Raw genomic sequence first — 121,526 nt, forward strand, 5'->3', positions numbered from 1 at the left:
CTACCACAACATCTATCCTATGTGATTTAGGTTCCATTTCTGCGGTACAATTGACAAAACCCTTGAATGAGTAGGTGTTCTAAAACGTTTGACCGGTAGTGTATATGGAAGTTGTGTAATGTCCTGTCTTCCTCTATTTGTTTGTTCCTTGTCATCGCCTGCTAACCTATATTCATTAGTCACCATAAACCACAAACTGACCATAACATGACTGTCTGTATGTGTCATACAGATACAGTGCTGGCCAATATACAAGAATAAGGGAATGAGGCAGAGAAATCAGAGGGGTGAGGGTTGATGATAAGGGAGGTTTGAGAGCAGTGGCTTAATCTCCAGTTAATTGCAGGCACCGCATAAAAATCTGTTTATTTACACTGGGCTCTGTTGTGGTGCAGGAGAAATTCAATATTGCAATTCAGCACCAGTAAAGTATTTCCTTTAGTTGACAAAAGCAGTTTCAAATCAAATCAAACTGTATTTGTCACATGACCCAAATACAACAAGTGTAGACCTTACCGTGAAATGCTTACTTACAAGCCCTTAACCAACAGTGCAGTTCAAGAAAAGAAAATATTTGCCAAATAAACTAAAGTTACAAAAATTAAAGTAACACAATAACGAGGCTTTATACAAGGGGTACCGGTACCAAGTCAGTGTGCGGGGGTACAGGTTAGAGGTCATTTGTACATGTAGGTAGGGGTGAAGTAGCTATGCATAGATCAGGGATGCAAACTGGTGAGGGCCGAAAAAGATTACTCTATTTTTTTGCACTGAAACATGCAAAAAAATTAAACAAAGAATATGATTTACATTATCAGTCTCTGTGTGTAAAATATAAAGTGGTTCATGTGAACCTAACTCACGACTAAAAAATGTAAAGAAAGCAATTCAATGTTATTTATTGCCTAGACTTTACTGCAAACAACAAGTCTTGGGAAAAAAACAATACAATATTGCAGTTAGCCATGACAGCCTTTATAATAGAACACTTGTGACCTCACACACACACACACACAGCTAAATATTGCACTTTAAAAAAAAACATCTTCATGTAGAAATAGAATGAAACAAACAGGCATTCTATTATAGTGGCCACTATAGGAGACATTGATCAAGTGCACAAGGTTACACATTTGCAAAAATAATGTTCACTGAGTAAAAATGTTAATAATCCCCCCTCACTCACACACAAGTGTTACTGTCAAATTCAACACAACAAAAGATACATCTTTGGGCTACACTGCACATTATTACAAATGTACACTTTAAGCCTGTGGACATCTGTTCTACAATGTGCCAGCAGAGCATGATACCCTTTGTTGGCATAATTGATCTCTTTCAGGCAGACAGTACACCTGGCATAGCCCTTTTGATCCACTGTATTGAAAAAGGGAGAAATCGGGAAAGTGTTGTGTTCCTTTCACCTCTATAGTGGCATCCAGTTTAAGCCAGGCCCAGCTACACTTGATCCCTGAATGCACTTGTTTAACAAGCAACACCTCATTTTCACCTAATTCTCTCATTCTGAAAATGAACCACATGCTGTAGAGGGAAAACATTAGTTCACAGATAGTAGTTTGTTCGTTAGCTAGTCAACATTTCACACAGATTGCCAGGGTCCAGTAAGCAACAGACGCGTTATAACTTGAACAGCAAGGAGTCGTATACGGGTTAGTATTATAGCGAATTGGTTAGGTTAACGTTACTAACGTTAGCTCATCTGATGTTGTCTGACTTTAGTAGCCAGCTAATTTTCACACCATAAACACAATTATTTGATCAGTTAAGTTGGCACATGTTGCTCAACATTTCTCTGGCTAGCTAACGGGAGAATTCGATCCAGATAGTAAGATACTTAACAATGCTAATACTTGTTCCATCACACTTTCTCCCTCACCTCAAACTTCCCAAATAACAGCTGTTTTTCTGTTACAGCTCATGAAGTACGCTTCATCACCTTATCACCCCCATCTCCGTCGTCAGGCTTCTCACCTAACTTGACCTCTTTATCGTCCAGGGCACGCGCTGCTGTAACTGACAAACTGTCTTTCTACTCTCCGCGGTCTTTCCGGGGCGTGCGTGCTGATGCTGTCACTAGCAGGTTGGTTGTCTCTTCTCTCTTCAGCCGCGTGCTGCATTCTGTTGTTATGTGAACGATTGGCTGACCCTTGTATGCAGCCAGTATTGCTCCAAACTCGCATCACTCATTCGCTTACAGACAGTAGTCAAGGCTTTTACCCATATGCCAGAATCACCTAGCTAATACAGTATGTTCAAATATTTACAAAATGCAGTATGCAAGAAAACACACAGAGAACTTCTAAGTTTCGGTAACGGACGTGACCAATCTACACACTCTCCAGCTCAGTTCTGTCTCCTCAGTGGAAGCGTAGCCTTCCCTCAGCCTCAAACAGCTTCTCTTCCTCTTCAGAAAGACAGTTTCCTTTCAAACTGTGGGTGAGTGATGACAGAGCACATCATAATCAGCAATACAATAAAAGACCCACAACCATTACAAAGTGGAAATGGTGAAAGATGTTTTGAAATACAAATGGGTCTAAGGAATATATCAAATACTATTATTAACCTGACACACACAAAAAAAGAGTAATGTGCCTTTAAATGAGCGACATTGCGTCACATTGCGTACACTCACCAGATCTCTTTAAGTGATGTGTTGTGGGAGAGAGCCTCTGACAGCTGTCTGATTCCATCCACTGTCAGCTGATTATTGATTAACCTGCGCAGAATGGAACAGAGGGGTCACTAGGTTAACCAGCTAACTTTTATTCACATTCAGAAATAACCTTTGTTCACTTTCTGGTTAATTCTGAGGCTAAACTTCGTTATTGGTTGTTGGGAGTGTGTTGAGACTGGGGCCTGCCTTACCAGAGGTGAGATAGACCCGTGTTGGATCTGATCAGCTCTGCCATGTCTGGTGCTACATCATCTGACAACTCGTTTTGCACCAACCTAGAACACCACAACACACATTTAAACTGTGTTAACTCCAAAGCACAAATACACATTAAATATCAGAGACAAATACTGTCACCGGAATTTGATGTATGAATAAGATTGTCCTACCAGAAGATTCTGAGCGTAGTGTTGCATTTTAGTGCTTTGGCCAAGTGCCTCCCACCTTCTGAAGTGATGCCATTGGCTGAGAGGCTAAGGGAGAGAAGAGCATAGAAATATAATTACTTTTAGTAGTACATAAGTATACTGTATTACTTTAGGTAATGATATTACTATGAGGTGAATGCACCAATTTGTAAGTCGCTCTGGATAAGAGCGTCTGCTAAATGACTTAAATGTAAATGTAAATATGAGGCAGAGTGATATGCTGTAAAATAGATGTATAATAGACTGTAGTTTCAGTGTTTGTGAGTTAGGGAGTTCAGTAACCCATACTGTAGCTGAATGTGCGTTAGGAAAATGATACACCAATGGGTTATACTTCCTTATTTCTGACCTCAACCGCAGTTGTGGGAGAACTGAAATACATGGCACAATCAGTGCCACATACTTATTAAGAGAAGTGATAAAGATGACATATCTTGCCATCCATCTCACCTGAGGTTGGTAAGACTTGGGTGATTCCTCAGGGCCTCTGCGAATGCTCTTGCTCCTTCATCACCAATACTGTTCCCCCACATTCTGAAAAACAGGAACAATCCATCCCATGCACTCTGTTAAATCAAATAAAAAATCTTGTAATAGTGCACTTACCCCACGTCAAAGATAGATGTGCTCTTCTGAATGGCACTGGCCAGATACCTGCCACCCACACTGGTGAACTTGTTGCTGCCAACCCTTTGAACAAATCAAAGTGCCAAAAATAAACATTTTAATTCATACACAAGTAATTATATAATTGATTGGACATACTGATTTACATACTTGACGACTCTTAACTTAGGACATTCCTCAATGATATGAGCAATTAGCTTGGCTCCGATGTCTGTGATGTGATTATTGTAAAGTCTGTCAAATCAAGAAAGCAGAAATACAGTCACATCATATGAATTTGTCATACAGCATAATACAGTACTAAAGTTTGACAGGCAAGTTGACCCTGATAGACACTGACTCACCCCAAAACCTCCACCACTCTGTGTTTGATAAGCTCCTCAGCCAGTACTTCAACGCTGCTGTCTGAGATCTGATTGACACACAACCTGAAATGGAAAAACTAATTTAGATGAAAAGTTAGAGTTTTACTCGTATTTTTTTATAGCAGTAAGAAATTATTTGTCTATGTTATTTGTAAACAAGTGCACCTTTCATGTAAACAGTGGCATAAAGTACAGTGTTTCCATCTGCATATATTCCTAATTCCTCACCTCACCACAGTCATTTTACTGAATGAAGGCCTGAGCTGCTTGACCCCATAGTCACTGATGTTGTTGTTGTCCATGTCCACCCCTAGCCTCTTCCGCCGGTGCTGCAGCACAAAGTTGAGGGCACTGCAGTCGCCAGAGAACACATTACAGTAGCCCAGCTTGATGTAGTCAGCTGTAATGCCCTTCGCAGTCAGCTGGGCCACCTCTTTACTTCCTGTCTCGAAAATGCAGCGCAGCATCCACAGGAAGTTGGGCAGGACATGCACCTTGCTGCCCTCCTGCTCTGTGCTGTGGAGTGGCAGACCGCGGAGGTGGGACCTCACGCTGGTGGACAGGTAGGACTTGAGGACCGCCCGCTTCCTCTTCAGTAGTGCTGGAGGAACCATGTGCTCCAGCAGGCCGGCATTGGCCTTAGACAGCAGTCCACACAGGAAGAGGTTGGCGTACTGGAGATGCTCGTTGGTCTTGAACGGGTCCTTTCCCCTGGGTTTGGAGGAGCCACCGATGCAGGGGAAGACACATGATAAACAAGATGTGTTGTCCCTCCTGCTGCACTCGGTGAAGAACTTGAGGATGTTCCCTTCGCTGGCCTGTTCGTCCAGAACCAGGGAGAATGCAGCCAAGAAGGACTGTAGGGTGAGATGAAAGAACTCAAAGGTAGAAGGGTTTCCACAGGCATCGTAGTGGCTGACCGGTCGGAGGAAACCCACCTGAAGGTCGTCCTCAGTCAGGCCACAGGAGGTCACCTCCTCCTGGTCGAACACAAATCCTCCTCTCTCCATGCCCAGCAGAGCCAGCTTCGAGAAGGCTGTCAGTGGCCTCAACCCTGCCCTGAAGGTATCAGCGGGGCACCTGGTGTTTCTTGTCAGGAGGCCCGGTGGGGGAACGGCCCCCTGGCTGAAGAAGACTTCAGAAAGCAGAAGGAATATGTTAGTGAGGGTCACGCAAGCCTCTGGCAACTCAAAGTCGTCGTAGACTGAGCTCAGGTGTTTAAAGCTCTTGAAGACGATCCAGCAGAAGAGGGGGATGGAGCAGAGGCCACAGAGGTGGGGGCTGGCATCCAGCTGGACTGAGACCAGGTCCCTGTGCTCCTGCTCTTTGAAGTGTAGGTTGGTGTAGGTTTGAAGGTGGGCCGGAGAGAACCCACGCAGTGCCACCCTCTTCCGGATCACCCTGCTCTGGACCTCGGTGCCTGTCCGAGCAGTAAGGACTTTCCGGGAACCATTGAGCAGCTTCCCACAGAGCAGGTTAATGAGCAACAGAAGGGGGTGAGTCCTCTCCTCTGGAGAAACCACCTCAGGCATGTTCTCCAGGTCCAGATCAGCATGGATCTCATCATAGCCGTCAAACGTAAAGAGAACCTTTTCGGGGAAGCGGAGGATGTAGCTAAACACCTCATTGTCTGCATCTTGGTCGGGGTAGCAGTTGTATTTGAAAAGCAGGTCCCTGAGTGAGATCTCGTCTGTCTCCTTGAATGTGCTGAACATCCTACAGCGGAACTTGAAGAAGAACATGGCGTCTGTCTGTTCCAGCTCCCTATTGGACCACAGCCTCTGGAGCTTCTGGAGGAGGATGGACTTGCCCACCCCAGCGTCCCCCGTGATGAGCACCGTCTCTGCCTGTGGGTTAAAGACACCCTGTTCTCCCAGGAGCTGCTCCAGACCCTCCAGGTGGCCCAGGCTCTCATTGCGATCATTCAGGAGCTCCATCAGGGTGTCTGTATAGAGATCCTTCAGCTGGGTTTCCTCTCGCTTGGTGTAGGATGCAATGAAGCGTGTGTCTCGGCCCAGCTCGTGCCTCAGCTTCTCACAGTACCTACTAACTGAGAGGAGGGGGGGTAGGGAGAATACACTGGAGTCTCATTCTCAACCACGGATATTCAGCCAAAATATACAGTAGTTTCCTCCGTGATTCTCTAATAGCTTACATTTTCAATGCACTGTATTTTTTATTGTTAAGTACAATTCCAATAACACATATGAAGTGGAGCACCATACAGTTTACTGACATACTTACTAGGGTCCGTGTTCTTCACTGGTATGTCCCGTATGAAGTCTGGTGGCTGGTAGTTGATCTCTTTAAGCCATGGTTGGAGGTCTATGTATGCATCATAAACTTTGTAGAGAATATATAGGAAGTATTCACATGCCTGCTCCCCTTTGCTTTGGACCAATTCCAGGATTTTACGCACCTGCGCCATGTCAATCATAAGTAAATAATATTTACTTTACAGTGATTCAATAATAATTTGACAGCTAACAGTTCCCCCCTTTTACACACCTGCACAATGGCAATCATATTTACTTACCAGTGATTCATATTTAATTAATATTACTTCCCACATTTTGACTAATGTGGCCAAACAGGATTTTTCACAGATGAGAATCTGGCAACATACCAAATGCCATTGTATTGCAAAATCAAGTCTTGTCTTTATACTTTCTCATCTTAAAATCAATTAGTCCATTTTAGTTTGGGCCTAGTAAGCTATTTGTGAATACAAGAGCATGTCTTTGTGATGGGTACTTTGTCATTTAATGTGTGTTGTCCAAATGGACATGTCTCCTCTCTGAAACCATCCTATGGTAAATTACCTGGTCTGTCTTGGTGGCTGAGCGCTGGATGATTTCTGTATCCTCAATACACAGAAAGCCACTTTGTAGGAGGTTATCCAGAATGCACTGCGTGCTCTTCACTTGGGAAACTAGTAGCTCACGGTGCAAGGTGAGCATTTGGACAGTGGACACATGGCCCGTTAGTCCAGCACGGGCTTCTTCGGCACTGGAGCCCATAATATGCATGGCTTCAGCTGCCTGTATTTACTGGAAAATGTAAGAAGTAATTCTAGTCAGATAATCAGTTAGGAGAAAATGATCCAACAGTACGGATAAAATGCATTATAGTAGTCTATGGCTATCGCGTACGGTATACGTATACGGGCTGCCTATACATACCGTCAGAACCTTTGATAACATTGTTCTTATCCGCGCTGTCCTAGTCCGCGGCGGAAAAACTCGGGAACTACGTCTCTCTTCAAAAACAAACTCCAGTCTTGGTTATTAAACCATTAAATAGCGTGCGACAGGATAATAACAAAACGTTTCTCTATGACCGTTTGAATAGGAAATCTATCTTGTCTCAAACAATATCAGGAGGGAAAAAACACTGAACACAGTACTGGTTCTTTGAGGAAGTGAAACCAAAAACAGCCTCGGATGCGCGTAATTTCGCCTCGAATTGCGTCCGCGCTTTTGGCATGCTGATGTCTGCTTCTTTTTATACAGGGTTTTCGCCACTTGTAATTGCTCCACGGTAAATCAGGATTTCCAAAACATGTCCTAATAATTCGAAATATTGCTTATAAAACCAAGTGTTTTAATCAGCATATGCTTACTTTGATGTCACCTTTCGCCGATTAAAATAAGCAGAGTAAGATGTTTACATGACCGTTGCATAATATTGTCACAATCAGTTTCATATCAAATTATTACTGTGCATGTAAACTTACTCACTCGTAACCAAAGAAAAAATACGGTTTAGCTACCAGTGTGATGTGACACGAACCCATCGTAGCAAATGTATGTCAACTTGCTACTGAGACTAAATGTGTTTTATTTATAATCCGTTTCTTTCCCTCAAGCATCCGATTTATCGTGTTGCATTACTGTTGCCAAATTAACATGAATAGCCCATAGCCTACAGATGACTGTCTTGTCCACTGATTTAATGAAATAGAACCAATACAAATGTTTGTCAGTGTTGGTGTATTCATTTTATAGTTCAATGCACTTGGTAGAAATAAGTACAGCTTCAGAAATTCCCAGTTTAAACTTTACTCTCATTTAGATCTGTCATTGTAAAATAAGAATTTGTTCCTAACTGACTTGCCTAGTTAAATAAAATAAAGGTGAAATAAAATAGAAGATCAGCCTGGGGTCCCTCTTCATGGGCCCCTGAAGGACAGAATCTTCTGATCTGAGGGGTGGAGCCTTTGCTTACTTCACCACAAGGTTGTGCAATTATTCCTTGTTTATTTGCTGAGAATCATTTTAGAATACAGAGAGAAAATCAAGTCAATGACATTGAGGAGGACTGCGGAGATTGTTAGTGTGGGTGAAGAGAGACTTGCACCAAAATTTTTGCAAGTCAAAGACACAATTTCCTTCACCCAAAGTACCCATTCATGTGCATTTTTACATGTCGGCCTATATATATTATAGGAAGTCAGCTATAGTCATCACTGTCATGACACAGGTATAATGGAAGACCCATTAACTATAATATATAAGAATCATAATGTTAAAACACCATAATCCAATTGATAGCATATTACATGTTACAATTACATTACTGATCCTTGACTTTGGCGATGTCATTTACAAAATAGCCTCCAACACTCTACTCAGCAAATTGGATGCAGTCTATAACAGTGCCATCCGTTTCGTCACCAAAGCCCAATATACTACCCACCACTGTGACCTGTATGCTCTCGTTGGCTGGCCCTCGCTTCATATTCGTCGCCAAACCCACTGGCTCCAGGTCATCTACACATTTCTGCTAGGTAAAGTCCTGCCTTATCTCAGCTCACTGGTCACCATAGCAGCACCCACTCGTAGCACATGCTCCAGCAGGTATATTTCACTGGTCACCCCCTAAGCCAATTCGTCCTTTGGCCACCTTTCCTTCCAGTTCTATGCTGCCAATGACTGGAACGAACTGCAAAATCACTGAATCTGGAGACTCATATCACCCTCACTAACTTTAAGCACCAGCTGTCAGAGCAGCTCACAGATCACTGCACCTGTACATAGCCCCTCTGTAAATAGCCTATCCAACTACCTCATCCCCATACTGTTTATTTGATTTATTTTGCTCCTTTGCACACCAGTATCTCTACTTGCACACTCATCTTCTGCACGTCTTTCACTCCAGTGTTTAATTGCTATGTTGCAAATATTTCGGCACTATGGCCTATTTATTGCCTTACCTCCCTTATCCTACCTCATTTGCACACACTGTATATAGACTTTTTCTATTGTATTATTGACTGTATGTTTGTTTATTCCATGGGTAACTCTGTGTTGTTGTTTGTGTCGCACTGCTTTGCTTTATTATGGCCGGGTTGCAGTTGTCAACGAGAACGTGTTCTCAACTAGCCTACCTGGTTAAATAAAGTTGAAATAAAAAAATAATTCAAGTTTACTGTATCATTTATAATGCTATTGTAACAGTATAGCTTCCATCCCTCTACTCGCCCCAACTTGGGCTCAAACCAGGGACCCTCTGCACACATCAACAGTCACCCTCGAAGCATCATTACCCATCGCTCCACAAAAGCCACGGCCCTTGCAGAGCAAGGGGAACCACTACTTCAAGGTCTCAGAGCAAGTGACGTCACCAATTGAAACGCTATTAACGCGCACCACCGCTAACTAGATAGCCATTTCACATCGGTTACACTCACTCCCCTTTTGACCTCCTCCTTTTCCACAGCAACCAGTGATCTGGGTCAACAGCATCAATGTAACAGTATAGCTTCTGTCCCTCTCCTCGCCCCAACCTGGGCTTGAACCAGGTTGGGCTATGCACACATCAACAACTGACACCCACGAAGCATCGTTACCCATCACTCCACAAAAGCCGCGGCCCTTGCAGAGCAAGGGGAAACACTACTTCCATGTCTCAAAGCGAGTGACGTCACCGATTGAAACGCTTTTAGCGCGCACCACCGCTAACTAGCTAGCCATTTCACAGCGGTTACACTGTAACGTGTCTGTCTCCCTCCAGCAGGTGGCGTTTTTTGGTTCTCAATCAGGGACAGCTGTCTATCGTTGTCTCTGATTGGAATCATACTTAGGTAGCCCTTTTTCCCTCCTTTCAATGTGGGTAGTTGATTTTGTTAGTGGCACTATAGCCCTGTAAGCTTCACGGTTGTTTCTTCGTTTGTTGTTTTGTTGGCGACATTTTCTAATAAAAAGGAAAATGGACGCTCATCACGCTGCACTTTGGTCCACTTCTTTCGACGGCCATGACAGTCACCACAGGCATCCTCCATTGCCTGAAGAAGGGCCATACGTTCATGGGGTTTGCAATCATACACCTTCCCCCGCCATGCAGAAAACAACTTCTCAACTGGGTTGAGAAATGGGTAATATGGTGGGACATAGAGAATTGTAAACCTGGGATGGTCATGGAACCAGTCGCGGACCTGAGCAGACCTATGGAAACTCACGTTGTCCCAAATTAGAATATGGCCCTCACCTGGCCCTCTCTGCTCTGGCTGAAAAAGATTGTCATGTAAGGTGTTCAGGAAATTAAGGAGATGGGCAGTGTTGTATGGTCCAAGGGTGGCATGGCAGTGGTGGGCTCCATTGTGGCCCATAGCTATGACAATTCCCCCAATGTGTCCAGGTACCTCAATGAAGCTGCGTTGACCAATGATGTTCCTTCCTCTCCTCCTTGTCTTCGCTAAATTGAATCCAGCCTACTGTGAATATGAGTTCCTGGGGGATGGTACTCCACAAGTCTCTGAAATGACAATAAATACTGTAATTGCTGTATAGTAAAGTGCACTGGCAACATCAATGAGTCTATAATGTTTTAAGAGTGTAATACTTACTTGCACATATTTGTACCGTTTATCCTTCACTCTTTGGGGAATTCCTTTCAAATGGGACTCTGTAGATTTGCTACATCCGTAAATTGATGTTTGATAATTTCACTAGGATGTTATGGAAGATGGCAGGGTTTTCAATAATCTGTTGTTGGATTTCCCGTTGTCTTATGGCATTATTTTCAACCACTATTTGCACAATGGCAGCATTTTTTTTGTCTGCAAATTGACGTGTTCTACCACCACGTGGTGGTTGTCTTTCAGTTCTACAAAAACAAAATAGCATACAGTACAGTAAATACTACAGTAATACAGTTGTCACGACGTTGGCCTGGGGGATAGGTTTATGACAGTCAAAAATACCTCTTCCCCCCTTCTCCCTCTCTACCCTACTGAGGTTACATTTTTAAAAACTTGGTTAACATAGAGATTCTGGGAACATCAGTATGTGGTGGGAAATGAACTATATTCAACCCAGCCCCTTTTCCTTTTGTGTAACAAGCTGTCGTATCTGTTCGGCCCGCTAGGGACGTTTTCCTTTATGACGTAAAGAATTATCCAGGTATAATTAATTATTTGTATATGTAGTTCTGTGTGATTGGTTAGGTATTTAGTAAATAAATAATAATACACAATTTTGTATTGTTGATTCAAATTGTTAGCCAGGGTTCTTGCAGATAACCAAGAATTTACAACTTTCAGATTACTAGACTGAAGTAAGATGACGATTGATATTGACTGCTATTGATGTAAAATATTACTAGATTTTAAGAGTTTATTCAGAAGATAACAGCTCTATAAATATTATTTTGTGGTGCCCGACTCTCTAGTTAATTACATTTACATGATTAGCTCAATCAGGTGATATTAATTACGGATAAATTATTTTATAGAATAGCATGTTTTAGCAATTAATCCGGCATAGCAAAAGACACTACACAGTATAAAGGATAAACATGTTACAAAATAGTGTAGTTCCCAATTTCATATATACAGTAATACATTGACTTTGTATCCCGTTGTAGTATGTATTGGAATCTACAATCTTAACTGTGCTTTATGTTGTACTATTGGCCTTGTAAGTAAGCATTTCAAGGTAAAGTCTATACCTGTTGTATTCGGCGCATGTGATGAATAACATTTTATTTGATTTCTTCCATCTCTACCTCTACCTCCACCTCTCCCTGCTAAGTTTACTTCCATTGGTCTCCAAACACATGAGTACTAACCTGTAGACTTTTTATCCATACCAAATGTCTGCTTTTAAAGTGAACATTTATGCAATTAGTGTTTGCACATGTGAAGAGAGAAAGAGATCCATTGGTAATTGAGCTTAGCTTGTTGAACAGTGTTGCTTTTCATTTGCACACAATAGATTTTAGTTGTGAATGTTGTGCCAAAGGTAGAGAATTGTGTGTTGTGTTAAAACAAATGTTTGTTATAGAGTTGCAATCTGAGTGTAAAGTAAAATATGTGCCAGTAGTATTGCAGATTTGGTGTATGGTTGTCAGGTTGATATGAACAGATTTGGTGTATGGTTGTCAGGTTGATATGAACAGATTTGGTGTATGGTTGTCACGTTGATATGAACAGATTTGGTGTATGGTTGTCACGTTGATATGAACAGATTTGGTGTATGGTTGTCAGGTTGATATGAACAGATTTGGTGTATGGTTGTCACGTTGATATGAACAGATTTGGTGTATGGTTGTCACGTTGATATGAACAGATTTGGTGTATGGTTGTCAGGTTGATATGAACAGATTTGGTGTATGGTTGTCACGTTGATATGAACAGATTTGGTGTATGGTTGTCACGTTGATATGAACAGATTTGGTGTATGGTTGTCACGTTGATATGAACAGATTTGGTGTATGGTTGTCACGTTGATATGAACAGATTTGGTGTATGGTTGTCAGGTTGATATGAACAGATTTGGTGTATGGTTGTCACGTTGATATGAACAGATTTGGTGTATGGTTGTCACGTTGATATGAACAGATTTGGTGTATGGTTGTCAGGTTGATATGAACAGATTTGGTGTATGGTTGTCACGTTGATATGAACAGATTTGGTGTATGGTTGTCACGTTGATATGAACAGATTTGGTGTATGGTTGTCAGGTTGATATGAACAGATTTGGTGTATGGTTGTCACGTTGATATGAACAGATTTGGTGTATGGTTGTCACGTTGATATGAACAGATTTGGTGTATGGTTGTCACGTTGATATGAACAGATTTGGTGTATGGTTGTCACGTTGATATGAACAGATTTGGTGTATGGTTGTCAGGTTGATATGAACAGATTTGGTGTATGGTTGTCACGTTGATATGAACAGATTTGGTGTATGGTTGTCAGGTTGATATGAACAGATTTGGTGTATGGTTGTCACGTTGATATGAACAGATTTGGTGTATGGTTGTCAGGTTGATATGAACAGATTTGGTGTATGGTTGTCACGTTGATATGAACAGATTTGGTGTATGGTTGTCAGGTTGATATGAACAGATTTGGTGTATGGTTGTCACGTTGATATGAACAGATTCGGGAGACAGGCGCAGAAATGCTTAATAGTTTTTTTTATTAAGCCAAAATTAAAAGGCACGGGATGTGTAAAGGCACGGGGACGAAGGCCAAACAAAACACAGGGTAGAAAACCAAAACAAAAGACAGAGGAGTAAATAATAACACACGCGCACAATGATTATTTGCCAAACCCACTGGCTACAGGTTATCTACAAGTCTCCTATCTCAGCTCGCTATTCACCATAGCAGCACCCACTCGTAGCACATGCTCCAGCAGGTATATCTCACTGGTCACTCCCAAAGCCAATTCCTTATTTGGTCGCCTTTCCTTCCAGTTCTCTGCTGCCACTGACTGGAACGAACTGCAAAAATCACTGAAGCTGGAGGTTCCCATCTCCCTCACTAGCTTTAAGAACCAGCTGTCAGAGCAGCTCACAGATCCCTGCACCTGTTCATAGCCCATCTGTATACAGCCCATCTATCTACCTCATCCCCATACTGTATTTATTTATTATGCTCCTTTTGCACCACAGTATCTCTACTTGCACATCCATCTTTTGCACATCTACCATTCCAGTGTTTAATTGCCATATTGTAATGACTTCGCCACCATGGCTTATTTATTGCCTTAACTCCCTTATTTGACCTCATTTCCACTCACTGTATATAGACTTAGTTTATTTTGTTCTACTTTATTATTGACTGTATGTTTTGTTTATTACATGTGTAACTCTGTGTTGTTGTATGTGTCGAACTGCTATGCTTTATCTTGGCCAGGTCTCAGTTGCAAATGAGAACTTGTTCTCAACTAGCTTACCTGGTTAAATAAAGGTAAAATGTTCAAAATTATCACACGGGACAAGACCCATAATCATCTGCGCAATCCACAATGGCATGAAAGCCAAAACACACAGCACAGATACTCACACGCACCAACGGATATAGTAACAATAAATGACAGCTCAATGGAAACGAGAGCGTCTGGTCAGCGGGGTGGTGGCACCGGGATCCTCATCTCTCCCAAGTGGTCATTCTCTCTTTCTCCCCTTACCCATCTGTCTATCGCCTCCTTTGAATTCCATGCTGTCACAGTTACTAGCCCTTTCAAGCTTAACATCCTTATCATTTATCGCCCTCCAGGTTCCCTCGGAGAGTTCATCAATGAGCTTGATGCCTTGATAAGCTCCTTTCCTGAGGACGGCTCACCTCTCACAGTTCTGGGCGACTTTAACCTCCCCACGTCTACCTTTGACTCTTTCCTCTCTGCCTCCTTCTTTCCACTCCTCTCCTCTTTTGACCTCACCCTCTCACCTTCCCCCCCTACTCACAAGGCAGGCAATACGCTCGACCTCATCTTTACTAGATGCTGTTCTTCCACTAACCTCATTGCAACTCCCCTCCAAGTCTCCGACCACTGCCTTGTATCCTTTTCCCTCTCGCTCTCATCCAACACCTCCCACACTGCCCCTACTCGGATGGTATCGCGCCGTCCCAACCTTCGCTCTCTCTCCTCCGCTACTCTCTCCTCTTCCATCCTATCATCTCTTCCCTCCGCTCAAACCTTCTCCCACCTATCTCCTGATTCTGCCTCCTCAACCCTCCTCTCCTCCCTCTCTGCATCCCTTGACTCTCTATGTCCCCTATCCTCCAGGCCGGCTCGGTCCTCCCCTCCCGCTCCGTGGCTCGATGACTCATTGCGAGCTCACAGAACAGGGCTCCGGGCAGCCGAGCGGAAATGGAGGAAAACTCGCCTCCCTGCGGACCTGGCATCCTTTCACTCCCTCCTCTCTACATTTTCCTCCTCTGTCTCTGCTGCTAAAGCCACTTTCTACCACGCTAAATTCCAAGCTTCTGCCTCCAACCCTAGGAAGCTCTTTGCCACCTTCTCCTCCCTCCTGAATCCTCCGCCCCCTCCCCCCTCCTCCCTCTCTGCAGATGACTTCGTCAACCATTTTGAAAAGAAGGTCGACGACATCCGATCCTCGTTTGCTAAGTCAAACGACACCGCTGGTTCTGCTCACACTGCCCTACCCTGTGCTCTGACCTCTTTCTCCCCTCTCTCTCCAGATGAAATCTCGCGTCTTGTGACGGCCGGCCGCCCAACAACCTGCCCGCTCGACCCTATCCCCTCCTCTCTTCTCCAGACCATTTCCGGAGACCTTCTCCCTTACCTCACCTCGCTCATCAACTCATCCCTGACCGTTGGCTACGTCCCTTCCGTCTTCAAGAGAGCGAGAGTTGCACCCCTTCTGAAAAAACCTACACTCGATCCCTCCGATGTCAACAATTACAGACCAGTATCCCTTCTTTCTTTTCTCTCCAAAACTCTTGAACGTGCCGTCCTTGGCCAGCTCTCCCGCTATCTCTCTCTGAATGACCTTCTTGATCCAAATCAGTCAGGTTTCAAGACTAGTCACTCAACTGAGACTGCTCTCCTCTGTATCACGGAGGCGCTCCGCACTGCTAAAGCTAACTCTCTCTCCTCTGCTCTCATCCTTCTAGATCTATCGGCTGCCTTCGATACTGTGAACCATCAGATCCTCCTCTCCACCCTCTCCGAGTTGGGCATCTCCGGCGCGGCCCACGCTTGGATTGCGTCCTACCTGACAGGTCGCTCCTACCAGGTGGCGTGGCGAGAATCTGTCTCCTCACCACGCGCTCTCACCACTGGTGTCCCCCAGGGCTCTGTTCTTGGCCCTCTCCTATTCTCGCTATACACCAAGTCACTTGGCTCTGTCATAACCTCACATGGTCTCTCTTATCATTGCTATGCAGACGACACACAATTAATCTTCTCCTTTCCTCCTTCTGATGACCAGGTGGCGAATCGCATCTCTGCATGTCTGGCAGACATATCAGTGTGGATGACGGATCACCACCTCAAGCTGAACCTCGGCAAGACGGAGCTGCTCTTCCTCCCGGGGAAGGACTGCCCGTTCCATGATCTCGCCATCACGGTTGACAACTCCATTGTGTCCTCCTCCCAGAGCGCCAAGAACCTTGGCGTGATCCTGGACAACACCCTGTCGTTCTCAACTAACATCAAGGCGGTGGCCCGTTCCTGTAGGTTCATGCTCTACAACATCCGCAGAGTACGACCCTGCCTCACACAGGAAGCGGCGCAGGTCCTAATCCAGGCACTTGTCATCTCCCGTCTGGATTACTGCAACTCGCTGTTGGCTGGGCTCCCTGCCTGTGCCATTAAACCCCTTCAACTCATCCAGAACGCCGCAGCCCGTCTGGTGTTCAACCTTCCCAAGTTCTCTCACGTCACCCCGCTCCTCCGTTCTCTCCACTGGCTTCCAGTTGAAGCTCGCATCCGCTACAAGACCATGGTGCTTGCCTACGGAGCTGTGAGGGGAACGGCACCTCAGTACCTCCAGGCTCTGATCAGGCCCTACACCCAAACAAGGGCACTGCGTTCATCCACCTCTGGCCTGCTCGCCTCCCTACCACTGAGGAAGTACAGCTCCCGCTCAGCCCAGTCAAAACTGTTCGCTGCCCTGGCCCCCCCAATGGTGGAACAAACTCCCTCACGACGCCAGGACAGCGGAGTCAATCACCACCTTCCGGAGACACCTGAAACCCCACCTCTTTAAGGAATACCTAGGATAGGTTAAGTAATCCCTCTCACCCCACCCCCCCCTAAGTTTTAGATGCACTATTGTTAAGTGACTGTCCCACTGGATGTCATAAGGTGATTGCACCAATTTGTAAGTCGCTCTGGATAAGAGCGTCTGCTAAATGACTTAAATGTAAATGTAATGTAAATGTAATGGAAACCAAAGGGCGCACTTATTCAAACACTAATCAGTGGGAATAGGGGACAGGTGTGCGTGATGAAAGTTCCGGAGGGATCCGTGACAATGGTTCTGCTAAATAAGTTACAGGTTTGAGTCATTGTGCCTCATTGGCCAGTTTTAGTGTATAAACAACTGGGAAAAACGGTAATGTTATGAGGCTAATAGGATAGCGTTTCTCTCCATTGAATATCGGCAGTTAACATCAACAACCCTCATCAAATATTCAATAAAGGATTGCAATAATGAGATGTATCCACCAATCCAAAGAAAGGATAGGTGGGAGCTAGACAGCCCGCCGTGACGTTTTTTTGGATGTCTCCCATTGTTAGGGCGGAGAAACGTGTATATTGTCAGTATATCCATCATCTTTGGCAGAACTGAACTTTTTCCTACGCTCTGCTAGTAGGGTTCTCGCAGCACCTTTCCACAATCCCCTGCGCCTTTCCCCGCATGCCTCCGCTGAAAATGAATGGAGGCAGAACTTCGTCTGACTAATTCAGAAGTGTTGAAAACCCTTTGCTGCCGCAACTTGAAGAATACACACTAGAACACATTATCAACCGAATCAAGTGCATGTGTGTCAGGCTTCCCAAGCAAAATGGAGAAACTTTGGTGAATCAAAATGCTATACCAGGCAGGGAGACATGGTCTTCCATTTGTCCTTTATTTGGTATCGCATCTAAAATAAATGGCTCACATTTATTACTAATACACTGAACACATGGGAGTGTTTACCAGTGTGCAGATTGTTTTAAACTCTAGTGCATTTTTACTCCAGCTGATTATGTTGCAAAAGGGTACAACAGGATAATTTCATGCGTCTTGGCATGTCCTCCAGCAGTCTTTCACAAAGACAAATCTTCCCGATTCCAGCCTTGATGAAGCAACCTCAGATCATCACCGATCCCTCACCAAATTTCACAGTGGGTGCGAGACACTGTGGCTTGTCGGCCTCTCCAGGTCTCTCACCCAATGTGAAATTTGATGGAGAATCGGTGATGATCTGGGGGTGCTTCAGCAAGGATGGAATCGGGCAGATTTGACTTTGTGTAGGACGCATGAATCAAGCCATGTACAAGGTTGTCCTGGAAGAACTTGCTTCCTTCTGCTCTGACAATGTTCCCCAACTCTGAGGATTGTTTTTTTCCAGCAGGACAATGCTCCATGCCACACAGCCAGGTCAATCAAGGTGTGGATGGAGGACCACCAGATCAAGACTCTGGCATGGCCAGCCCAATCTCCAGACCTGAACCCCATTGAAAACCTATGGAATGTGATCAAGAGGAAGATGGATGGTCACAAGCCATCAAACAAAGCCGAGCTGCTTGAATTTTTGTGCCAGGAGTGGCATAAAGTCACCCAACATCAATGTGAAAGACTGGTGGAGGGCATTTCAAGACACATGAAAGCTGTGATTGAAAATCAGGTTTTCCACCAAATATTGATTTCTGAACTCTTCCTAAGTTACAACATTAGTATTGTGTTGTTTAAAAATGACAACACTGCATATTTTTTATTATTTTGTCCAGTTGCCATTTGGAATTTGGGAGAAATGTTGTCAGTAGTCAGAGAAACAGATAATTTTGCAGTGGTCTCTTAATTTTTTCCAGAGCTGTATACATTCATTATACATGTAAAGTAATCAATCATTTATAGAATGGTAACATTAATAATACATTTCAAGCTAGAATTCAACACCAGTGATTCCATGTCTCTGTACATGGTGCAGCAGCCTCTAATTGGCAGGGTTGAGCAACCGGGTGTTAGCCGGCTAGTGATGCCTATTTACCAGTCTGATGGCCTTAAGATTGAAGCTGTTTTTCAGTCTCTCCGTCCCAGCTTTGATGCACCTGTACTGACCTCAACTTCTGGATGATAGTGGGGTGATCAGGCCGTGGCTCAGGTGGTTGATGTCCTTGATGATCTTTTTGGCCATCCTGTGACATCAGGTGCTCTAGGTGTCCTGGAGGACAGGCAGTGTGCCCCCGGTGATGCGTCGGACAGACTGCACCACCCTCTAGAGAGCCCTGCAGTTGTGTGTAGTGCAGTTGCCGTACCAGGTGGTGATACAGCCCGAAAGGATTCTCTCAATTGTGCATCTGTAAAAGTTTCTGAGGGCCTTAGGGGCCAAGCCAAATTTCTTCAGCCTTCTGAGGTTGAAGAGGCGCTGTTGCACCTTCTTCACCACACTGTCTGTGGGTGAACCATTTCAGATTGTCAATGATGTGTAAGCCGAGGAACTTGAAGCTTTTCACCTTCTCCCTGCGGTACAGTCAATGTTGATGTGGGCATGCTCCCTCTGCTGTCTCCTGAAGTCCACAATCAGCTCCTTCATTTTGTTGACATTGAAGGAGAGTTCATTTTCCTGGCACCACTCCACCAGGGCCCTCACCTCCTCCCTGTAGGCTGTCTCGTTGTTGTTGGTAATCAGGCCTACTACTGTTGAGTCGTCTGCAAACTTGATGATTGAGTTGGAGGCGTCCATTGCCATGCAGTTGTGGGTGAACAGGGAATACAGGAGGGGCTAAGCACTCACTCTTGTGAGGCCCCTGTGTTGAGGATCAGCGTAGTGGAGGTTTTGTTTCCTACCTTCACCATCTTGGGCGGCCCGTCAGGCAGTCCAGGACCCAGTTGAAGAGGGTGGGGTTCTGACCCAGGGCCCCTAGCTTAATGATGTGTTGTTGTGTTGTTTGTGTTGTTGAAGGCTGAGCTATAGGCGTAAACATTCTTAAATCAAATCAAATCAAATGTATTTATATAGCCCTTCGTACATCAGCTAATATCTCAAAGTGCTGTACAGAAACCCAGCCTAAAACCCCAAACAGCAAGCAATGCAGGTGTAGAAGCACGGTGGCTAGGAAAAACTCCCAAGAAAATTCACACTGTTATACAAGCTGTACAATTACTGCTTTACATTGTAGCAAAGTGTCATTTCTTCAGTGTTGTCACATGAAAAGATATACTAAAATATTAACAAAAATGTGAGGGGTGTACTCACTTTTTTGATATACTGTATATATCTGTAAACATTCCAGCCAGCTGGTCTGTACATGCTCTGAGAACGTGGCTAGGGATGCTGTCTGGGCCCGGCAGCCTTGCGAGGGTTAACACACTTAAATGTCTTACTCACTCAATTAAAATCGAATCAAACTTTATTTGTCACATGCGCCGAATACAACAAGTGTAGACCTTACCGTGAAATGCTTACTTACAAGCCCTTAACCAACAGTGCAATTCAAGAAGAGTTAAGAAAATATTTACCAAGTAAACTAAAGTAAGGCTATATACAGGGGGTACCAGTACTTAGTCAGTGTGTGGAGTAGAGGTTAGTTGAGGTAATTTGTACATGTAGGTAGGGGTGACGTGACTATGCATAGATAATAAACAGCGAGTAGCAGCAGTGTACAAAACAAATGGAGGGGAGGGGTCAATGTAAATAGTCCGGGGGCCATTTGATTAATTGTTCAGCAGTCTTATGGCTTGGGGGTAGAAGCTGTTTGGTCCTAGACTTAGTGCTCCCGTACAAGCAAAGGTAGTCAGCTAATGTTTGCTAGCTACAGTGCTTAATTTAAGCAGGATCCTGCAACCCGTTTCGTTCCAGTACCCATTTGCCAGGATCCAATACCCTTCGTGGCATGAACAATTATTTTCACTGTTTGCAATGTAAAAATTATAATAAAAGCAATCAGAGTTAATTCAAGTTGCCGCTGTAGTTCTCCAGCCCCCTAAAAAACGTAATGTGAAAATGTGCCTGATATTCTAAGAATTGATTAGAGTTATGCCGGCCCGGGTTTACGGTTTGCGCAACGTAAAGAGATCTCCGGTGGATCTCTTTATGGCAGTCATTCATACGTCATCAGAGTGTGTAGCTGAATATTGTATGCTGGAAAACACTTGGTTTGCTATTTTTGATTGATTGAAACAAAACCGCTATTCATTCAAATACAAATACCAAACTTGTTCTTGCATGGATTCCATGATGCGGTTAGCTTTTAACCGCTATTTCTTGTCTCGGAATCCCGCTTAGCAGACAGGTTGAAGCCTGCTTGACAGAGACGCTGTGCTGCTAGCCATCGAGCTAACGAAGTTGGTACCAGATGAGTTTTGCAATGGAGCCCTCTTTGTCTGGAGAAATAAATGAAAGGTTCCAACACTGTAGGAGCTGTATATACTGCGCTTTGCTTCAGGACAAACCGGATCACTCGGAGTTCCAATGCAGCAATTTATATAGGCTTGAGGTGGCTTTCTTGATCATGAAGGTCGCCAGCCTGCGTAAGAAACTGGGGAAAACGTAGAATAGAATGTTTACATTGTCATGACTGTCCTGATCAGGTCAGGTTACAGGAGACCACAACCCTACAGATTATCTCTCAACCCCAACAGAGGAGGAGATATCTAGGGGCCTGAAGATGTGGGGGGTTTTATGACACCTCACACCTCTGGTAAATCTCAGGCCACAGACAAATTCCTTTTCCCTGTTACTATAGAGAACCAGCCTCAGAACATTAAACATGAAATAAAGGGACTTTGGAACAATGGTTTCCATCAGCCACAATGGTGGTCAAGACGATAGATGGAATATGAAAATGTATGTCATTTTTGTTTTGTTATTAAAGGTTAATAGATGACGTTATTACGAAAACATTGTAACGTGAAGAGTTTTCCTAGTAGATGTTTGATGTTTATACATTGTACGTTGTATGGAAAATATCCAAATCAAAGAGAATGTTTTGGGGAAGATGAAATGTTAAGTTAGTTGTCTAAAATTGGATTTGAATATTATCTAGACCTTGCCTCATTAACTTGGTACGCCCAGAGCATTGCCCTAAAGGCGGTTACGCCCACTTCTGACCCAAGGGTATAAAACCTGTGAGTATAGAATTTACAGGAGGACTACGTGACCCCAGCTGCAGCAAGGTCTAAAAAGTCAATGAACCCAGAACGCAATGCAAGTTTGAGGACAAAGAAATCCTTTTCTACACAAGCTACGGATGAGTAGCTGTGTCGAAGAGGGTGAATTCAAGTCGAACCACCTAGCCTCCATCTCCCATCGAATCGTGGTATCTAAAGGGTTTCATTCCTATGCTGTGAGCTCTGAGCTACAGAGCTGTCTGTCCTCAGAAGACCCCTTCCAGAGCAAAGGGTGAGGGAACAGACTCCTAAGCCAAAAAATACACTGACATCGGGAGGACGAGCAGGGAGGTGCGCAGGAGAAGTGCGTCATCGAACAGCTGAACGGTCCACGCAGAGAATCCTCGGAGATCATCCCCACGTAATTACATCACTATATTCTGACCCATAAGAGCAGCAGTTTGGGGCAAGGCTAGGGTTAGAATAGCATAGCTGACAAATTCACCCAAATGTATATTTCTCTTGTGTACTTTTTTTTTTATCTCTCTCTCTTGAAATCCCCATTGTGGGTAACACGCGCCATAGTGTGTTGGCCCGTTATACTAAGTTCTAATCAATAGCCTATAATGTGTTTTGTCTATGTGTATCTTTTATCATCAATTTAGCTTTTTAGAAAAATAAATATTTGACTAAGATTGGCGTGGTACGAATTCATTGGTGAGACCCGGGTCCGTGCAGATTCAGGGGCTATACGACGTTCAGAACGAGATTGGTAGAGGCAACTGGTTAATTAGCGGCTGTTGAAAAATCAACATTCTGATATTCTTTGAGTTAATTTGGGAAATATAAACTCAATAAAAACGAATTTTCCCATGGTGCCGCAGGTTAATGAGTTAATAATTGCTTGATTCAGTTAATCATGTAATCATTCGATGAGCAACAGTTGTCACATTAACTAATACAACGTCACAACAACATTTTCTATGTCGGTGGCTGGACGGTGTTCACGCTTGTTAGATGCATCTCCACCTTGTAGTTTGTCGTTATCCGACTGGCTGATGTTTCCCGGAGCTCCCCCATCTGATAGCGGGGTCAAAGGAGAAAGTGGAGAAAGGCAATCAACGATGGTTGCCTGATCTTCCTGCACCCACGTCACTGGGTGTGCCTGTGTCTGTGGCCGCAGTGCCTACTACTATGATTTCGAAGTCGATGTCGGCAACCTTTTGTCCCTGCTCTGGTTCGAGCGGGGCTTCTCCATGTCGGAATGCCTGCACCAGGTGCCGGGAGCAACGGGCTCAAGTTATCCTGCCGCTCACCTGTTCATAAAGAGTTCTCCGAATCCTGTGAAGAGTGGGAGTGGGCAGATTTCCAGGGCATTCTCGCCAGCCGTGACTTTGGGCAGCTTTTACAGCATTATAAGGCTGCGTTGAGACAATGATTTATCAATGACCCAAGCCCAGCTCAGTTAATCCCTACCATTGTGACGCAGAGTTGTCATAATGCTTGAAGAAATTTATATTACACCAGGGGCGTTGGTATATACAATGTAAATAACCTAATGTATGTTCTTCTAACTGTCCTGAATGCCTCTGCTGATCCTACAGCTATTGTATGCAGTAATCATGTGCCTATGAACCAGATGTATGCTCTTAGCACTGAGCCAGTGTGCCCTAGGAGGAAGTTCACTATGTGCAGCTTACCCTGCACTAACATAAATAACACGAGCATATCTACTTCTGCTGAGCTTCCCAGTAAAGCAATAAAGATAAGTAAGCATCCCAGAAGACAATTGCTCAAAATATCCCATGTTAATAGCTTAATAAACAAGGTTCATGAAGTCAATAATTTGCTAGTAACAGATGGCATTCATACTCTGACTATCTCTGAAACTCACTTAGATAATACCTTTGATGAAACAGTGGAAGCAATACAAGGTTATAACATTTACAGAAAATATCTAAATGCCAATGGAGGAGGTGTTGCTGTTTATATTCAGAACTACATTCCTATAAAGATTAGAGAGGTTCTCATGTTAAATACTGTTGAAGTAATATGGCTACAGGTTCATCTGCCTCACCTAAAGCCCATTCTGGTGGGAAGCTGCTAACAGTCAGTATCTGGATAACATTTGTGAAATGCTTGATAATGTATGTGATATCAACAGAGGTATATTTTATGGGTGATTTAAATATTGACTGGCTTTCATCAAGTTGCCCACTCAAGAAAAAGCTTCAAACTGTAACCAGTGCCTGTAACCTGGTTCAGGTTATCAGTCAACCTACCAGGGTAGTTACCAATAGCACAGGAATCAAATCATTAACATGTTTTGATTACATCTTTACCAATGCTGCAAAAATGTGCTTGAAAGCAGTATCCAGATCCATCAGATGTTGTGATCACAATATAGTAGCCATATCTAGGAAAACCAAAGTTCCAAAGGCTGGGCCTAATATAGTGTATAAGAGGTCATTCAATAAGTTTTGTAGTGATTCCTATGTTGTTAACGTAAAGAATATTTGTTGGTCCGTGGTGTGTAATGAGAAGCAATCAGACACTGCACTTGACACATGTATGGAATTGCTAATAAGCATACACCTATTAAGAAAATTATTGTAAAAACTATTAGATCCCTGTGGATTGATGAGGAATTGAAAAATGGTATGGTTGAGAGGGATGAGGCAAAAGGAATGGCAAATAAGTCTGGCTGCACAACCGATTGGCAAACATATTGCAAATTGAGAAATCATGTAACTAAACTGAATAAAAAGAAGAACTACACTGTGAAACACATATAAATTACATAAAGAATGACAGTAAAAAGCTTTGGAGCACCTCAAATGAAAGCTCCATCATTCATTGAATCAGATGGCTCATTCATCACAAAGCCAACTACTTTTGCCAACTACTTTAATGATTTTTTCAATGGCAAGATTAGCATTACATGCCAGCAACAAACACTGACACTACACCTCCAAGTATATCTGACCATATAATGAAGGACAAGCATGGTCATTTTTAATTTTGTAAAGTGTGTGGAAGAGGTGAAAACATTATTGTTGTCTATCAACAATGACAAACCACCGGGGTCTGACAACCTGAATGGAAAATTACTGAGGATAATAGCGGACGATATTTCCGCTCCTATTTGCCATATTTTCAATTTCAGCCTACTAGAAAGTGTGTGCCCCCAGGCTTGAAGGGAAGCAAAAGTCATTCAAAAGTCATTGCGAGGGCTGTTTTGTTAGACTTCAGTGTGACTTTTGACATTATCGATAATAGTCTGCTGCAGGACAAACATATGTGTTATGGCTTTACACCCCCTGCTATATTGTGGATAAAGAGTTACCAGTCTAACAGAACACAGAAGGTGTTCTTTAATGGAAGCCTCCCCAACATAATCCAGGTGGAATCAGGAATTCCCCAGGGCAGCTGTCTAGGCCCATTACTTTTTTCAATTTTTACTAATGACATGCCACTAGCTTTGAGTGTCTATGTATCCAGATTACTCAACACTATACATGTCAGCTACTATAGTGGCTGAAATAACTGCAACACTTAACAAAGAGTTGCAGTTAGTTTCAGTGGGTGTCAAGGAATAAGTTAGTCATACCTATTTCTAAAACTAAATGCATTGTATTTGGGACAAATCATTCACTAAACCCTAAACCTCAACTAAATCTTGTAATAAATAATGTGGAAATTGAGCTAGTTGAGGTGACTAAACTGCTTGAAGTAACTCTAGATTGTAAAGTGCCATGGTCAAAACATATTGATACAACAGTAGCTAAGATGGGGAGTAGTATGTCCATAAAAAAGCTCTGCTCTACCTTCTAATCAAGGCAGGTCCTACAGGCCCTAGTTTTGTCGTACCTGGACTAATGTTCAGTCGTGTGGTCATCCAACGGCTGACCCTTGGATGTACACAGAGAGCTAATATTAATAATATGCAGTTCAATCTCTCCTGGCTCAAAGTAGAGGAGAGATTGAATTCATTACTACGTGTATTTATGAGAGGTATTGACTTGTTGAATGCACCGAGCTGTCTGTTTGAACTACTGGCACACAGCTCAGACACCCATGCATAGCTGTGGATTGTGTGTATCCAATTCATAAGGCATGCCTACAGTTAGGAAAGTGTGGCAAATCTGTCAGTGAACATGCACTGATCATATACGGATTCCCGTACTGCTGCTCATTCCGTTCACCAGCTCCGAAGATCTACGTCACCAGCCTTCTAGACATCACTGAACTGGATTCATTACCACCAACCCCGGACTGTCTTGTCTCATTACACACACCTGGTTCCCATTCTCCCTGATTAGTATGTGTGTATATATGTGCCCTCTGTTCCCCATTGTCCATCGGTTATTTTGACCATGTATGTTGGTCTTGTGAGCACCTGTGCTGTTGTATCGGCTTCCATGCTACCTGTTGTTGTGCACTTGTTTTACGGCTCTCGTCCCGTGTATTATTTAGAGGTTTACACCTCGCTCTTTTGTTTGGGTGGAGAAAATAAACACCCCTATTACATATTCCTGCACTTGTTTCCTATCATTATACAGCGTGACACCTTTCGCAATATTTCAACAGCATTGCTTTACATAAGGGCATCAGCAATCACGGGTGAATCACGGCTTTTTTTACGACTCTAATTTCCTCCTCATATTGTATAATATGGGTGTGTCTCCACACACCTGGGCCTCGGTTAATGATGGATTCAAGACAGAGTTGTTTTTATTGAGCTCAGATTCTCAGCTTGTCAGGGTCAAAGTAGACTGTCATTGCAATCATTTGTGAGGTATAAAAAAAAATCTGCTAAATTATTCAGTCATCTAAAATGATGTAGAATTACATGAAATGCCATTATAAAAGGCCAACATTTTCCCGGAGCATAGGCTATAAACATTTCCCTCCATGTTTGCAACTTTTGCAAGGGCCTCTACTCTACTGCTCTATGCCAGTAGCAAAAGCTATGGTAATGCATGCAATGCTTTTTTATGTAATTGAGTAGGCCTATATATTTATTTAATCAAATTATTTATCTAACAATAAAAATCCAATGTAATGTCATTTTACAAAACAATTCACTAAAGTAGCTGCTCATCTTTACTTTGTAGGTATTTTCACTTGGTAATGAGTACTAAGTAATTTTATAGAAATTTCTCATAGGTAATTATAAAGTTACACTTCACGTTAAATAGCTAAATCCTGTGTAAGAACGAGCGGCAACCTTGTACTTACCCAGATATTACAGATATGTACTCTGTGGTGTATTAATGTGTTTATTTTCTCACTTGGATGGTGCTTTCAGAAGCTGACGATTAGATTGTCAGAATGGGTAACATACTTTGTAGGTACACAATAATTCAAAGTAAGTACACCTCACGATACCCTTCATAACTAAATCCTGTGTAACAACTAGTAATTACATTGTACATATGTAGATATTACATATACTCTGTGGTGTGCAAGTGTTCTTCTTTTCTCACTTGGAGGGTGCTTTCGGAAGCCTTACAATGAGGGTCCGGTTGTCAGGATGGATAATGTACTATATAGGTACACATTAATTACAAGTAAGTACCCCTCATGACACACTTAATTTTAAGTAGCTAGATATTGTGTAACCCCTAGTAGTTACATTTTACTTATTCAGATATTAAATGTACTCTGAGGTGTACTTGTGGGTTTAACCTCTCACTTGGCTGGCAAGGAGGTTCACATGAAGTATTTCATTTGTATTTAACTGACTGAGAACACATTCTCATTTACAGAAACAATCTGGGGAAAAGTTACAGGGGAGAGGAGGGGAATGAATGAGCCAAATGTAAGCTAGGGATGATTAGGTGGCCATAATAGTGATAATAGTGAGGGCCAGATTGGGAATTTAGCCAGGACACCGGGGTTAACACCCTTACTCTTACGATAAGTGCCATGGAATCTTTAGGGACCATAGAGAGTCTGAAAGTCGACACCCTAAACTTACAACAACAACAAAAATATTAGAATCTGGGATGGCACCCGTATGGCACACCTTAGTCAGTGAAGTTGACATATGTCCAAGCTGTTATTGTAAACTCCACCAAGTTAACCCAGATGGTACACTTTTGGGGGGCAAGTGCAAGCAACAACATTGAGTGTAGATTTTGAAAAGTGCATATTCACAATAAGGTAATTCGAGTTTATTGAGCCTCCAATCTTTGTAATCTTGGACACCCAGTGTCCTAAATCTTTCCACAGGATATTACAACCTTGTGACATTTATTACTGAATCAGATGCAGCTAAGAATTTAGTGGAAACTTGCACATATCAAATGCACATGCACTTAGCCTACAGTGCATTCGGAAAGTATTCAGACCCCTTCCTTTTTTCCACATTTGTTACGTTACAAACTTATTCTAAAACATTTAAATATGTTTTACACCTCGTCAAGCTAATGACAAAGTGATTTGCATACGTATTCAGACCCTTTGCTATGAGACTCTAAATTGAGCTCAAGTGCATCCTGTTTCCATTGATCATCCTTGAGATGTTTCTGTAACTTGAATGGAGTCCACCTGGGGTAAATTCAATTGAATGGACATTATTTGGAAAGGCACACACCTGTCTATATTAGGTCCCACAGTTGACAGTGCATATCAGAGCAGAAACCAAGCCATGATGATGAAGGAATTGTCCATAGAGCTCCGAGACAGGATTGTGTCGAGGCAAAGATCTGGGGAAGGGTACCAAAACATTTCTGCAGCATTGAAGGTCCCCAAGAACACAGTGGCCTCCATCATTCTTAAATTGAAGAAGCTTGAAACCACCAAGACTCTTCTTAGAGCTGGCTGCCTGGGCAAACTGAGCAATCGGGGGAGAAGGGCCTTGGTCAGGGAGGTGACCAAGAACCTGATTGTCCCTCTGACATCAGCTCCAGAGTTCCTCTGTGGAGATGGGAGAACCTTCCAGAAGGACAACCATCTCTGCAGCACTCCACCAATCAGGCCTTTATGTTAGAGTCGCCAGACAGAAGCCACTCTCCAGAAAAAAAGCACATGACAGCCCGCTTGGAGTTTGCCAAAAGGCACCTTAAGGACTCTCAGACCATGAGAAACAAGATTCCCTGGTCTGATGAAACCAAAATTGAACTCTTTGGCCTGAATGCCAAGCGTCATGTCTGGAGGAAACCTGGCACCATCCCTACAGTGAAGCATGGTGGTGGCAGTATCATAATGTGGGGATGTTTTTCAGCAGCAGGGACTCTGAGACTATTCAGGATCGAGGGAAAGACAAATGGAGCAAAGTACAGAGAGATCCTTGATGAACACTTGCTCCAGAACATCTCTGGAGAGACCTGAAAATAGCTGTGCAGCGACGCTCCCCATCCAACCAGACAGAGCTTGAAAGAATCTGCAGAGAAGAATGGGAGAATCTCTCCAAATACAGGTGTGCCAATCTTGTAACGTTCTACCCAAGAACACTTGAGGCTGTAATCGCTGCCAAAGGTGCTTCAACAAAGTACTGAGTACATTTTGTAAAAACCTGTTTTTGCTTTATCATTATAGAGTATTGTGTGTAGATTGAGGGGTGGGGGGGACTATTTAATCAGTTTTAGAATAAGGCTGTAAAGTAACAAAATGTGTAAAAAGTCAAGGGGTCTGAATACTTTCCAAATGCACTGTACATATACAGTATGTAAAAATATTGTAGTATAATGTAGTATGTGCAAAACAAACAAAGACCCTCTAAGACCAATGTACATGTGCGCACACACACACACACACACACACACACACGCTCCAGCTCAGTTCTGTCTCCTCAGTGGAAGCGTAGCCTTCCCTCAGCCTCAAACAGCTTCTCTTCCTCTTCAGAAAGACAGTTTCCTTTCAAACTGTGGGTGAGTGATGACAGAGCACATGATAATCATGAACCAGCAATGCATTCAAAGACTCACAGACAAAGTAGAAATGGTGAAAGATGTTTTGGAATAACAATTTATTAATATATAAAATACTATATTAATATATAAAATACTATTAACCTGGTTTAAAATAGAGGAATGTGCCTTTAAGCGAGCATGAGTGTAACATTGCGTACACTCACCAGATCTCTTTAAGTGATGTGTTGTGGGAGAGAGCCTCTGACAGCTGTCTGATTCCATCCACTGTCAGCTGATTATTGATTAACCTGCGCAAAATGGACCAGAGGGATCGCTATGTTAACCAGCTAACTTTTACTCACATTCAGAAATAACCTTTGTTCACTTTCTGGTTAATTCTGAGGCTAAACTTCGTTATTGGTTGTTGGGAGTGTGTTGAGACTGGGGCCTGCCTTACCAGAGGTGAGATAGACCCGTGTTGGATCTGATCAGCTCTGCCATGTCTGGTGCTACATCATCTGACAACTCGTTTTGCACCAACCTAGAACACCACAACACACATTTAAACTGTACTGTACTCCAAGACACAGATACACATTTTCAAGTCTTGTGAACATGAGACAGGCATACATGAAGGTTAATTCAAGTCCTACCAGAAAATTCGGAGCCCTCTATTGTCTTTCAGTGCTTTGGCCAAGCTCCGCCCACCTTCTGAAGTGATGCCATTGGCTGAGAGACTGAGGGAGAGAAGAGCAGAGTGACATAGTGTAAAACAGATACTGTAGTTTCTCTGTGTATCTAAAAGTAAGAGTTCAATAACCCATACTGTATAGCTGATTATACAACAGGTGAGTCTAATCCTGAATGCTGCTGGTTAAAACCCGCATTCCAGCCGGTGTCTATTCCACAAGCTACCACCGGCTAAATCTATCACATTAAAATGCCTAATTACTCTGTTCCATTGACTGCGCAATCCACTGTCTCATCAGCCCAGCTAGACAATATATAAACTTGATCTCCACCATAAAAAGCATCTTGACATTATCTCACATTTCTGTTAACTAAATGTTAGTCTTTCATGTCCCATAGTATTGAATGTGTCGGGATTCGAAATCTTGAAATCATGAATCAGCATAATTGTTATGGATATATACAAATAACTATCCCTAGAAAACAGGTCAAAACTAAACAAAGTGCAGCTAGTTTGCAGTCTTTCCAGCTTCAGTTTGATGTGATTGTGTTAGCTGTGTTGTTGGCTAGCTCCTCTGAACCACAGTGTCCTGAGTAGTGAGCACATTTTCTATGCCAGATGAAATCGTGCCTCATTAGCTCATGTGGAAGGACCACCAGAGGGCAGGCTGGGCTCACGGATAGTTGCCCAACCAGGCATGTGAGTCAATGTGACCAGAGGCAATTAAGCACAGCTGACGGTACTAATGACATATTATCTTTTCCCTACAAGAGGGAGGAGGGAACCAGCAAGGAGGGAAGATAAACTATCTCTGGAGGATGGCCACCAAGAGAGGGGAGCTATCCAAGAAGAACCATTAAGACGGTGACAAACCTGTGGTTTTTGTTATAGTTTAAAGATAATCTTCTTATGTTCCTGTTTCATCTAAAGGAGATGTTTATCCTTGGGAGATTCTCATTGATTGTGTTGGAGTGTTTGTACTGACAGAAATCCCTCAATAGAGAACTGTGTTCAATCAAGAAATCCTTCTCCTAACTCGTTTATTCCACCTTTCCGCTTTAGAGTGAAACCAAATTACTTGGTCCGCTAACACCCATTATTATGGATGTACCCAAATAAATGTCACTAGAAAACAGCTTAAGCTAATGCTGCTACTTTGTTGTTGTTCTGGCTACACTGTTTGTCTACACTTGACTGTAAGTTAGCCATAGTTGGCTAGCTAGCAAGCAAGGGATAAGAACGGAACATTGGAACATAAATGGAACATTTAGGACGAACGACTGGGTCGCGCCCATAGATACGAACGACTGGGTCGTGTGTCTGGCACCTAAACCGATAGAACAAATGTCCAGCCGGCTTGGGTAGCAACCCCAGATTTGTGTCGGGACTATATCTTGTGGAAGGATGAAATAGTATGAATAAACATATGAATAAATTCATCAAAATAACATGTTTAAAGAAAATGTCAACCGTTATTTGAATATGTTGGTAACCAGTTGTATAAAAGTGATAATGCCCTTGAAGAGGATATATTCTCCAAACGTCTCCTGACCCCTCCTGTCCCCTCCTGTCTCAGCCTCCAGTATTTATGCTGCAGTAGTTTGTGTCGGGGGTGCTAGGGTCAGTTTGTTATATCTGGATTACTTCTCCTGTCCTATCCGGTGTCCTGTGTGAATTTAAGTATGCTCTCTCTAATTCTTTCTTTCTCTCTCTGAGGACCTGAGCCCTAGGACCATGCCTCAGGAATACCGGGCATGATGACTCCTTGTTGTCCCCAGTCCACCTGGCCGTGCTGCTGCTCCAGTTTCAACTGTTATGCCTGTGATTATTATTATTTGAACATGCTGGTCATTTATGAACATTTGAACATCTTGGCCATGATCTGTTATCTCCACCCGGCACATCCAGAAGAGGACTGGCCACACCACATAGCCTGGTTCCTCTCTAGGTTTCTTCCTAGGTTTTGGCCTTTCTAGGGAGTTTTTCCTAGCCACTGTGCTTCTACACCTGCATTGCTTGCTGTTTCGTGTTTTAGGCTGGGTTTTTGTACAGCACTTTGAGATATCAGCTGATGTACGAAGGGCTGTATAAGTACATTTGATTTGATATTCGCACGGTTTGCCCCTCGAATTCTTCTCCCGCCTAACAGCCGTGCCAATATATCCTCCAAGCACCGGCTTCTCACGCGTCATCACTTAAGTGTCCGTTAGTAAAATTATGCACCAATGGGTTCTACAACCTCATTACTGACATAAACTGTCATGAACCACAGGTCTGGGATAACTGAGAATGGCATGGCACAATTAGTGCCACTCGCTAGGTTTCCATTCAATTGGCACAAAATGTGCATGTGAATATCCTAAAAAGAAAATATTTTCCCAAAAGTGCTAGGTTTCCACCAAATGGACTTGTTGTGGATAAAAATTAATGCAAGTTGACAGCGCACACAAAATGTTATTTTTTTGCTACGTTTTCATGTACCAAATAAAATTTGAATATACCGATCACAAAAGCTGTTGCATTAAATAGCCCAATCTAGTCTTGGCAAGTGCAGTCTAGCATCAGTTCTCAGATACAGTAAAGGTAGACTAGTCTAGATGATGAGATTATTAGGGATGTTTCTATTTGTCAAACGGCAGTCAAGCATCGATCATCATGTTACCAGAATAAGACAATATTTATTGGAAAGGAGCATCTAGCTCATCACTGTTCACTTTCAGCACCCTGTGAAGTTCAAGATACTTACAGTATTTCATCAGTAGCCTAGTACACTGCATGGTCTCCCAAGTTGTAGTGGGAGGACCACTTACCATATCAAAACACCACTCCAAGTTACTTCGATATGATGGTTATTATATAAATATTTGTGGCGTTTAAACAGCTACTTCATGCATTATTAATTTTACCGACACTAAAAGATCCCACAATGTCCAACAAACCAATGATGTCTCTGCATTTATAAAGTTGACCCAAAACGTCCTGTTTCCATCACAGCTGTCATGATTGTTTTTATACGGTATGACTTTACCCGCATAAAAACTGTGGATGGGAATGTGGTTACTGTGCCAAATACTCAGTTAAATAAAAACAATAATGAGATATCTTGCCATCTATCTCACCAGAGGTTGGTAAGACTTGGGTGATTCCTCAGGGCCTCTGTGAATGCTCTTGCTCCTTCATCACCAATGCTGTTCTCCCACATTCTGAAAAACAGGAACAATCCATCCCATGCACTGTGTTAATTAAATTAAAAAAATATTGTAATAGTGCACTTACCCCACGTCAAAGATAGATGTGCTCTTCTGAATGGCACTGGCCAGATACCTGCCACCCACACTGGTGAACTTGTTGCTGCCAACCCTTTGAACAAATCAAAGTGCCAAAAATAAACATTTTAATTCATACACAAGTAATTATATAATTGATTGGACATACTGATGTACATACTTGACGACTCTTAACTTAGGACATTCCTCAATGATATGAGCAATTAGCTTGGCTCCGATGTCAGTAATGAGATTATTGTAAAGTCTGCAAAATCAAGACAACAGAAATACAGTCACATCATATGAATTTGTCATACAGCATAATACAGTACTAAAGTTCGACAGGCAAGTTGACCCTGATAGACACTGACTCACCCCAGAACCTCCACCACTCTGTATTTGATAAGCTCCTCAGCCAGTACTTCAATGCTGCTGTCTGAGATCTGATTGACACATAACCTGAAATGGAGAAACGAATTTAGCTGAAAAGCTATACTTTATTTGTGAGTGCTGATAGCCTTTTTTTAAATAGTGGCATAAAGTACATAGTGTTTCCATCTGCATATATTCCTAATTCCTCACCTCACCACGGTCATCTTACTGAATGAAGGCCTAAGCTGCTTGACCCCATAGTCACTGATGTTGTTGTTGTCCATGTCCACCCCTAGCCTCTTCCGCCGGTGCTGCAGCACAAAGTTGAGGGCACTGCAGTCGCCAGAGGACACATTACAGTAGCCCAGCTTGATGTAGTCAGCTGTGATTCCCTTCGCAGTCAGCTGGGCCACCTCTTTACTTCCTGTCTCGAAAATGCAGCGCAGCATCCACAGGAAGTTGGGCAGGACATGCACCTTGCTGCCCTCCTGCTCTGTGCTGTGGAGTGGCAGACCGTGGAGGTGGGACCTCACGCTGGTGAACAGGTAGGACTTGAGGACCGCCCGCTTTCTCTTCAGTAGCGATGGAGGAACCATGTGCTCCAGCAGGCCGGCATTGGCCTTAGACAGCAGTCCACACAGGAAGAGGTTGGCGTACTGGAGATGCTCGTTGGTCTTGAACGGGTCCTTTCCCCTGGGTTTGGAGGAGCCACCGATGCAGGGGAAGACATATGATAAACAAGATGTGTTGTCCCTCCTGCTGCACTCAGTGAAGAACTTGAGGATGTTGCCGACGCTGGCCTGTTCATCCAGAACCAGGGAGAATGCAGCCAAGAAGGACTGTAGGGTGAGATGAAAGAACTCAAAGGTAGAAGGGTTTCCACAGGCATCGTAGCGGCTGACCGATCGGAGGAAACCCACCTGAAAGTCCTCCTCATTCAGGCCACAGGAGGTCACCTCCTCCTGGTCGAACACAAAGCCTCCTCTCTCCGTGCCCAGCAGAGCCAGCTTCGAGAAGGCTGTCAGTGGCCTCAACCCTGCCCTGAAGGTATCAGCGGGGCACCTGGTGTTTCTCGTCAGGAGGCCCGGTGGGGGAGCAGCCCCCCGGCTGAAGAAGACTTCAGAAAGAAGAAGGAATATGTTAGTGAGGGTCACGCAAGCCTCTGGCAACTCAAAGTCATCGTAGACTGAGTGCAGGTGTTTAAAGCTCTTGAAGACGATCCAGCAGAAGAGGGGGATGGAGCAGAGGCCACAGAGGTCGGGGCTGGCATCCAGCTGGACTGAGACCAGGTCCCTGTGCTCCTGCTCTTTGAAGTGTAGGTTGGTGTAGGTTTGAAGGTGGGCCGGAGAGAACCCACGCAGTGCCACCCTCTTCCGGATCACCCTGCTCTGGACCTCGGTGCCTGTCCGAGCCGTGAGGACCTTCCGGGAACCACTGAGCAGCTTCCCACAGAGCAGGTTAATGAGCACCAGAAGAGGGTGAATCTTCTCCTCTGGAGAAACCACCTCAGGCATGTTCTCCAGGTCCAGATCAGCCTGGATCTCATCATAGCCGTCAAATGTAAAGAGAACCTTTTCGGGGAAGCGGACGATGTAGCTAAACACCTCATTGTCTGCATCTTGGTCGGGGTAGCAGTTGTATTTGAAAAGCAGGTCCCTGAGTGAGATCTCGTCTGTCTCCTTGAATGTGCTGAACATCCTACAGCGGAACTTGAAGAAGAACATGGCGTCTGTCTGTTCCAGCTCCCTATTGGACCACAGCCTCTGGAGCTTCTGGAGGAGGATGGACTTGCCCACCCCAGCGTCCCCCGTGATGAGCACCGTCTCTGCCTGTGGGTTAAAGACACCCTGTTCTCCCAGGAGCTGCTCCAGACCCTCCAGGTGGCCCAGGCTCTCATTGCGGTCATTCAGGAGCTCCATCAGGGTGTCTGTATAGAGCTCCTCCAGCAGGGTTTCTTCTTGCTGGGCGTAGGATGCAATGAAGAATGTGTCTCGGCCCAGCTCGTGCCTCAGCTTCTCACAGTACCTACTAACTGAGAGGAGGGGGGTAGGGAGAATAAACTGGAGTCTCATTCTCAATTGCTGATATTCAGCCAAAATATACAGTAGTTTCCCCCGTGATTCTCTAATAGCTTACATTTTCAATGCACTGTATTTTTTATTGTTAAGTACAATTCCAATAACACATATGAAGTGCAGCACCATACAGTTTACTGACATACTTACTAGGGTCCGTGTTCTTCACTGGTATGTCCCGTATGAAGTCTGGTGGCTGGTAGTTGATCTCTTTAAGCCATGGTTGGAGGTCTATGTATGCATCATAAACTTTGTAGAGAATATATAGGAAGTATTCACATGCCTGCTCCCCTTTGCTTTGGACCAATTCCAGCATTTTACGCACCTGCGCCATGTCAATCATAAGTAAATAATATTTACTTTACAGTGATTCAATAATAATTTGACAGCTAACAGTTCCCCCCTTTTACACACCTGCACAATGGCAATCATATTTACTTACCAGTGATTCATATTTAATTAATATTACTTCCCACATTTTGACTAATGTGGCCAAACAGGATTTTTCACAGATAATATTCTGGCAACATACCAAATGCCATTGTATTGCAAAATCAAGTCTTGTCTTTATATTTTCTCATCTTAAAATCAATTAGTCCATTTTAGTTTGGGCCTAGTAAGCTATTTGTGAATACAAGAGCATGTCTTTGTGATGGGTACTTTGTCATTTAATGTGTGTTGTCCAAATGGACATGTCTCCTCTCTGAAACCCTCCTATGGTAAATTACCTGGTCTGTCTTGGTGGCTGAGCGCTGGATGATTTCTGTATCCTCAAAACACAGAAAGCCACTTTGTAGGAGGTTATCCAGAATGCACTGCGTGCTCTTCACCTGGGAGACCAGTAGCTCACGGTGCAAGGTGAACAGTTGGACAGTGGACACATGGCCCATTAGTCCAGCACAGACTTTTTCGGCACTGGAGCCCATAATATGCATGCAGCTGGACTTCAGCTTTTACTGGAAGAGAGTAGGGGGAATTCAATAGCGGAATGGTTTCATTTCATGAAGATAAAGCAGAGATTTCACAATTGTCTCCTGTGTGCATATTTATCTCCTGTAGCAAATAACAGAGAATCATCAATTAGGAGAGAATTATGGATCCAACAAAATGGATAAAAGACATGTGAATGTGTAATGTACAGAATCACATACAGTATAATATGGGCTGGAACATTTAGCCTACCTTCAAAAACGTGTTGATTACATTGTTCTTATGGGCACTCTCCTAAAGCGCTGTGGAAAAACTTGGGAACCACAGCTCTCCATTAAAACAAACTCCTATTGCTTATGAAACTGTTGAAAATAGCGTACAACAGGATATTAATTAAACTTTTCTCTAAGACCAGGATATTAACCGAACATGTCTCTCGGACTGTTAGAAGAGTGATCTAGTCTTGTCTCAAACAGTTTTCTGAAGAGAGGAAAAACACTGAACACTGTACTGGCTCGTTATCGGGTCTTTCCATGAGGAAGTGAAACCCAAAACAGCCTGGGATGCTTGTAATTTCACCTCGGATTGTGTAACTGTGCTTTTGGCATGCTGTGTTATCTGCCTCTTGCCACAACAGGAGCAAAGCATAATAGCAAACACATTATACAGGACCCGGCACTAGCCTTTTGGGGGCCCTAAGCAAGATTTGGTTGGGGGAACCCGAGCTGGCGGTAAACATTTTTAGGGGCCCGCTCTTCACTGTGGAGAGACATTTTTAAGGTTCCTACAAGCTCCACTCCACTGATCTACGTGCTTGCGTGCACGTGGGCAGAGTGGAATTTTTAGAGTAGTCAACTCCTTTTGGTAAAATTATATCCTCACCGGTTCCACTCCCTTTCACAAGGGGGCAATAGAAAAGTATTTTATTTTTATCTTTTCATTTTGTGAAAACATGAAGTTGCCTTCCCTTGCTAGTAGTAGCTAGCTGGCTAAAAACATAGAATACTAGCCAGTCTTTTTAGCTTCCCATATCTCCATGTGAAATAATCCGATTTATAATAGCAAAATATACCAGGGAAATGTTCTTATATTTGCCAGTGTAACCTAAAACATTATCCCAGTTTGAAATGCTGCTTGTGTATTCATTCCCATATCAGCTAAAAATAGAACCACGTGTTTTGGTTAGGGAGAAAAAAGCACATACTGTATCTCACAGCTGTTTTTACCAGTAGCCTGGAATCAGTAGTTATTACTTCTAAACAAAATATATTTTGGGGGGAATTCAAATAAGGCTGCAATGTTTGGTTTATTGTTTGAACAATCACTGAGAATATATTTGCCTATCAATGCAAAATAGGCTACTTTGATGCATTGCCTATTAATAGTCTATAGAGAGAGAATAAAGTAGACGGCGCACGTCAAACGTCTGATTTATGACCCTATGTCCGGGTGACGCGAACATGCCCAAATATGGGCATCCTGTCAGGACCTCCTGGAGGGAAGGAGTCACGTGATTATGGCCATATAAGTGCATCCTGTTGTCACATGTTACAGTGTGCTTGTTATTTTATATCTATATTGCATCTATTCCTTTGAAGTTGTCATGATGATTGATGTGTAGGGACCTGGTTGAACTGGGTGGGATGTGTTTGAATATTTCAAAGAGGATGGCCCCACACCCACCATATTTTATTGCCCTTAGGGTTGTTGTCTATGAAACAGGAATGTCCGGTGAACACTAAACAAGATTTTAAAAATAAAACCCAGAACATTTAACAGAAAATGATGTCTCCTAGGCAAATTCTCAGGGTGCTATGCCTCTCTTGTCACGGACCCAATGATAAAAGCATCGAAGACGTTTTATATGAAGCCCCTGAATGTTTTAAAGGAGTTTTGGATACGAGTGATGGACATATGGCTTACATATTACAACTGAGGATTCTACTGTTAAGATTTTCACAGACAGCAGTCCCAAACCCCTTTATCATGCAAAACCTGGGAGTTCTTCTCCTGCGCTGCGTATGAGAGAATGGCTTAAGATAAGGCTAGCGCTCTGTCAAATTGAACAGGCCCTGAGTGGTACAAATATGCCTGGCTTTGCATTGGAAGAGCTTGTGTACGGGCGCAGTGATTTGAAAGCCATAAGGATCTCTTCAATGGCGTATAGCCCTGACTCCAAAGTGACAATTTTAGCATGTGAACAATTTGATAGTACAAATGCGACGAAGTCTGTCAATTCATATGTATTTTCCAAAGCCTGCAAGGATGTAAACTTTTTTATGCCAGTGTTTAGCTTTAAATGGATTGATTACCCTATATTCATAACCTGGATGAATAAACTGGACAGTCTTTTCCAAAATCGTGTACAATTACTGGCCGCTTCTATCCTTAAGACATACCCAGCGTCTACATGCCAGACGTTTGATCTATCCCTGGAGTGAAAACATACGGAGCCTTGACGGAGCGTGTGTGGGATATCCTGCGACGAAGAGAGTCTGTCTTGACGATGGTGAATTGGAAACTGATGGCAGTATAAACATATAGCCGGAATAACCTGCCCCTTTATCTGTAATAAAGGAATAGTAAAAATGTTTAAGTAATTATTGCCTGTTTTAAAAGGTCTGTACTAAAGATTTAGAATGAAATGGTTTTAAAGCGGTATCTCACCTTTAGCGAAGGGGAATCTCTTGTTTTTTCTTTTCGTCCACTCTGTCGCGGAGAAATGCAATGTCTTATTTTATAGGAATACAGTCTTTCCTACAACGGTTTGTTATAAACATTAAAGGTTATTGAAAGTTTAGTACTGTCTGGTAATGATGTATAACTGTTGTACAACCAATGTTTATAATTAAAACATACATGCATGTTTCAATATTGCACAGTAAAATTGTTTTGGATTCATTATAAGATGTTTTAAAGACGTCTGTACTAAACATTATGAATTAAATAAATGGTTTTAAATAGGTACAATGGGGCAAAAAAGTATTTAGTCAGTCACCAATTGTGCAAGTTCTCCCACTTAAAAAGATGAGAGAGGCCTGTAGTTTTCATCATAGGTACACTTCAACTATGACAGACAAAATGAGAAAAATAAATCCAGAAAATCACATTGTAGGATTTTTAATGAATTTATTTGCAAATTATGGTGGAAAATAAGTATTTGGTCCCCTACGAACAAGCAAGATTTCTGGCTCTCACAGACCTATAACTTCTTCTTTAAGAGGCTCCTCTGTCCTCCACTCGTTACCTGTATTAATGGCACCTGTTTGAACTTGTTATCAGTATAAAAGACACCTGTCTTTTGGGGCGTTTGAAACCAAAAAGGTATGTGAGGCTGTTTAGAATTGGATGTGCGTCTCTTAAAATGGGCACTTTCGATTCATTAACTCACATGCCTTTCAAATACGTATTTATCTCACCCCCAAGGACGTGGGGGGCTAAAAAGTCAAACAACCCCGGCAGAATATATCTTGTCTAGACAACCTCCTACGGTTTAAAATAGATGTTATTTCTAATCAGCCCATATACAAACGACCCCCCCACCCAGGTCTCTAAATTTATATCGGTGATAAGAGAATTATGTTCTCCAGGTACATCACCCAATTTAATTATATTACTCTCAGTCTGCATTTAACATTACATTTAAGTCATTTAGCAGACGCTCTTATCCAGAGCGACTTACAAATTGGTGCATTCACCTTATGACATCCAGTGGAACAGCCACTTTACAATAGTGCATCTAAATCTTTTGAGGGGGGGGGTGAGAATGATTACTTTATCCTATCCTAGGTATTCCTTAAAGAGGTGGGGTTTCAGGTGTCTCCGGAAGGAGAGGGGTGGGATGACGTGAGAGAACTTGGGAAGGTTGAACACCAGACGGGCTGCGGCGTTCTGGATGAGTTGTAGGGGTTTAATGGCACAGGCAGGGAGCCCAGCCAACAGCGAGTTGCAGTAATCCAGACGGGAGATGACAAGTGCCTGGATTAGGACCTGCGCCGCTTCCTGTGTGAGGCAGGGTCGTACTCTGCGGATGTTGTAGAGCATGAACCTACAGGAACGGGCCACCGCCTTGATGTTAGTTGAGAACGACAGGGTGTTGTCCAGGATCACGCCAAGGTTCTTAGCGCTCTGGGAGGAGGACACAATGGAGTTGTCAACTGTGATGGCGAGATCATGGAACGGGCAGTCCTTCCCCGGGAGGAAGAGCAGCTCCGTCTTGCCGAGGTTCAGCTTGAGGTGGTGATCCGTCATCCACACTGATATGTCTGCCAGACATGCAGAGATGCGATTCGCCACCTGGTCATCAGAAGGGGGAAAGGAGAAGATTAATTGTGTGTCGTCTGCATAGCAATGATAGGAGAGACCATGTGAGGTTATGACAGAGCCAAGTGACTTGGTGTATAGCGAGAATAGGAGAGGGCCTAAAACAGAGCCCTGGGGGACACCAGTGGTGAGAGCGCGTGGTGAGGAGACAGATTCTCGCCACGCCACCTGGTAGGAGCGACCTGTCAGGTAGGACGCAATCCAAGCGTGGGCCGCGCCGGAGATGCCCAACTCGGAGAGGGTGGAGAGGAGGATCTGAAGGTTCACAGTATCGAAGGCAGATCGATGAGAGCAGAGGAGAGAGAGTTAGCTTTAGCAGTGCGGAGCGCCTCCGTGATACAGAGAAGAGAAGTCTCAGTTGAATGACTAGTCTTGAAACCTGACTGATTTGGATCAAGAAGGTCATTCTGAGAGAGATAGCGGGAGAGCTGGCCAAGGACGGCACGTTCAAGAGTTTTGGAGAGAAAAGAAAGAAGGGATACTGGTCTGTAGTTGTTGACATCGGAGGGATCGAGTAAAGTTTTTTCAGAAGGGGTGCAACTCTCGTTCTCTTGAAGACGGAAGGGACGTAGCCAGCGGTCAGGGATGAGTTGATGAGCGAGGTGAGGTAAGGGAGAAGGTCTCCGGAAATGGTCTGGAGAAGAGAGGAGGGGATAGGGTCAAGCGGGCAGGTTGTTGGGCGGCCGGCCGTCACAAGACGCGAGATTTCATCTGGAGAGAGAGGGGAGAAAGAGGTCAGAGCACAGGGTAGGGCAGTGTGAGCAGAACCAGCGATGTCGTTTGACTTAGCAAACGAGGATCGGATGTCGTCGACCTTCTTTTCAAAATGGTTGACGAAGTCATCTGCAGAGAGGGAGGAGGGGGGAGGGGGAGGAGGATTCAGGAGGGAGGAGAAGGTGGCAAAGAGCTTCCTAGGGTTAGAGGCAGATGCTTGGAATTTAGAGTGGTAGAAAGTGGCCTTAGCAGCAGAGACAGAGGAGGAAAATGTAGAGAGGAGGGAGTGAAAGGATGGCAGGTCCGCAGGGAGGCGAGTTTTCCTCCATTTCCGCTCGGCTGCCCGGAGCCCTGTTCTGTGAGCTCGCAATGAGTCGTCGAGCCACGGAGCGGGAGGGGAGGACCGAGCCGGCCTGGAGGATAGGGGACATAGAGAGTCAAAGGATGCAGAAAGGGAGGAGAGGAGGGTTGAGGAGGCAGAATCAGGAGATAGGTTGGAGAAGGTTTGAGCAGAGGGAAGAGATGATAGGATGGAAGAGGAGAGAGTAGCGGGGGAGAGAGAGCGAAGGTTGGGACGGCGCGATACCATCCGAGTAGGGGCAGTGTGGGAAGTGTTGGATGAGAGTGAGAGGGAAAAGGATACAAGGTAGTGGTCGGAGACTTGGAGGGGAGTTGCAATGAGGTTAGTGGAAGAACAGCATCTAGTAAAGATGAGGTCGAGCGTATTGCCTGCCTTGTGAGTAGGGGGGGAAGGTGAGAGGGTGAGGTCAAAAGAGGAGATGAGTGGAGTGGAAAGAAGGAGGCAGAGAGGAATGAGTCAAAGGTAGACGTGGGGAGGTTAAAGTCGCCCAGAACTGTGAGAGGTGAGCCGTCCTCAGGAAAGGAGCTTATCAAGGCATTAAGCTCATTGATGAACTCTCCGAGGGAACCTGGAGGGCGATAAATGATAAGGATGTTAAGCTTGAAAGGGCTGGTAACTGTGACAGCATGGAATTCAAAGGAGGCGATAGACAGATGGGTAAGGGGAGAAAGAGAGAATGACCACTTGGGAGAGATGAGGATCCCGGTGCCACCACCCCGCTGACCAGAAGCTCTCGGGGTGTGCGAGAACACGTGGGCGGACGAAGAGAGAGCAGTAGGAGTAGCAGTGTTATCTGTGGTGATCCATGTTTCCGTCAGTGCCAAGAAGTCGAGGGACTGGAGGGAGGCATAGGCTGAGATGAACTCTGCATTGTTGGCCGCAGATTGGCAGTTCCAGAGGCTACCGGAGACCTGGAACTCCACGTGGGTCGTGCGCGCTGGGACCACCAGATTAGGGTGGCCGTGGCCACGCGGTGTGGAGCGTTTGTATGGTCTGTGCAGAGAGGAGAGAACAGGGATAGACAGACACATAGTTGACAGGCTACAGAAGAGGCTACGCTAATGCAAAGGAGATTGGAATGACAAGTGGACTACACGTCTCGAATGTTCAGAAAGTTAAGCTTACGTAGCAAGAATCTTATTGACTAAAATGATTAAAATGATACAGTACTGCTGAAGTAGGCTAGCTGGCAGTGGCTGCGTTGTTGACTTTGTAGGCTAGCTGGCAGTGGCTGCGTTGTTGACACTACACTAATCAAGTCGTTCCGTTGAGTGTAATAGTTTCTACAGTGCTGCTATTCGGGGGCTAGCTGGCTAGCTAGCAGTGTTGATTACGTTACGTTGCGTTAAAAGAACGACAATAGCTGGCTAGCTAACCTAGAAAATCGCTCTAGACTACACAATTATCTTTGATACAAAGACGGCTATGTAGCTAGCTACGATCAAACAAATCAAACCGTTGTACTGTAATGAAATGAAATGAAAATGTGATACTACCTGTGGAGCGAAGCGGAATGCGACCGGGTTGTTTAGTGCGGGAGTTCTATTCAGTAGACGTTGGCTAGCTGTTGGCTAGCTAGCAGTGTCTCCTACGTTAAGGATGACAAATAGCTGGCTAGCTAACCTCCGTAAATTAAGATAATCACTCTAAGACTACACACTCTAAACTACACAATTATCTTGGATACGAAGACAGCAAAGACAACTATGTAGCTAGCTAACACTACACTAATCAAGTCGTTCAGTTGAGTGTAATAGTTTCTACAGTGCTGCTATTCGGTAGACGGTGGACGTTTGCTAGCTGGCTAGCTGCTGGGCAGATAGCAGTGTAGACTACGTTAGGACGACGAAATACGATAATTACGCAATTATCTTTGATACAAAGACGGCTATGTAGCTAGCTAAGAAGAAATTGCTAAGATTAGACAAATCAAACCATTGTACTATAATGAAATGTAATGAAATGTAATGAAAAGTTATACTACCTGCGGACCGAAGTGCTGATGCGACCGCTCGCTCCAACCCGGAAGTAGAATAACTACTTCCGGGTAGTAGAATTCTGCAAACCAGAATGTGTAAGATCCTGGTCGGATGAAACAGATGGAGGCCCAGCTAAATAGTCAAAAAGGTTTATTCACGGGATGTTCTGAAGGCAAGAATACAAATCAATTCATTTTATACTGACTTCTCTCACACACACACACACACACACACACACACACACACACACACACACACACACACACACACACACACACACACACACACACACACACACACACACACACACACACACACACACACATGCACACAAACAGACGCACACACATGTCCTGCTACGCACACACTATCTGTCTCACTACCCAGCCGACAGAGATAGTGACCTTGTCCTTGGCGTACTCCCCGTTCTCTCCCAAATCTCTAGTCAGGTCGGCACCAAGCTCAGACAGTCTGTGTTTAAAATACCATAAAGACATGTTTGTTTTACCGTAATTCTGACTAGGAGTACACATTTATTGATTATGATTGTATACATTCTAATCAATTCCATACAATTATATGATGTAGGAAATCAAAAGGAAATACAGGCAGACAGAATAGAACCTGTGGTTGTTATGCAGGTGAATGAGGACCCAAAAGCGACTTGGCGAAAACAGAGTCTTTATTCCAGTAAAGGATAAAAGCAATACTCCTGGACAATCAAGGCAGAAAACAAAACATGAAAAAAATTAAATCCACTCGTAGTGACGAGGACAGACTGGAGACTCGACCATTGACTGCAGGTTGCCTCGGGAAGGCACCGACCGTAGCAGACTCAGACACCTGCTCACACGCAGCATCTGAAGGAGACAAGACACGACAGGGCGAGACAAGGACACAGCACAGCGAACATCATACAAGGATCCGACAGGACAGAAACGGAAAACAAGGGGAGAAATAGGGACTCTAATCAGAGGACAAGATAGGGGACAGGTGTGAAAAGACTAAATGAGTGAGTAGGAGAATGAGGAACAGCTGGGAGCAGGAACGGAACGATAGAGAGAGGAGAGAGAGGGAGGGGGAGAGAGAGGGATAGAAAAAGAGAACGAACCTAATAAGACCAGCAGGGGGAAACGAACAGAAGGGAAAGCATAATGACAAGACAATATAAGACAAAACATGACAGTGGTTTTGGAGTCTCTAAACATTCAGGGTTACTATATGGTCTTTTTTTTGCTTAAGGGATGCCACCCGAAAAAACGTCACCCCCACTCTGTAAGATCCTTACAGAATATCTCTCCTTTGAGCCCCGACCGCAGCGCGAGTGACAACCGATCCACTCTGTATGAACGACCAAAAGCGCAACTCCAGACAAGGCCAGCAGCCCAGAACAGCTGAAAAAACATCTGTGAATCCGTCCTAATTGAGCTTTTGACGGCACTAAGTATTTTCAGGGAATGGTATGGATATTATTGATATTATTGTAATATTAAACAGGAGTTATATGTTTTTTAAAAACCAAAACAATTTTTTGGGGGGGTAATATGTCAAATGCACGTATTCTTATAATTTAAAATGTATAGTATATATAGTGTAAATATATGTTAATATTATCTAACGTTTGTAGGGTATCCGTCCTTTACGCAGTTGCTCCAATGAATAAATTATCTGGAACAGCCTTCGTTAGAAGGGGATTCAGCAAAACGTGTGCAACGTGTACATTAAAAACAAAACGTGTGCACCCTATATTAAAAGCTATTTTAATAGACGCGCGCCCTCTACTTTATTCTCTATGTCTATATATAAGATCAACGAACCAGGCAAGCTTCATTTCCTACACAACACTACCTTCATGGCTACGGAAGGGATGATTACACTATTTTTATGTGGCACGGGAGTATGTCGAATGTCGGAGTGCACTACAAGGAGCCGTCCCTTTTCTGACGAAAAATGACATTGCGACACTGCGCTACTCTATCGGCATAGTTTGCATATTCTGTGTGGACCCCTTTAAAGTTCATTTTTAAAGCTAATTTCCTGCAATTCTACAAATTTTATAATGACTTATGCCATGTTAAGGATATCTGAGTGAGAATAACTAACTAAATCAATGTGGGCCCCATGGAGGTCAGAGCCCCTTGGCACATGCCCTGTGTTCCGGGCATGTGCTTTTGTTACTCACTAAATTTGGAGTTTCACTGAGCAACTATATCCATTTTCTCCCATTACCGCCGGTATGCATTTCCTAAAAATATCTAAATAAACATTTACAAGCAACCAAAAAGGAAATCCTCTTCGGCACCTCCATTGTATTGAACTGTTGTAGACTTCCGACCTGTGGCATTAATGTGTGATGTATGGTCCCTTCATACCCCTTGACTTATTTCACATTTTGTTGTGTTACAGCCTGAATTCAAAATTGATTCTTTTTTTCCCCCCTCACCCTGGTCTTATTCACCTGTCTTTGTGCTTGTTCCCACCCCCCTCCAGGTGTCACCCATCTTCCCATTATCCCCTGTGTATTTATACCTGTGTTCTTTGTTTGTCTGTTGCCAGTTCGTCTTGTCTTGTCGGGTCTTACCAGCATTCTTTCCCACCTTCCTGTTGCTCTAGTTCTGTTTCCTAGTTTTTCCCAGTTCTGACCTGACTACCTGCCCTGAACCCGAGCCTGCCTGCCATCCTGTACCTGCCTGACCTTGACCTGATCACGAACCTCTGCCTGCCCTCGACCTGCCCTTTGCCTGCCCTGTGTTTCTACTAAATAATCTGAGAACTATACTATCCGCCTCCAGTGTCTGCATCTGGGTCATATCCTGAGTCATGATACACCCATCTATCTACACACAATACCCCATAATGACAAAATTAAGACAAGTTTTGAGAAATGTTGGCAAATTTTTGAGAATGAAATACAGAAATATCTCATTTACATAAGTATTCACACCCCCTAGTCAATTTTTGTATAAGAACCTTTGGCAGCGATTAAGCTGCTGTCTTTCTGGGTAATCTCTAAGAACTTTCCACACCTGAATTGTCTGACATTTACAAATTTACTCTTTTCAAAATTCTTCAAGCTAGATTTTCAAGTAGATTTAAGATTTTAGATTTCAAAACTGTAACTCGGCCACTCGGGAACATTCACTGTCTTCTTGGTAAGTAACTCCAGTGTAGATTTTGCCTTTTGTTTTAGGTTATTGTCCTGCTGATAGGTGAATTCATCTCACAGTGTCTGGTGGAAAGCTGACTGAACCCAGTTTTCCTCTAGAATTTTGCCTGTGGTTAGCTCCATTACATTACTTTTTGTGTCCTGAAAGAATCCCCAGTCCTTAACGATTATAAGCATACCCATAACATGATGCAGCCACCACTATCCTTGAAAATATGGACAGTGGTACACAGTAATGTGTTGTATTGTATTTGCCCCAAACCAAACACCTTGTATTCAGGAAAAAAAGTTAAATGATTTGCCACATTTTTTGCAGTATTACTTTAGTGCCTTGTTGCAAAACATGATGCATGTTTTGGAATATTGTTTTATTCTGTACAGGCTAACTTCTTTTTACTATCATTTAGGTTAGTATTGTGGAGTAACTGCAATGTTGTTGATCCCATCCTCAGTTTTTTCCTATCATAGCCATTAAACTCTGTAACTGTTTTAAAGTCACCATTGGCCTCATGGTGAAATCACTGAGCAGTTTCCTTCCTCTCTGGCAACTGAGTTAGGAAGGATGCCTGTTTCTTTGTAGAGACTGGGTGTATTGATACACCATCGAAAGTGTAATTAATCATTTTACCATGCTCAAATGGATACTCAATGTCTAGGTGCCCTTCTTTGCCAGGCATTAGAAAACCTACCTGGTCTTTATGGTTGAATCTGTTTGAAAATCTCTGCTCGACTGAGGACCTTACAATTATCTGTATGTGGGGTACAGAGTCAGTCTGTCCATGCAATTTATGTGACTTGTTGAGCAGATTTTTACTCCTGAACTTATTTAGGCTTGCCATAACAAAGGGGTTAAATACCGTGCATTTGGAAAGTATTCAGAACCCTTGACTTTTTCCACATTTTGTTACATTACTGCCTTATTCAAAAATTGACTAAATTAAAAAAAATCCTAATCAATCTACACACACAATACCCCATAATGACAAGGCAAAAACAGATTTCTTTATATATTTTCAAATGTATAAAAATTAAAAACTTAAGTACTGAGTGAAGGGTCTGAATACTTATGCAAATGTGATATTTCATTTTTTACATTTAGCAAAAATTCTAAACCTTTTTTGCTTTGTCATTATGGGTTATTGTGTGTAGATTGCTGAAGGGGGGAAAACTATATATATTTTAGAGTAAGGCTGTAAAGCAACTAATTTAGGAAAATGTCAAGGGGTCTGAAAACTTTCTGAATGCACTGTGTGTCTGGAACCGGCCCTGACATTGTACCCAATCAATCAAGTATATATATATATATATAAATGAGAGAGAGAGAGAGAGAGAGAGAGAGAGAGAGAGAGAGAGAGAGAGAGAGTGTGTGTGTGTGTGTGTCTGTCACACTTCCCAAGCAAAATAGAGAAACTTTAGTAAAATAAAATTCTATGCCAGACATTGTCATTCATTTTTCAATTTATTTGGTATCACATCTAAAATGACTGGCTCACATTTTACACAGAACATTTGGGAATATATACCAGTGTGCCACTTAGTTTTTTTAAATTTACTCTAATGCATTTTTACTTAAGCTGATTGTTGCAACAAAAGTACAACAGGGACATTTGAACTTAGACAACTGAGTCTTATGTCAATTTCCCTCTAAGGTTGTTACATTAAGTGATTTCTCTTTCATCTTCTTTCCTCTGGTACCATCTACAAGCTTTTTCCTTTATCAGCAGGTTTCAACGCGGTGATGTCATCTAAAATGGACGGACCGCTATAGCCATTGGTTTCCACTGCCTCCAGCTTCTTAATGTAATCCAGAGGTAAGCCGTTTTGTTTTGCTCCAAGACAAACAACCTGTAGGACAAAGTTAGTTGCTTTTGTTAATAACACGACCCATGGGTATTTGCATAAAACATTCTACTTCTGTATTGCGTTTCGACATTTTCCCATTAAATATAACACAAATGCATTGTTCGTACATTTGGATATGGCCAATGGAGGCATCCTTCAAACTGGCTATCAAAATAATCATTATTTGTGTATGATTAGGCTGCTTTATAGCAAAAGACAGACATATAGCGTACCTGTTTGTACGGAGGCGAGGTCTGGTGAACTGTGAAGTTGTTCATCTGGTAGGTGCGACAGAGGACCTCTCCCTCGTCTGTGTTAATGGTAACGTCTAGTGGACTGTAGAATCCTATTCCCACTCCTTCCTGCCTGGAGAACACACAGTTAAGAGCAGATAGAAGTTGTTCATCCTTTGGAGATACTGTTGATTGAAGTTACAAATTCATGCCATTCGCTACAGTCTGTAAAACAATCCAGAATGTTCTATATATTAAAAAAAAAAAATAATTTACCTTCATTTTACTAGGCAAGTCAGCTAAGAACAAATTCTTATTTTCAATGACGGCCTAGGAACAGTGGGTTAACTGCCTGTTCAGGGGCAGAACGACAGATTTTGTACCTTGTCAGCTCGGGGGTCTGAACTTGCAACCTTCCGGTTACTAGTCCAACGCTCTAACCACTAGGCTACCCTGCCTACCTTGCCTAGTGGCTATAAATGCCATAGACATCAGTTGTACCACTTTTTCCACTGGCACCAGAATTGTATTAGGACCTGCTTGAGGGAAGAGAACTAGGAGAACCAGGGTCTTATTTCCGTTGACTAAGCCTTCCGGGCAAATATGTACATTTGGAATATCCCACTACAGGTCCTAGGACATAATCTCAGCAACAATTCCTATTCAGGGCTGTTCAACTTCACAAACCGCACCTCATAGGGATAGGCCTATAACACTGTAAATGAGCCACCCACTTGTCTAAACTGATGAGGTTGTCCTTGTCCATCTTCCAGACCACTCCCCAGACCACATCTCCCTTGGACTCTTCTATAGTAGCAACACCACCATGCCAAGAGTTGGTGTTGTTGAACTCTTTCTTCCAGTATCCAAATTGAATCACATGATCCTGTCAAGTAGAATATTCAAAAGCATACACAGTAACTTCATAATCACATGTACGTAGCCTAATCACAATTATTTGTTAAAGCATTGCTAACAGCATAATTAATAGCTTGCACACGTATCATGGCAAATGAAAACTCCGATGCCAACCTACAATGCTTGGTGCCAACTTCTCAGCATCTTCACAACAAAACATACGCACTGAAGCCTACCTTCAAACTGCCAGTTGTAACAAAAACCGCGGATGGATTCTTCAGCTGCAGTCTTTCCTTCAGCAGATTACTTCCATAAGCGAAATACATAAAGTAGTCAGACACGGATGAGTTTGAAACACTTGTTCCATTATTTTCAGCGGTGGCAGGAACCGCTTTTGACGCAATTTGTTGATGAAACAGTGCAAGTAAAATCGTGTAAGTAAGGTATGACATGGTCTATCCGCTTTGTGATGGTGAGTATGTTAACCAGTTGGTAATGTTGTTATTTTATTACTTGCCGTCTTTAGAGAAAGGGCTCGACTAGTGTACCTCAGCGTGACGGCGCGCTGATTGGCTGAGCGCTAAACGAGGAGGGGCATGCATGAACAGACAAAACAGACAGAACACCCTGTCCCCTTCAGTTGATAAGATGATCATTCTTTTTCATTACATTTCTAACATGATTCAGTTATCACAACAAAACATAGTATCCATTCTGGGTGAAATGAGAGTTAAAAAAAAAAAAATTAATGCAATTTAAACTAGTTTGTTAATAGTGCCACTTGAAGCCCAGTGGTATAAAGTACTTAAGTAGTACTTTAAAGTATTTTTACTTAAGTCGTTTTTGGAGGTATCTGTACTTTACATTACTAATTATATTTTTGACAACTTTTAGTTTTACTCCACTACATCCCTAAAGAAAATAATGTACTTTCTACTATTCCCTGACACCCAAAAGTATTTGTTACATTTGGAATATTTAGCAGGACAGGAAAATGGTCCAACAAATTTAAAGAGAAAATCCCTGGTCATTCCTACTGCATCTGATCTGGCAGACTCACTAAACACAAATGCTTTGTTTGTAAATTATGTGGGAGTGTGCTCAACTGAGTATTACAATTGTTGGGAAAATTACTTGTGTCATTCACAGAGTAGATGTCCTAACCGACTTCCTAAAACGATAGTTTGTTAACAAGAAATTTGTGGAGTGGTTGAAAAACAAGTTTTAATGACTCCAACCTAAGTGTATGTAAACTTCCGACTTCAACTGGACCTTTACTTCTGATACTTAAGTGTAGACTTTTAGACTTTTACTCAAGTAGTATTTTACTAGGTGACTTTCACTTTTATTTTAGCAATTTTCTATTAAGGTATCTTTACTTTTACTCAAGTATGACAATTGGGTACTTTTTCTTCCAATGTTGAAACCAGACTTTTTTGCAGTGTTGTTGGGCTTATATTCACATCCGTAGCAACAGCCCCCTGTAAATCCTTTGTCAATAGAAGCATTCGGTGAATTGTAGCTTTAAGATTAAAGTTAATAAGTACGATTAGGAGATTAGGTTTATGTTAACTACTATATTTTCCAATACTATACACGTTTCACTTCCAAAAGGATTCTAAAGTTATATTCCACCGATACAGTCATTTTTTAAATGTAATTTGTGCAATACATTTAGTGGATGCATTAATGCATTATTTTGTGGAAAGGGAAGTTAGAAAGAGTGTTAGAGGAATTGAATTCCTCTTCATGCTGGTGGTGCTGCTCCATCTGCTTGCTTGGGAATACCTGCTGGCCTTCTGCCACATCATCCTCACCTGGCTGGAGGAGGCTGTACGGAGGCTATTGCTATGATGCCTTTGTATTGTACAGTGGGAGAGAGGAGTGCTGGGTGGTGGAGCAGCTGCTTCCCGGCCTGGAGCAGAGGGGGTCTCCCTGCGTCTATGTCTGCATAGCAGGGACTTCCAATTGGGGAAGGACATTGTGGACTACATCACAGACAGCCTCTACGGTAGGTATCCTGGACCACTAGAAATACTATATACAGACGCACTGGTTAAAAATACCAAGCCTATGGCATCACCATCTAATGATCCTTCTTACTGGTCTGGTTCCAGGCACAGTGTGTGTGGTGAGACGTAACAACCTGAACAGTAACTGGTCACACCCTCCGTCTGCTGGTGGAGCAAAGGGTCATCCTTATCTTCCTGGAGGAAATCCCCCCAGCTGTCTGCCCACCACCGCCTGTCTAGGCTGGTCAAGACCAGGTACATACAGTATGTGGAGAGGGGGTTCTGTGAACTACACTCTATCATTTATTTACCTAGGAAACATCCTTGCGAAAACATACAGTGCGTTCGGAAAGCAATCAGACCATTTGAATTTTTCCACATTTTGTTACATGACAGCCTTATTCTAAGATGGATTCAACGTTTATCTCTGTGGATGGTTTGTCCTCTGGCAAATTAACTGTACATTTTGGTGATGTTATTCGGAAACATAATGTTAACTTTCACTGCTATGCGGATGACACACAGCTGAACATTTCGATGAAACATGGTGAAGCCCCAAAATTGCCCTCGCTGGAAGCATGTGTTTCAGATATAAGGAAGTTGATGGCTGTAAATGTTCTACTTTTAAACTCGGACAAAACAGAAATGCTTGTTCTAGGTCCCAAGAAACAAAGAGATCTTCTGTTGAATCTGACAATTAATCTTGATGGTTGTACAGTCGTCTCAAATAAAACTGTGAAGGACCTCGGTGTTACTCTGGACCCTGATCTCTCTTTTGACGAACATATCAAGACTGTTTTAAGGACAGCTTTTTTCCATCTACGTAACATTGCAAAAATCAGAAACTTTCTGTCCAAAATGTATGCAGAAAAATGTATCCATGCTTTTGTCACTTCTAGGTTAGAATACTGCAATGCTCTACTATCCAGCTACCTGAAAAAACACTAAATAAACTTCTGTTAGTGGTAAATACGGCTGCTAGAATCTTGACTAGAACCAAAAAATGTGATCATATTACTCCATTGCCTCTCTAAACTGGCTTCCTGTTAAGGCAAGGGCTGATTTCAAGGTTTTACTGCTATCCTACAAAGCATTACATGGGCTTGCACCTACCTATCTTTCCGATTTGGTCCTTCCGTGCAAACCTACACGTACACACTATGGTCACAATACGCAGGCCTCATAACTGTCCCTAGAATTTCTATACAAACAGCTGGAGGCAGGACTTTCTCCTATAGAGCTCCATTTTGGAATGGTCTACCTACCCATGTGAGAGATGCAGACTCGGTCTCAACCTTTAAGTCTTTATTGAAGACTCATCTCTTCAGTAGATCCTATGATTGAGTGTAGTCTGGCCCAGGAATGTGAACGGAAATGCACTGGAGCAACTAACCGCCCTTGCTGTCTCTGCCTGGCCAGTTCCCCTCTCTCCACTGGGATTCTCTGCCTCTAGGGGCTGAGTCACTGGTGCACTGACGTGATCTCCCCCCTCTTGGGTTGTGCCGTGGCAAAGATCCTTGTGAGCTATACTCAGCCTTGTCTCCGGATGGTAAGTTGGTGGTTGAAGATATCCCTCTAGTGGTGTGGGCTGTGCTTCGGCAACGTGGGTGGGGTTATATCCTGCCTGTTTGGCCCTGTCCGGGGGTATTGTCGGATGGGGCCAGAGTGTCTCCCGACCCCTCCTGTCTCAGCCTCCAGTATTTATGCTGCAGTAGTTTATGTGTCGGGGGGCTAGGTTCAGTCTGTTATATCTGGAGTATTTCTCCTGTCTTATCCGGTGTCCTGTGTGAATTTAAGTATGCTCTCACTAATTCTCTCTCTCTCTCTTTCTTTCTTTCTCTCTCTCAGAGGACCTGAGCTCTAGGACCATGACTCAGGACTACCTGGCCTGATGACTCCTTGCTGTCCCCAGTCCATCTGGCCATGCTGCTTCTCTAGTTTCAACTCTTCTTCCTGCGACTATGGAATCCTGACCTGTTCACCAGATGTGCTACCTGTCCCAGACCTGCTGTTTTCAACACTCTAGAGACAGCAGGAGCGGTAGAGACACTGAATGATCGGCTATGAAAAGCCAACTGACATTTACTCCTGAGGTGCTGACCTGTTGTACCCTTGACAACCACTGTGATTGTTATTATTATTTGACCCTGCTGATCATTTATGAACATTTGAACATCTTGGCCATGTTCTGTTATAATCTCCACCCGGCACCACCAGAAGAGGACTGGCCACCCCACATAGCCTGGTTCCTCTCTAGGTTTCTTACTAGGTTCTGGCTTTTCTAGGGAGTTTTTCCTAGCCACCGTGCTTCTACACCTGCATTGCTTGCTGTTTGGGGTTTTAGGCTGAGTTTCTGTACAGCACTTTGCGATATGAGCTGATGTATGAAGGAGATTTAAGAAGAAAAATAACATTACATTTTTTTTTAAATGTCAATCTACACACAATACCCCAAAATGACAAAACGAAAACAGGTTTTTAGACATTTTTGCAAATGTATTAAACATAATAAAGATAAATACCTTATTTACGTAAGTATTCAGACCCTTTGCTATGAGACTTGAAATTGAGCACAGATCTGTGGAAGGGTACCAACAAATTCTGCAGCGTTGAAGGTCCCCAATAACACAATGGCCTCCATCATTGTAAAATGGAAGAAGTTTGGAACCACCAAGACTCTTCCTAGAGCTGGCGCCCAGCCAAACTGAGCAATCGAGTGAGAAGGGCCATGGTCAGGGAGGAGACCAAGAACACAATGGTTGCTCTGACAGAGCTCCTCTGTGGAGATGGGAGAACCTTCCAGAAGGCCAACCATCTCTGCAGCACTCCACCAATCAGACGAAAGCCACTCCTCTATAAAAGGCACATGACAGCTCGATTGGACTTTGCCAAAGGGTTACCTAAAGGACTCTGACCATGAAAAACAAGATTCTCTGGTCTGATGAAACCAATATTTAACTCATTGGCCTGAATGGCAAACGTCATTTCTAGAGGAAACCTGGCACCATCCCTACGGTGAAGCATGGTGGTGGCAGCATCATGCTGTAACATAACAAAATGTGGGAATAGTGAAGTGGTCTGAATACTTTCCGAATGTATATATTTTCTATGACCTTGTGTGTTGAGGAACTTGACCTGAAGACCTGTCTTCTAAATTCTATGTTCATTATGACTTGAGTATGTTGTCTTTCCTGTGTTGTATAATGCCTTGGGTGTGATAAAAACACTTTATTCTTTAATTCAAATAATCAGTTATTATTGTGATCCCCAGGCCCTACCTGGACCAGGCCATGCAGCCTGCCTTCTGGGACCATCTGTTGACCAAACTGGTCCCTCCTGAACCACACCCTGGCCAGTGACCAGATTCAGTACTTCACTCTTTTAAAAAGGGTTCTAAAAGGGGTCTTTGTTGGGTGAAAAGGTTCTAACCTGGAACCATAAAGGGTTCTCCTACAGGGATGAGCCAAATAACTATTTAAGGTTTAAGAAAGCACCTATTTTGTGTACATGTCTAAACAGTGGTATTCTGCTTTGTATGAACTGTGTTGATACAACGACCAACCGTTATCAACAGCAGAGGGAGACAAAGACCTTCAATCACATACAAGTAAACAGACTTCCATTGTTCAAAATATGTTTTCAAGGAAACACATTCTCATCTAACAATGAAGTTTATGGATTTGCATACAAAGGGGGAGGGGAAGAAGAAGAAGTGATCTTGAATGTAGCCTGGTCCCATATCTTTCTGTGCTGTCTTGACAACGTGGTCATGTCACTGACCCGTACGATTTGGAAAGATACCAAAAACAGATCTGAGACCAGGCTATCTTGAATGAGGCTGATTTAATGCCTTTGTACACTCTATACAGATCAACACAGAACATCCAGGGAGGTTTTATTGTCTGCCGAAGTAATACAAATACACGTGATCTTATTCTACATTTAATCTCTATACAGTCTGAGGGATGCTCAGAGTCATCATCAGTCAGTAAATAACTATTCCTGAAGAGGACTTAGATGTAATGTTGAGGGTTTCTTTAACCAGTGAGTTCGTGAACACAGTTCTCTCTCTAGGCAGGTTTGAGTTCCTAGAGAAAAAAATATATGCTGTCGCTAACTTGCTTTCAAACCAAGGTGCATGAACAGTGGAGCAAACTGGAGATAAGAATATATTCAGCAACTCTTGGTAGGACAATGGAAGATGTTGAAGCAAACCTATATTGTCCTACCAGGAGTTGAGTTCCGAAACATGGCAGTTTGTTCCAGGTGTTGTCAAGCGTCAGATCGGTGGTTGGCTCTCTCTGTCTCTTTTCATAATCTGCTCCAGCTCAGCCATGACAGGCAGTGGGCCCTCATACTTGTTGGTCTAGATGGCCTTCAGCTTCTCCTTTGACAATATAGACTATATTGTTTTATTACAATTCATTTGAAAAAACATTTGTTGGTAAATACCTTTTCAGAGACAACTTTCTGCGTTTCTATTCATTGTCCCACTGTATATCCATGGAGAGCACCAGTTTCATTAACAACGTTCCTCTCTACACTTTGTAAGGTATCTAACGTCTTACAGAGTTCAGTGTCAAGTCCATGTTCTTAAATGTATTTTGAATAAAAGAGATATAACTAGATTGAGGAAGTAAGACAGTGTGTGATAGAGGGGGGGGGGGGAGTGTAAAAGGAGTTGTCTCCTTGAGGTACTGTGGCGATGGTGGAGCGTAAACACAGCTGTTTATGATATAGGTGCGATAGATGAGCTCTTGGCCAAGAGTCTTCACATTCACCTCCACAGGGCTGTAGGCCCCTAGTCTCACGTTCACCTGGCTGCACACACAAATATGAATACACCCAACCACACAACTTTAGAACTAGGCCACATCAACCACAATGAAGAAGCACTCAGAATGACACAACAGACCCAGTATTTTTTGTAAAATACTTTTTTTAACTAGGCAAGTCAGTTACGAACAAATTATTATTTACAATGATGGCCTACACCGACCAAATCCTGGACGACGCTGGGCCAATAGTGCGCCGCCCTATGGGACTCCCAATCATGGCCGGTTGTGAAACAGCCTGGATACAGTAGACACAGTATGTGCCAACTAGGATAAGGTGAACTAGATAAAGGTATCTTACCTGTCTAGAGACTTGAGGTCAGCCACGTTCATCCTCCATACCACTTGAGGTCAGCCACGTCGCCACACCCCCATGCCAGCGGTCACTGGCCAGACACTTGTAGTTCCCAAATATCAGCTTGTTGTCCTGGAGAGAAGGAGAGATCGAGAGGGTCAGGTTAAGGTCAGGTGTCCTCCCAGGTCCTCCTTATAGTCAGGTCAGGTCGGGTCGTACCTTGAGCCTGGCCACACAGTGGATGGAAGCAGAGGGGTTCTTGAGCTGGAGCCTTTCCTTCAGTAGGTTGCTGCCGTAGGCAAAGTACAGGAAGGTGTGGATGTCTATGTTGTCATCCATTCTGACATAGAGGAGGAGCAGGCGGAGGAAGGGCAGGGTGAGGTGGAGGAGGAGTCCAGGGAAGACAAGGAGTGGAGGAGAGAATAGAGAGAAACCACAGTCAGCAAGAGTGCTTGGAGCAGAGACACAAGGAGAGGTCAAGGAGAGGCGCTACTGTGACAGAGATTAAACTCTGCTTCCCCCTCTTTTATACCAGACCTCTCTCCACTCGCTGACTCCCCATTGTCATGCTAATCCAACAGGCCTGGCCTGTGCTGTACCCACCAATACACACAGCCTGCTGGTTGCTGAGCCTTATAGCCTGAGCTGGCTGAGCTCACAGTCACACCAGCATGTCATTCACAGTGTGCTGCAACAAGCCCGCATAGCACTGTCATGTGGGCAGAGAAGTTAGTGATGCGTTGCAGCTGATGCTTTGACAACTAGAACAGTCCATCACTAATGTTTGCTTGCGTGCACATGGATTTAGGTTTCCACCGCCGATGGTAATCAGGCAAATCTCAATTATGTACGATGAAATATCATTTGAACTTTGCTTTGAAATTCTGACATTGGCACTGACTGGTGCAGTGGAAGGTAAATGCAGTTTACACACCTTTTTTATTTTGTGCAAAGCTTTACCAATCTTTTGCAGAAAAATGCATTGAAAGTATAGGAAGCATTACTGGTCACGGGAATGGAAGACTAAACATGGCTGGTCCATCAAGGTCCAGTAGATAACTTTGTGTGATCTGACCAAATTCACATAGAAAAGTGAGTTACAGATTGGTAATTCCTATTGAAAGCAAGTCTGATGCGAGGCATATCTCTATGCTTCCCGTCTTTAAGTTTAGCTTTTGCGTCTTTTTACTTTTGGTTTTGTACAACAGCTTCAAACACACTCTTTTGGGTTATTGAAAATAACTTTGCTGGAAACAGCAAAGTTCGTATAGTGATGCAGGTCTAGATGTTTTACACATGAAATTGTGTCATTCCGAAATGTATCTGCAACGTTCTATTCCATTTTGTTGCCACTCTAGCAATACCTCTCCAGCCATTCTACAGCCAAACACTTGAGTAAATGAGGAATAACAAAGTATATTAAAAGCATGGAGTGCTTCCACACAGGAAGTTTCAGAAGCTTACAGAATCTATACCAAGGTGCATTGAAGCGGTTCTGACGGCTCCTGGTGGCCCAACACTGTATTAAGACACTTTATGTTGGCACTTCCTTTATTTTGGCAGTTACCTGTAGCAATATGTTACAATGACAATGGAACAGCTGGATAGGGGAAATGGCTTGAGTTTCACAAACGGGAATATAACATTGCAGATGTACACATGAAATCATGTCAAACATCTAAAGACCTGTATTTGGGCTCACGAGTGGCACAGTGGTCTAAGGGACTGCATCTCAGTGTAAGAGGCATCACTACAGTCCGTGGTTCGAATCCAGGCTGTATTGTATCCTGCGGTGATTGGGAGTCCCAGAGGGTGATGAATAATTGGCCCAGGGTAGGCAGTCATTTTAAATACAAATTTGTTCTTAACTTGCCTAGTTTAAAATTTAAAAAACACTATACTGAGATGTTTGCCATTTCTAAAAGGACATACGTGGACATTTTTGGTGCCTTTGTTCATGGTTCTCTCTAGGCCCCCATACTACTCAATGAGGATGATGAAGTGATTTGCTATTTGGGGTAAGTTTCTCAAAAACATTAAATCGCAAAAAAGGTGGCTGGCCCATTCTACAACATTCCATTTACATCAGAAATAAAGATCTGGTTGTAAAAAATATAGATTCGTCCTTTAACAGTGATCACCATGAAAACACAAGACTGATTGCTATGTTCAACAAGTATATTATTCTTCCTGCTTTATCTAGCTCTATTTGTGATATTTTACCTTGCTAGCTTGATCGGTAATCCATCTCAGATGACATGTCACAACCCGGTCCGAAGTCAGTCCCTCTCCTTGTTCGGGTGGCGTTCGGCGGACGACGTCACCGGCCTTCTAGCCACCGCCGATCCACTTTTCATTTTTCATTTGTTCGGTCTTGGTCTTTCACACCTGGCATCACTCAACCAATTACTTGTTTATTATTTAACCCTCTGTTCCCCATGTTGTTGGTGAGTGATTATTCTTTGTACCTCGGTCTGTTTTTGTGGGCTCGCTATGTTGTAGCAGTATTTATTAGAGAGGGGTAAAGAAAGATTTTGTTCGGGCGCCAGGCAGGTATTAACCATCCCGAAAGGAAAAAGAGTAGAATAGAGAGAGTACCACTACCAGACTCACACACATCAGCAGAAGAGACTGCCTAGAGTGTAGCCTGTTTACCAGATAGCCAGTGGAGAGAAAAGAGAATACACACCATATAAAACCCACATCACAGCACAGGGGTAACCCAAACAAGAATACCTCATACAATAATACTACTACTAATAATGGCAGAGCAATTCAACAGCAACTTCATACAAGAACGAACCCAGTCATCAACATAGGATTTGCAATAATCTGTATTATTTTCTAGTGGGTGAGTGCAGAGGGTGCGAATGTGGGGGGTGTTCATCGACACAACAAAGGCCTTAAAAAAGTCCACAGTCTTCTCGGCCACATGTCATTAGTACATCCCACCTCAATACAGTTCACATAATATACAACTTGCAAGTAACCTACTAAAATGTCCGTCCAAATACATCTGGCAGGAAAATAATAGTCCAGCTCTAATGAACTTCAATGGAAAGTGCATTTGAAAAATAGAGAGTCTGTTGCAGGATAAAGCACTGGAACGAGAGGGAAGAGAAAGAGAGAGAAAAATATAAAATCTTAGCTATGGTCTTCAGGCCTGCCGGTGTCTGACTGTCCGATGGTTTGTTGGTTTGTTTGTTAAAGCTTCGCAACAATGTTGCTACTAATCCATGCGATCCATAACGGGCGCGGTCCCAAACAAAAACAACCACGATCACACCGATGACTGAGTTAAATACTTTATAAACTACAAACGCTGAAAACAAACAAAACTTCTGCAGCACACACAATCAAACTATCGCGCCACCCAAGAGTTCCTCCCCAAAGAGCTGAACGAGCTCTCTTTATTTCCTCCTTCCTTACTGCTCATGCGCTCTTAAAGTGGCAGCGCACGGTGAAGGCTCCGAGCAGATTTCGCCACAATGTGGCTTTGTATTTTTGTCATTTTGAGTAAGTACGTTGATTACTCATATCTGCTGTCCTGCGCCTGACTCTCTACACCAGCTACACACAGAACCATTACATGACATCTGTTATGTGATAAAGATGCAGTCTGGGGTCGTAAGCACTTACAAATGTGTAACATATTGTCTGAATAATTGGAATTTATAATATATCTTAAAACACATTTTTTCAATTGGTTACATATATGAAATGTATGATTTTATTGTATTTTTATTTTATTTAACCTTTATTTAACTAATGATGTAGTACACAATCGAGCACACATTTTTTCCGTGACTGTTTATGGCAGGTGAGCACTACTTTACAAACCTCTGGTTGAAATGATAAAAAAAAACCTTTGGAGCACCACTTTAATTTGCACAAACTGCATTTGAAGAGGCAAAGACGTTTCTGATGAACTGCATGCGCAACTTTTAATGACGTGGACAGAAAATTGGTCTAAATGGATGATGGTAATGACCCCGTTGTACTGATTGCTTGAGCCCATATGGATTGCATAGACTAGCCAAAGATAATGGAAGAATTTCTCTGAGCCAGACTACTGGAATATTTTAACCGCACCCACTCAAAACAGCGTTTCGATCACTGATGGAGGGGGAGAAAGAACTAACCAATAGGAAGCAAGCGCCCAGACCACGTCGTACTCTCGCATCCATCCGCGGAGTGGAAAAATCCATCACAAACAGGAGGACCACAACCTGTAATTGTCTGTCTGCGAAGTCTGAAACAGAGCATGTTTCAAACATAAACTAAATGTGCTTGAAGGAGAACATTTGATTACATACTGGAGTTGATTAAAGTAGATTTTTTTGTTTAATTCAAATAATGTTGTGTGCGCAGAACGCCTGATTTCTTTGTGCGATAAAAAGGTAGAATTATTAATAAAACCTATACTTTGCTTGTTTATCATTCAAGCAGATAGGAAGAGAACACTCCTGGCCAGCGTATACAAAGGTAATATCAATCAGATTTTTATTGTGATTTATCATTTTTAAACTTGAAGAATGCTTCTGTAACATTCACATATTGATCAAGAGCATTGTTGATCAATAACAAGGATATTTTACAGAACTCAGCCTCGAGGCTAGAATATCTTCCAATTGTGTGTCGCTGGTGTTCTTTGATTTATTGTAGCATGTGCAAGTGCATGTGAGGGACACATTGACAAGTGAGGGGGTACAATGAAAGAAACGTAATGTTGGTTACATTGTGGTGGTGGGTGTTTTAAAGAGGCAACTATCAGTTATAGCTGCTTCATTTAGCCATTTGAATGCATTCACTTATTTCTACATTTCTCTCCTTGTTTTATTTATCACGGTTTGTACACAGTATCATTTTTCTTTTACTGTCTGTCTCTGTCGGTCTACATTAATTCATTCATCTCACCCTTGTTCCTTCCAACAACCTATTGATATATCCATTATATCCGGCATGGATAAAGCTAGAGACGTAAGCATGGACAGCCATGGATGATGTTGCCGGGTTTACTGGAGAACATTCTCGGTCTCATACTCAGGCCCAATCATGTTTGTCCTGAGTTTGTGTGAAGAGGGGTGAGAGAGAGCCCCAGTATGGAGCCAGGGAGGGGTCCAGGGTCGTGGTCTGGAGCCCCTTCCTCCATTCATGTCCTCCAGCTCACAGGGGGGTACAACTTTTCACCAATGGAACTGTGGGATAGTGTGGGTCTGCAAAGTGACTCAATAGTTCTGCTAGACATGTTTGCAAGATTTGATTGGGGTCTGGATGGAATAGCTAGATACTTAAGGAAGGATCCTGCTAAAGTTGTAGCTGGTAGGATATCCAAAGATCTTAAATGATGCTTAGAAACATTACAGCAGGTTTTGTTTCCAAATGTCAAGTCCATCAATAAACAAGTATAGGTTTATAACTGACCAAGCCTGTTCTTTTTCTATCAGTTGTTATTTCGCTACACTCGCATTAACATCTGCTAACCATGTGTATGTGACAAATAAAATTTGATTTGATGTTTCAGACTTGTGCAGAAAGTCACCCTTTGTCTGCCCTATCTGTTTATTCCTGTAGATGGCAGTGTTGCGTTTGAAATGGTCACATACAGTTGATACAGTATCACATCCACCGTTGGATTCGATCAAATCCCCAATAAAATGAACAAGGGAAAAATAACTCCTCGAAAAAAGATGCTGTTATGATTATATAATTGTATTATTATTATGGAAATAAAACCTTCACCACAATCAGTCAAACTAGCTGACAAACTCTTACTAACTTAAATCCCTGGTATAGAGCTTTGGACATGCTAAGCCTTAGTGATGGCAGCCTCCTCATTGAAAAGCACTGTGTTTTCTTGGTTGAGTTGAGCCATAAAACTTTTCATTTCTATATAAAGAGTTCGGCCAGGTTTTTAAAACGGCTGCCATGTTAGCGCCCAAATAGAACTTAATTCTTGACATTTTGATGATGCAACAATACGAGAGCGCCTCTGACAATTCCCTATGAAATGACCTGCTTTAATCAAGAAAAACATAGCAGTGAATTTGACAGGCGTTTTTATTGATTTAGCATTCAATGTGTATCCAAGTCTGTACTGTGTTGTGCTGTCAACAAATTGCATATTTGCTTTCAATGGAAATCTTCATAGGTTTTGAAAACGATCAGAAATAAACAGCACAATGCGGAAGTGTCAAATGATCACTTAGCAACAGCTATGGAGGAGAAAGTGGCGCTGTCGGAATGTTCAGATATATGGCTCTGGTATTTCCGTAGTCCAGTCTTTGCCTTGAAACATTGGTGAACGTGTCAGGACCCCATCCCAAAAACAAATCATGGAAACAAACAACAATATCTCAACACAAAGAGGGGAGCTGACATGGTTACCATGGCAAAGATCAGTTCCGGGTGTTTTGTCACCGAGCAGTAGTACACCCTCTGGCCAGACTTTCCCACGCGGGGCGAGCCAAGAGTCATGCTGCCCTGATGGTGTTCCAGACCAATACCATTAGCAGCAGCAACACATGGGACTCAGGTACTATACTTGATCTTAGCAAAAAGGTCGATGCAGTGGCGTGTTGTGGTGTGACTCTCGCAACAGCAAAAAAATGTAAGCAATTATATTTCATTGTAAATAAACAAGTGTCAAACAAGTGTCAAATTTGCATACACTCATTAAGTGTATGCAAATGATCCCACCTGATGAACCCATCATGTGACCAGAGTACAAGATTTAAGAGCAGACTGGGCACATTGCTTGGAGAGACAGAACAGCCGTATGTCAAAAACCCATTGAGAGACAAAGACCCATTGAGAGAACTGTTATGTAACGGCGTCTTAACTTTTCAGACAGTCTGTACCGCAACAGTCACTAATTGTCCATTGTTGCCAGGGCTATGGGCCAGCGAGGAGTTGGCTCTCGTTCCTGTAGTGTTCCTGTACTGAGCAGGCATGGGGTCTCTGTTCCTCGCAGCAGCCACAGCGATGCAATGTCAGGACCTGTTAAAGCATTTACCGTCAGAACCCTAACCCAGACGGACTGTGCCTCACTGTGGTGGACGTTTTGTCCAGATCTTTCCGGTCAGATCTGACCCAATCCCAGGCAGCCTCCAGTCTCTAGCCTTTCTGCTTTTTATTTGGAAGGATGTGACCAGTTGAAAGCTCACCATGGTGCATACAGACCAGTTCTGGGTTACAGACAAGAGGATATGATGTTGACATCCCACGAGCAGCTCTTGCTAAATTCCACATCTGTTGACAAAACATGTCCCCTCTTCCCCAACCCCTCTCCGATTGTAAATATGCAGGCTGGGTTGCTTTCCTCTACTGCGTTCACTGTCCTTCAGACATTCTCCCTCCTCCCTCCACCCCAATGATCACGCCACACCAGTCCCGTGGATGTCTTCCTTAACTGTTCAACTAGGACCATTATGAAATCCAAAATAAACACAGCTAATGCATCAGAGAGGGGGATGTCATCTGGGACAAATAGCAATGCATTTGTGTTATGTCAGTGGGGAGCAATGGAAAACAGAATTCAGCTCAATTGTACAGCTGCACCCCTCACTGTGAACCCCACTCTGACCCCCGCCCTCCACCGACCCTCAACCCGCCCATAACCAATCCTGCTGTTCCCTCATAGAGCTCCTCCAACATGGTCCCATGGCCTCCCTCCACGAGGCTCCAGTCCCAACTGGACAACTCCGACCATTAACTCCTGTTGTGTCCCATTTAGGGCTGAGATGTGAGGTCAACACCTATCGCTGTTTGAGCAGAGCCCAGTCTCCCACCAAAAAGATGGCCACTGCCTCCCTAACTTCCTTGACAAACTATTCCACCAGCCTCATCTGCGCCGGATTCAACAACAGTTAAGTGGGATGTGCAGCAAGCAGCAAACCGCACGTGCATCCTTCAGGCGACCATTGCACAACCAGTCTAACCCCCATCTGAGACCCTGGTTTGAAGTGGATGAGTGGAAGGATTGTCACAGTAGGGATTGGAAAATATATGGTGATAATTGTGTTAGAATTGTTCATAAGCTGTTTGTTTCAATTTCAAGTTTGTCACGTGCACAAGTACAGTGAAATGTATTTTTGCTAGCTCTAAACCCATCATTATCAATGTAGTACTAAAAAATAACATAAAGTAGAACAGAAACACAGATATATGTCATTCTGGAAGGTTCTCCCATCTCCACAGAGGAGCTCTAGAGCAGCCATCAAGTTCTTGGTCACCTACCTGACCAAGGCCCTTCTCCCCCATTTTCACAGTTTGGCCGGGCGGCCAGTTCTAGGAAGTCTTGGTGTTTCCAAACTTCTTCAATTTAAGAATGATGGAGACCACTATGTTCTTGGGGACCTTCAATGCTGCAATAATTTTTTTGATAACAGATCTGTGCCTCGACACAATTCTGTCTCGGGACTCTACGGACAATTCATTCAACCCCATGGCTTGCTTTTTGCTCTGACATGCATTGTCAACTGTGGGACCTTATATAGACAGGTGTCCAATCAATTGAATTTACCATAGGTAGACTCCAATGAAGTTGTAGAAACATCTCAAGGATGATCAATGGGAACAGGAGGCACCTGAGCTCAATTTCAAGTCTCATAACAAAGAGTCTGAATACTTATGTAAGTAAAGTATTTCTGTTTTTGATTTTGTATACATTTGTAAAAATGTAAAAAAAATCTGTTTTCACATTGTCATTATGGGGTATTGTGTGTAGTTTGCTGAGGGATTTTAAATTGTTTTAATCCATTTTAGTATAAGGCTGTATGTAAATTTAACAAAATGTGGAAAAAGTCAAGGGGTCTGAATACTTTCCGAAGGCACCATATGTATAGGGTTAAAGTGACTAGGCATCAGGATGTACAATAAACAGAGTAACAGCAGCGTATATAAAGACTATATGTGGGGGTGTGTCCGTGTGTGTAGAGTCAGTATAAATGTGTGTACCTCTTGTGTGTATTGGAGTGTCAATGTGAGTGAATGTGTGAGTGTGCATAGAGACAGTACAAAAAAATACAAGGGTCAACTCAGATAGTCCTAGTAGCCATGTTGTTAGCTATTTAAAACCTCTTGCCACTCCGATCATTTTCGTCTACATACGGTGAATTGCCAAATTAAAATTAAATTACTAAAAATATTACATTTTCATGAAATCACAAGTGCAATACACCAAAACACAGCTTAACTTGTTGTTAATCCAGCCGGCGTGTCAGATTTAAAAAAGTCTTTATGGTGAAAGCAAACCATGCGATTATGTGAGGACAGCTCTCAGCAGACAAAACATTACAAACAGCTAGCAGCAAAGTAGATTGGTCACGAAAGTCAGAAAAGCAATAAAATGAATCACTTACCTTTGATGATCTTCGTATGTTTGCACTCACGAGACTCCCAGTTACACAATAAATGTTTGTTTTGTTCGATAAAGATTCTCTTTATATCAAAAAACCTCCATTTGGTTGGCGCGTTTTGTTCAGTAATCCACAGGCTCGTGCGGTCACGACAGGCAGACAAAAATTCCAAATAGTATCTGTAAAGTTCTTAGAAACATGTCAAACGTTTTTTATAATCAATCATCAGGTTGTTTTTACAATAAATAATCAATATTTCAACCGGACGGTAGCCTTTTCAATAGAAGAGAGAAAGAAAAGGTCTCGCTCCCGGCGTGCGTGCATGCACAAATCTGAGGACATCTGGCTATCCACTGATGAGATGTGATCATTCTCGCTCATTTTTCAGAATAAAAGCCTGAAACTATGTCTAAAGACTGTTCACAGCTTGTAGAAGCCATAGGGAAAGGAATATGGTTGATATCCCTTTAAATGTAGGATAGGCTTGCAATGGAAATGAGTAGTTTCAGGAAAACAACCCTTCCTGGATGGATTTTCCTCAGGTTTTTGCCTGCCATATCAGTTATGTTATACTCACAGACAATATTTTGACCATTTTGGAAACTTTAGAGTGTTTTCTATCCTAATCTGCCAATAATATGCATATTCTCGCTTCTGGGTCTGATAAATAGGCCTGAGAAATGGGCCTGAGAAATAGGCAGTTTACTTTGGCCACGTTTTTCATCCAAACATCAAAATACTGCCCCCTAGCCTAAAGAGCTATTTAACAGTCTTATGGCTTGGGGATAGAAGTGTTTTAAGGGCCTATTGTCACACCCTGATCTGTTTCACCTGTATGTGTGATTGTCTCCACCCACCTCCAAGTGTCAGCTGTTTTCCTCATTAGTCCCTGGGTACTTATTCCTGTGTTCCCTGCTTGTCTGTTGCAGGTTCGTCAAGTCAACCTGGGTGTTATCCCGTTTGCCTGCTTTTTCCTTCGCTCTGTTTTTGCTAGTCCTCCCGGTTGTGACCCTTGCCTATCTGGACTCTGAACCCACCTGCATCAGTGGATGTATGGTGATAAGGGAAATCTGCAGATAGACACAAGGCCAGAGAGGACATACCCCTGGCGGCCACTCAATGTTAGTGGTGGCTGTTTAACAGTCTGATGGCCTTGAGATAGAAGCTGTTTTTCAGTCTCTCTGTCCCAGCTTTGATGCACCTGTACTGACCTCGCCTTCTGGATGATAGCGGGGTGAACAGGCAGTGGTTCAGGTGGTTGATGTCCTTGATGATCTTTATGGCCTTCCTGTAACATCGGGTGGTGTAGGTGTCCTGGAGGGCAGGTAGTTTGCCCCCGGTGATGCGTTGTGCAGACTGCACCACCCTCTGGAGAGCCTTACGGTTGAGGGCGGAGCAGTTGCCGTACCAGGCGGTGATACAGCCCGCCAGGATGCTCTCGATTGTGCATCTGTAGAAGTTTGTGAGTGCTTTTGGTGACAAGCCAAATTTCTTCAGCCTCCTGAGGTTGGCGCTGCTGCGCCTTCTTCACGATGCTGTCTGTGTGAGTGGACCAATTCAGTTTGTCTGTGATGTGTATGCCGAGGAACTTAAAACTTGCTACCCTCTCCACTTGTCTCATCCTAAACTCGTATTTGTGTCCAAAGCATAAATTGAATAAAATACACTTCAAAAACCCAAACGTGTATCTCAAACAGACAGTTTAAAAAATGTTGGCTATTTCAAATCAATCAAATCAACAACAGAAAATGTCACATGCTTCGTAAACAACAGGTGTAGTCTAAAGGTGAAATATTTATGGGCCGTTCCCAACAATGCAGAGTAATAAACAAGGAATAAATACACAATGAATAACGATAACTTGGCTATATACACTAAAATCAAATCAAATCAAATTCATTTGTCACATACACATGGTTAGCAGATGTTAATGCGAGTGTAGCGAAATGCTTGTGCTTCTAGTTCTGACAATGCAGTAATAACCAACAAGTAATCTAACTAACAATTCCTAAACTACTGTCTTATACACAGTGTAAGGGGATAAAGAATATGTACATAAGGATATATGAATGAGTGATGGTACAGAGCAGCATAGGCAAGATGCAGTAGATGGTATCGAGTACAGTATATACGTATGCATATGAGATGAATAATGTAGGGTAAGTAACATTATATAAGGTAGCATTGTTTAAAGTGGCTAGTGATAAATTTACATCATTCCCATCAATTCCCATTATTAAAGTGGCTGGAGTTGAGTCAGTGTCAGTGTGTTGGCAGCGGCCACTCAATGTTAGTGGTGGCTGTTTAACAGTCTGATGGCCTTGAGATAGAAGCTGTTTTTCAGTCTCTCGGTCCCAGCTTTGATGCACCTGTACTGACCTCGCCTTCTGGATGATAGCGGGGTGAACAGGCAGTGGCTCGGGTGGTTGATGTCCTTGATGATCTTTATAGCCTTCCTGTAACATCGGGTGGTGTAGGTGTCCTGGAGGGCAGGTAGTTTGCCCCCGGTGATGCGTTGTGCAGACTGCACCACCCTCTGGAGAGCCTTACGGTTGAGGGCGGAGCAGTTGCCGTACCAGGCGATGATACAGCCCGCCAGGATGCTCTCGATTGTGCATCTGTAGAAGTTTGTGAGTGCTTTTGGTGACAAGCCAAATTTCTTCAGCCTCCTGAGGTTGGCGCTGCTGCGCCTTCTTCACGATGCTGTCTGTGTGAGTGGACCAATTCAGTTTGTCTGTGATGTGTATGCCGAGGAACTTAAAACTTGCTACCCTCTCCACTACTGTTCCATCGATGTGGATAGGGGGGTGTTCCCTCTGCTGTTTCCTGAAGTCCACAATCATCTCCTTAGTTTTGTTGACGTTGAGTGTGAGGCTATTTTCCTGACACCACACTCCGAGGGCCCTCACCTCCTCCCTGTAGGCCGCCTCGTCGTTGTTGGTAATCAAGCCTACCACTGTTGTGTCGTCCGCAAACTTGATGATTGAGTTGGAGGCGTGCATGGCCACGCAGTCGTGGGTGAACAGGGAGTACAGGAGAGGGCTCAGAACGCACCCTTGTGGGGCCCCAGTGTTGAGGATCAGAGGGGAGGAGATGTTGTTACCTACTCTCACCACCTGGGGGCAGCCCGTCAGGAAGTCCAGTACCCAGTTGCACAGGGCGGGGTCGAGACCCAGGGTCTCAAGCTTGATGACGAGCATGGAGGGTACTATGGTGTTGAATGCCGAGCTGTAGTCGATGAACAGCATTCTCACATTTTGCTAGTCCTCCCGGTTGTGACCCTTGCCTATCTGGACTCTGAACCCACCTGCATCAGTGGATGCATGGTGATAAGGGAAATCTGCAGATAGACACAAGGCCAGAGAGGACATACCCCTGGAGGACATTGTCTCCGTTCTCTGTTCTTTTGGTTCTATCTTTCATCCTTTATTTGTACTGTATCGTCACTGTGTGTATATTCACACATTTTGTTTTCTGTCTCTCATCTCTCACGGTTCTTTTTTTCCTTTGCTTTTTCATTTAAATGCAATAAAACTGTAATGTAAATGCCCCTTTTTAGGTAGAATAATGTGCCTTGACTTCTTACTGATTGACTTCTTACAGAAAACAGCTATTTGAATCATTGATACCTTAACACTGGTTGTGCTGTTTTTGCACATCTGTCTCCAGTACTATATTTCAAGTTGTATGAACAGTAAAAAGGAAAATAAATACATTATTTCCAGCACTGAATCTTGTACTGTGAAATCCATTGTACAAAGGCAAACACATGCTATCTGAAACCTACCCTAAGGAATATAAAAGGTATTGGCGATGGTCCACTATCTCTATGACAGGCTTATAAACTCTTGTTATTAAGAAGAGCTTGGAAAATCAAACATTCACCTGGGTTATGTAAACTCTCTAGCCTATGCCTACATATTGAAACATTAGGCCCTCCCTCTCAAGTAGGGGTACCTCATTAGAATGGGCAAGCGTTCTATAAACTCCATGCTATTTCTTCAGCCATTGCAAATGTGTCTGACTCGAACAGCCTCCTGTTGACACACTTTCCCTGTTTCCCATAGGACGCTGTCATTGGATTTGTTCTACTATCCAGACAGAAGTGCCATCCCTACTCCCGGTACTTCAGACTTAGTCTTGCTGACTGTCAAGGTTGTCCACCGGCACCGCACTGCCACCGACTCGACCGGACCTGAACATTGGCTTGATTGTGTGCTCAGGACTCAACGATGGGGAAGGACGCCGCAAGAGCAGAGTGGGACAATCCCATGCAATTTGTCCTGGCGTGTGTATCATACGCGGTTGGACTGGGAAATGTGTGGCGATTTCCATACTTGTGTCAAATGCATGGCGGGGGTAAGCACTATTTATTTGTTTAGGTGCAGCGCATAGCCTAATTTAGGGTTTAATCCATAATATATTGTACATTTAGGCCTACAGTTATTTTTTATTAAATATCGAACTGCAATATTTGACACTGTGTAAAATGAATGAATACAATTTGTGTTTACTGATTAAAAGTGGTAATGTAGGCTATATGAATAGCCAGTCAGTGTCCAATTTATTCACCTTTATCCATGCGCAATGGCACACTGATCTTGTGCGATTGTAGAATGGGTTAGTTATTATTTTACCCTGGGTGAAACGTTATCAGTTTATTATTCATTTACAGGGAATCGGAACGATTACTATATTGGTTAGCGTCAGTCACCTTGTTAAACATTTCTAGTGAGTGAAGGTGTTACTGTGCAGTCTTGTTTTCTTCCTCTAAAAGTTAGTGGTGCAGGAAATGTGCCATGTTTTTGAAACGATCTCACGTAGTTGTTAGTTCAATTCATATTTTTCATATTCCTCCCCATAAGTCACTAAGAACAGTTAGTCCACTCAAAAACAGAGGGTATGCATGTACCAAAGCGCATACATAAAGGAGCTTTCAAAAGCACGCGCATAAAAGTACTTTCCACTCTAAAATTTGGATTGATACGGAGCCAATTTTAACCCTTAACGCGCCCAGTTGTTTGTCACAGAATAACAATGGATCAACATTTGCTTTTGCATTTCGCTTTTAATGGTCTCAACTGATTGCAAAGTTGTACAATTAGTAGCCTAACAGTAACTGTCCAGTAACAAAATAAATGTAAAAGTTAATATTCTGTTAACTCATACCCAAATAATATTGTCTCATCCTATACTCGTATTTGTGTCCAAAGCATAAATTGAATAAAATACACTTCAAAAACCCAAACGTGTATCTCAAACAGACAGTTTAAAAAATGTTGGCTATTTCAAATCAATCAAATCAACAACAGAAAATGTCACATGCTTCGTAAACAACAGGTGTAGTCTAAAGGTGAAATATTTATGGGCCGTTCCCAACAAGGAATAAATACACAATGAATAACGATAACTTGGCTATATACACTAAAATCAAATCAAATCAAATTTATTTGTCACATACACATGGTTAGCAGATGTTAATGCGAGTGTAGCGAAATGCTTGTGCTTCTAGTTCTGACAATGCAGTAATAACCAACAAGTAATCTAACTAACAATTCCTAAACTACTGTCTTATACACAGTGTAAGGGGATAAAGAATATGTACATAAGGATATATGAATGAGTGATGGTACAGAGCAGCATAGGCAAGATGCAGTAGATGGTATCGAGTACAGTATATACGTATGCATATGAGATGAATAATGTAGGGTAAGTAACATTATATAAGGTAGCATTGTTTAAAGTGGCTAGTGATATATTTACATCATTCCCATCAATTCCCATTATTAAAGTGGCTTGAGTTGAGTCAGTGTTAGTGTGTTGGCAGCGGCCACTTAATGTTAGTGGTGGCTGTTTAACAGTCTGATGGCCTTGAGATAGAAGCTGTTTTTCAGTCTCTCGGTCCCAGCTTTGATGCACCTGTACTGACCTCGCCTTCTGGATGATAGCGGGGTGAACAGGCAGTGGCACGGGTGGTTGATGTCCTTGATGATCTTTATGGCCTTCCTGTAACATCGGGTGGTGTAGGTGTCCTGGAGGGCAGGTAGTTTGCCCCCGGTGATGCGTTGTGCAGACTGCACCACCCTCTGGAGAGCCTTACGGTTGAGGGCGGAGCAGTTGCGATTGTGCATCTGTGCATCTGTAGAAGTTTGTGAGTGCTTTTGGTGACAAGCCAAATTTCTTCAGCCTCCTGAAGTTGGCGCTGCTGCGCCTTCTTCACGATGCTGTCTGTGTGAGTGGACCAATTCAGTTTGTCTGTGATGTGTATGCCGAGGAACTTAAAACTTGCTACCCTCTCCACTACTGTTCCATCGATGTGGATAGGGGGGTGTTCCCTCTGCTGTTTCCTGAAGTCCACAATCATCTCCTTAGTTTTGTTGACGTTGAGTGTGAGGTTATTTTCCTGACACCACACTCCGAGGGCCCTCACCTCCTCCCTGTAGGCCGCCTCGTCGTTGTTGGTAATCAAGCCTACCACTGTTGTGTCGTCCGCAAACTTGATGATTGAGTTGGAGGCGTGCATGGCCACGCAGTCGTGGGTGAACAGGGAGTACAGGAGAGGGCTCAGAACGCACCCTTGTGGGGCCCCAGTGTTGAGGATCAGAGGGGTGGAGATGTTGTTACCTACTCTCACCACCTGGGGGCAGCCCGTCAGGAAGTCCAGTACCCAGTTGCACAGGGCGGGGTCGAGACCCAGGGTCTCAAGCTTGATGACGAGCTTGGAGTGTACTATGGTGTTGAATGCCCTGCTGTAGTCGATGAACAGCATTCTCACATAGGTATTCCTCTTGTCCAGATGGGTTAGGGCAGTGTGAAGTGTGGTTGAGATTGCATCGTCTGTGGACCTATTTGGGCGGTAAGCAAATTGGAGTGGGTCTAGGGTGTCAGGTAGGATGGAGGTGATATGGTCCTTGACTAGTCTCTCAAAGCACTTCATGATGACGGAAGTGAGTGCTGGTAGTCATTTAGCTCAGTTACCTTAGCTTTCTTGGGAACAGGAACAATGGTGGCCCTCTTGAAGCATGTGGGAATAGCAGACTGGTATAGGGATTGATTGAATATGTCCGTAAACACACCGGCCAGCTGGTCTGCGCATGCTCTGAGGGCACGGCTGGGGATGCCGTCTGGGCCTGCAGCCTAGCGAGGGTTAACACGTTTAAATGTCTTACTCACCTCGGCTGCAGTGAAGGAGAGACCGCATGTTTTCGTTGCAGGCTGTGTCAGTGGCACTGTATTGTCCTCAAAGCGGGCAAAAAAGATGATTTAGTCTGCCTGGGAGCAAGACATCCTGGTCCGTGACTGGGCTGGATTTCTTCCTGTAGTCCGTGATTGACTGTAGACCCTGCCACATGCCTCTTGTGTCTGAGCCGTTGAATTGAGATTCTACTTTGTCTCTGTACTGACGCTTAGCTTGTTTGATAGCCTTGCGGAGGGAATAGCTGCACTGTTTGTATTCGGTCATGTTACCAGACACCTTGCCCTGATTAAAAGCAGTGGTTCGCGCTTTCAGTTTCACGCGAATGCTGCCATCAATCCACGGTTTCTGGTTAGGGAATGTTTTAATCGTTGCTATGGGAACGACATCTTCAACGCACGTTCTAATTAACTCGCACACCGAATCAGCGTATTCGTCAATGTTGTTATCTGACGCAATACGAAACATATTCCAGTCCACGTGCTGGAAGCAGTCTTGGAGTGTGGAGTCAGCTTGGTCGGACCAGCGTTGGACAGACCTCAGCGTGGGAGCCTCTAGTTTTAGTTTCTGTCTGTAGGCAGGGATCAGCAAAATGGAGTCGTGGTCAGCTTTTCCGAAAGGGGGGCGGGGCAGGGCCTTATATGCGTCGCGTAAGTTAGAGTAACAATGATCCAAGGTTTTTTCACCCCTGGTTGCGCAATCGATATGCTGATAAAATTTAGGGAGTCTTGTTTTCAGATTAGCCTTGTTAAAATCCCCAGCTACAATGAATGCAGCCTCCAGATAAATGGTTTCCAGTTTGCAAAGAGTTAAATAAAGTTCGTTCAGAGCCATCGATGTGTCTGCTTGGGGGGGATATATACGGCTGTGATTATAATCGAAGAGAATTCTCTTGGTAGATAATGCGCCCCCCTTCTTACCAGAAAGGTGTTTGTTTCTGTCGGCGCGATGCGTGGAGAAACCAGCTGGCTGCACCACTTCGGATAGCGTCTCTCCAGTGAGCCATGTTTCCGTGAAGCACAGAACGTTACAGTCTCTGATGTCCCTCTGGAATGCTACCCTTGCTCGGATTTCATCAACCTTGTTTTCTAGAGACTGGACATTGGCAAGAAGAATGCTCGGGAGTGGTGCACGGTGTGCTCGTCTCCGGAGTCTGACCAGAAGACCACCGCGTTTCCCTCTTTTTCTGAGTTGTTTTTTTGGGTCGCTGCATGCGATCCATTCCGTTGTCCTGTTTGTAAGGCAGAACACAGGATCCGCGTCGCAAAAAACATATTCTTGGTCGTACTGATGGTGAGTTGACGCTGATCTTATATTCAGTAGTTCTTCTCGACTGTATGTAATGAAACCTAAGATGACCTGGGGTACTAATGTAAGAAATAACACGTAAAAAAACAAAAAACTGCATAGTTTCATAGGAACGCGAAGCGAGGCGGCCATCTCTGTCGGCGCCGGAAGTACTAAGGAGCGCCGGAAGCACTAGGTACCATTGCCGAGCCGATGTGCCGGGTTACGAGATAATGACTTAAATGTAATGTAAATGTAATACTGTATGTACATATAGGTAGGGGTAAAGTGACTAAGCAACAGGATATATCGTAAACAGTAGCAGCAGCGTATGTGATGAGTCAAAAAAGTTAGTAAAAAGAGGGTCAGTGCAGATAGTCTGGGTAGCTATTTGGCTAACTATTTAGTAGTCCTATGGCTTGGGGGTCGAAGGAGGGTCTTGTTGGTTCCAGACTTGATGCATCGGTACCGCTAGCGGTGCAGTAGAAGGGAGAACAGTCTGTGACTTGGGTGGCTGGAGTCTTTGACAATTTTGAAGGCGTTCTTCTGACACCACCTGGTATAGATGGCAGGAAGCTCATCCCCAGTGATATACTGGGCCGTAAGCACTACCCTCTACAGGGCCTTGCGGTCAGATGCTAAGCAGTTGCCATACCAAATGGTGATGCAGCCAGTCAAGATGCTCTCAACTGTGCAGCTATAGAACCTTTTGAGGATCTGACGGCCCATGCCAAATCTTTTCAGACTTCTGAGGGGGAAGAGGCATTGTCTGCTGTGATGAACCATGTTAATTCCCTAGTGATGTGGACACAGAGGAACTTGAAACTTTTGACCCATGTAACGGATGTGAAATAGCTAGCTAGTTAGCGGTGGTGCGCGCTAAATAGCGTTTCAATCTGTGACATCACTTGTTCTGAGACCTTGAAGTAGTAGGTCCCCTTGCTCTGCAAGGCCTGTGGCTTTTGTGGAGCGATGGGTAACGATGCTTCGTGGGTGTCAGTTGTTGATGTGTGCAGAGGGTCCCTGGTTCGCGCCCGGGTATGGGCGAGGGGACGGTCTAAAGTTATACTGTTACATTGATGCTGTTGACCCAGATCACTGGTTGTTGCGGAAAAGGAGGAGGTCAAAAGGGGGGTGAGTGTAACGGATGTGAAATAGCTAGCTAGTTAGCGATGCACGCTAAATAGTGTTTCAATCGGTGACGTCACTTGCTCTGAGATCTTGAAGTAGTGTTTCCCCTTACTCTGCAAGGGCCGTGGCTTTTGTGGAGTGATGGGTGACGATGCCTCGTGGGTAACTGTTGTTGATGTGTGCAGGGGACGAGGGGACGGCGAGGGGACGGTCTAAAGTTATTCTGTTACACCCACTCCATTACAGCCACTTCGATGTGGATGGGGGCATGCTCTGCCCTACGTGTCCTGTAGTCCACGATCAGCTCATTTTTGAGGTTGTTGTCTTGGCACCATACTGCCAGGTCACTGACCTCCTCTCTATAGGCAGTCTCATCCTTATTGGTGATCAGGCCTATCACCGTCGTGTCGTCAGCAAACTTAATGAAAGTGTGGTCGTGGGAGTACAGGAGCGGACTAAGGACTCACTCCTGAGGGGCCCCCGTGTTGAGGGTCAGTGTGGTGGATGTGATGTTTGTTGCCTACCCTCACCACTTGGGGCTGGCCCGTCAGGAATTTCACAGTCCAGTTTCAGAGGGAGGTGTTCAGTCCCAGGGTCCTGAGCATATTAATGAGCTTGTTAAGGCTCTATGGTGTTGAACGCTGAGCTGTGGTCAATGAAAAACATTCTCACATAGGTTTTGCTCTTGTCCAGGTGGGAGAGGGCAGTGTGGAGTGGGTCTAGGGTGTCTGGGATAATGGTGTTGATGTGAGCCATTCAAAGCATTTCATGGCTACAGATATGAGTGCTACAGGGCAATAGTCATTTAGACACATTACCTTGGCGTTTTGGGGCACAGGGACTATGGTGCTCTGCTTGAAACATGTAGGTATTACAGACGGGGTCAGAGAGAGGTTGAAAATGTCTGTGAAGTCACTTGCCAGCTGGTCAGTGCATGCTCTGAGTAAGCGTCCTGGTAATCCTTTCTGGCCCTGCGGCTTTTTGAATGTTAGCTTGTTTAAAGGTCCTACTCACATCGCCTATGGAGAATGAGAAAACAGTGATGCTCTCATGACTGGTTCAGTGTTGCTTGCTTCGAAGTGAGCATAGAAGGCATTTAGCTTGCTGGTAGGCTCACGACACTGGGCAGCTCACGGCGGTGTTTCACTTAGTAATCCTTGATCGTTTGCAAACCCTGCCACATCTGACGAGCATCAGAGCCAACGTAGTAGGATTTGATCTTAGTCCTGTATTGACACTTGGCCTATTTGATGGCTCAACAGATGTTGTAGTGGGATTTCTTATAAGGATAGTGTCCCGCTTCTTGAAAGCGACAGCTCTAGCCTTTAGCTCAGTGCGGATGTTGCCTGTTAGCCATGGATTTTGGTTGGGATATGTACCTACGGTCACTGTGGGGATGATGTTGTTGAAGCACACATATATATATATATATAACTTAAGCACTTATTAATGAAGCCAGTGACTGATGTGGTCTCCTCAATGTTATCGGATGAATCCCGGAACATATTCCAGTCTGTGCTTGCGAAGCAGCCCCTGTAGCTTAGCATCCGCTTCATCTGACCACTTCTCTATTGAGTGAATCACTGGTACTTCCTGTTTGAGTTTTCGCTTGTAAGCAGGAATATGGAGGATAGAGATGCGGTCAGATTTACCATAGGGAGGGCAAGGGAGAGTCTTGAATGCGTTTCGGTGTGTCGAGTAAAAGTGACCTAAAGTTTTGTTGACTGTAGTTGCACAGGTTACATGATGGTAAAAACGAGTCAAAACTCTAGGTGTCCCTGCATTCAAATCCCCGGCCACGAGAAGCGCCCTTTCTGGATGTGGATTTTCTATACAGCGTGTTGAGTGCGTTTGAGTGCGATGTTAGCGCCATCATCAGTTTGTGGAGGAGCATGAGATGGCCAATCAGCGGTCTAGAGGGGCATGAGCTGGCCAATCACTGATCTACTCGCATTAATATTTTGAATGACCGGTATACACCCACAACATTCTGTTGTTGGGGTATGCCCACACCACAGGAGGTTGGTGGCACCTTAATTGGGGAGGACTGGCTCGTGGTAATGGCTGGAGTGGAATAAGTGGACTGGTATCAAATACCATTCCATTTGCTCCGTTCCAGCCATTATTATGAGCCGTCCTCCCCTCAGCAGCCTCCACTGGCCCACACCATTCCAACACAGAAAAGCTGCTTTTTTATTAACATACAATTTTTGGTAGGAAAACTGTTTCACTCATATTGTAAGTAATTGAAGAGTTTCCTTCCAAAATGCTATTTATATTTTTTCCAGAAATGTTGGTAAATTAGGTCTTATTGTTTAAAGAACTAATGAAAGAGATTAGTGTGTTATTTCACCATCTAATCATTGCATGGGCTTGTTCATTGACAGACATGTATTTGTTTAAAATCACTTAATGGTTTAATTTCAGAGAAACAAATAATCATGTTTTTTTGAAAAACTTGAGAAATAAGTACTACTGCTGGGTTTTATACAGGTAAATGTGACAAATAACGAAATTTTTATTAAAGAACTTTACAAATTATACATTTGTAAAATCAATATTATAATTTTTTTTAATAAAAAATGAATCGCTCTAGTAATGTGAGATCTGTATGTAAAATATTTACATTTGACGTTTTAGTCATTTAGCAGATGGTCTTATCTTATCCAGAGTGGCAGTTAGTGCATTAAGATAGGTGAGACAGCCATATATCACTGTCATATATACAGGATACGAACATTCCATTCCAGCTAAACAGTGGATACATGGTGTTTTGCAAAAAAACTAAAAGATTTGAATATACATGAAAAATCTATGAATAGAAAATCTGACAACAGTAATATTTTACACACGGATGAAGGTACCCATAAGCAATCATTTTTTGGTGAAAAAACACAAGTATGAAAAATGTGGGGATATAGCCTTTTGGAACTAAAGTTCAATTATAGGTCATATTTAATTGAATTCTGGAAACACTGGACAGTAACATTAAGGCAATTCCCCCACCAACTTGACACTGACAGAGATAAGATGACGGAAGAAAAATACACTTGAATTACCTCATGAAATGGTATACCTTTGTTATTCTACCATATAAATTGCTCTACCCTTGCATATCCCTATGAGGCTCTGGTTTAGGAGAACCTATTCAATACTAATAATCTACAGCAAGTTTACACCTAATGACAGGACTTCAAGCATACAGTAATCAATATGGCATGTAGGACAAACAGTACATCATGAGCGTAGAAAAATGGAGGTCCCAAAAATCCTATAAAATGTCATAATCACCTGATACACATCATAATAACGTGATTTTACAATCATGTATTTCTTGTGAAACAACTTGAGGAATCTGAGATTACAGTACAGGAAAAGCTATTTATTCCAATATATCCAACTATTTCAACTTCCGTCTAATCCTTATCCGATTATACATGCTGTTTCTGTGTGAACACTCATTCACAAGGGTTCATTACAGTCAAGGGAAGGTAGCATGAAGAATCTGAGAGCTAGAAGCATGGAATCTTCCATCTAACTGCTAAATTATGGACAATGACATGCTTTTTAATACCATGATGTTCACCCACTGAATGAATGAATGAATTAATTTAAAATTGAATGGACGGATGGATGAGTAAATTAATGAACGAGTGAATTAATGAATCCCAAAAGGGTTCCAGTGGCTGACCCTTCTCTAAACTCTCTTTGACTTTGTGTTTGTGTCACCGAGCATGTCCCCATGCTCCCCTGTCCCTCCTCACCCTCTGCCCCCTTCACTCTCTGCCCCACTGCCTGCTTACTGTAATTACTGTCAACGACTCAGACTAGCAGACTGGAAATCACAGTAGACAGGTCACTTTGCTTTCAGTCCCATGGGACATGGGGTGACCCAGGCCAGACTGTTTTTTGTGATTGTCATGAATAATGAGAAAGTCAGAGAGAACAGAACCCAGTAGAAACATGAATAATGCTTTGTTTAGATGTTAGACCCTTGATCAAAGAATATTGAAGGAAGCACTGCACTGCACTGCACTGCACTGCACTGCACTGCACTGCACTGCACTGCACTGCACTGCACTGCACTGCACTGCACTGCACTGCACTGCACTGCACTGCACTGCACCCTTTCTTTCCATTAATATATAGGGAGAAGAAAAATGCAACAGAATACAAGGACCAAGGCCACATTCATTATGTAAATGAAATAGAACTATTAAGAATGAGAACACATTTTCTGGGTGTCATATGAATCTGAAGCTCAGTGCATCACCTTATAGATCATGTGTGTGTTTTTGTCTCTGCTACTGCAGGTCTTTTGAATGGTCAAATATACTGTAGGTGTGTCCTTTTTCTGTCCTCAGGTGGGTTCCTGATCCCATACCTGCTTATGCTGGTCCTGTTGGGGGTACCCCTGTTCTACATGGAGTTAGCCATTGGCCAGAAGATGCGTCTGGGCAGCATTGGAGCATGGAGAGCTATTAACCCCTATCTGGGGGGAGTGGGTGAGTACTAAATATACAGTACCAGTCTATAGTTTGGACACACCTACTACTATTTTTACTATTTTCTACTGTAACGATGTGCGCTGAGAGTTGGGAAGCAAGTTCAGGAAGTGAGTGTTTTAATAAATAAACGCAACGTAAAACAAGTAACACGAACAACACACAGACATGACACTGGAACAGAATCAATAACGCCTGGGGAAGGAACCAAAGGGAGTGAAATACGTATATATGGAAGGTAATAAGGGAGGTGATGGAGTCCAGGTGCGCGTAACGATGGTGACAAATGTGCGTCATAACGAGCAGCCTGGTGACCTAGAGGCCGGAGAGGGAGCACACTAGTGAACACTATAATAGCGAAGACATCAAAACTATGAAATAACACATATGGAATCATGTAGTAACCAAAAACGTATGAAATAAAATATTGAAAGTAGCCAACCTTTGTCTTGATGACAACTTTGCACACTCTTGGCATTCTCTCAACTATCTTCACCTGGAATGCTTTTCCAACAGTCTTGAAGGAGTTCCCACATATGCTGAGCACTTGTTGGTTGCTTTTCCTTCACCCTGCAGTCCAACTCATCCCAAACCATCTCAATTGAGTTGAGGTCAGGTGATTGTGGAGACCAGGTCATCTGATGCATCACCCTCCTTCTTGGTCAAATAGCCCTTACACAGCCTGGAGGTGTGTTTTGGGTCACTGTCCTGTTGAAAAACAAATGATAGTCCCACTAAGCGCAAACCAGATGGGAAGGCGATGCTGGTTAAGTGTGCCATGAATTCTAAATAAATCACACACAGTGTCACAAGCAAAGCACCCCCACACCTTATCCTCCATGCTTCACGGTGGGAACCACACATGCGGATATCATCCATTCCACAAATAAATCCACAAATTAACTTTTAACAAGGCACACCTGTTAATTGAAATGCATTCCAGGTGACTACCTCATTAATCTGGTTGAGAGAATGTCAAGAGTCTACAAATGTGTCATCAAGGCAAAGGGTGGCCACTTTGAAGAATCTCAAAGCTCCTCGCACTTGCCGTGCAAAGTGTGTCATCGAACCGGTACAATTGATGCTGGCTATACGCACCAGGTCTCCAGTGCGCCTTCACAGCCCAGTACGTCCTGTGCCAGTTCCACGCACTCACCTTGAAGTGCGTGTCACCAGTCCGGTGCCAACTTTTCCGGCTCCAAGCACTAGGGCTCCAGTGCATATTCCCAGTCCAGAGCTTCCGACGGCGGTTCACATTCTAGAGCTTCTGGCGACGGTTTCCAGTCCAGAGCTTCCGGCGGCGGTTCACAGTCCAGAGCTTCCTGCGACGGTCCACAGTCCGGATCCTCCTGCGACGGTCCACAGTCCGAATCCTCCTGCGACGGTCCACAGTCCGGATCATCCTGCGACGGTCCACAGTCCGGATCCTCCTGTGACGGTCCACAGTCCGGATCCTCCTGCGACGGTCCACAGTCCGGATCATCCTGCGACGGTCCACAGTCAGGAACCTCCTGCGACGGTCCACAGTCCGGATCATCCTGCGACGGTCCACAGTCCGGATCCTCCTGTGACGGTCCACAGTCCAGAGCTTCCGGCGACGGTTTCCAGTCCAGAGCTTCCTGCGACGGTTTCCAGTCCAGAGCTTCCGGCGACAGTTTCCAGTCCAGAGCTTCCGGCGACGGTCCACAGTCCGGAACCTCCTACTACGGTCCACAGTCCGGAACCTCCTACGACGGTCCACAGTCCGGATCATCCTGCGACGGTCCACAGTCCGGAACCTCCTGTGACGGTCCACAGTCCGGCTCCTCCTGCAACGGTCCACAGTCCGGATCATCCTGCGACGGTCCACAGTCAGGAACCTCCTGCGACGGTCTACAGTCCGGATCATCCTGCGACGGTCCACAGTCCGGATCCTCCTATGACGGTCCACAGTCCGGATCCTCCTGCGACGGTCCACAGTCCAGATCCTCCTGCGACGGTCCACAGTCCGTGTCCTCCTGCGACGGTCCACAGTCCGGATCCTCCTGCGACGGTCCACAGTCCGTATCCTCCTGCGACGGTCCACTGTCCGGATCATCCTGCGACGGTCCACAGTCCGGATCCTCCTGCGATGGTCCACAGTCAGGAACCTCCTGCGACAGTCCACAGTCCGGATCATCCTGCGACGGTCCACAGTCCGGATCCTCCTGCGACGGTCCACAGTCCGGATCATCCTGCGACGGTCCACAGTCAGGAATCTCCTGCGACGGTCCACAGTCCAGATCATCCTGCGACGGTCCACAGTCAGGAACCTCCTGCGACGGTCCACAGTCCTTTTTTCTTTTTCTTTTTTTCTTTATTACTTGTAATAATATTTTTGGGGACAGTAGACACTGCACATAGAGTGCTACACATGTATGGGTGCACACTGCCATTGAATAAAGTACATACATTTGCCTTTAATTTATCACATTTCACACGTTTTAAAAAATGGCTTTGTTACATTTAGGCCAGTATTTTTGTGTAAAATGTACAGTATCGGGAAGCTACTCTAAAAATATAGTTTATAGTTTAAGCTACCAATTTCTTCACACTGGAAGAAAAATATAGTTTAATTAACTAAAGTTACTTTGAAAAAGTAGTTCACTACATACAAATTATCATACGTAAATCTAAAATGTCATTGACTTCAAATTGCAAGAACAGATCACTTTGGGGTCATATGTTAACAAAATGTGTAATTTAGCTTATTAAACACAAAAACTATGCTTCAAGTGAGAAGTAGGCAGGTCTGACTGAAAAAGAAAGGAAGGTATTGCCTACATATAGTCTATTCTTTTTGCAAAAAATGTAGTATGTAGTTTGTGTCGTTAACTACACCTCTACATGGCAACAAAGTAATTAACTAGAGGGTTCTACATGGAACCCAAATGGGTTCTACCTGGAACTAAAAAGGGTTCAACCTGCAACCAAAAAGAGTTCTGCTATGGGGACATCCAAAGAACCCTAAAATGTAAGCTACTGTAAAATGTAATTAAATGAATAGTTGAAAAACATGTAGTTTACTTCTTCCCAACACTGCAAATGTATTTCAACAACCTAATAAAAGTATCCTTATCAAAGATGCAAATTAGATAATATCTGCTTATAGTTTAAATGGATCTGTTCTTCTCTCTGCTGGTTCCAGGTCTGGCCAGTGTTGTGACCTCCATGTACCTATGCCTCTATTACAACGTCATCAATGCATGGAGTTTCTGGTACTTCTTTCATTCATTCCAGGTTAGTTCCAGTCTCACAATGGCAAAATTATCTTTATTTTCAATAGAGCAATTCATAGTATTTTACTTCCATTCAGATGTATGATGCGATCATAAAATGTAGACGATCTTCAATAACTTGTTACAATCTTATGACCAGATGTGTAAACAGGCTCACTCAGCTTTGAGGACACACTATTGGTCCTGTGCAGACTGTTTTGTTTGGAATCTTAGAAGACGCAGTTCATTGCTCTCGTGCTATCTATAACATCCTGTGCCTGACCTGACCTGTGGTGTTTCCTCCCACTCTGCCCCAGTCGATCCTGCCATGGGCAGAGTGCCCGGTTAACAGCAACCTGACTGGCCATGTGGAGGAGTGTGAGCGGGCCACGCCCACCCAGTACTTCTTCTACAGAGAGACCCTGGACATCTCCGGGTCCATTGAGGAGAACGGAGGGATTCACATGGGACAGGCGCTCTGCCTCCTGCTGGCCTGGATGATTGTCTACCTGTTTATCGTCAAGGGGGTCAAGTCCACCGGGAAGGTGAGAGGTCAGAGATCAGCTCGGTAATGATGGACAGGGTCAAGACAGTTATGGTACCCTTATGTCATGCTAGCTGAAGATCTAGTGGACATAGGTCACTATCGTCTCCTGTGTCATACAGGCAACTGCCAAAATAAAGGAAACACCAACATAAAGTGTCTTAACAGGTTATTGGGTCACCACGAGCCAGATCAGCGTCAATGCATCTTGACATAGATTCTATAAGTGTCTGGAACTCTATCGGAGGGATGCAACGCCATTCTTCCATGACAAATTCCATCATTTGGTGTTTTGTTGCTGGTGGTGAAAACGCTCTTGCAGGCACCGCTCCAGAATCTCCCATAAGTGTTAAATTGGGTTGAGATCTGGTGAATGAGATGGCCACAGTATATGGTTTACATCGTTTTCATGCTCATCAGACTATTCAGTGCCACCTCATGCCCTGTGAATGGGGGCATTGTCATCCTATGTGGGCATAGCCATGGTGGCCAAAATAATGGCCTGCCCAGCATTTTTATACATGACCCTAAGCATGATGGGTTGTAAATTGCTTAATTAACTCAACTGCTTTCAGTATACTTTGTATCCCTCATTTAGTCAAGTGTTTCCTTTATTTTGACAGTTACCTGCATTTTTACTGAGCAGAGGAAAACAGTCAGCTGAGAGGTGACCTCGATAACAAAGGAAAGGGTCAAGAAAGTTATTTATAATGGCGAGACAAGGTACAAACAGTTCAATATTCTATATGGTCAGATAGTTGTCCATCAAGGCATGGCGAATAAAACAGTCAATGTTTGTGGCTGCAGTTTGCCAACTCAGAATTATGGAGCAGGGAAAGGAGAAGCAGATCCAATGGATCTTTACTGAACTGAGGAAAACATCAGCTGGGAGAGTGAATTTTGAAAACGTTGGCCTACTTCATTACATAACTATGTAGAGTGGGAGTCTCTGAGGAGACAAGCCAGAGAACTGTTTTCTGGTCTGCTGTTCACAGTGGATTCATGGCAGAACGTGTGTTATGGGCAGGCCCTAGGGGGTCTAGCACGCCCTGCCGTACCTCCTTGCCCGTCCAAATGAAATATTGAAATATGAATGATTTATTTGACTGAGATGCGCACAGACACAAAGACGCATCAATCTCAGATAAAGCATCCGAGCGAGCGAAACAGCACCCCTCTGTCTCCTTATGTGTAGACCATGTATCTGATGCTCTCTGGACAAAAGGAGTATGGCATGCCTTACTTGTTCTGGCCAGACAGCATCAGATACATCTGCTACATTTTTACATTCCATTTTTACATTTTTGTTATTTAGGAGACACTCTTATCCAGGGTGCTCATTCTTGACAAAATCTGTCCTGAATAAACCCAATGCGTTTCTATAGTCATAATATGCAGACCTAAGCTTGTAGCCTGCATTAATTTGGCTGAACGACTCGCATTGTTAGTGTGGAGAAATGAGAATCTCGTCATTATATACAAATCTCTGATTTCAGCCACTTGCGAATTAGAAAGGAAAGTTGGTGGGTGCACAGTGCACTGTTCAGATGATGGCTTCCCCTAAAGTAAATGGATGTTTTGCCAAAATTACATAATTACTCCTGTCTAAATACAATCATTCAAAATACTTTACCAGAGAACTTGACTTAGCCACAGAGGATCATTAAGTTCTTCATTTAAAAAAATCGATCTGTTGATTGTTTCCAATCACAAGTGCGTAGGCCTATGCCTATTTGGGAAGCCAGCAATTTTGGCAGCGCGCATGGCAATACAGTGCCTTGCAAAAGCATTTTTGAAAAGGTGTTTTTCCTATTTTGTATAATTACAACCTGTAATTTAAATGGATTTTATTTGGATTTCATGTAATGCACATACACAAGATAGTCCAAATTGTGAAGTGAAATAAAGAAATGTACTTGTTTTTAAAAAATCAAAAAATCTAATATGGAAAAGTGGTGCATGCGTATGTATTCACCCCCTTTGCTATGAAGTCCCTAAATAAGATCTGGTGCAACCAATTACCTTCAGAAGTCACACCATTAGTTAAAGAAAGTCCACCTGTGTGCAATCTAAGTGTCACATGATTTGTCACATGATCTCAGTATGTATACACCTGTTCTGAAAGGCCCCAGAGTCTGAAACCACTAAGCAAGGAGCACCACCAAGCAAGCGGCACCATGAAGACCAAGGAGCTCTCCAAACAGGTCAGGGACAAAGTTGTGGAGAAGTACAGATCATGGTTGGGTTATACAAACATATCAGAAACTTTGAACATCCCTCAGAGCACTGTTAAATCCATTAATAAAATATTGAAAGAATATGGCACCACAACAAACCCACCAAAACAGACGGACCAGGCAAGGAGGACATTAATCAGAGAGGCAACAACTTTTATTTTTTTATTTTTTTTATTTCACCTTTATTTTACCAGGTAGGCTAGTTGAGAACAGGTTCTCATTTGCAACTGCGACCTGGCCAAGATAAAGCATAGCAGTGTGAACAGACAACGCAGAGTTACACATGGAGTAAACAATTAACAAGTCAGTAACACAGAGAAAAAAGGGGAGTCTATATACAATGTGTGCAAAAGACATGAGGAGGTAGGCGAATAATTACAATATTGCAGATTAACACTGGAGTGATAAATGATCAGATGATCATGTACAGGTAGAGATATTGGTGTGCAAAAGAGCAGAAAAGTAAATAAATAAAAACTGTGGGGATGAGGTAGGTGAAAATGGGTGTGCTATTTACCAATAGATTATGTACAGCTGCAGCGATCGGTTAGCTGCTCAGCTAGCTGATGTTTGAAGTTGGTGAGGGAGATAAAAGTCTCCAACTTCAACGATTTTTGCAATTCGTTCCAGTCACAGGCAGCAGAGTACTGGAACGAAAGGCGGCCGAATGAGGTGTTGGCTTTAGGGATGATCAATGAGATACACCTGCTGGAGCGCGTGCTACGGATGGGTGTTGCCATCGTGACCAGTGAGCTGAGATAAGGCGGAGCTTTGCCTAGCATGGCCTTGTAGATGACCTGGAGCCAATGGGTCTGGCGACGAATATGTAGCGAGGGCCAGCCGACTAGAGCATACAAGTCGCAGTGGTGGGTAGTATAAGGTGCTTTAGTGACAAAACGGATGGCACTGTGATAAACTGCATCCATTTTGCTGAGAAGAGTGTTGGAAGCAATTTTGTAGATGACGTCGCTGAAGTCGAGGATCGGTAGGATAGTCAGTTTTACTAGGGTAAGCTTGGCAGCGTGAGTGAAGGAGGCTTTGTTGCGGAATAGAAAGCCGATTCTTGATTTGATTTTCAATTGGAGATGTTTGATATGGGTCTGGAAGGAGAGTTTGCAGTCTAGCCAGACACCTAGGTACTTATAGGTGTCCACATATTCAAGGTCAGAACCATCCAGTGTGGTGATGCTAGTCGGGCATGCGGGTGCAGGCAGCGATCGGTTGAAAAGCATGCATTTGGTTTTACTAGCGTTTAAGAGCAGTTGGAGGCCACGGAAGGAGTGTTTTATGGCATTGAAGCTCGATTGGAGGTTAGATAGCACAGTGTCCAATGACGGGCCGAAAGTGTATACAATGGTGTCGTCTGCGTAGAGGTGGATCAGGGAATCGCCCGCAGCAAGAGCAACATCATTGATATATACAGAGAAAAGAGTCGCCCGAGAATTGAACCCTGTGGCACCCCCATAGAGACTGCCAGAGGACCGGACAACATGCCCTCCGATTTAACACACTGAACTCTGTCTGCAAAGTAATTGGTGAACCAGGCAAGGCAATCATACGAAAAACCGAGGCTACTGAGTCTGCCGATAAGAATATGGTGATTGACAGAGTCGAAAGCCTTGGCAAGGTCGATGAAGACGGCTGCACAGTACTGTCTTTTATCGATGGCGGTTATGATGTCGTTTAGTACCTTGAGTGTGGCTGAGGTGCACCCGTGACCGGCTCGGAAACCAGATTGCATAGCGGAGAAGGTACGGTGGGATTCGAGATGGTCAGTGACCTGTTTGTTGACTTGGCTTTCGAAGACCTTAGATAGGCAGGGCAGGATGGATATAGGTCTGTAACAGTTTGGGTCCAGGGTGTCTCCCCTTTGAAGAGGGGGATGACTGCGGCAGCTTTCCAATCCTTGGGGATCTCAGACGATATGAAAGAGAGGTTGAACAGGCTGGTAATAGGGGTTGCAACAATGGCGGCGGATAGTTTCAGAAATAGAGGGTCCTGATTGTCAAGCCCAGCTGATTTATATGGGTCCAGGTTTTGCAGCTCTTTCAGAACATCTGCTATCTGGATTTGGGTAAAGGAGAACCTGGAGAGGCTTGGGCGAGGAGCTGCGGGGGGGCCGGAGCTGTTGGCCGAGGTAGGAGTAGCCAGGCGGAAGGCATGGCCAGCCGTTGAGAAATGCTTGTTGAAGTTTTCGATAATCATGGATTTGTCGGTGGTGACCGTGTTCCCTAGCCTCAGTGCAGTGGGCAGCTGGGAGGAGGTGCTCTTGTTCTCCATGGACTTCACAGTGTCCCAGAACTTTTTGGAGTTGGAGCTACAGGATGCAAACTTCTGCCTGAAGAAGCTGGCCTTAGCTTTCCTGACTGACTGCGTGTATTGGTTCCTGACTTCCCTGAACAGTTGCATATCGCAGGGACTGTTCGATGCTATTGCAGTCCGCCACAGGATGTTTTTGTGCTGTTCAAGGGCAGTCAGGTCTGGAGTGAACCAAGGGCTGTATCTGTTCTTAGTTCTGCATTTTTTGAATGGAGCATGCTTATCTAAAATGGTGAGGAAGTTACTCTTAAAGAATGACCAGGCATCCTCAACTGACGGGATGAGGTCAATGTCCTTCCAGGATACCCGTGCCAGGTCGATTAGAAAGGCCTGCTCACAGAAGTGTTTTAGGGAGCGTTTGACAGTGATGAGGGGTGGTCGTTTGACTGCGGCACCGTAGCGGATACAGGCAATGAGGCAGTGGTCGCTGAGATCCTGGTTGAAGACAGCGGAGGTGTATTTGGAGGGCCAGTTGGTCAGGATGACGTCTATGAGGGTGCCCTTGCTTACAGAGTTAGGGTTGTACCTGGTGGGTTCCTTGATGATTTGTGTGAGATTGAGGGCATCTAGCTTAGATTGTAGGATTGCCGGGGTGTTAAGCATATCCCAGTTTAGGTCAACTAACAGAACAAACTCTGAAGCTAGATTGGGGGCAATCAATTCACAAATGGTGTCCAGGGCACAGCTGGGAGCTGAGGGGGGTCGGTAGCAGGCGGCCATCGTGAGAGACTTATTTCTGGAGAGAGTAATTTTCAGAATTAGTAGTTCGAACTGTTTGGGTATGGACCTGGAAAGTATGACATTACTTTGCAGGCTATCTCTGCAGTAGACTGCAACTCCTCCCCCTTTAGCAGTTCTATCTTGACGGAAGATGTTATAGTTGGGTATGGAAATCTCTGAATTTTTGGTGGCCTTCCTGAGCCAGGATTCAGACACGGCAAGGACATCAGGGTTAGCAGAGTGTGCTAAAGCAGTGAGTAAAACAAACTTAGGGAGGAGGCTTCTGATGTTGACATGCATGAAACCAAGGCTTTTTCGATCACAGAAGTCAACAAATGAGGGTGCCTGGGGACATGCAGGGCCTGGGTTTACCTCCACATCACCCGCGGAACAGAGAAGGAGTAGTATGAGGGTGCGGCTAAGGGCTATCAAAACTGGTCGCCTAGAGCGTTGGGGACAGAGAATAAGAGGAGCAGGTTTCTGGGCATGGTAGAATATATTCAGGGCATAATGCGCAGACAACGAGGCCAAAGATAACCCTGAAGGAGCTGCAATGCACCACAGCGGAGATTGGAGTATCTGTCCATAGGATCACTTTAAGCCGTACACTCCACAGAGCTGGGCTTTACGGAAGAGTGGCCAGAAAAAGCCATTGCTTAAAGAAAAAAATAAGTAAACACGTTTGGTGTTCACCAAAAGGCATGTGGAGACTCCCCAAACATATGGAAGAAGGTACTCTGGTCAGATGAGACTAAAACTGAGCTTTTTGGCCATCAAGGAAAATGCTATGTCTGGCGCAAACCCAACACCTCTCATCACCCTGAGAACACCATCCCCGGGGGATGTTTTTCATCGGCAGGGACTGGGAAACTGGTCAGAGTTGAAGGAATGATGGATGGCGCTAAATACAGGGAAGTTCAGTCTTCCAGATTTGAGACTGGGACAGAGGTTCACATTCCAGCAGGACAATGACACTAATTATGCTGCTAAAGCAACACTCAAGTGGTTTAAGGGGAAACATTTAAATGTCTTGGAATGGCCCACTCAAAGCCCAGACCTCAATACAATTGAAAATCTGTGGTACGACTTAAAGATTACTGTACACGAGCAGAACCCATCCAACCTGAAGGAGCTGGAGCAGTTTTGCCTTGAAGAAGGGCCAAAAATGCCAATGGCTAGATGTGCCAAGCTTACAGAGACATACCCCAAGAGACTTGCAGCTGTAGTTGCTGCAAAAGGTGGCTCTACAAAGTATTGACTTTGGCGAAGTGAATAGTTATACACACTCAAGTTCTGTTTTTTGTCTTATTTCTTGATTGTTTCACCCCAAAATATATATTGCATCTTCAAGGTGGTAGGCATGTTGTGTAAATAAAATGACACAAACATAAAAAATGAAAAATAAAAACTCCAGGTTGTAAGGCAACAAAATAGGAAAAATGCCAAGGGGGGTGAATACTTCCTCAGGCCTAACTGATTATTGAGTTGCATATGTCCGTGAAAAGCATCTAAAATGTGTGAAGATAATGTGTCTTGAGTATAATTGAAAATGTTGAGACAAGAATAAGGGAACGCGTGTGGTGAAAATATGTCTGCGTCTCTCTCCAGAATGCATGCACTCAGCTCTCAATAATGTGCTCCAATGTCTTCCAACAATTCTTGCACATTCATTGGTTTATTGTGTGAATTGTTTTCCCTTTGTTTATTTTTGATCAATTCCCCATTACATACAGTATGTAACATGTAAAGCCTTGTCAAGGTGTCGTTAATCCCCTGTCATTTGGTTATGAAAGGGGTTCACCTAGGGGTCATGATAGGGGCTGTACCAAATGTTTGATGTATTATAATAATTGATTATACTTCTGTTGTATTAAGAGAAGGGGAGGGGTTATAAGACCCCTCCCTCCTTACATTTATAGGGTCCTAGACTACAGATTAACAATATATATACATTATGAGGTTTAATATTGTTCCACAGTACTTTTCTAGGCTCTCTGCCTCTTATGAAGAAACTGTCTGAGAAATGTGTGACTGTGAAGACAGAACTCTGCAGGGGAGTGTAAGAGATAAGAGATTAGTTAGACATTCCACTATAAATCAACTTGGACATTTACTGCTGAGCTTTTAGATAGCTATATAAACAAGTGTTTTAGTGTTGAGTAGGCATGGTTTTGGTATCAGGAGTAGAAGATAATGATGTAGGCAGTGACATCACTAGGGTTGGACTTCAGGTTTAATAAAATAACTTGGGACCTTTTAAATTTTGCAGAACATGCAGGAACATGTGCTATGTTGTGCGGCAAAAACAACGACATACAATAGACAAACGTACAGTCAATAACACAATAGAAAAAATCTATATATACAGTGTTTTTTATTTTACCTTTATTTAACTAGGCAAGTCAGTTAAGAACATATTTTTATTTTCAATGACAGTCTAGGAACAGTGGGTTAACTGCCTGTTCAGGGGCAGAATGACAGATTTGTACCTTGTCAGCTCAGGGGTTTGAACTTGCAACCTAACCTTTCTGCTAGTCCACCGCTCTAACCACTAGGCTACCCTGCCACACCAGTGTGTGCAAATGAGGTAAGATTAGGGGGGTAAGGCAATGAATAGGCCATAGTGGCGAAGTAATTGTCATAACTTCCGCCAAAGTTGGTCCCTCTCCGTGTTCGTGCGGTGTTCGGCGGTCGACGTCACCGACCTTCTAGCCATCGCTGATCCATTTTTCATTTTCCATTGGTTTTATCTTGTCTCCAATCACACCTGGTTCCAATCCCATCAATTACATGTTGTGTATTTAACACTCTGTTCCCCCTCATGTCCTTTTCGGTGATTGTTTATTGTAAGTGTATGTGTATGTCTGTACTGGTGTGCGTCAGGTTATGTTACCCATTGATTTTTATTATTTATTTGTAAATGAACTGCGCCATTGGAAACACAGTTATTTCTCTCCTGCGTCTGACTTCTCTGCCACCCGTTCACACCCTTACAGTAATTACAATTTAATAATTAAACACTGGAGTGATAGATGTGCAGAAGATGAATGTGCAAGTAGAGATACTGGGGTGCAAGGGAGCAAAAATTAAATAAATAACAATATGGGGATGAGGTAGTTGGATGGGCTATTTACAGATGGGCTATGTACAGGTGCAATGATATGTGAGCTGATCTGAGAGCTGATGCTTAAAGTTAGTGAGGGAGATATGAGTCTCCAGATTCAGTGATTTTTGCAATTCGTTCCAGGAATAGGAGGAATTGGCTTTGGAGGTGACCAGTGAAATGTTCCTACTGGAGCACGTGCTACAGGTGGGTGCTGTTATGGTGACCAGTGAGCTGAGATAAGGTGGGGCTTTACCTAGCAAAGACTTATAGATGACCTGGAGCCAGGGGATTTGGCCACAAATATGAAGCGAGGGCCAGCCAATGAGAGCATACAGGTTGCAGTGGTGGATAGTATATGGGACTTTGGTGACAAAATGGATGGCACTGTGATAGACTGCATCCAATTTGCTGAGTAGAGTGTGGGAGGCTATTTTGTAAATGACATCGCCAAAGTCAAGGATCGGTAGGATAGTCAGTTTTACAAGGGTATGCATGAGTGAATGATGCTTTTTTGCTAAATAGGAAGCCGATTCTAGATTTATTTTTGGATTGGAGATGCTTAATGTGAGTCTGGAAGGAGATTTAAATGAAACTGTTCCATGAAGAAAGCTGGCACGCAGATAGGTAGAAATTGTGATAAATTGTAAGCTTCCCCAAACTTGAAACTCACGAGCTGCCTATGATGTTTATTATAACGTGCAAACGCATGCACACAGGAGGTCCCTTTAAAACTGATTCGTTCTGAATCGTTCTGATTCGTTCTGGCAAGGGGCTTTTGATTTTTATATGATCTCTCATCTAAAATGACCTAAAAGAGGTTCATCAAAATAAATCAAATCACTTTTTAATCATCACATGCTTCGTAAGCAACATGTGTAGGTTAACAGTGAAATGATTTCATACGGCCCTTCCCAACAATACAGAGAGAAATAATAGAAAAGTAATAACATCGTTATCAATTGATGGAAAGACATACACAAACAAGTTCACTTTCACCTACAACTTCACAGTAAATTCAGCGAGCAATGTTATAAAACCGTAGGACAAGTGGGCCAAATCTGTGTTAGAAAACAGGCAATCTGTGCAGCATAGTTGAACTTTGACCCTGAATCCCCCTGCTGTTTCTCCCCTCTCTAGGTGGTGTACTTCACAGCCACATTCCCCTACCTGGTCCTCATCATCTACCTCATCCGTGGGGTCACCCTTCACGGAGCCATCAACGGTGTGAAGTACATGTTCACGCCCAAGGTACAAATGATTAGATGAATGAAAGAACATTATTGATCAAATACAATACAATTTGATTGTTCACATACATATGGTTAGCAGATGTTATTGCAAGTGTAGTGAAATGCTTGTGCTTCTAGTTCCGGCAGTGCAACAATATCTAACAAGTAATTTAACAATTCTACAACAACTACCTAATACACACAAATCTAAGTAAAAGGATGGAATAAGAATATGTACATATAAATGTATTGATGAGCAAAGACAGAGCGGCATAGATGAGATGCAATAGATCTACGTTTTCACAGCCAAGGTATGGTAGCTCATGTACATTGTTCTGTTATGTTTAATCCTGCTTTACATACAGTGGCAAGAAAAAGTACGTAAACCCTTTGGAATTATCTGGATTTATGCATAAATTGGTCATACAATTAGATCTGATCTTCATCTAAGTCACAACAATAGACAAACACAGTGTGCTTAAACTAACAACACACAAAGTATTGTATTTTTCTTGAACACATAATTTAGACATTCACAGTGTAGGTTGGGAAAAGTATGTGAACCCCTAGGCTAATAACTTCTCCAAAAGCTAATTGGAGCCAGGGGTCAGCTAACCTTGAGTAAAATCATTGAGACGAGATTGGAGATGTTGGTTAGAGCTGCCCTGCCCTATAAAAAAACACTCACAACATTTGAGTTTGCTATTCACAAGAAGCATCTAGTTTGGTTTAGTTTATTAATTCGACCATTTAAAAAACAGGCACACATAAAACTTAAAAGCCATACATGCACATGAATAAAATCATAGAGGATAACACACCATAATGTCTGGGACTTATTTCCATTGTGGTCCTCTTGAGACAAGATGGTTAGACAAGATGGAACACAGTATGGCAGTGAAATAATAAAACAAAAACATAACAGAAGAACATCTATCTCATCATTCCAGTTACATCATAGGGGTTATTCATATGGGCACAGAGAACATCAAACATATTTGCCTGAATGAACCATGCCTCGAACAAAAGAGATCTCAGAAGACCCAAGATTAAGAATTGTTGATTTGCATAAAGCTGGAAAGGGTTACAGAACTATCTCTAAAAGCCTTGGTGTTCATCAGTCCACGGTAAGACACATTGTCTATAAATGGAGAAAGTTCAGCACTGTTGCTACTCTCCCTAGGAGTGGCCGTCCTGCAAAGATGAATGCAAGAGCACAGTGCAGAATGCTCAATGAGGTTAAGAAGAATCCTAGAGTGTCAGCTAAAGACTTACAGAAATCTCTGGAACATGCTCACATCTCTGTTAACCACTTGCTCCTACCTGGCACGCAGGCGACCCATCTAGAGCTCTGGAAATGGAAATGCGCTACGCTAAATGCTAATAGTATTAGTTAAAACTCAAACATTCATTAAAATACACATGCAGGGTATTGAATTAAAGCTACACTTGTTGTGAATCCAGACAACAAGTCAGATTTTTAAAATACCTTTCGGCGAAAGCATGAGAAGCTATTATCTGATAGCATGTAACACCACAAAAGACCCGCAGGGGACGTAAACAAAATAATTAGCATATTCGGCGCTACACAAACCGCACAATAAAATATAAAACATTCATTACCTTTGACCATCTTCTTTGTTGGCACTCCTAGATGTCCCATAATCACTATTGGGTCTTTTTTTCGATTAAATCGGTCCATATATAGCCTAGATATCGTTCTATGTAGACTGTATGATAAACGGAAAAAAAGAGCGTTTCATAACGTAACGTCATTTTTTTTTAATTCAAAAAGTCGACGATAAACTTTCACAAAACACTTCGAAATACTTTTGGAATGCAACTTTAGGTATTAGTACACGTTAATAAGCGATAAAATTCATCAGGAGGCGATGTAACTTCTATAGGTGTCGTCTGGAAAAAAAAGAGCTTGACCAAAACATCTGGTCGGAGAACGGAGGGAAGGAGTTCCCTTGAACCGGTTAGACCAAGAATCAATTGCGAATCAAATGACAAGACTCTAGACAACGTGTGGTAGCTGTTGGCGCTGAAACCTCGGTCTCATGTAATTCGGTTCACTTTGAACAATTCCTGGAAGTAAGCGCAAGGATATTTATTTCCATTTTCAGTGATCAGGTTTTCCTGCGCTATTCGATGAAACTCACGCTCTGTTAAAGTCACAGCCGTGATTTAACCAGTTTTAGAAACGTCAGAGTGTTTGCTATCCACACATACTAATCATATGCATATACTATATTCCTGGCATGAGTAGCAGGGCGCTGAAATGTTGCGCGATTTTTAACAGAATGTTCGAAAAGGTAGAGGGTCGACTTAACAGGTTAATGAGTCTACAATACGTAAAACACTACACAAGAATGGTGTTCATGGCAGGAAACCACGGAAGAAGCCACTCTGAAGTTCGCAAGAGAGGATCTGGATGTTTCACACCGCTACTGGCAAAATATTCTGTGGACCGATGAAACAACAGTTGAGTTGTTTGGAAGGAACACAACACTATGTGTGGAGAGAAAAAGGCACAGCACACCAACATCAAAACCTCATCCCAACTGTAAAGTATGGTGGAGGGAGCATCATGGTTTGGGGCTGCTTTGCTGCCTCAGAGCCTGGACAGCTTGCTATCATCGACGGAAAAATGAATTCCCAAGTTTATCAACACATTTTGCAGGGCAATGTAAGGCTATCTGTCCCCCAATTGAAGCTCAACAGAAGTTGGGTGATGCAACAGGACAACGACCCAAAACACAGAAGTAAATCAACAACAGAATGGCTTCAACAGAAGATAATGCGCCTTCTGGAGTGGCCCAGTCAGAGTCCTGACCTTCTGGAGTGGCCCAGTCAGAGTCCTGACCTTCAGGAGTGACCCAGTCAGAGTCCTGACCTTCTGGAGTGGGCCAGTCAGAGTCCTGACCTTCTGGAGTGGGCCAGTCAGAGTCCTGACCTTCTGGAGTGGCCCAGTCAGAGTCCTGACCTTCTGGAGTGGCCCAGTCAGAGTCCTGACCTTCTGGAGTGGCCCAGTCAGAGTCCTGACCTTCTGGAGTGGCCCAGTCAGAGTCCTGACCTTCTGGAGTGGCCCAGTCAGAGTCCTGACCTTCTGGAGTGGCCCAGTCAGAGTCCTGACCTTCTGGAGTGGCCCAGTCAGAGTCCTGACCTTCTGGAGTGGCCCAGTCAGAGTCCTGACCTCAAACCCAATTGAGATGCCGTGGCATAACCTCAAGAGAGCAGTTTACACCAGACATCCCAAGAATATTGCTGAACTGAAGCAGTTTTGTAATGAGGAATGGTCAAAAATTCCTCCTGACCGTTGTGCAGGTCTGATCCGCAACTACAGAAAACGTTTGGTTGAGGTTATTGCTGCCAAAGGAGGGTCAACCAGTTATTAAATCCAAGGGTTCACATACTTTTCCCAACCTGCTCTGTGAATGTTTACACAGTGTGTTCAATAAATACATGAAAACATATACAGTAATTGTTTGTGTGTTATTAGTTTAAGCAGACTGTGTTTGTCTATTGTTGTGACTTATATGAAGATCAGATCAAATTTTATGACAAATTTATGCAGAAGTCCAGGTAATTCCAAAGGGTTAACATACTGTTTCTTGCCACTGTATGTGTGTGTGCTGCTAATATGCTTTACTAATGTGTGTGTGTTTGCTGTCTCAGATGGAACAGCTGGCTAACCCCACTACATGGATCAATGCGGCCACTCAGATCTTCTTCTCTCTGGGCCTGGGCTTTGGATCCCTCATCGCCTTTGCCAGCTACAACCAGTACAACAACAACTTTGAGAAGCAGGCCATCGTCGTGTCCATGGTCAACAGTAGCACCTCCATCTTCGCCAGTATCGTCACCTTCTCCATCTATGGCTTTAAGGCCACCTTCAACTACGAGAGCTGCCTGGAGAGGTGAGGCCCTGGGTGGGGTCGCGGTCTGGTTGGTTGTCTCATTGACTTTGGCATTGAACTTTCAACTCAGAGACGTAGGGGGCACCAGTCAGCAGCACTAAGCCACTACAAACGTAAAAAATGATAGGTCAAACATATACAATTAATTTAACGTCTGTAGACTGCAGCAGTTTCTGCAGACATACAAATGGAAGAAATGGCAGGTGCTTGGACTTGGGAAGGCATTGAAATCTAGATCAGCAATGAGAGGAATTGTATAAGGGCTAGATATACTGTATGATTCAGAACATAAATGCCCTTTCCAGTGACGTAGCATGCAGCGACTGGAAAGGGCTGGGGGGTCCCAAACCAAAAATGTCTAAATGTCATAAGCCATGGCAAAACGTTTAGAATTACAGGAAATTAGCTATAAAACTGGTAAATCTTCTCTCAACCTCATGGCAAAATGCATAGAATAGCAGGAAATTTGCTTTAAAACTGCACACTTTTCTCTCTGCCCCATCTGTAGAATTGCAGGAAGTTACCTGGCCCCCTCCCCTCCCCCACCTAAAAAAGTTTCAGAGAAACCGCGCTACGCCACTTGTCCTTTCATGACACTGACATTTCTCTTCTTCTCCCAGGGTGCGACTGCTGCTCCTGAACACCTTTGATCTAGCAGAGGACACCATCAGTCTGGAGAATGTCAACCACTGGATCGCTGAGCTGAACAGAACACACCCAGAACAGTTTGCCAGTCTGGGAGGTAGGCTGGAGAGCTGTGACCTAGAGGCTGAACTGGACACGGTAGGTCATGATGAGACACAACTCACATGAACTAATAGGAAAACTTGTGCAAAATACTGATAAGACAACTTAATTTGCTACTTCTCTTAGGGCTCGATTCAATCTGAATCGCAGAAGTTCTGTGATATAGCGAGATTGAAATTGAAATGCATTGTTCCCGCGTTAACGGAGACAGCATTCAGGGTAAATGCTGCATAAGTCGTCTCAATCTGATCTTACCTTAACATTTTTGCGCTATAGCTCAGAATTTCCGCAATATGTATTGAATCGAGCCTTTAATCTAACAACACACCTCTGGTTTCCTGACAATATGTTATCATGTAGCAACAAAATTAATTGATTTTACCGTGAGGCAATAAAAACTTCACTCACCATTCTATAAATATTTAATATTTAATCATAGTTCAATGTCACCTATACAACTTTATTTGACTCTGTGGTGGTGGTAGTGAGATGTGGCAAATATCATGGGCTGTTGCAGTTACAATTAATGCTAATATTTCATTTTCAATGCTCTTCTGGATTTTCCATTTTGTCTTTAATAAACCATCCCTCTTAAGTTTCCAATGGAGGAAAGCAAAAAATGTAATACTGACTTCAGAAACTTTTGCACTATGCAGGACTGAATATCCACTAAAGTCTCTCTCTCTCCATCTCTCTCCCTCCTCCCAGGCTGTTGAGGGTACAGGCCTTGCCTTCATAGTGTACAGTGAGGCCATTAAGAACATGCCCGTGTCTCAGCTGTGGTCTGTGCTCTACTTCATCATGCTGCTGCTGCTGGGCATGGGCAGTATGCTGGGCAACGTCATCGCCGTCATCACCCCCCTCAGTGACTTGAAGTTCATCAGCCGCTACATGAGCACCAAAACACTCAATGGTGAGAGAGAAGGGGTGATGAGGGGGTTAGGGTTGAGCTGTGTGGTCGTGAAGCTAGGTTTATGGTTGTGGTTGAGGGTAAGAATTGAGCTAAGGTGTGAACATGAAACTAGGGTTAGGGTGGACCCGGGCATGTCTTGTCCTTAGGTTGGTGTGTCTGTTCTGCCTGCTGCTTGAGTTAGGTGTGTGTGTGTGTGTGTGTGTGTGTGTGTGTGTGTGTGTGTGTGTGTGTGTGTGTGTGTGTGTGTGTGTGTGTGTGTGTGTGTGTGTGTGTGTGTGTGTGTGTGTGTGTGTGTGTGTGTGTGTGTGTGTGTGTGTGTGTGAGAGAGACTAACAGGTGTGTTGTCCCATCCTAAATTTGACATTTTAGTCATTTAGCAGATGCTCTTATCCAGAGTGACTTACAGTTAGTGCATTCATCTTAAAATAGCTAGATGAGATAACTACATAACACCATCGTAGTAAGTACATTTGTTTTCTTATGTCTTATTTGATGAGAAAGGTTCAACCATTGGGTTGCCAGGACAGAGATAAGCTTGGAGTGGGCCAATACTCTAGGTTTGGTGTGTGTGTGTGACTAACATGTGTGTTGTCATAACTTGTAGGTCTGGTGTGTGTGTGACTAACAGGTGTGTTGCCATATCCTGTAGGTCTGGTGTGTGTGACTAACAGGTGTGTTGTCATATCCTGTAGGTCTGGTGTGTGTGACTAACAGGTGGGTTGTCATATCCTGTAGGTCTGGTGTGTGTGACTAACAGGTGTGTTGTCATATCCTGTAGGTCTGGTGTGTCTATTCTGCCTGCTGCTTGGCCTGGGCTTCACCACCCGCTCTGGGAACTACTGGTTCACCATGTTCAACGACTATGGAGCCACCTTCTCTCTGCTCTTCATCGTCCTCGTTGAAGTTATCACCGTCTGCTACATATATGGCATCAAAAGGTGTGTGTGTGTGTGTGTGTGTGTGTGTGTGTGTGTGTGTGTGTGTGTGTGTGTGTGTGTGTGTGTGTGTGTGTGTGTGTGTGTGTGTGTGTGTGTGTGTGTGTGTGTGTGTGTGTGTGTGTGTGTGTGTGTGTGTGTGTGTGTGTGTGTGTGTGTGTGTACAATATTGATAATGAAGAATGACTCATTTCAGAAGCTTTCTAAGCATCATCACCTTTGCTGTTCGAAATCAGAAAAACAAACACATCTTGTCATACAGAACCTTTTCTCCAAGAAACAATAGTTGAGCTGACATTATTTGAAACAGTTTCTACTGGAGAATGTGTAGCCCTACTGCAGTTGTGTTAGCAGCCAGTAGAGTTAAATCTTTAAAGTACCTCATAAAAGCTGTATTGTGTCCAGTAATGCCAAACAACACTTAGCATAATCATCTACAAATACCTCACATTCCTTTCACTCTTCTCTCAGGATTTTGACTGAACTGCACTGTAGTTTTTTAAGTTGGTCCTTCTGTAGCTCAATTGGTAGAGCATGGTGCTTGTAACGCCAGGGTAGTGGGTTCGATCCCCGGGACCACCCATATGTAGAATGTATGCACACTTGACTGTAAGTCGCTTTGGATAAAAGCGTCTGCTAAATGGCATATATTATATTATTATTATTATAAGTTGGGCTTGTACTGTTTATTAAAAGCAAAATTGCTTAAGAAGCATATAAGCAATTTCCTTTGAATGTTGAATGAATGTTTAAACTAAAATACCATGGTTGTCTTTTGCCCAAAATATATGAAAGTATTTTAGGAAGGGAAAGGGGATACCTAGTCAGTTGCACAGCTGAATGTATTCAACCAAAATGTGTCTTTCATTCAACCCAACCCCTCTAAATCAGAGCGGTGCGGGGGGCTGCCTTAATCGACACAGTCCTCATGTCAATGCTCCTACAACCTTTCCCTCTCCAGGTTTGAGAAGGATGTAGAAGACATGTTAGGTCATCGTCTTAATTGGTACTGGAAGATCATGTTGGCAGGAGTCAGTCCCATCCTCCTCATTGCCCTATTCATCTTCTACATCGTCAACTACATCCAGGGAGGAACGCCCACATACCAGGCCTGGAACAAAGAACTGGTAAGGCCTCTCTTTTTATCTCCAATATCTTATCAATAACCCTGTCATTACACTAACAAGCACTCGGCCCAGAAAACGGGTAAGATAAGGTATTACTTTATACATCCCCAAATTGAGACTTGATTGTACCAGTCATACATGAATCAAAGAAAAGCACTGGAACAGACTATGCTGCACCCAAATACAATGTTGATCTCTGCCTGTCCTGTTGTCTTCCCTCTCCTCCAGGGGAAGTCTGTGGTGACGGAGTATCCTCCCTACGCCCAAGCCTTCATCGGCCTCCTCCTAGCCTCCTCTGTCTGCTGTATCCCTTTGACGGCCCTCTACACCTACTGTAAGAAGAGGAACCTGGCCAGTGGGAAGAGAGAGCGCACTGTCAGCACTGTGTCAGCGTAAAGACCGAGTCTCTGAGACTGACTGGACCCTCTAGTTATAGGATCGACTGATCGACAACCTACCGTCCGTATCATGGCTCTCTTAACAGAACAGTACCTCACTCTCCTGGTGCAGTGGTTCATGCCACACCACAAACCAAAGGCCCTCTTTCTCCCCCCGGGGCAGGCTGGCTCTGCCGCTGTGCTGCTGGTGGACAGAACGCCAGATCTGTACCTAGCATTAGCCCTAGTCGTCCTTTGGCATCTAACACTTACTGGGTGATAATAGTGAACTTTTGTATTTTGTAGTTGTGGTTCTGAGCAGGGCTTAGAACTACATCCAAAATATTTCAGAAGTGAAAAACGAACAAATAATCTTGTGAATGGTTTATTGCATTGTTTAAAGGCTCAGTGCAGTGAAGAAAAAAAAGTGATTTCCGGTGTTTTGTACATATTTCCAGGCTATGAGGTTGGAATAATAAAGTGAAATTGGGAACATTATTATAATCCCCTTTTAGTGTAAGAGCTGTTTGGTGGGATGGAGCGTGGTAAATGAGTTAATAGACGAATAAGAAAGAGATCCAAACCTCTGCATATAACAGCTAGTTTTCCATTTTCCCTTCCCCACACCTCTACAAGACAGTCCTAGCAACATTTTTGCTTGAGAAATAGCTCTTTGCTAAGAAGCTATTTTGGTTTCTTTTTGACCATTTTAAATGAAAACAATCACAGTAAGGTACTTAATTGTAACCCATCAATTCTATGATATTGAGATAAAAATGGCTGCATTGGACCTTTAATGTTTAGCTTTCAGTAGCAGATTCTTTGAGACACAGTGTGTCAACCCTCTTTATTTAAAGCGCCACCAAATGTTTAAGATATTTTTTCCCTTAAATGTCATTATGATGAAGTATTTTGTATCCCATTGGTTTACTGTAGATATTCTGTAGATTACTCAATGAGTTGTGAGATATGTTGAGTGCCTGGATGTACAAGGTAGACCTTCGTCTGACTCGGTTATGACTGAATACAGTCTGACTGGTGTCAAATGACCAAGAACAACTTGTAGCAATAGCTGTATGTGATTTAGTGTTTGCAAACATTCTGATAATTTCACATATAACGAACAAATCTCTATGAACAGAACCAAGACCATATCTATACCTATGGGCTTTGTTGTCAATTCACCATCAGTGACTTCTTACCAGGATCATACTCATTGGGGTGCAATGTAACAGAATGTTCAGATAGATATATATTATGTAGAACAGACACTATTCTCTGTCATATAGAATAGGAAATCATGTTAGCTCTATAGGAAGCATTTCTTTCTGCAACATTCCAGAGCGTTTCACCTCCTGAACGTGTGAAAGATTGTGTGCTCTTCTAATTAAAAAGTATTGTAGTGTTGCACTGCTGTCATAGAATCCACATCAACTGGACTTAGGATACAGCCCAATGGTTATGTACCAATGTGCTGTGCATATTCACGAGCAAAAAATACAATGTAGACCTACTCTTTTTACAGGAAAATGTATGGGTTTGCACAGAAACAATTGCCAAACATGTTGTAATGCTGTGAGCATTTTTCATGTTAACAATTTGAAACCATCCATTTATAATAACAGGGGCGCAACTTTGACTGGGGATGGGGGGAGAGGTCCCCCCTACATTCTGAAATTGCATTTTTGTCCCCCGCTGATGTTATCATTGGAATGGGATTTTAAAAATGAGGCAATGGTGTGCTTTAGGACCATGCAGAAGCCTCCGAGCGGTCAGGTAGGCTGTTTGGAGTGTTTATCCGACTGGATTTAAAAAACATGTATGTCCCCCCACTTCTAAAATCAAAGTTGTTCCACTGTACAGTGATGGAAACACTGTGTAAATATATTTGTACAATGTTTAATACAGGTTGGTGTTAGTGTGAACCAAGTATTGGTGTGAACAATTCTTATTTTAACTGCTGTACCACAATGATGTGTTCATGTTTTATAAGTAGTATTTTCTATGGTGAAATTATTAAAGACATGAAGACATTTGAACCATTGGTATTAGTGAACAAGATACACTTACCGCAGCCAGCCTGTTGCAAACCAGGCATTTAATTCAGTCCAACTTGCTAGTAGCCAGCAAGGATGACACATTTCAATGTTATGAAATCTGGATTTTTTAAAGTGTTTGGTTTGACAAGCTGTGTACTTTATAATACCATTAAATGTATAGACCACAAAAACATAAACACAACATGCAACAATTTCAATGATTTTACTGAGTTACAGTTCATATAAGGAAACCAGTCAATTGAAGTAAATAAATTAGGCTCTAATCTATGGATTTCATATGACTGGGCAAGAACACAGCCATGGGTGGCCTGGGAGGGTATAGGCTCACTGACTTGGGAGCCAGGCCCACTCACTCACTGGAGAACCAGGCCCAGAAAATCAGAATGAGTTTTTCCCCACAATATGGCTTTATTACAGACAGAAATACTCCTCAGCACCGCCTCAGACGATCCCGCAAGTGAAGAAGCCGGATATGGAGGTCCTCGGCTGGCGTGGTTACAAGTGGTCTGCGGTTGTGAGGCCCATTGAACCTACGTGCCAAATTCTATAAAACGACATTGGATGCAGCTTATGGTAGAGAAATGGACATTAAATTCTCTGGCAACAACTTTGGTGGACATTCCTGCAAGCAGCATACCAATTTCATGCTCCCTCAAAACTTGAGATATCTGTGACATTGTGTTGTAAGACAAAACTGCACATTTTAGAGTGGCATTTTATTGTCCCCAGCACAAGGTCCACCTGTGTAATGATCATGCTGTTTAATTAGTTTATTGATATGCCACACCTGTCAGGTGGGTGGATTATCTTGGCAAAGGAGAAATTCTCACTAATAGTGATGTAAACTAATTTCAGCACAACATTTGAGAGAAATAAGCTTTTTGTGCATATGGAAAATATCTGGGATTGTTTATTTCAGCTCATGAAACATGGGACCAACACTTTACATGTTGCGTTTATATTTTCGTCCAGTATAGCATGAGATTTTATTTCTATGGGATAGACATGGGTCATCCGAGAACCACAAATCAAATCAAATCAAATTTTATTTGTCACATACACATGGTTAGCAGATGTTAATGCGAGTGTAGTGAAATGCTTGTGCTTCTAGTTCCGACAATGCAGTGATAACCAACAAGTAATCTAACTAACAATTCCAAAACTACTGTCTTATACACAGTGTAAGGGGATAAAGAATATGTACATAAGGATATATGAATGAGTGATGGTACAGAGCAGCATACAGTAGATGGTATCTAGTACAGTATATACATATGAGATGAGTATGTAGACAAAGTAAACAAAGTGGCATAGTTAAAGTGGCTAGCTCAGTTGGTAGAGCATGGCGCTTGTAACGCCAGGTTAGTGGGTTCGATCCCCGGGACCACCCATACGTAGAATGTATGCACACATGACTGTAAGTCGCTTTGGATAAAAGCGTCTGCTAAATGGCATATATTATTATTATTATTATTACATAAGGATGCAGTCGATGATGTAGAGTACAGTATATACGTATGCATATGAGATGAATAATGTAGGGTAAGTAACATTATATAAGGTAGCATTGTTTAAAGTGGCTAGTGATATATTTACATCATTTCCCATCAATTCCCATTATTAAAGTGGCTGGAGTTGGGTCAGTGTCAATGACAGTGTGTTGGCAGCAGCCACTCAATGTTAGTGGTGGCTGTTTAACAGTCTGATGGCCTTGAGATAGAAGCTGTTTTTCAGTCTCTCGGTCCCAGCTTTGATGCACCTGTACTGACCTCGCCTTCTGGATGATAGCGGGGTGAACAGGCAGTGGTTCAGGTGGTTGATGTCCTTGATGATCTTTATGGCCTTCCTGTAACATCGGGTGGTGTAGGTGTCCTGGAGGGCAGGTAGTTTGCCCCCGGTGATGCGTTGTGCAGACCTCACTACCCTCTGGAGAGCCTTACGGTTGAGGGCGGAGCAGTTGCCGTACCAGGCGGTGATACAGCCCGCCAGGATGCTCTCGATTGTGCATCTGTAGAAGTTTGTGAGTGCTTTTGGTGACAAGCCAAATTTATTCAGCCTCCTCTTCACGACGCTGTCAGTGTGAGTGGACCAATTCAGTTTGTCTGTGATGTGTATGCCGAGGAACTTGCTACCCTCTCCACTACTGTTCCATCGATGTGGATAGGGGGGTGTTCCCTCTGCTGTTTCCTGAAGTCCACAATCATCTCCTTAGTTTTGTTGACGTTGAGTGTGAGGTTATTTTCCTGACACCACACTCCGAGGGCCCTCACCTCCTCCCTGTAGGCAGTCTCGTCGTTGTTGGTAATCAAGCCTACCACTGTTGTGTCGTCCGCAAACTTGATGATTGAGTTGGAGGCGTGCGTGGCCACGCAGTCGTGGGTGAACAGGGAGTACAGGAGAGGGCTCAGAACGCACCCTTGTGGGGCCCCCGTGTTGAGGATCAGCGGGGAGGAGATGTTGTTGCCTACCCTCACCACCTGGGGGCGGCCCGTCAGGAAGTCCAGTACCCAGTTGCACAGGGCGGGGTCGAGACCCAGGGTCTCGAGCTTGATGACGAGCTTGGAGGGTACTATGGTGTTGAATGCCGAGCTGTAGTCGATGAACAGCATTCTCACATAGGTATTCCTCTTGTCCAGGTGGGTTAGGGCAGTGTGCAGTGTGGTTGAGATTGCAACAGTGTGGTTGAGATTGCAGCAGTGTGGTTGAGATTGCAGCAGTGTGGTTGAGATTGCACCTGCATTAAATAGCGTGTTTGTCTGAAGTTAAGCACTTTTTTTTCTCTGTCAAAGACTGGAATGTAGTTTTGTCTTCAGCCTAGTGAGCTGAGGTTTAGGGCTGAATATAACGGGGTCGTTCTTCAAATAGAGTGTCTTTTGAGTCTCTTTGATATTTTAAGTAGACATTTTAAAGCCTGCTATATTAAATGAAGTGCCCTTTAATACAAACCACATGGAAAATGTAATATATCCTATTTTTTATATGAATAAAGATTCGCTAAGGTGCCAAAACACTATATTTTTACATGTTTTTCTGACATATATATATATATATTTTTTTTTTCTTGCATTAGTGATTAATTTACGTTTGTCCCACATTTTAAGGTCAAGCCTGTTATGTAAACTAGACAAATGTTAATATGCTGGAACTATTTATAGTTGCGCAGCGGTCCCGAGTGGCACAGCGGTCCCCAAGTGGTGCGGTGGTCCCTGAGTGGCTCAGCGGTCTAAGGCAATGCATCTCAGTGCTAGAGGTGTCACTACAGACACACTGGTTCGAATCCAGGCTGTATCACAACTGGCTGTGATAGGGAGTCCCATAGGGTGGTGCACAGTTGGACCAGTGTCATCCGGGTTTGGCCGGTGTAGGCTGTCATTGTAAATAAGAATTTGTTCTTAACTGATTTGTCTAGTTAAATAAAGGTTAAATAAAAAATTATTATAAGCTGGTTCTATGGTGTTTTTCTCTTGTTTTGTGGTAGAAAACTGTTAGCGTTGAGCATAACACTTCGAGCACAGATGGGCTAGAAATGTTTCAAGTTTTTTTTTTTGAGCTTGCAGGGGGTTATGGCTGATTTAAGAAAAAAATTGTCAACCCTGTTACTTTAATTGCCATTTTTTAAATGAATTTGACCTCTTGAATAGGGAATGTGAATGTGTGCTCCTTATGACAGAATGATAATATTAGGTGAAATATGTTTTTTTGACAAAATAACACTACGCAAAAGTCACTCTTTTTGTGGAACAATCCAAAGGGTAATATAAACAGGAAAGTGTTCTCTCTCAAATCTCAATACCCAGTAATAGTTCCATACTTCCAATAGCAGGACCACCAAGGTCCACCTTTTCAGTAGAAATACATTTTGTGTATATGAGATTGAGTAGTTAAATTTGTAATATCTGTAGTCTGTTTCAATATCTGTATGGAAATAAAAGCATTTAGTACTATTTTGTGATGATGTGTCGACAATGTGACTCTGCAATATCAAAAATTTACTGACACGTGCTATGGAAATGTACTGACACGTGCTATGGAAATGTACTGACACGTGCTATGGAAATGTACTGACACGTGCTATGGAAATGTACTGACACGTGCTATGGAAATGTACTGACACGTGCTATGGAAATGTACTGACACGTGCTATGGAAATGTACTGACACGTGCTATGGAAATGTACTGACACGTGCTATGGATTTTTTACATTTATTTGTTATTTATTTCACCTTTATTTAACCAGGTAGGCAAGTTGAGAACAACTTCTCATTTACAATTGCGAACTGGCCAAGATAAAGCAAAGTAGTTCGACACATTTAACAACACAGAGTTACACATGGAGTAAAACAAACATACAGTCAATAATACAGTATAAACAAGTCTATATACGGTGTGAGTAAATGAGGTGAGATAAGGCAGGTAAAGGCAAAAAAAGGCCATGGTGGCAAAGTAAATACAATATAGCAAGTAAAACACTGGAATGGTAGATTTGCAGTGGAAGAATGTGCAAAGTAGAAATACAAATAATTGGGTGCAAAGGAGCAAAATAAATAAATAAAATAAATACAGTAGGGAAAGAGGTAGTTGTTTGGGTTAAATTATAGGTGGGCTATGTACAGGTGCAGTAATCTGTGAGCGCGTGCTACAGGTGGGTGATGCTATGGTGACCAGCGAGCTGAGATAAGGGGGGACTTTACCTAGCAGGGTCTTGTAGATGTAATGATCTTCGTCTGTTGTTTGTAGAAAGTCAGACCGAAATGCAGCGTGTAGGTTACTCATGACTTTTAATGAAGCTAATACGGTACATGAAATAACGGAAGAAGAAACCAACAAACGAATGAAACTAATACAGCCTATCTGGTGACTAACACTAAGACAGGTACAATCACCCACGAAATACAACGCGCACTCAGGCTACCTAAATACGGTTCCCAATCCGAGACAACTAGAATCAGCTGACTCCAATTAGGAATCGCCTCAGGCAGCCAAGCCTAACTAGACACACCCCTAATAATACACACTCCCAATTAATACAAACCCTAATACGAAATACAACATATAAACCCATGTCACACCCTGGCCTACCCAAACATATAACAAAAACACAAGATACAATGACCAAGACGTGACAGTAGATGACATGGAGCCAGTGGGTTTGGCGACGAGTATGAAGCGAGGGCCAGCCAACGAGAGATATAAGCTATTTAAATGTACTGACACAAGCTATGGAAATGTACTGACACAAGCTATGGAAATGTACTGACACAAGCTATGGAAATGTACTGACACAAGCTATGGAAATGTACTGACACAAGCTATGGAAATGTACTGGGGTGCTGACTGACATGTACCTAACTTTCCCTTTGTGTAGCTCCCTGTCTCTTTTCCTCCTCAAATATTGATTCTTCACATCATTGGAAAGTGTGAAGTGAGTGAGGACATGCTCCAGACATATCGTACAAGTTTCATATTGGCTGCAGATTCAAGAGAGGAATAGCTGAGTATGCTAAATGTTTTTATTTTCTGAATATGGTCCAATAAAATAATGTTCCCAACATTTATTCGGGCTCAATTCAATTAGTAGCGCTGAAGAATTTCAATAGCACTATGGAGCTGACCTTCAGCATTATGGATTAAATCGAGCCCTTAATTAAAGTAAATTTTACCTGAAAACATTCGATTGATGTATTCCAGGTGACTACCTCATGAAGCTGGTTTAGAGAATGCCAAGAGTGTGCAAAGCTGTCATCAAGGTAAAGGGTGGCTACTTTGAAATAATCTATATTTGGCATTACTGCTATTAGCCCATACAAACACATTGAATAACATAATCATTGCATAGAACAACAGATAGAAAAGGAAGTTTATTCTGAAGTGTTTGTCCTACATTTGAGTGATGTAAGAAAAATCAGGATTTTTTTTTTTTTTTACATGCCTCTCCATATGTACTTCCATAGATGTTTTCAACTTGCCACACCCTGATCTGGTTCACATGTCCTTGTGATTGTCTCCACCCCCTCCAGTGTCGCTTATTATCCCCGGTGTATATATCTCTGTGTTTCCTGTCTCTCTGTGCCAGTTTGTCTTGTTTGCCAAGTCAACCAGCTGGTTTCCTTGCTCCTATTTCTTTCCCCCAGTCTCTGTTTGTTTTTAGTCCTCCTGGTTTCGACCCTTGCCTGTCCTGACTCCGAACCCGTCTGCCTGACCATTCTGCCTGTTCTGACTCCGAACCCACCTGCCTGACCATTCTGCCTGTTCTGACTACCAGCCTGCCTATCCCCTTGTACTGTTTTGGACTCAGATCTGGTTTCTGACCCCTGCCTGGCCTGACCTCGAGACTGCCTATCGTCTGGTACTGTTTGGACTGGTTTATGAACTCTCGCCTATTCCCGACCTGCCTTTGCCTACTCCCTTTGTTATAATAAATATCGGAGCTCTAACATCTGCCTCCTGTGTCTGCATTTGGGTCTCGCCTTGTGCCCTTATACAACTTGTAACAACCAACATGTACTTGTTTGTGAGAGTCTCGCCTTTCAACAGATAGGTCATATTAGTGTGTAGCCTAAACTGTTCGGACACTACAGTTGGTGGATTGGCTGTACCAACTTCAGACGAGTCCCAAGACGCTTGTATGGGTAAAACAGAGAACACCATTGCATTCATGAGTCCCATCTTTCCATAGGGGAGGTAATAATTTTGTAGTCCAAACCGTTCGGATGCTACAGACTATTTTGTGAGAAGACCGATTTTCGTGATTTCTCATGGTCTGACAAACACCCCTCTAGCTCTACCACCTTTCAACGCAGAAGTGAGACATAGGCGGATATGGTGGATTAAACTGACATCTTTTTATGGGGATTAGGACATCGACTTTAGGTGTTTAAATTCACAATTAACCCTGTGTTGTCCGCTGAGCAGTATCCAATACCACACATCGACAACCTTTTCCCTGGCTTAGCTGGGGGTTATAAATTCAGCAAAATCGACCTCTGCCACACCTACTTGCAGATGCATGTGGATGAAAAGTCAAAGGAGCTGCTGACTGTCGTGACAGACAAGGGGCACTTCAGGCAATGGATCAGATCTTGAGTGGCTTGCCAGAAGTACATTGCTGCCTGTATGTCATCCTTGTTACTGGAAAGGACAAAGAGGACCGTCAATTGGATGCGACCTTAAAGAGCTTGAACAATCTCTTGAACACCTTTGTTGGCACAGGGAAGAGAATAATCATTTCTGGCCCACTGCAGTGCTATCGAAGGGTTTAGAATGTTACAGCTGCCTCGCTGCCCTAAACAAGTTCCTGAAGAAACTGCAAAGACAAGAATGTCTTCTTTTGTGACAATTTTTCATTGCTGTGGGAGCAATCAACACTCTTTAAAACTCCTATTATGTTGCTGGTCAATTTGATCCATTTCTACTTTTGAGTTGTCTAAAACATTACTTACATTACTTCTGTAGCTCAGTTGGTAGAGCATGGCGCTTGTAACGCCAGTGTAGTGGGTTCGATTCCCGGGACCACCCATACGTAGAATGTATGCACACATGACTGTAAGTCGCTTTGGATAAAAGCGTCCGCTAAATGGCATATATTATTATTTTATTATTAGAGACACCAGTTCCCATTTGGGAACGCGCCCCCATTTCCCCCCCCCCCCCCAGCTGGAATGTGGCGCAGGGAACGCAAGAAATATTCCTAAAAATATTTAACCTCCACACATTAACAAGTAAAATAGCTCAAATGAAAGATAAACAAGTTGTTTATCTAGCCAGCAAGTCAGATTTCTAAAATGTTTTACGGCGAAAACATAGCACATATTTATGTCAAACCACCACCGCAGACATAGCTCATTAGCATAGCCAAGTAGGAAAAAATATGCAATCAACAAACGCAGGATTAAAAGAAAAATCATTTCACTAACCTTTTGAAATCTTCATCAGATGACAGTAATATAACATGTTACACAGTACATTCATTTTCTTTCAATAATATGCTATATATATCCATAAATCTCTGTTTACAATGATGCATCGTTCAAAAAATGCTACCCAAATGTCCTGAGAAATGACGATAGCCCCGGCAGATAACGTCAGCTAACAAGGAATACACATCATAAACTGTGACTAAATATGCATGTTTTACATATGTATAGCAAGATACATTTCTTCTAAATGCAATTGCATTGTTACATTTAATTTTAACGTTACATTTTGCATTCACTAGACTATAATATGGAGTCGGCGCTCCCACAGTAGCATAATGACTCCTCTATCTTGGAGTCGACAGAAACCCAAAATTAATACATTAAATATTCCCTTACCTTTGTTGTTCTTCCATCAAACGACCTGGAAGGGATTATACTTACCAAACCAGCGTTTAGTTTTCAAGTCTACAAACGTCTTTCGGTTCTCAAAATACCCACATTTTGGTCGAAATTTACGCAAAATTGAAGTAGTTGCGCACCAAAACTTTGAAATTATATATTATATGTCTAGTTAACTTGTCAAACTAACTTCATAATCAAGCTTTAACATGTTATAAAGGTGTACAGCAATTTTGAGAACAAACAGAAACACAGGCACCGTTCAATCGATCTTGGAAGAAAGAGAGGACTTGACCACTGCGCAGAGAAAAGTGACAGCTGTTTTTGATTGACTGGGAGCATACCGCACGTGCTCAAACTCTAGCGAGCGGGCGATTCTCACAATGACAAGCCCCATTGAAAGCTGAGATCACGCTGAACACGTGGAGACTGTTCTGGGAGCGGTAACTGTTTGTGGAGGGTGTCTGTGATGACGTCAAAGGTGGCCCAAGTTTTCAGATGAGAAGAGATAGTTTGGGCGAATGCATATTTTGAGAGTTCTGCTTTACACAGAGACACAATTTAAACGGTTTTAAAAGCTTTAGAGTGTTTTCTATTCAATAATATTTTGTATTTGCATATATTAGCAACTTTTGACAAAAAATAATTAGACAGCAGTAGACAGCCCTATCCCTAAAAGGTTTTAACCTCTCTTTTTCTCCATGAAATTAAATTACTTTTCCTCATTTAGGGTCATGAACCCAACTTCAAAATGTGGACACACTGATGTGTTGTGGAATGTTGTGGGTCATTTTGACCCGGAGGCTTTCACAGTGTATAGATATTTGTACCGGTCCAAAATAAAAAAGTGTCTTCGATGCATTTTGTTTTGACTGGTTCTAGTTGCACTTTTTAAATTATGTTTGAGTGAAAAGGATCTTTCCCAAGCCTCTCCTTTTCAGAGCGAGAGCAGCAGATCTCTGAGCTCCAAACAGAAAATGCTTTGTTTGTGAGAGGAAATATGTTTAACAAATAGTTCTTAAATATTTTTTTGAAATCAAATGTTCTTGTATTTCTTATTTATGACAGGTCTGACAAGACAAAATAAAGTTCTGTCTGTTTTTACTTGATTCTTTGACTGTCTCTTACCCATCCCACAATGGACGTAATTGTTTTACAGAAAAGCACAAGGGATGGGATTCACCCCAACCACAGGGGTTCCAGGATTATCTTCATCAACTGCTTAGAGACTGGGTTTCGTAGCACTCCGGTCCTCCCTGTCACAATCAGCAACAGAGGACATGTAAAACATATTATATCCTGGAGAAATAGAAGTGCAGACAATGTAAGTAACCTAATCTATGTTCCTTCATGCAACAGGTGGGTCTAATCCTGAATGCTGATTGGTTAAAACCACATTCCAGCCAGTGTCTATTCCACAAGTTACCACCAGCTAAATCTATGACTTTAAAATGCCTGTTTACTCTATTCCATCTGCCTGCGCAATGCAGTCTCCTTAAAATCAAATCAAACTTTGTCACATGCACCGAATACAAGTGTAGACCATACCGTGAAATGCTTACTTACAAGCCCTTAACCAACAGTGCAGTACAAGATTCAAGGAGAGTTAAGAAAATATTTACCAAAAAAAGTAAAGTAAAAATAATAAAAAGTAACACAATAAAATAACGGGGGTATATTTGGGGCGGCAGGGTAGCCTAGTGGTTAGAGCGTTGGACTAGTAACCGGAAGGTTGTGAGTTCAAACCCCCCAGCTGACAAGGTACAAATCTGTCGTGGTGGTGGCAGCAACATGCTGTGGGGATGTTTTTCAGCGGCAGGAACTGGGAGACTAGTTAGGATCAAGGGAAAGATTACCACAGCAAAGTACAGAGAGATCCTTGATGAAAACCCACTCCAGAATGCTCCCAACCTCAGACTAGGGCTAAAGTTCACCTTCCAACAGGACAATGATCCTAAGCCCACAGCCAAAACAACTGAGGAGTGGCTATGAAACAAGTCTGTGAATGAGTGGCCCAGCCAGAGCCCAAACTTGAATCGGATCTAACATCTCTGGAGAGACCTGGAAATACAGTGGGGAGGACAAGTATTTGATACACTGCTGATTTTCCTACTTTCAAAGCATGTAGAGGTCTGTCATTTTTATCATAGGTACACTTCAACTGCGAGAGACAGAATCTAAAACAAAAATCCAGACACCTGTTAACCATGTCAGATATAGAGTTGACATGTAATAATGTTGAGTTTGCATCCCAATATTACATCACAGAAGACTGAAATAGAACAAAACCATTTGACATGGAAACACTGGATTTTCTGACCAAAAAATAGGTGTATTAATTATGAAATTATGAAAAAAAATATGACTAACATTCCCTGCATGATGCAACTAGGTTATTAGACTGCAGTAAAGTGATAGACTCTGTAACTGTTCCAAAGTCATAATTTGCCTCATGGTGAAATCCCTGAGCGGTTCCCTTCCTCTACAGCATCTGGGCTAGGAAGGGTGCTCTCAAAGTTCATCAATAAACTAAGGACCCTGGGACAAGGTCTGGATGACGTGGCAGCGTGGTAGGCACAGCTTGTCCCATCAATTTATCACACAAATTGAGGATTAGCTAATAACTACGAAACAAACATTCTGGATAATATAGAGAATCTGAAACTATTTATTGATCAGAATGTTGATGTGCTCGTAAAAGAAACGCATACATGGAAGGGAACAAGAGAAGCCCATTCTACAAACTATCACCCTCAAACACTTACGGAGATCACAAAGATCATGGATACATTAGAACTAGTGGATATATGGAGGCTGAAAAACACTGACCTAGTGAGATATACATGGAGGAGGCTTCATCAAGCTAGCCATCTTCATTACTTCCTAGTCTCGTTCTTGCTGGCATCAAAAGTCAATTTTAAAAAAAAAGTGTTAATAGGAGACCGAAAGTGATCGGACCACCATCTAATTGACCTCCATATAACTCTTATAGAATTTCCACAGGGATATTGGAAATTAAATCAAAACCTATTGGATGACAATTTGTTCTTAACTAAGACAAAATAATTCATAATTGTCTTTTTTTTGTACAACATAGGTACAGCAGATCCCCTTATTGTATGTGACATTTTTTGTATGGGACACTTAGAGGCCATTCAATACAATACTCATCATTAAAACAAAAGCAGTTTAGGTCAAAAGAAACTAGACTAATAAAGGAAATAGAGGAAGTAACAGCGGAGGTAGATGGTAATGGAAACTACTATAGAGGCACAAAATAGGTTAGAGGAAAACCCCAAAAATGGAGGTACTTATTCAAGAATGATCAAGTGTAATGTATTACAGAAATAAAGCGAATTGGATGGAAAATTGGGAAAAATTAATTGTCTTTTTTTTGTACAACATAGGTACAGCAGATCCCCTTATTGTATGGGACATTTTTTGTATGGGACACTTAGAGGCCATTCAATACAATACTCATCATTAAAACAAAAGCAGTTTAGGTCAAAAGAAACTAGACTAATAAAGGAAATAGAGGAAGTAACAGCGGAGGTAGATGGTAATGGAAACTACTATAGAGGCACAAAATAGGTTAGAGGAAAACCCCAAAAATGGAGGTACTTATTCAAGAATGATCAAGTGTAATGTATTACAGAAATAAAGCGAATTGGATGGAAAATTGGGAAAAATTCACAATTTGTCTTGAATCTTCCACACAGATGTTGTACCGAAAATAATTTACAGAAACTCGTTACAAATGATGGAGTTATCCATGATTCACCAAATAATATTTTGAAAGAGGAAGCAAAGTATTTGAAACATCTTTTCAGTCTCCTCCATTTCCACTGAATGATGTTAACTGTAAGGACTTCTTACATAATAATAATAATAATCATCATTTTATGTGTATTATTATTATTATTAACAAATTTACAGAAATACTGCTGTGAAGGCTAACTTACAGAATTGGAACTTTGTGAGGCAAAATATCTGGAAAAACAACAGGGCTTAACGGTATACCAGTAGAGTAGAGTAGATATACCAGTATATCAGACCTTTTTTGATGTTCTCAAAGATCCATTATTAGCATGTTTCAATTACTCTTATACAAATGGTAGACTTTCAGGTACTCAACAAGAAGGTCTGATTTCATTACTACTAAAACAGGACCCAGGTGGTAAATATAAAGATCTAGTCCATTTAAAAAACTGGAGGCCACTAAACACTTCAATGTTGTGATGCAAAAATACTGGCGAAATGCTTAGCATATAGAATAAAAAAGGTTATACCAGATATTGTTCATCCTGATCAAACAGGTTTTTTACATGAACGATATATTGGAGATAATATTCGACAATTACTTGAAACAATTGAACATTATGCAACGTTGAAGATACTAGGTCTGGTCTTCATAGCAGATTTTGAAAAGGTGTTTGATAAAGTACGATTAGAAATTATATATAAATGCTTGGAATACTTTAATTTTGGTGAATCTCTTATACAGTGGGTTATAGTTATGTACAGCAACCCCAGATGTAAAATAGTAAACAATGGTTACTTCTCAGAAAGGATTGAGCTTTTAAGAGGAGTAAAACAAGGCTGTCTGTTGTCTCCATATCTATTTATTATGGCCATTGAAATGATAGCTATTACAATTAGATCCAAAAAGAACATCAAGGGGTTAGATATCCAGGGGATAAAAACAAAAGTGTCACTGTATGCTGATGACTCTAGTTGTTTCTTAAGTCTGCAATCTGGATCCCTGCATAGTCATCAAATCAAATCAAAACAAATGTATTTATATCAGCTGATATCTCAAAGTGCTGTACAGAAACCCAGCCTAAAACCCCAAACAGCAAGCAATGCAGGTGTAGAAGCACCTGCATTGAGCATAGTCTCATTGAAGATCTTGATCACTTTTCTAGCCTCTCTGGATTAAAACCTAATTATGACAAGATTGCCATGTTACGTATTGTATCGTAAAAAAAAATACAGTATTTACACTACCTTGTAGTTTACCAATAAAATGGGCGGATGGTGAAGTATACATACTTGGTATTCACATCTCAAAAAATATAAATTAACTTACCACAAATTATCTCAATAGAAAGTTAGCAAAAATAGATAAGATTTTGCAACCTTGGAGAGGTAAATACCAAAAATTACATTGATTAACTCTTTGGTCCTATCACAGTTTACTTACTTACTAATGGCATTGCCTACTCTCGATGATTCCTTTTTAAAATCATATGAGCAAAAAACATATCATTTTATTTGGAATGCTAAGCCAGACAAAATTAACATGCCTATTAATGAGTTTGGGGGACTAAAATGATTAAATATTAAAGCTTTAAACCTCTCACTAAAGCTTCACTCATACATAAATGATACTTAAACCCCAAATGGTTCTCCACTAGATTATTAAGAAAAGCTCATCCTCTGTTCAAAAATAGCTTTTTTGCCTTTATACAGATTACAACTTCTCATTTCCGACTAATTGAAAATGAAATTTTGTTTAAAGTATAGCTCTTTCTTAAACAGGCCACACAAAGCTGGTTACAATTTCAGTTTTAACCTCCAGAAAAGAGGACAAATATTACAACAAATGTTAAGGTTAAACTCAAATATACCAATTGATAAAAAAAAACATTCTTTATGGAATTATTATTTTTTAAATTGTATTATATTTATTATTAATATTATTAATAGAAATGGAGGAGTTATGCAATTATTGAATATATGGGAATATCTGCTCAATCCAAATGTACAAGTAAAACTGATTGCAGCACTAACACAAAAATGGAGGAGGCAAGTGGAAAAAAGAAAAGGTAGGGAACTTGTTTGCCTGCCATATATTAAAGATACAAATTGGCTGAAAGGAATTGGCATAAATAGAAAAATATACCAGTTTAATCTGAGGACAAAAATGTTGACAGCTGCGCCATACAGGTTGAAAAATAAATGGGAGGAGATTTTCAATGTACCAATTCCACGACACATGGTTTATGAACTGGTACAAAAAACTACACTTGACTCAACACTTAGAGTTTGTCTATTTAAATGATTATATACAATTCTTGCCACCAACAGAATACTATATATATGGGCTATACAACAATCTCAGCTCTGTAGACTTTGTTACGAAAAGACAGAATCAATAGATCACTTATTCTGGTATTGCCCCTATGTAGCTTATTTCTGGTCACAGCTTCAGGAATGGTTTAAAAATCACAACAAGCACTTAAAATGAACCTTACAAATAACCGTGTTGGGCGATCTGGAAAGCCATAGGCAGTCAATAAATAATATAATAATACTTGTAGGAAATGTTTTCATCTTTAGCTCACAGTCTGTGGATAATATATGATTAGAAAGTTTCAAACATTTTGTGAAACATCACAGCGCAATTGAAAAATATATGGCACATGGAAACCAAACAAGGGCGGTCTATGGTGATAGGTGGGATGGGCTGAGAGTGGCTGAGGTCTATGGTGATAGGTGGCATGGGCTGAGAGTGGCTGAGGTCTATGGTGATAGGTGGGATGGGCTGAGAGTGGCTGAGGTCTATGGTGATAGGTGGGATGGGCTGAGAGTGGCTGAGGTCTATGGTGATAGGTGGGATGGGCTGAGAGTGGCTGAGGTCTATGGTGATAGGTGGGATGGGCTGAGAGTGGCTGAGGTCTATGGTGATAGGTGGGATGGGCTGAGAGTGGCTGAGTTCTATGGTGATAGGTGGGATGGGCTGAGAGTGGCTGAGGTCTATGGTGATAGGTGGCATGGGCTGAGAGTGGCTGAGGTCTATGGTGATAGGTGGGATGGGCTGAGAGTGGCTGAGGTCTATGGTGATAGGTGGGATGGGCTGAGAGTGGCTGAGGTCTATGGTGATAGGTGGGATGGGCTGAGAGTGGCTGAGGTCTATGGTGATAGGTGGGATGGGCTGTACAACGGTTTGATTTGTTTGATCGTAGCTAGCTACATAGCTAGCTACATAGCCGTCTTTGTATCAAAGATAATTGTGTAGCCTAGAGCGATTGTCTAGGTTAGCTAGCCAGCTATTGTCGTTCTTTTACGCAACGTAACGTAAACAACACTACTAGCTAGCCAGCTAGCCCCCGAATTGCAGCACTGTAGAAACTATTACACTCAACGGAACGACTTGATTAGTGTAGTGTCAACAACGCACCCACTGCCAGCTAGCCTACTTCAGCAGTACTGTATCATTTTAATCATTTTAGTCAATAAGATTCTTGCTACGTAGCTTAACTTTCTGAACATTCGAGACGTGTAGTCCACTTGTCATTCCAATCTCCTTTGCATTAGCGTAGCCTCTTCTGTAGCCTGTTAACTATGTGTCTGTTTATCCCTGTTCTCTCCTCTCTGCACAGACCATACAAACGCTCCACACCGCGTGGCCGCGGCCACCCTAATCTGGTGGTCCCAGCGCGCACGACCCACGTGGAGTTCCAGGTCTCCGGTAGCCTCTGGAATTGCCGATCTGCGGTCAACAAGGCAGAGTTCATCTCAGCCTATGCCTCCCTCCAGTCCCTCGACTTCTTGGCACTAACGGAAACATGGATCACCACAGACAACACTGCTACTCCTACTGCTCTCTCTTTGTCCGCCCACGTGTTCTCGCACACCCCGAGAGCTTCTGGTCAGCGGGGTGGTGGCACCGGGATCCTCATCTCTCCCAAGTGGTCATTCTCTCTTTCTCCCCTTACCCATCTGTCTATCGCCTCCTTTGAATTCCATGCTGTCACAGTTACCAGCCCTTTCAAGCTTAACATCCTTATCATTTATCGCCCTCCAGGTTCCCTCGGAGAGTTCATCAATGAGCTTGATGCCTTGATAAGCTCCTTTCCTGAGGACGGCTCACCTCTCACAGTTCTGGGCGACTTTAACCTCCCCACGTCTACCTTTGACTCATTCCTCTCTGCCTCCTTCTTTCCACTCCTCTCCTCTTTTGACCTCACCCTCTCACCCTCCCCCCCTACTCACAAGGCAGGCAATACGCTCGACTTCATCTTTACTAGATGCTGTTCTTCCACTAACCTCATTGCAACTCCCCTCCAAGTCTCCGACCACTACCTTGTATCCTTTTCCCTCTCGCTCTCATCCAACACCTCCCACACTGCCCCTACTCGGATGGTATCGCGCCGTCCCAACCTTCGCTCTCTCTCCCCCGCTACTCTCTCCTCTTCCATGCTATCATCTCTTCCCTCCGCTCAAACCTTCTCCAACCTATCTCCTGATTCTGCCTCCTCAACCCTCCTCTCCTCCCTTTCTGCATCCTTTGACTCTCTATGTC

The 121,526-nt window shown here is 43.0% G+C and overlaps 4 protein-coding genes and 2 pseudogenes across 5 annotated transcripts; 2 read left to right on the top strand and 4 right to left on the bottom strand.

The window, feature by feature from the left end:
- Window positions 1-875: 875 nt before the first annotated feature.
- On the bottom strand, window positions 876-7,601 carry LOC124005379 (nucleotide-binding oligomerization domain-containing protein 1-like). Its single transcript, XM_046314579.1, has 12 exons — window positions 7,301-7,601; window positions 6,941-7,168; window positions 6,363-6,537; window positions 4,347-6,168; window positions 4,098-4,181; window positions 3,904-3,987; window positions 3,733-3,816; window positions 3,577-3,660; window positions 3,088-3,171; window positions 2,890-2,973; window positions 2,657-2,740; window positions 876-2,451 (listed from the first exon to the last, which is right to left on the bottom strand). Exons 2-12 carry the CDS (start codon window positions 7,145-7,147, stop codon window positions 2,379-2,381), a joined length of 2,865 nt encoding a protein of 954 aa, XP_046170535.1. The 5' UTR covers window positions 7,148-7,168; window positions 7,301-7,601; the 3' UTR covers window positions 876-2,378.
- Window positions 7,602-29,725: 22,124 nt separating this feature from the next.
- On the bottom strand, window positions 29,726-37,948 carry LOC124004653 (nucleotide-binding oligomerization domain-containing protein 1-like). 2 transcript variants are annotated; one of them, XM_046313321.1, is made up of 12 exons: window positions 37,588-37,948; window positions 37,134-37,361; window positions 36,556-36,730; window positions 34,541-36,362; window positions 34,334-34,417; window positions 34,140-34,223; window positions 33,969-34,052; window positions 33,812-33,895; window positions 30,655-30,738; window positions 30,459-30,542; window positions 30,226-30,309; window positions 29,726-30,013 (listed from the first exon to the last, which is right to left on the bottom strand). In XM_046313321.1, the coding sequence occupies exons 2-12, from the start codon at window positions 37,338-37,340 to the stop codon at window positions 29,941-29,943; spliced, it is 2,865 nt and encodes a 954-aa protein (XP_046169277.1). In that variant the 5' UTR covers window positions 37,341-37,361; window positions 37,588-37,948; the 3' UTR covers window positions 29,726-29,940. The 2 variants fall into 2 exon arrangements, with proteins under 2 accessions (XP_046169277.1, XP_046169278.1); XM_046313322.1 differs by having other exon boundaries at window positions 37,134-37,458.
- Window positions 37,949-49,318: 11,370 nt separating this feature from the next.
- On the bottom strand, window positions 49,319-51,376 carry LOC124005857 (gamma-glutamylcyclotransferase-like). Its single transcript, XM_046315483.1, has 4 exons — window positions 51,048-51,376; window positions 50,688-50,839; window positions 49,954-50,086; window positions 49,319-49,723 (listed from the first exon to the last, which is right to left on the bottom strand). The coding sequence occupies exons 1-4, from the start codon at window positions 51,261-51,263 to the stop codon at window positions 49,577-49,579; spliced, it is 648 nt and encodes a 215-aa protein (XP_046171439.1). The 5' UTR covers window positions 51,264-51,376; the 3' UTR covers window positions 49,319-49,576.
- An 878-nt stretch (window positions 51,377-52,254) lies between these two features.
- Window positions 52,255-56,182, top strand: LOC124006004 (annotated as a pseudogene).
- A 524-nt stretch (window positions 56,183-56,706) lies between these two features.
- Window positions 56,707-68,412, bottom strand: LOC124006043 (annotated as a pseudogene).
- Window positions 68,413-71,262: 2,850 nt separating this feature from the next.
- Window positions 71,263-104,882, top strand: LOC124005658 (sodium- and chloride-dependent transporter XTRP3-like). Its single transcript, XM_046315103.1, has 11 exons — window positions 71,263-71,671; window positions 81,290-81,430; window positions 84,597-84,688; window positions 84,984-85,211; window positions 94,730-94,840; window positions 98,503-98,744; window positions 99,365-99,527; window positions 100,200-100,404; window positions 101,183-101,342; window positions 102,301-102,466; window positions 102,695-104,882. Exons 1-11 carry the CDS (start codon window positions 71,545-71,547, stop codon window positions 102,860-102,862), a joined length of 1,803 nt encoding a protein of 600 aa, XP_046171059.1. The 5' UTR covers window positions 71,263-71,544; the 3' UTR covers window positions 102,863-104,882.
- The last annotated feature ends 16,644 nt before the right edge of the window (window positions 104,883-121,526 follow it).

Source organism: Oncorhynchus gorbuscha, linkage group LG19 (genome assembly GCF_021184085.1).
Source record: "Oncorhynchus gorbuscha isolate QuinsamMale2020 ecotype Even-year linkage group LG19, OgorEven_v1.0, whole genome shotgun sequence".
In the NCBI taxonomy this organism is placed as follows: Eukaryota; Metazoa; Chordata; class Actinopteri; order Salmoniformes; family Salmonidae; genus Oncorhynchus; species Oncorhynchus gorbuscha.

What these genes read in the sequence shown, in the direction of transcription:
- LOC124005379 (XM_046314579.1), bottom strand. Translation starts at nt 7,147, where the DNA reads ATGCATATTATGGGCTCCAGTGCCGAAGAAGCCCGTGCTGGACTAACG. An exon ending in CCAAGTCTTACCAACCTCAG is followed by an intron (nt 3,172 to 3,576) that starts GTGAGATGGATG and finishes TCTCTCCCTTAG; the next exon opens with CCTCTCAGCCAATGGCATCA. An exon ending in ACTACGCTCAGAATCTTCTG is followed by an intron (nt 2,974 to 3,087) that starts GTAGGACAATCT and finishes GTGGTGTTCTAG; the next exon opens with GTTGGTGCAAAACGAGTTGT.
- LOC124004653 (XM_046313321.1), bottom strand. Translation starts at nt 37,340, where the DNA reads ATGCATATTATGGGCTCCAGTGCCGAAAAAGTCTGTGCTGGACTAATG. An exon ending in AGAGTGGTGGAGGTTCTGGG is followed by an intron (nt 34,224 to 34,333) that starts GTGAGTCAGTGT and finishes TTGATTTTGCAG; the next exon opens with ACTTTACAATAATCTCATTA. An exon ending in AGAGGGCTCCGAATTTTCTG is followed by an intron (nt 30,543 to 30,654) that starts GTAGGACTTGAA and finishes GTGGTGTTCTAG; the next exon opens with GTTGGTGCAAAACGAGTTGT.
- LOC124005857 (XM_046315483.1), bottom strand. Translation starts at nt 51,263, where the DNA reads ATGTCATACCTTACTTACACGATTTTACTTGCACTGTTTCATCAACAA. An exon ending in TTACAACTGGCAGTTTGAAG is followed by an intron (nt 50,840 to 51,047) that starts GTAGGCTTCAGT and finishes TCTACTTGACAG; the next exon opens with GATCATGTGATTCAATTTGG. An exon ending in AACCTCATCAGTTTAGACAA is followed by an intron (nt 50,087 to 50,687) that starts GTGGGTGGCTCA and finishes TGTGTTCTCCAG; the next exon opens with GCAGGAAGGAGTGGGAATAG.
- LOC124005658 (XM_046315103.1), top strand. Translation starts at nt 71,545, where the DNA reads ATGGGGAAGGACGCCGCAAGAGCAGAGTGGGACAATCCCATGCAATTT. An exon ending in ACTTCTTTCATTCATTCCAG is followed by an intron (nt 84,689 to 84,983) that starts GTTAGTTCCAGT and finishes ACTCTGCCCCAG; the next exon opens with TCGATCCTGCCATGGGCAGA. An exon ending in TACATATATGGCATCAAAAG is followed by an intron (nt 101,343 to 102,300) that starts GTGTGTGTGTGT and finishes TTCCCTCTCCAG; the next exon opens with GTTTGAGAAGGATGTAGAAG.